This window comes from Pogoniulus pusillus, chromosome 10 (genome assembly GCF_015220805.1).
Source record: "Pogoniulus pusillus isolate bPogPus1 chromosome 10, bPogPus1.pri, whole genome shotgun sequence".
Lineage (NCBI taxonomy): Eukaryota > Metazoa > Chordata > Aves > Piciformes > Lybiidae > Pogoniulus > Pogoniulus pusillus.
Genome location: NC_087273.1, coordinates 9,985,316 through 10,129,494, shown reverse-complemented (window position 1 = coordinate 10,129,494; position 144,179 = coordinate 9,985,316). Strand labels below are relative to the sequence as shown.

Sequence of the window (144,179 nt, the reverse complement as noted above, 5' to 3'; positions counted from 1 at the left end):
GCACAAATATTTGCTTAAAACTAAGAAACAATAAATAGAAATCTATAGCCTGGTAATGGCATTACTTAGAAATCAATTCCAGCATTAATTACCTAATAAGTCCTGAGACCATTAGTTCATTTTTAAATGTAAAGCATCTTGGATTATTTGTTCATGAAAATTCTGACCCGCTCCCTGGGCATTTTTCACTGCTGCCTGAGATGAAGAGCAACTCTGATGCTGCTCTTGAGTCAGTTCACCTGCCTGCCAGCCTAAAGCTCAGTATGATGTGGAGAGGTTCAGAGGCTCTTTCCTGCCTGCTTCATGATTCTCCTCAGAGCAGAAAGCTTGACCACGTAGGTTACAAACCAGCCAGGCATTTTCTCAGACAACAGAAGGCAGGTGTAGAGATTGGCTGCTACTCTCAGTGTCTGTGAACCAGCTTCTTGAGAGGGTGTGTGGGGAAACACTTTGTTTCAAGCTGAACTTCAAGGGAATGACAATAAAAATAATTGAATCAAAGGTCAATAAATGCCAAAGAAACTTCTCTGAAAATGATACTACAGTGTGCAGTTAAGCAGCAAACAAATTCACTCCATAACACCTTCTGCCTTCTGTATGCCTTGAGTCTCGTTCCAGATGAACTCCTCACTCACCCTCTTAGGCTCCAGTAGCTCAAGCAAGGTGACTCTAGGTGAGAGCAGAACGCAGAACCGACTGAGAGATGACAGTTGGGTGTCTTTGGGGCTCAAGTGTGGTGAATGCTAGCAACAGCAGAGCAAGCTGTTTTCCTAGCCTGACAAGTGAGTGTTTGCAGATGCAGAGGAAAGAGGAGGATACAAAGCAGAGTCTGTTGATGATTTTTCTCCTTTCAGAAGTGTGAAGGTTGTTGAACAGTATAACAGGGAAATGTCTAGAGGAAATACTACTCTCTTTCTCCCCTGTTATTTTAGATGAGGGAAAACTAGCAAAGCTGGAAGAAGGAATGTAGCAATGAAATAAGATAGGAATCTCCTTGCAGGCTTATGTCACTCAAACTTCCTAAAATTGTCCTTTCTTCTAGAAAGGGCTAATGGGTTGTAAACACTGAGGGTTGAGTGTGCACAGAGACCCAGGAGCTAGTTTATACTCACAGCTGCTTCTTTGCTGAATATAGCTCCAAGGGACACTCTGCAAGCAACAACTATGCTTAACTGAATTATCTTATCTGGTTTTCCTGCATGGAAATCTAGCCACAGGCAAGGGTAACCCTTCCAACCAGTTGTGTACTAAACACTTCTAAAACTCAAAAAAAATCTCTTTTCCTATGGAGTAGAGAGGGAGGAGAATTTATCTTGACCTACTAATCACAGCCCTTCTGATACACCCAGGTTGCAATTGGCCTTCTTGGCCTCTTGGCCACAAGGACACATTGCTGGCTCATGGTCATCATTCTGTCCACTAGGAACCCCAGGTCCCTTTCCCCTACAATGCTCTCCAACAGGTCAGTAAAATCACAAACTCAGAATACTGTGGAAGTCTAATTTGGCTTCCAGTGTCTATCAAAACCATTTAACAAAGGGTAAGAAAAAATGTCTGGTATTGTGGAAAACAATCTCTGTCTGAATAAAACTTTCTCTCTTTGCACTGTATTTAATCATTTTCTGGGGAGGATTTGGTTTTGCCTTTTAGAATGGCACAGACATTTCAGAATGAGAGTCTATAATTGTGTTTCTGATGTGAAAATGAGCAGGTTTTTGGTTTTCTGTAGATTATGATGTGCTGTTAGTGCAAAGCATTATCTAGTCTGTCAACTAGCTGACTATGGACTGCTTTCTCTGATAAGTAGAATCCAGCTGGAATCTTTCCAAAGGCACTGATGAGTTAGAAGGTGAGGTCTGATGTAAGGCTGCAAGTCACAAAGAGACAAACTATTACAGATGTAGGGGGGGGTTGATCAGTATTTACAGCTTCTAGCATGGATTAACTCATTGGTTAAGTGACCATATTACAGCACTATGCAGCCATGTCTAGATGTATGTACCAGCCCACATAACACACAACTGGAGTTATAAAACTAGTTCAAGGCTAAATGGATATTAACCTGACAAATTAATATGTTTCCCCTAATAACAGATATAAGCCCATCTTTAATTATATTTTTTAATAAGATTCTGACATGGATGCTATTTACTGCTGAAGACTTTATTAAAATATATGACCACTCATGCATGCATATAAAATTTGAATTAATAGAAGGCATAGAGATGAGTCAGCATTGTAGATTTATGTCTGGCTTAATGCAGTGAGAAGGATTCTCTGAGGAGAGGAAAAAAAAAGTATGTTCCTGTCACTTAAGAAGTGAAGCCCCTTTCAGCAGCACCTGAATGTCTTTAAGGATATACAAGAGAAGCTTTCATAAATTCCCTGGTTCACTTAAAATAAAGGTTATTCAGTGTAATTATGTAAGACAGTCCAATACAGTAGGGTGGGAAATTACTTGAGTCCATTAATTTTGTGTCCTGTCAGAGAAAAATCAATTAGAGATAGACACCAGGGGACTGCATTTTCTTTAGAAAAGGCAAAGCATCTCTAAGAACCCCTTGTATATGTCTCTAAGTTCTTCCATGTCACTGTTTGATTAGGGGACCACATGAAGTGAGATAACTCCAACAACTATCCCAGGACTAGCCCCACAAGAACTGGTAGGGTTCAAAGGCTCCATTAAGGCTCTGTGCAAGTTGCTTACAGGCTTCAACCCCTTCCTATGTGTGAAAATCAGGAAGCAGGCAAATGTTAAGGACACCTTTATAAAGGAGTATCTGAAACACAGAGAAACTAATGTGCAGTGTGACTTGGATGGGCTTTTATGGTAGGATTCATGTGGTCCTCAGCAATCTAAACTGTTACATTCTGTACAAAGCATTGTTTTATTTTAATCAGAAAGGAGGATGCAAAGGTTCTTCATTTTATTTTTCCATAGGCTTCTCATGTAATCCTCACACAGTCTGGGGAATCCCAGGTTTGTTTCTTTCCCAGTGCAAGTTTCCAAAATTTTCCACTTCATCACAAGTAACATCATGTCAGGAGAGGGCTCTAGATGTATTACTACAGATTAGCTTGGACTGTGAAAAACCCTGCTTCATCCTCTGAATCTGTGACATTCAAGTAGATGATTAAAGATTTCCTGAATCAGATGAAAAGTAGCAGTACAACTGGTACTGTACACTAGTGGGGACTGAAGAGATACAGGTTCAGTTCTTTCCCCAAGGACAATTATGTTCTTTAGGTTAAGCATGCAGTGAATAGAAGATTTGGTGCAGTGCTGCAGAGAATGGGGACATTTCCTCTTCTCCCACACAACCAGCAATAGAGCAAGGGGACAGAGTCTCAAGTTGTGCCAGGGAAAGTATAGGCTGGATGTTAGGAGGAAGTTCTTGCCAGAGAGAGTGATTGGCATTGGAATGGGCTGCCCAGGGAGGTGGTGGAGGCACCGTCCCTGGAGGTGTTCAAGCAAAGCCTGGATGAGGCCCTTAGTGCCATGGTCTGGTTGATTGGACAGGGCTGGGTGCTAGGTTGGCCTGGATGATCTTGGAGGTCTCTTCCAACCTAGTTGCTTCTATGATTGGTTTGTAGTAAAGTCCTCACCGCATCTTCTGGATTTGCTTCTGAGGTTGGCTCTTTTGAAGCCATAGAGAGCCAACAGCAATCAGTGTCTCCATTTTCTACCACTTCTGTGAATCTTTAGCATTTGTTCACTGCCTTTTCTCCCTGAATCTCTGTGTTGGGAGAAGCTGCATGTAGACATGCTGGAATTTTGATAGCCTACTACTTTAGAAGTCATCAACACGTGCCCTAACTCAAGTCCTCCCTTTGCCTTGCCTGTTGGTGCTTCCACACATAGACATTTGTATTCATTCTTCCCTCATTTCAGCTTCGACATTTCTATTACAGCTGAATATTTGTGGACAGCCAAGGGGATCTAGTGCTTCTCTCTGCTTCATTGCTCACAGTTATGCAACACTCTAGTTTTACTCAGAGTGGTCTTGATTTTTCTTTTTTTCCCCTGACTTAAGTTGGGTTGAAATGCCAAACTCTTGGAAGTGCTTGTAGGCTAATAATTGAGAAAGCTTTTGGTATTGTGTGAACTGTGAGATTTCATTTTGATGCTGACCTTTCTGAAAATACTATTCCAAGAATACTGTTATTGATTTACATCTCTAAGTAAAAAGTAATCTCAAGCCAAAATTTGGAACCTGTCGTGTAGAAAATGTTGACATGGGATATTGTGACATCTGTGAAACTACTTTAACATTTAAATGGAAAAAAAAAAGCACCAAAACAAAACCCAACAACAAAAAAACCCACCACAAAACAAACCAAAACAATCCAACTACAGAATCAGAAAAAGAATAAAGAAAACCCCCATCAACCAAAAATAAAAACCCCAGATCCCCACATCAGAATCAGCCCTTTTTTTCTGAACAACTTTCTGCTTTCAACAAATCAGCACCAGTACAAGTTCAAACAGAAGGTGCCCAGGAAGCTGTGATAGTGATGCCTGCTGCCTTTTGTGGTACCTACTCCTGTCTGTGGCTTTCTGAAACAAAGTCCCTGTGTTTAGTAAAGAAGAACACAGAAGACTGGCATTCTTCCAGATTAATCACTGCTCTGAAGTGCAGTGGAGCTGGTTAAGGTCTGAAATGAGGTGAATATCCTGCTGTTGCTTAAACAATGAGTACTTACCAATCCTTTCCTGTAGGTCAAGCACATGGAAATTTTGAACGTTGAGGTTTTGGCCTCACTGAAGAGAGGTTCTTGCCACAAATATGTGGGATTTCCTTTGTGTTTCCTATGCCCTACATAGATTCACAGATTGCATTGGGTTGGGAGGGACTCTCAAAAGTCATCTCGTCCAACCCCCCGACAGTCAGCAGACATTTCCAACTAGATCAGGCTGTCCAGGGCCAAATCAAGGCTGATCTTGAATGTCTTCAGGAATGGGGCCTAAACCACATCCCTGGGGAGCCTTTTCCAGTATTTTAACACTCTCATTGTAAAGAACTTTCTCCTGATATCCAATATAAATTCACCCTGCTCTAGTTTAAAACTACTGCTGCTTATCCAGCCCAGGTTGTCCTACAGAAGCTACATGTGTTTTGGAAGAGCTATCTCTTTCTTGTGGTAGGTATGGTGTCATACCTGCCACACTATGTCATCAGGATCTCTCTATCATGTCTGAACTTCCTAACACAGGTAAATGGGTAAATCAAGAACTCTGCAATCTTCTTACAGAGATCACTCAGTCTGTAATAGTCTGTAATTTTCACAAGGGTCAATAGAACAGCTTAGCTGTGTCACTGAAGCAGCTTTTGACAGTCAGTTCTAAACAAATAATCAATTCTAGTTAAGTCTCTGTCTACCTAGAAGATTGAGAGCAGGATTGAGTTCCTTGGTTTGTCCTCTTGCAAGATAACCAAACATTTTCCCATCTGAATTAGTGCAATGCTCAGCCCAACCTACTGAGATAGAGGATATGATAGGTTTGGTTTGTCATTGTGACACTGTGGTTCTGCTTGCCTTGCAACTCTGTCTCCATATAGCTGATGTGTTAGACAACGTGCATGCTAACTGTGCTTGTGTTGTTTACCTGGGTGGCTTTGGCTTCTTGTCCCCCATGTAAATGAGATTGGCTTGGCTTCCAGATTTTTTTAAAGTAAATATATAAGCATCCCTTTTTTGGTTTGTTTTTCAATTTCCAAATAAATGGTAGTGGTGGGGTATCAAAATGTTGTATCTTGAAAGAAGGACATGAAAGGATGATGCTTTCCCCTTCTTTTAGCTTGTTTTTCTGCCTAGTATTCCTTATCTTTGAAATGAAAAAAAGGGAAACCATCTGTCATCAAAATAATACAGTAAACTAACCAATGAGAACTTGAAATGTATTACAAAACTAAGCCAAAACATCAGTGACTTCCTCTCAAAAAATGTGATTTCACTGCATAGCATAATCTGGGGGAAGCCAAACGAAATAGCAGATACAGATGTGGATAACAGACCCATGTCTCCAGAACTGAAGAGAGGCAGTTGGTTTTGAATTTTACAGCTGCTACATACAAGCAAGGTCTCTGCAATTGAAAGTTTTCACTGAGTTTGCTGAATAAAGGCCTTGAGGGTGATATCTGGACTTTGTAGCTGACCTTCTGACAAGTGAAGCCAATTTTTACCTTTCAAAATTGTCACTATTAAAACTGATTATATCATTGCCCCATTCCCTTTTCAAATAGGTGAGAAATCTTTTTTTTTTTTTATCCCTTCTCTTCCCATTCCCTTTTCAAATAAATGATGAATTCTGTACCTAAGTATCTTTAAAATGAAGCAAACCAGAAATTTAAGCATGTTTTTTTGACCATGACTCTAAGTGAACCTAAACTCTAACTGGAAGAGCCATCAGTGTTTTGTTCAGAACATATGGGATGGTTCTGAGGAAGCGTCTCTGCTTGGCCACAGGCAATGCTACCTAACAAAATCAATCATAGAATCATAGAATCAAGCAGGTTGGAAGAGACCTTCAAGATCATCCAGGCCAACCTAGCACCTAGCCCTAGCCAGTCAACCAGACCATGGCACCAAGTGCCTCATCCAGTATTTTCTTGAACACCTCCAGGGATGGTGACTCCACCACCTCCCTCATAAATAAACCTACCAGAGAATCAAATTCTTTGGTTTGTAATAATTAATGGTTAATTTTGTGTTGACTCAAATGACCAAAACTTAATGTAATTGTGAGCCAGAATAGCAGCTATTTCAGGTAATCATCTCTTGTTGAGACTGTCTTAGAGTTTGGGGTTTCACTGCTCTTTTGGGGACAGGAACAGAAAACCACATGTGTTCCAAATTCTTCTGCCTCTTCTTGTGCAATAACTCCCTGTCTTTGCAGAAGGTTAGCTTGTATCTTGTTTAAGCTTAATGAAGCCTGTAAAGTGCTTCTAGCAGCAGTTTTCTAATCAAGTATTATTCCTACAAGACTCTATATAGTTCTGCTGTGGTCCCAGCTACTGGCTAATGATTTAGATGAGCTCTTAGCAAAGTATTTAAATGAGTGATCAAATCAACAAGAGTTTTCACTCCTGTTTTTTTTTTTTTGTTCTCCATTTTAACCAATGACAGCTACCATACTAATAAATAGATGGTTGCACAGCAGACAGCTAATACCACTACACGTTAAAGCTGCATTTTCATTTTCCTTACAAGCCTGTCTTCAACTTTTGAAGCAGAATTTTTATCTTCATTGCAAAAAAAAAAAGTTAAAAAAAAAAGAAGTGTATTTTTAAAGGTTCATTTACATATTCTTGAGGAAAGCAGAATCAAAGCAAAAGTGTTTAGGAATTATTGAAACATCTGATTAATTGCAGGCCCTTTTTTTTTCACTCAGTTGCACATTAATCTTGAATTGCTACTTTATACTTGCTGGTGACTGAAAGCCCTCCATTATTCAGGGGACATTTGCAGCTGTCTGTGTTGGTAGCAGCAAATGACACTCATAGGTCTTTGCTAAGAAGCTGCCTAAATCTGAAAGCAAACAGCACAGCAGCAGCATGACAGAGGCAGAACATGCTTTGGGGCTGTCTAATCCATCACTTCCCTGTGAGAGGAATGCAATATTTTCTCGAATTTGTCTCCAGCAAAGTGAATTTGTTTGTGGTGCCCAGCGACAGTACACACTGTCACTGTGTTTATGAACTCCTGATTATAAATGCAGCTGATGGCTACTGAGATAAAGGGAAAAGATCAAGTCTTCCTGTGAAAATATGTCTCTTTATATTACTTAAAGCCAGACTTCTTTCAACAAGTCAAGTTCAACAAGTCAGGAAGGCTCTAGAGGGACTTTTTATAAGGATGTCCAGAGACAGGACAACAGGGAATGGTTTTAAGCTGATTGAGAGCAGACTCAGACTGGATCTTGGGAACAAGTTCTTCAGGGCAAGGATGGTGAGAGTCTGGAATAGGTTGCACAGAGAGGTTGTGGATGACTTCTACCTGGGAGTGCTTGAGGCCAGGTTGGATGAGGCCTTGAGGAGCCGAGTAGTTATGAAGCATCCCTGCCCATGGTGGGAAGCTGGAGTAGATGATCTCTAAGGTCCCTTCCAACCTAAACCAATCTGTGATTGTCTGTTTACCTAGCTAAAAGTAAACTTAAGAGCAGCCTATTTCTTTATGATTTATTTTTCCAAATGCACCACTAAATTATTAAAAGATGTAATGTAAAATATGATTTTTAGTCTTATTATGAAGTAAAATCTCATTTCTGATTTCTGAGACCAGGGTTGAAACATTCCCTATTGATGTGGGAAATGAAGGTAGCCAAACATTTGAATGTGATTGAACCTGTGTAATGAAACATAGTACCATCATTCATCTCAATAGGCATGATGAAAAACCTCACACTTTTCATGCAGCCTACAAGTAATACAAATGAATTTAAGTCATTTAATTGCAAAGCATTTCCAAAGCCATGCTGATGACTTTAAAATAACCACTACGCCAAATTTTAATAAGATAATGACAGCTTCATTAGCTTTAAAAATGTTCATAATTTACAGGAATGTTGTATTGGCATTGAGGGTACATTTCCTTTTTGTTCAGATTAAAACTGTGTAAATAGGCCATTTGAAATGCTCACGTTGTATATTAAAACTAACTATTCAGGAATTCATTCTTCAGCTTCTTATGAGAGTTTCCCTTATTCACACAAGAGGTCCCATTGACTAATGGCATTTTTCCGGCATAATCAGATGACAATGGGACAAGCATAAGAATTACTCATCTGAAAAACACCAACTCTATCACTCTTTGTTAAAATATTTGCTGATAATGGTTCTTTTCATGCAGCTGGCTACTTCAGAATTCAGTGCTGTACTGCAACAGAGGGCACTTCCTTCCTGAGCTCTGGGGGTGGCCAGTTGATGATTGCTTACATGACAGGTATTAAACAAAATGCTGTAGGGCCAATATTAAGGTGTGGTAGTGCATAAATCAGTGCAATTCTTTTAAAAGCATATATCAGGTATATTTGTGAAGCCAGACTAATAAAAGGCCTTCTCCTGCCTTAGAGCTACCCTGGGTTTTCTGAGGCTTATGCTCCTGGGAAAGTGGATAATTGAAAGGAAAACATCAGTGGCAAATGTAATGATTTGGAACATATTTTTTTTGCAGATCCCCAAAAACATCTAGTTAGCTTTTGGAGTACTGTGTAGCAAGTTTTAGTCTTGTGACAGATATTAGAGACTCATGGAATGGTAGAGGTTGGAAGGGACCTCTGGAGATCAACTAGTCCAACCCCCCTGCCAGTGTAGGTTGCACAGGGTGACATCCAGGTGCATTTGGAATGACTTCAAAGATGGAGACTCCAGCACCTCTCTGGGTAACCTGTTCCAACGGTCCATCACCTGCAGCAAGACCTAACCCAGTACTGTAGCAGGGGTGACTGCCTCTCTGATGGCAGATCCAGCTCAGCCATGCATTCTTCACTGCCTCCTGCAAATTCAAGGATTACATTTGCAAACTGGTACCTTGGGGTCAGCATCTACTGCCTCCTACAGAGCTGGGCTGAAACATCTCACACTGCCGCCCTGTAAATTCAGAGGACCTACTAAAGTAAATGGAGCTTGGACTGTGGTAGCATGCAATGATAACACATCAAAGTTTTCTGTATATCTTAGGGAACTGATCAGGTTGACCATTATTTAGTTCAGCTTCAATCTGTGAGGGTGAAATTGAGTAAAAGAGTGAAAAGTGCATAAGAGAAGCCTAAGGGCTGCATTAGAAACAGCATCCTTCCAGCACCCAGCTCTGTCCATAGGTAAGGAATAATCAGCTGCCATGGTGATGGGGCTTGGAATATGAAATAATACATCTCTGATAGGAAAAAGATAAGTCCATGTGATTGAATCCTGGGCAGAACATGTTTACTTTCTATCAGCAAAGTCTTTCATAGTCTTCCAGAATGGTTCCATGAACATCAGTGCCTATGGGCCACAGACTGAAAACTCCTGCTTCAGCTGAAGCACAGTACCAGTTGATTTCAGCACAAACTGCATTCCTAAATCACATGGCAACATTTTGATAAACTTATTGATGATCTAAATGTGGATACAGAGCTCTAGATTTTATTGCACATTTCTAATGTTTTCTAAGTTTTCTAAGCCATGCTTTCTTGCCCCTGTGTCTCTTGGAACCTCTCTTCATCATATGTTATATCCTGCTTGTGTCATCACTTTCTATGACTCATTACATTAGGGCAACAAGGCTGGGGAGAGGCCTTGAGCACAGCCCTACAAGGAGAGGCTGAGGGAGCTGGGATTGTTTAGCCTGGAGAAGAGGAGGCTCAGGGGTGACCTTATTGCTGTCTACAACTACCTGAGGGGTGGTTGTGGCCAGGAGGAGGTTGCTCTCTTCTCTCAGGTGACCAGCGCCAGAACAAGAGGACACAGCCTCAAGCTATGCGAGGGGAAATTTAGGCTGGAGGTGAGGAGAAAGTTCTTCACTGAGAGAGTCATTGGACACTGGAATGAGCTGCCCGGGGAGGTGGTGGAGTCGCTGTCCCTGGGGCTGTTCAAGGCAGGATTGGACGTGGCACTTGGTGCCATGGTCTAGCCTTGAGCTGTGTGGTAAAGGGTTGGACTTGATGATCCATGAGGTCTCTTTCAACCTTGGTGATACTGTGATACTGTGATACAAGAGAAGTTTATTTGAAATTAAGATTCTCTTGAGCATTTCAAAAACATCATTCAGTCATATGTGGAGAAGGATTCCTTGGGATTTACAAGAAGCACTTGTTAAAATCTGTCAGCTACTCATCTTGTAATTTATACCCAGAAAATCCTCATCAACAAGAGAGATGGAAACGTTTCCTAAGGCAATCTTGTTGCCTTTGTAATAGATCAGATTTGTGCAATATGGTACGTAAGTCAAAAGAATATTTGAAGAGTAAAGCCACAGATCCTCTTAAAGGACTGGTTTTTCTCTGTAAGTCTGGATTGAAGACTGCTATCTCCTATCCTACTCTACTGATAGTCTGAATACATTAACATTATTTTTTAAGAGCAGCTTGCTGACTAATCCTATTTGCTCAGTCTCTATAGTTGAACATGAAAAACAATTGGTTTGATTTTTATTATTTCCTTTATCTCAAAAAGACTTGTTTATTCTTACTCCCCAGTCTTTCCTTTTGTTTGCAACAAGCTTTAAACAAACAGACAAAAAAAATCTTGACAGCTGTTACAACCTCTTACTGCTCGACCCTGAAGCTTGTATCGAGAGATGTAAAAAGTAGCATTCAGAAACCAAAATGTTCTCGCATAATTGTGTGGCTTTATTTGTATATTTAATTGAAATAGCACAATCTGTCATTGCCATAAAAAAATGCAATTGCCATTGCATTTGGGTTGAGTCACTGCATTGAAGGGCAGTAGCAATGTTAATGAATTGGAAGTTTATTTCTACTCCCAGCCTTGATGTGAAGCATTTGAAAGAAGCCAGCATTTATTCTGCAGCTGAAGTCAGAAGGCTTTCAGAGAGTTCCTAAGGAGTTAATGGGTTCTTTCTTTTAAAACAAAGCTTTGACAATTATCCCTTTGAGCGGGAAAAGAGGAGTGGTTGTAATAAACCTTGACTACTGTGTTCAGTTCTGGGCCCCCCAGTTTAGGAGGGACATTGAGATGCTTGAGCATGTCCAGAGAAGGGCGACGAGGCTGGTGAGAGACCTCGAGCACAGCCCTACGAGGAGAGGCTGAGGGAGCTGGGATTGTTTAGCCTGGAGAAGAAGAGGCTCAGGGGGGAGCTCATTGCTGCCTACAACTACCTGAGGGGAGGTTGTAGCCAGGAGGAGGTTGCTCTCTTCTCTCAGGTGGCCAGCACCAGAACAAGAAAACACAGCCTCAAGCTGCGCTAGGGGAAATTTAGGCTTGAGGTGAGGAGAAAGTTCTTCACTGAGAGAGTCATTGGATACTGGAATGGGCTGCCCGGGGAGGTGGTGGAGTCGCTGTCCCTGGGGCTGTTCAAGGCAGGATTGGATGTGGCACTTGGTGCCATGGTCTAGCCTTGAGCTCTGTGGTAAAGGGTTGGACTTGATGATCTGTGAGGTCTCTTCCAACCTTGGTAATACTGTGATACTGTGAAAATAAAAATGGCATTGTGGGGCTGTGTGAAGAAATATCAAAGTCAACATGAAGCCTTGTAAGCAGACTGAAACTTTCCACTGACACAATCTTTTTTTTAAGACAAGGTGGAATATCTCTGATGAGAGATGGAATCACTTTTGTCACCTAAATTAATTTGCCTTTGCATCTTGTGAATCATCTCATGCCCCAAATAATTGATCAGAGACTGAAGCAGAAATGAACAGTTCAGGCTGTGAATTAAAGGGAATTAATTCTTAATTAAGTTGGCTTAGTTTGGATTTTCATCTTTAGGGAAAACAGGTTGCTAAGCATTCACAATACTGTCACTTAGCTTAGTATTAAGAAAAGCTTTCCTAAGAGATTAAGGCACTCTTCACGTAAAGGAGATCAGATTGAAGTACCTGAATTTCAGACTGAGAACCAGAACCCATATTGCTATATGGAAGGCTGTTGTCAGCTACTAAATGAGCTTCACATTATCCCAAGAAGTGTGGCAAAATGGCAGGTTCAGAACCCCATTTGCAAAGGAAGGAGGCAGCTAATCATCCAGAAGTCTTTGTGTGATGATCTTCCCTTCTTTGATACAGTTTCTATCAAGAATCTCCAGTAAAAATGATACAGCCTCTTCTTTGTCATCTAATTGCAGTGTTTCCTGGGTGTTTAAGAACACTGAATCTTACTGCTGAATGTTTCTAGACCTGTATATATAATTTCATGAGTTCACTTCCTTCTAGATTTTTCAACTTCTTCAGTTCACCCTGGAGGAAAAAAATGAAGTTCCTTAGCCCCATTTTCAGTCCTCCTCCTCAATACTTCATGGTCTTTTCCAAGACCTCCACCTCCTGCCCACTTCTTACAGTTCTTTGGCCTTTAGAAGTTGCTCCTCTGAAGCGTGTACCTTTCCTGCAGCTGAGTTCTTCCTTCCATCCTGGTTCTTCACTTCTGTGTTGTTATTTATGCTGTGTTATGTCTTTGCAAGTGAGCCTGTATTGTCAAATTGCTTTGACATAGAAACTACTTTAGCTTAGCCAAATATGAGAGGCAAATTAATTTGCATTTTTCATTTTTTTCTCATTTCTCTGGACTGAAACACTGGCCACAGGCAACCTGTATAAATGAGGCAGGTGCTGAGAAAATGCATTTGGGTAGCAAACCTGTGTTCAGAAAAGTTTGAATTGTGCAAGCCAAGATATTTTGTGTGAGTTCTGTAGTTATTTTAGTTATAATTATTGGGGATTTGGCACATTTTGGATCAGACTGTGCACTGAACATCCAACCACAGAGCAATTCCAAAGGGTTCTTTTTCCTCTGTATTTATTTTAGGCTTGGAGATAAAAACGTTTTCTTTGTGTATTCTCTTACAAGGTCTCTTTCAAAAACTAAGTTTTGGTTTCTACCACTGGAACATTATAATATCATTTGCCTTTGTGAGTTGATAAGATCATTGGGATCACAGAATCACAGACTGTCAGGGGCTGGAAGGGACCTCTAGAGATCATTCAGTTCAACCCTTCTGCCCAAGCCAGATCACCTAGGGCAGGCCACACAGGAACAAATCCAGTTGGATTCTGAGTCTCCAGAGGAGACACCACAACCTCTCTGAGCAGCTTGCTCCAGTGCACTGTCACCCTCACCATAAAAAGGTGTCTTCTCATGTTGAGATGGAAAGTTCCGTGCTCTAGCTTGTACCCATTGTTCCTTGTCCTATCACGGGCACCACTGAGAAGAGCCTGGCACCTTCATCTTAACACCCACCCCTCAGATATTTGCAGAGGTTCATAAGATCCCCACTCAGCCTTCTCTCCCCCAGAATAAACAGTTGCAGGTCTCTCAGTCTTTCATCATAGGAGAGATATTCCAGTCCTCTAATGATCCTTGTTGCTCTCCTTTGGGCTCTCCTCAGCAGAACTCTGTCTCTCTTGAACTGAAAAGCCCAAAACTACACACAGTATCCCAGATGTGGTCTCAACAGTGCAGAGTAAATGCTGTTCCTTATCCAGTATATTTCACTGTGAGTCACTATTTCTACCTGAAAACTTGATATATTTTAGCTTATTATTTGATTTATTGTTTAAAGTGTTTGCAGAAGTCAGGAAATGAAGCATTGTGGTCAGTGCTCATGATATTATTGAAATGATCTTGAAGCCATGTAACCAGGTGAATTTCTGCTGTTGTTTTTAGCCCTTGTAGCGGTGGGAAACAGAATTCAGAGGACTAACAAGAATAGAAGGCATCAGGAAGTCTCAAAATGCACAAACCCCTCATGATTTTAAGACTGTCTTATCGTTTCTTAGGCACTAACTTCTATTATGTGGCAGTCTGAGGGTAGGCAGCTTTGCTGAGGATGTAAAACAAAGCCTGAAAACAGAAGTGATCTGGTTCTTTATGTGCATTAGGGGTAGCTTTACAGAATGTATTTATCTAATACTGTATGAAATTATTTAATAAAAGTATCAGTTTATTTTTTTTTTTAAAGCAAGCTATTGTGGCTACTTTTTAAAGATTACTGGGTCATGAGACAGGGAAAATAAAAGTAGAAAGTGAAGAAAGGTGGGGGGAGGGGGTTGGGGAAGGAAAGTAGAGAAGCCCCTGTCTTTGAAAACAAGAAATGTTATCTTCATATGTAACTCTGTGTTTCCCGTGGAGTGTATTTGTTCATTACTGTCTCCAGACAGGGGTAGTTTAGCTTTTAATTAAAATATAATTTTCAGGTTTTTTAGTGTGTTAATGAGACAGCAAAAATGAATTCATTGAAAGAGCAACAGATATCTAGGCCTTACAGCAGTGAAAGTTAGAGCCTCATTAGTAGCTAATTAGGCAGAACCTAGTATATAAATAGAGCTGTTATGGCATTAAAAAAAAGCCTCAGTGCATTACCTAATGACATAAAATGTTTACAGTCTGTTCCTAGTATGGTCTAATGCCTTGCTGAAGTAATTAATGGCATATTTAACAGTGACACAACTGGAATCACAATTGCTTTGCAGGTACAAGTTGAGGGCAAGGGAATGTACGAAAGTCTTTGAGGAACAGATTATTTGTCCACTAATAAATGTGAGAGTTTCAGAAGCTACAGGAGGAACACATGGTTTATGCATTACGTGGGATAAGGTCTCCTTCTGACAAGGACAGAGTATGCTGGGCTCTTATTTGCAAGTGTTCCAAACATGAGCACTGATGTGCCAGAAATCCAAAGTGATGCTTTCAAAAACAGTTGAGATAGTCAAGGCCATCTTCTCATAGCTAAGGTGGTGGAAAGTATTGTGGAAATCTTGCTCATCATAGAATCAAGCAGGTTGGAAGAGACCTCCAAGACCAGCCAGTCCAACCTAGCACCCAGCTCTATCCAATCAACTAGACCATGGCACTAAGTGCCTCATCCAGGCTTTTCCTGTACACCCCCAGGCACGGTGACTCCACCACCTCCCTGGGCAGCCCATTCCAATGCCAATCACTCTCTCTGCCAACAACTTCCTCCTAACATCCAGTCTATATTTCCCCCAGCACAACTTGAGACTGTTTCCCCTTGTTCTCTTGCTGGTTGTCTGGGAGAAGAGACCAACCCCACCTGGCTACAGCCTCCCTTCAGGTAGTTGTAGACAGCAATGAGGTCCCCCCTGAGCCTCCTTTTCTCCAGGCTAAACAACCTCAGCTTCCTCAGCCTCTCCTCCTGGGCTTGTGTTCCAGGCCCCTCACCAGCTTCATCTCTCTTCTCTGGACACATCTCTCTTGAATTGATTAGCACAGAACTGGACACAGCACTCAAGGTGTAGCCTGACCAGTGTTAAGTACAGGGGAAGAATAACCTCCCTCATCCTACTGGCCACACTGTTCCTGATGCAGGCCAGGATGCCATTGGCTCTCTTGGCCACCTGAGCAAACTGCTGGCTCATGTTCAGCTACTATCTACCAGTACCCTCAGGTCCCTTTCTTCCTGGCTGCTCTCAGCCTCTCTGTCCCCAGCCTGTAGTACTGCTTGAGTGCCAAATTAGAAATCTGCACTTGACCTTGTTAAATCTCATCCCATTGGCCTCTGCCCACCCATCCAGCCTGTCAGGGTCCCTCTGCAGGGCTCTCCTACCCTCCAACAGTTCCACACCTGCTCCTAGCTTGGGGTTATCTGCAAACTTACTGATGCTAAACTTAATCCCCTCATCCAGATCATCAGTAAAGATGTTGAACAGGACTGGGCCCAGCACTGATCCTTGGGGAACACCACTAGTGACAGCTGCCAACTGGATGTGGCACCATTCACCACCACTCTCTGGGCCCAGCCCTCCAGCCAATTCTTGACCCATATCAGAGAGAATCTGCCCAAGCCATGAGCTGCCAGATTTGCTAGGAGCTTCTTGTGGCAGACACTGTCAAAGGCTTTGCTGAAGTCCAGGCAGACTACATCCACAGCCTGCCCCACATTCACCAGGCAGGTAACCTGATCCTAAAAGGAGATCAGGTTGGCCAGGCAGGACCTGCCCTTCCTAAACCCATGCTGGCTGGGCCTGATCCCTTGGCCATCCTATAAGTGCTTTGTATTGGAGCTCAAGATGACCTGTTCCATGACTTTGCCTGGCACTGAGGTCAGGCTGACAGGTCTGTAATTTCCCAGTTCCTCCTTCTGGGCCTTCTTGTAGATGGGCATCACATTGGCCAGCTTCCAGTCTGTGAGGACCTCTCCAGTGAGCCAGGACTGTTGATAAATGATGAAGAGTGGCTTGGCCAGCTCAGCTGCCAGCTCTCTCAGCACCCTAGGATGGATTCCATCTGGTCCCATGGACTTGTGAGGATCCAAGTGGCTCAGCAGGTCCCTTACTGCTTCCTCCTGGATTACAGGGGGTCTATACTGGTCCCTGGCACCATCTGCCAGTTCAGGAGTGCAATTGTCCTGGAGACAACCTGTCCCACTATTGAAGATTGAGGCAAAGAAGGTCATCTACTACTACTAATAATAATCCATAGGAGAATGCTTCATGATAAAGGTGTGAATGGCAATAGCTAATCAGAGCTGTGTAGATACAGTGTGGTGAAAATCAGTCTCTGTACCACAGTGGTGGTGGTGGTGGAGGAATTACTAAAGGTGAATGCTGCATCTGTGGAAAGATGCTGGTTACAGAGCCTGTCTATCACATCAGAGGTAATTTGGATAAAAGTAGAAAAAAAAAAGTATTGTGAAGTCTGTCAAGGGGGAGAAGGCAGATGAAGAAATGTTTATGCAAATAAGAAAGGCCTGTAAAATGATCTGTGCATTAGTCATGGTGATTCCAATTACTGTGGTATTGACTAGCAGCCACAGAGCCACACGATCAATTAGATGCTTAAAAATACAAAAAGCTATTTCCTTGCTCAATTTGTTCAGCAGTCAACAAGTTTAGAGTTTCTTCTGGGAAATTATTTTGGTATGATGACCAAGTTAGAGACTGATGATTGCATAGCTGGGGGTAGGTGAACAGAAATATTTTTTGCTATGAATTCAATGCTTTGTTTTTCAGCCATAATGTTTAGTGAACTAATGCAGAATGATGGAAAACATCATTCTTCCGTATTTTGCTCTAGCACCAATGCCTGTGTTAATGGCGTTATCAGCTTTAGTAGGAGGAAGAATTCATGACCTGCAAGTTGTATCATGGTAATTAGGAAAAGAAGGAATTTCCCATCTTCTTGGTCTGTTTCTGCAGCTAGCTGCATTCTTACCCATCCTCTGAGTACTGTGTTCAGTTTTGGGCTCCCTGGTTTAAGGGGGACAGGCATCTGCTGGAGAAGGTCCAGCAGAGAGCTATGAGGATGATTAGGGGACTGAAGCACTGCCTGACAAGGAAAGGGTGAGGGACTTGAGACTTTTAGTCTGGAGAAGATAAGATTGAGAGGGGACAGGCTTCTCTTATTTGCTCCTTGTGATAGGACAAGGAGCAATGGATGTAGGCTGCAGCACAGGAGGTTCCACCTCAACGCAAGGGGGACTTCTTTACTGTGAGGATCACAGAGCACTGGAACAGACTCCCCAGAGAGGTTGTGGAGTTCCCTTCTCTGGAGACTTTCAAGGCCTGTCTGGATGCATTCCTCTGTGACCTGAGCTAGATTATGGGCCTGCTCTGGCAGGGGGGTTGGAATCGATGATCCCTTTTGGTCCCTTCCAACCCCTGACATCCTGTAATCCTCTGCAGTTCACACCTGGCCAAAATGAATGAAGTACTTGTGTTTTGCAAGGCACTTTTGTTGTCTGCTTAAACTGAGAATAACTGAGATTTGCATAAATAACTTTTGCAAACCTAAGATGAAGGTGGGGAAGAGATTCAGAAAAAAAAAATCCCTACAATCACTACTGAAGAGCTTGAGAAGACTGCCTAGAAATCCTGATTTAAATAACTCTCTTTAAACTATGGCTAGAAGAAGCAAAGGATCATGTCCATGATGAGATCTTGCATGAACATTTTTCTGGCTTTTTCAAAAAGTTCATATTTCATATAAAGGAGAGCTAGCAGGTGATTCAGAAACCTTTCCTCATTTCTTAATATTACAGATGCCTTCTCAATTTTGAGAGCCCTGGGATCATATTTGTACTATATAAAAATGATTGGAAAGACATCACTTGCAAAGGAGCTATTAAATTAGGGGAATAGAAAATGTAGAGGAATCTAATAAATGGGGGAGGAGTTTGTGTGATTTTTAGGTTACTAACTGCACAATATATGGTAAAGAACAATTAAAATGTCCTGTCTGGTTTATGGAGAGATCAGATGAGAATCACAGAACGGTTGAGGTTGGAAGGGATCTCAAAGCTCAACCAGTTCCAACCCCCGGCCATAGACAGAAAGACCTCCCACTAGAGCAGGTTGCTGAAGGCCTCATCCAACGTAGCCTTGAACACCTTCAGGGAGGGAGCATCCACCATGTCCCTGGTCAACCTGTTCCTGTGCTTCACCACCCTCACTGTAAAGAACTTCTTCCTAACATCTAGTTTAAACCTCACCTCCATCATTTTAAACCCATTACCCCTCATCCTGTCATTACAAGATCTTGTAGATAGTCCCTCCTCAGTCTTTCTGTAGGCCCCCTTCAGATACTGGAAGGCCACTGTAAGGTCTCCTCGAAGTCTTTTCCTCTCCAGGCTGAAAAGCCTGATCAGTTAAATGTTGTTAAAATAGAATGTCAAGTAGAAGCATGCCCAGTGGAGAATCTTTCAAGAAAGAGTAGAGGATGCTGTATGGGTAGATACAAGTCAGGTGAAAATAAAGGAACAAAGAGTAGTGGACACAAGGGGCTCAGGGGTTCCCCTCTTACTAGGATATCTATAATCCAACTCAAAATCTATGCAAGAATTTAGATTTAAAAATACAGCTTCAGAGCTAACCAACGTAAACCTTCACATTAGATTTCAACACAGGGACTTGTGAAAACAGGTCTTCTTTGGCTAAATTAATCCTTAGAATGTTAATTAGTTCTTTCTCATTTTAGGTCTTTAAAAATACTGTGCTTTGATTTCCTTTATCTCTTTTCCCCTAATGAATCCACCACTTTCACCTTCCATTACTTTTTTCTTCCTTTCACCCCACAGTTAGCTTTAGATTTTAATAGACCCCAAGCACATGGCCCATGGAGCAGGGACATTCAGAATGAAAGAACATTGATGATAGTCTGAAGGGAGAAATAGTCATGGGAAAGAACTTGGGTTGGGACAAACTGACCCTGTAAGAGAAGATGTGCACGGGAGAAATACTCAGCAAGTGTGAAAAGATGTAGTGATATCCTCCACATGATGGCAGTCCAGGGTCTGCATGTTGGGCATCTCTAGGAGAGATCAGCTCCTCTCGAGGTGTTCAGAAACTGGTGCTTCTAGTATGTCAGGACCAGTCTTGCCAAAAAAGACTTCCCTCATTCCCTGATGCATTGCTGTCCTACTTTCTCAAGGAGAAGATGGTAATAAGACCGTGCTTCTGCTAGTTTGTACCAAAGATCCTCTCTCTTTTTCCTCTTTAGCTTACCAGGTGTATTGGTCTGATTTAAGCTTCGCAGAGACTCCAAGCTTAGCAGAACAATAACATAAATAGGATGCTTCCTCTCTTTGGAAAGAATCAGGTATAGAGAGTGAAAAGGGGTAAACCACCCCAAGAATAGTCTTGCTCTGATCTGGAAGTTAAAAGGAGAAACTTAAACATAAATAGAAGGTATTTAAGGTAAGGGGAGTTACAAAAAGGTATAGGGAAAGGAAGTAAGATAGAAAACATATACGAAACAAGATTGATGGCAATGGATGGAGGTAGATTCAGGAGGTGGTTGTTCCACCACGTGGTTGGCTGGCCACGTGGCAAAGCAGGAGCAGCAGGACCAGTGTGCTGCTATCAGGGGAGGCAGGGCAGAGAGAGAGAAAGAGGAAGTTCCTCTGGTTTTGTAGGACTCTAAACAGGAAGTGGAGTGGAGTAACCACTGCACCTGGGGTCAGGTTCAGGCCACCTCCAGGAGGGGTTAACCCTTTACACCAGGTGATTTTAAACCAAGTCAAGAGAAGATAACCATCTGATGCATCTCATGACAATCAGTGACTGAGAAGTGGAGGGAAAGCCAGAGTAAAACTCATGCTTAGAGGAACCCACACTGCAACTCAAAAGCCCAGCTCTTCTGTGGGGCTCTCACCAGTCCATGAGCCAGCGTTTCTCTGCTGCCTCTTAGTCCCTCAAAGCTGTAAAGCATGTGGAAGGCAACTGGAGGTAACTAGAGATGAAAGGAGCTAGGGAGGTTTCTCCTTTACCATGAGGAGATACAGGGAGCGTGTGGAGGAGAATTGGGGAAAACTGCAGCGGGAGTTCTGTTAACTTCTAATTGAAGTTCTCCTTATTGTGAGATTTTTGAACTGTGTTTACTTACCCAGGCACCCTCTGGCTTCCCCTGAGCCAAAACCTTTTGAACTTGACAGCCAGAGGTACACTAAAAGAGCTGAATTCCTTCTCATTGCTGTCCTACAATGCGTGCAGTTCGTATAGGACATATTAATCTTGGAAACTGAATTGTGATAGTTTTAATGTTTTAATTAGTAGCAATGAGACAACAACAATAACAATGTAATAATTAGCAATTAATGGCAATGAAATGCATAGAAATTGTGTCTAGTTCAGCTGATGTGCTGCAAGGATTTCCACAACCCCCATTCCACTTGAAATAGGATTTCACAGTATCACAGTATCATCAGGGTTGGAAGAGACCTCACAGATCATCAAGTCCAACCCTTTACCACAGAGCTCAAGGCTAGACCATGGCACCAAGTGCCATGTCCAACCTTGCCTTGAACTGCCCCAGGGACGGCGACTCTTGGTTTTGTTTGGTTTGGTTTTTTTTTACTCTCCCTACCAGTTAAGAGAAATATCCTCACATTTCCTTGTTCTATAGGAAGTGAAAACCATATTTTATGAACTTATTTCCTGATCCTGGCTTGGCTGACAGAGTTTGAGACCTCCTTTGAAGCCATTATATATGTATTACCAAATATATACCAACAAACTACTTTGCAGCTACTTAAATCTGATGCTTTAGAAACCCTTTGATATCAGTTTCTGCCAAGACTTTGATATTTTTTCTGCTTTCATTATAAAATAAATAATCTGTATAATATTGTGGTTATTAATGTAAATTACTTCATGTATCAGATCAATGATGGAACCAGTCAGTGGAAAAAAGCGCCGGTAGATTAATCTTGATTGTGAAATTTATGGATCAGAATGGAATGAGATATTGTAATGTAGTGGGGCAAACCTCATCTTTATAGCTGCTTTTTAATTTAAAATCCTACATAAATAGCAGTTCGAAGGCTTCTTTTTGATTCCTTTATTAATTCATATATTTATTCAGAAAAAATATGCTTCTGTTATATGACTGTGGAAAGTATCAAATGAATTCTAGATGAATCTTCAGTAAAGATGAAAAAATGAGGATCCTGGAGGGATGGCATGAGGTTTAGCTTGGTGTGTTGCTTTTAAATGGCTCTTAATGAAGGAATCAAATCAGGTATTCTTGCAAAAACAAATTCAGGCAATGACCTTTCTTCAGTACCATACTGAGACAGTGAGATCTGCTGGACACAGCAGAAATACAAGAGGGGCTGTATACATCCAGAATGGAGGATAATGCAGAAATTAAAATGGAAAGGCAAGAAGAGAATAAATAAGAGGTCATGTACTTTTAATAAAAAGAAACACTGAAAGCAAAGTCAACTACATAGAAAATTAGGTAAAAACCTTGAAGAAACTCTGAGAAGTTTATTAATTTGTAGATACCCATTACACTTTCCATCTTCAGCAGAGAAATCTCTGAAACACAAAGTACGTGATCCCCTGAGTGCTAAACTATAATGACAGCCTGGCTTGTACAAGCAAGAAATACAGTGAGAGCTGCAACCATTTTCCTTCCCTCTGAAGGGATTAATCATGGCACCTAAGCTATCAGAGATTAAAGCACCAGCTTGTATAAAGAACTTTTACAGTGCTCATCAAGTGCAAGAAGGTAAACCCAATGAACTGATCTATTACAGCCCTGTTATCAGTTCTGCAGTAACCCCTCACACGGTTTTGCCACGCTGCAGTCTGCCACTGTTTGCAGCTGGAAAATGCTTTTACTCCAAACCAGCAGCTTCCATCCTCTGTACCAGGGAGTTGTGACAAACATACGACAGGCTTCGTGACATACATAAGGGAGACTTCATCATTGCTTTACGAGCAATACAAAACTGTGATTAAATGTGCTGTCCACTAAATGGGAGCAGCATCAGGATTCCAGCCAGAGAGTAATAGGATTAATCTCAAGAAGATAAAACGTGGTATTTTAGGGAAATGTAAATCATCTCTCTCAAAAAATTGTAACAAGAGTGAAGATTTTGCTTGCGTCTATCATATCTACTTAGACTGCTCTCACAGACATTTGATTCATTCCTGTATTTCTAAAACAAATGAGTATATTTATTTCTGCTGCTTGGCTCACCTACAAATCAGTTGGTATGGCACACTTTTCAGTCAGCTCCTTTAGCAACCATATCACTGACTCCAACGTTTTGTCAGCATTCTTGACTTTCATAAGGAGAGAAAAACAACAACAGGAGAAAGCCCTGCAACTGCAGTACTCAAGGTAGAAAACTCTAGGATAAAAAATAATTTTCTATTAATTCTACCTGGATGTTGTAGTTATTAATTGCCATCTTTAGTTATTTAATTCTCAGGAACATGATAAATAAAAGCACAATTGATAAATGGGTTTCTAAAATAAATCAACTTGGAGAATTTAGAGAAATCCAAAGATTCAAAGACTTTGCATAAAGAGATACCTCATAGTCAGTATGACAAAGCTATGAAGAGCAATGCCTTGTTTAATGAAACAATCACCTTTTATGGGCTGTATCTTCCACGTGTAATAAATATATCTTTATAAAATAAAATATAAGCTAATGAGGCTATTTAGCTAATCATTACTGGAGTTAAATGTATCATGATACAGTTGATAGTGTATTTGCTGTAGTGATACATTATCTGAAGTGCTCTGGGTTTGTCTTTTTTTGCAAATTCTGTCCTCCTTTAGGGGAAAGTTGTTCTCCCAGTCCTCCTTTTTTACTTCTGCTAAAATTCTGAGCTTACATTAGCATTTTGAGGTATTGTCACTTGTTTCTGTTTTTCTTTCAAATAAGGCTTGAAATAATCCATTTTAATCTTTGCTACGAACCTCTATTTGTGTTTAGTTGTGTCCTGGTTGTTCCTAAGTGTCTTTGTTTCATTTAAACAAGGAATTACAAACATAGATATGTTCACTTCCACTCTTCAGCCAGCCAAGAAACAAATATATATGAGGTTAGGTAACAAAAACATTAAAAATAGTAATCCTATGTCAGCTTTTTCTTCTTCATTGAAAATCAGATTTATTATGTCTGTCTTCTTTTCAGAGTGATTTATATCAATATGGAATGCAGGCTACATTATACAGCCCTCCAGGATTTGTGTTTATATTGTAGGTATTTCTTCTTTCAAGCTTCTATTTATTGTTAGATTATATTTTATGTGTCCATAATACAAGAGAATGTGGACTATAATGTGACCCTTCTCCTTTTTATATTGCTTCACATCAAACACTTTGCCACTGTGTGTACAAAATGCACAAAACACAGTAGATTGGCATTTATTTCAGCTTGGTTTTGGGGAACTTGGGGATACTTTCTTTGGAAGAGTGTGGTTGAGATGCTGGTTTGAGTTAGGATGTCATAAAGCTTTATCACGAAAGGGATATGAATTTATCCCAGGTGGCATCCTGTAGATTTATTCTTAACGTACACAGGCAGATCCATTTTGGAAGCTGGAAGGTAGTTTCAGGAGGGAAAGCATAAAAGCACAATCAGGCCAAAGTGATGCTTCAAATCCAACCGTTTTTTGCAAGGAGCTAACTGAGGGGTCCTTCTGCATTGCTGGATACCCTGAGTGAAATATGCTGTGTACTTAAACTTTCACTTGGGACAGAAATTTTCTTGCAACCTGTAACTTCTTGAAACTATTGACTTATTAAAATGTTGTATATCTGAAGTAGAATTGCAGCCAAGCTCATGACTGCAAAATAGAGAAACCAAAGCTGAGAGCTTGTGTTCATAGGTAACTTTTTCTATTCTTGAGTATCTATATCTTCTCTTATCCATGTAGGGCAGGGGGGAAAGTAAATATTGATGTTCAGTTCAGAACAATGTTAAATCTTTTTAGTAGTTTCCAGCCATAAATCACATCTGCTGCAGCATTCCCTGCAATGTTGCAGAGAATGGGCTGGAGAAATACTCTGTCAGCTAAATGTAGCTGTTGAAATAGGTCGTGAAAGCATCTAACAATGTAGCCACTGGGATCAATGTTTATAATGTGCAGCAATATTCAATATGTCATTAACAAGATTAATGAAATCTAATAAAACATGCAAACTCCTATTCCATATTTCACTCAGCTCCCCATAGCTTAAAATTGCATTTTATGATTTCATCAGACATATTACTTATTTTTTTCTCAAAGTGGCCAATTTATTTCAGTTAAAACATATTAAACAGATTTTTTTTCCCCACAGAGAAATAGGATTTAAAAAAAAACCCAAACTTTAAATAGTAAAACACCTTTATAACAGAAATAGGTACCTGATCAATAGGCTCAGGTCTGCTCTATTGCAGTAGGCTCAGAGTGAGGTTTTGAGACTGGGGCAGTGCATAATTGCGCTACCTTTCAAAAGTGCCTGGGATACAAGGAGTGTTATATACCACTTGTGAATCACCTCATGAAGATTATGTCTTTTGCTGACTTACATGTTGGCAGAGCCCTGCTAAATCTCTCTTTAATTACCCTCAGCCTGTTCAAGAAGAAAGCACTGCCTTTGCAGGAGCCGCTTCATTCATTCTTTATGCAGACCTGTAGCCAGAGTGAGTTGAAGCTGATTGTGGCGAGAAGGGAGGGGATGTGAAAACTGCTGTGGCCGTTGAGCTGCCTGAGTGCAAAATATGAGACAGTAGAACAAGCGACAGCAGAATCTGGCTCAGGAGTCTTGTTTTTCTTGTTAATGTCTTAAATTGTAGCCCATGGGGAGATAAGTGCTGCAAAAGGATATTCATAGAAACACAGCTGAATGTGTTCCAGCGTGGAGACAACCAGCTTGATGAGACCTTCAGTACCACTTGACTAGGTGATGCTGCATGATATGTAGAGGCATCTCGGCTGCTCTTAGTAACAGTTGTGAGATTTCTAAACTAATGAATGGGAAGGGACTCAACCAAAATCAGTAACAGAAACTACTTATTCTTTGCCAGTGATTAAGAGTGAAAGAAACTTAATAACCATCTTCCTGCATCTGTATTAAGCCTGGCCTTATTACTTCTTGTCTAAACCAATTTTTTTTGGAGAGTATTTCATCTGGGCTAAATATTTAAAGCTTTGTGCAGCATCTGAGAAGCTGCTTGGCTTTTATGTCCTACTACTTAGTGCTCTTCCTCAGCAAAATTTCTTCTAGGGATTGATTGCAGCCCTGGTACTTTCACATACTGTTGTAGTAGTCTGGCTCTGAAGGCTGTTATTCTTCCAAAAGCCCCAGGACCCCAAGCTGAAACCAGACTCCAGTGAGAAAAGTTTAGTTGATGTAGTGGCAATTCTTTCTCAACGTGGTTTCCAGTTAGTCATTGTGCAGAATAGTTGTGACACCTCCTCTTGAGCCCCACAGGGATTCTTCTGAACAAATTCTCCATAGAAGAAGTGGTCTGTGTCAAAATGCAGTTGGTGCTGTGGAGGGGTATTCTGCCGCCTACGCCAGTTGTGGTGGAGGGGAGAAATTAATTGGTGCGAGAGGATATTTTATACAAAAATATCATTTATTAACTTCAATATTCTGAACTCTCCCCACCCCCAACCACTGTATTTTAATATTAATATGCATCTACACGGTTATGGAAGACATTATAGGACTATATCAAACAGTAACTTGTTAATAACTAGCAAATATTCAAACAATAAGCAGGAGAGAGAAGTTTCCCCGTGGCAAATACCACTTGGGGTCAATGTGCTGCTTGCCCAGCAGGATGGGCTGAAGCTCTTTCTGCTCTATGGCAGGAGGCAACAGAAATTACAGAGGCATTAGAGCATTTACTCACAAATTCTTATTAATTATCGATCACCCTCCAGGGCTACATCACAGCCTATACAAGTGTCCAGTTCTTCAGAAGACTCTGCCCAAGGACTTTGAGGCTGGAATCCTCCCGGCTTTAGGGGAAAGGAGAACCTTCCCAGCTTCTGGGGGAAGGGAAAGGACAGTCTCTGACCTTGTTCTCCTGGCAAAGGATGCAATCTCTGACCTTGTGTCCTGGCTTCTTCTGGACACTCTGTCCAGGGATTCTTAGGGAGGACCTCAGGTGCAGAAGGAGTATGATGTAACGCTGGCCATGCAGGCCGATCGCATGCAGACGAGTGGGGTCTACTCCTGGTAACTCAGTGGCAGCGGTGCACACCAGGCAATAATAAGGCAGCAGGCGTGCAATAGGGTGCACAGCTGCACGGGAGACTGAGCTCCCTAGATACAGGCAGGCTTAAGCATAATACTGAGAGCGAGTAAGTGAGTGAGCAAGCAAGTGAGCACATTGCTCACCTGTGTATCTCTATTTATCAAATGTGGGCTGAGATGAATGGCCTCTTGGCCACTAGAATGATCAATCAGGTTGGCAGTTAGCCAACCATACAGTAATAGGGGAAAGCCACAGGCCTGGACTTTCCAAATATGGGAATCACACGAGCCTTACACCAGGCAGGCATGAGCTGGGCGTGTGGGGGCTTACACAACCACCTTACACATTCAGAGGTCCTAGGCAGGCCAGGCTTTATGGCACCAGGTCTATTGTGCCCCCTTTATCCATTTAATGTGTTTACCTCTGGTTTGGGCAAAAAAACATGGCCAGACAAGGCATATGTAAGCCTATTTTGGGCCTATGGTCCCTCCGTGACAGTTGGTCACCATTTATTTCTTATTTTGCATGTTTTAATTAATAGCTACCTTGAATTTTCTTTTAGAAAGCTTTGCTCTGGAGACCAGATCCAAGATAAGTGTATTTTTGTGATTTAAAAGTTAATTTAAAGGATGTATAGGGTGTTACAGCATGCAGGAACAAAGCTTATTTTTGATTCACATGAGTCTCAGGTCCTGGATTGATTGGTTTAATAACATTTCTTAATAAAGTAAACTGAATGCCTTATTCCTGTGGGCTCATGGGATGGAGAGGAGGAATTTTCAATCTCTTTATAACTTGTTAGCTTTGACTTGGCAGAGGATATTAGAGTGTTATGATTTGCAATGATTGTTTTCTACACACAGCCCTTATTTGAAAAGACCTCTCCATTACACTTGAAAATGCATATGTTTACCACATATAACTGGGATTTCAAATGTGGCTCTCAAGTGCAATCTGGGTATTTATTTCAATACTCCATTTGCACCAGTTCTTTGGTGCTTCCAGTGCTTTGGGGTCCTAAGGCTGCCCTTCAGGAAAGCGATCTTACTGCAAGGAGATGATTAATACCACATTTCAGTGACTTCCTCTCTTATGAGTTAAGTTAAATGTTTGCTGCTTAGTAAAATCTCACAAACCCCATTTCTTTTCAACATGCAATTATGTGGCTCATCCCACAGTATCACAGTATCACCAAGGTTGGAAGAGACCTCATAGATCATCAAGTCCAACTCTTTACCACAGAGCTCAAGGCTAGACCATGGCACCAAGTGCCATGTCCAGTCGTGCCTTGAACAGCCCCAGGGACAGCGACTCCACCACCTCCCCGGGCAGCCCATTCCAGTGTCCAATGACTCTCTCAGTGAAGAACTTTCTCCTCACCTCGAGCCTAAATTTCCCCTGGTGCAGCCTGAGGCTGTGTCCTCTTGTTCTGGTGCTGGCCACCTGAGAGAAGAGAGCAACCTCCTCCTGGCCACAACCACCCCTCAGGTAGTCGTAGACAGCAATAAGGTCACCCCTGAGCTTCCTCTTCTCCAGGCTAACCAATCCCAGCTCCCTCAGCCTCTCTTCGTAGGGCTTGTGCTCAAGGCCTCTCCCCAGCCTCGTTGCCCTTCTATGGACACACTCAAGCATCTCAATGCCCCTCCTAAACTGGAGGGCCCAATTCCATTCTAATGTTTTTGTGGCAACAGGGAGATTTGCTGCAATGATTTAAATGTTATAAGCCATCTGGGAAGGTTCTGGCTTATACCAAGTGTTAACTTATTGTATTCTTCTCAGAAAGCATCTAGAAAAGTTGCTATTTTATGCATTCTGGAGGGGCCTGTAAGATGTGATAAATGTGGGCAGTGACCTTCAAACTAGAGCTGGTGTCAGATTGTAAACCTCATTTGTTTTCAGCAGAATTCATGCTTCCAAATGTAATGAGCTTCTAAAAATCTCGTGTCTGCTTGAAGTCTAGACATGAAAGAGATGTGCATTTGATCTTATTGAGAAACTCCAAAACAAGTTTCCTACTGAGAAACAACTGTCCCTTTGAACTTAACAAATCTAATGTGTTAGGTGAAGCTCAGTAACATTTCAGGTGTATGCGATGAGGTACAAAAAGATTCTTTTCCAAAAGTGTTATCTTGGATGTGAATGGATGTGAGTGCAGAGGACAGCTGCTCACAGCATTTTGCAGCATGAGCTGCTGGGCATGCTTACAAATGAGGGCATAGATAGCAAACCTGGGAAGTGAAATATGGAAGATACTTAAACTAGGAGAATGCTTCTGGAGGACAAAAAGAGCACACACAGGCCAGCTTCACTGATGCTCCTTTATGGTAAAGCCAGTGTTTCTTTCTCATCATTATGAAATTCTAGAGTTCACACTTGTATGCTTCCTGTGATTCAGAGGCTCATGGGAGAGAGAAGAAATTAACATGAAACATGGGTTTTGACATGCTTCTTTATAACCTGCTTATCAGGTCTCTTACATTCCCTAATTACAGGATTCAGAAAAAAAATATTTCATCTTTTCTCAAGGTTCAGAGAACCAATAAAGGTAAAATACACAACCAGCATGTTTTTAAACAGGCAGAGGTAACTTAAAATTTTGGTTTTGTGTTGGAAACTTTCAAGGTCAGGTTGGATGGGTCTCTGAGGAACCTGCTGAAGGTGAAGATGGGCTTGCTTACTGCAGGGTGGTTGAACTAGATGATCTTTAATGGTCCCTTCCAACCCAAGGTGCCCTATGATTCACATTTTTTTTTTTTTGGAAGAAAAGTTTCTATAGCTTAAGAGTGAAACTGTTTTCAAATGATGCTGTGATTTAGGAACAGAAATCATAACTGACAAAAATCTATTAAGAGTAAGAGAGTTTAAGTGTCACTTTCTTGGGATACTCTGGAAGACCTTTGGAGAATTCAGATACAAGCTAAAATATCAGAATTGAAAAAGCAGAAATAAGCAGGCAGAAAGGTACAAAGCAAAATGAAAACCCAAGTTGAAAATTAATAAAAACAAATAGATAATAGATGTATTTTTCCTGTTTGAGGTCTAACCCATTATGTCTATTTTTACAGAACTTTCCCAAAGAACAGTTTGTTTCTATTAAAAAATGTCTCCAAAAATATAGTTAGAATCAGTGAAGAATAAAAAAGTCTGGATGCAGAAATCATTTGGCATTTAGCTTCTCTTTAGTGACCTTACATAGGCCTTCTTCTAGCAAAGATTTAGCAGCCTTTTAGACTAAAAATAATGTTCCTTCCCCCACACATCTTTTCTGCTTTAAGCACATGATGTCTCCCCTTTGCCAGACTGAAAAAAATCTTCCCAGAGGAGCTGATCACTTTCCCTTGAGGAGGAGCATAATGATGCCTTCTCATTTGTGCTGTGCTGAAGCTGAATACACAGGGGCATATACCAGCAGCACAGTCATGCCACAAGCTTTGGAAGAATGGTTGTTCTGTGCGTAATTGATTCACCAAAAAGGTCAGCTCCAGACACAACATCTGTTTTCCACCCTGGTGCTGATTTCACCAAATGATTCTGCACACTGCTGAAGTTTTCAGGATCAGGACAAGATGAATTAGGTGTTTGGAGGGACTTTCAAAAATATTCTGCAGTGTTGTTAATAGCAAAATCATTCCAAGTGACATTCAGCTTGGTGTCTTAGCTGAAGAAGCTTGGGAAGAGAAAACAGCTAGCTGGAAGGAGAGCCATTATGTAATAGGATGGTTACAGTTATTAATTTGGAATATTAATCCTTCAGTAAGAGGATACAAAGTGAGTTTATAGCCTAAAAAATGTGTTAGTTAACATTTATACCATGCATCCATCTTTCTCCAGTACTTGGCTGTGTGCTCAGAATTGGTATGGGCTGGTATCCAACCAAAAGACAAAGATTATGTACAGCAAAGTGATTAATGTCCGTTTAAGACAATGGGAAGGTTGTTTCCATCATTTACAGTGCTGCTTTATGTACAGCATATATGCAGAGCACACGAGGTACACTCCTAACAACACAGATAGATGTTTTATTGATCTCCTTCTGTTCCACTTCACTAACTCTGCCTATTTCCAGTGAGCCTTAGCACCAGGCTAATCAAGTATGCATTTAAAGTCAAGAGTGTATGTAGCTGTCTGGAGAAGCCAGGTCTAATGAATTCAAAGATATAACAGACTCTAAAACTTATGGTGAAGAGAGGAAGAGCAGGGAAAAAAAAGTAATAATGTTCTGAGGCAGTGAGGTTAAAGTGATTTAAAGCACACCAGGGACCTAAAAATAGGAGTTGTCATTTAAAGTGGCAAATGCAAATTGCACTCTGAAATTAAAAGACATCTAGGCAGATTTTGCAAATGAGAGTTGTGTTCTAATCCATATATATGCTCTTGAAAACACTTACCTAAATTGGCAGGGTTTATGCAATGCAAAAATAAAGCAAGAAGAGAGAAATATTAAGTAGAATGGTGAGAAATACAGGGTTTGTATGTGCATACATTTTCAACATTTTCTCTACTGGGACTTTTTGTATAAAAATCTAGCTACTTGGTAAATATTGAAAACCAGAAATGCTTGAGCTGGCTGGAAACACAAAAATTGTGATTAGAATCTGATCATTTATTAAATAACAGCTTCAGTAATATCCTTTTTCCCAGTAGATATAGTTAAAGTTAGTATAACATACAAAGATAATTGAGAAAAGTGTGTCTTTATATACAAGATACTACATATTATATCCAAATGGATTCAGTGAAACCCAAATCAACAGTCAGTGCCTCAAAAATTAGGAAATAGCTGCTATTAACAGTTTGAGGGCATACTTAATTTATCTCCATTTGTATTTTGGTAATATTCATTGCATGGCCATACTATATTTTGTGTAGAAAATATCATGAGTGTACAGTAATTTTACAAGTCAAAGTGTGTAAAGAAGAATGAAACTAATTAGAATCATAGAATGAAACTAATTAGAATCATAGAATGAAACTAATAAAATGAGCAAAAGAGTAAAACCAAAAGATGGTGAAGGAGACTTTACCCATGGAGTGGGATTGTTCTGGTATATCAAGATCAGCTGCTAGTCTCCATGTTTTTCTTAACCCTGTGAAAAAGTAGAGGGAATATTAATTCAATTATAAACTAGATTCACAGCATTGTGAAGTTCTAAGGTAACAGTGTGAAGAGAAATAAATCCATTAAGCTGGACTCAATAATATTGAGGTTATTGAAATTAAATGTGTTATAAACCATGATATCCTTTATTATTATCACATCATGGAAGCCACTTATGTAAATCTGCCTGAAATATCCAACTAGCTGACAACAAAGCAGTTTCTGGGAGCCACTTTTACCCCTGTTTTATAGAAAGGGGTAACTAAGATATGGAAATACAAAATTGTTAACCTAAAGTCCCACTGGAGCAGAGATATGAATAGGGATTTTTGTGCTCCAGGTTAGCAGCTAGAACACAGAGGGATTTATCCTTGTAGTATGAGCCAGCAGTGTGCCCAGGAGAGCAGTGTGGCCAGGAGAGCAAATGGCATCCTGGCCTGGATCAGGAACAGTGTGGCCAGTAGGACGAGGGAGGTTATTCTGCCCCTGTACTCAACACTGGTCAGGCCACATCTTGAGTGCTGTGTCCAGTTCTGGGCTACTCAATTCAAGAGAGGTGTTGAGATACTGGAATGTGTCCAGAGAAGGGAGACAAAGCTGGTATGTGGCCTGGAACACAAGCCCAGGAGGAGAGGCTGAGGGAGCTGGGGTTGTTTAGCCTGGAGGAGACTCAGGGGTGACTTCATTGCTGTCTATAGTTACCTGAAGGGAGGTTGTAGCCAGGTGGGACTCAGTTCTCCCAGACTACCAGCAAGAAAAGAAGGGGACACAGTCTCAAGTTGTGCCAGGGGAGGTCTAGGCTGGCTGTTAGGAGGAAGTTCTTCGGAAAGAGAGTGATTGGCATTGAAATGGGCTGCCCAGGGAGGTGGAGAAGTCGCTTTCCCTGGATGTGTTGAAGAAAAGCCTGGATGAGGCACTTAGTGCCATAGTGTAGTTGATTGGCTAGGGCTGGGTGCTAGGTTAGACTGGGTGATCTTGGAGGTCTCTTCCAACCTGGTTGAATTTATGATTCTATAAATCTGAGGGGAAATGGAGACCTCCTTGATTGTAAAGGCATTTGTCATATTTTTAATTTTCATTGCACTGTGCCATAACTTGAAAAATCTTTAAGAAAGTTGATGGTCTGAGAATTCCATCTGAAGTATGCTGCATGCTAGGATTTCAAAGGATATAGTGGTGAAGTAGTCACATCTAATGGGGTTATGTTATCCCTAAAGTCTAGCATGATGAATTGGTCTGGCTAGGCCAGCTGAACTACATTTGTGTTAAAAATAAGCATAGGCTGGGATGTTCCAAAGCATTTATCAAACATGATTCTATTAATCATAGAAACCATATAAATAAAGTGATTCTATGAATATTATAAGCATTATGCCTCTTTGAATTACTTTTAATTGCCTTTTTTTTCAGTAATGCTTGTGTAGTTTTTTCAGAGATGAGAAAATAATTAGTGAACACTGTCATGCAAAATGTAACAGGAACAAATTTGTGCCTCATCTTAGTATAAGAGCAATTCTTAAGTCTTGCAAAGACATTTCCTCATTATTTTTTGGCTACCCATGTTTAGATTAGTAGGAGATTTCTTCATGTGTTATCATGATCTCTCTAAAACTACCTGAAAGAAGGCTGTAGGGAGACTGCCATTGATCGCTTCTCCCAAGTAACTTGCAATAGGATGAGAAAATAATCAGAATTACAGAACCCTAGAGGTTGGAAAGGTCCTCCAGGGATTGAGTCCAGCCCCCCTGCCAAGGCAGGATCACCCAGGGTAGTTTGCACAAGACTGTATCCAGGCGGGTTTTGAGTCTTCACAGAAGAGGACTCCACAACCTCTCTGAGTAGCCTGTTCCAGTGCTCCATTATTATGTATTATTATGTACTTTGTCAACACCTTAAGGAGCAGAAGTTCTTTGTGTCTACATGCATTGAATACATTGTGATTTTTACATGAAAAAGCAGTGCTTGATCACAGAGCTGTTATGAAAATTACTTGGAAGAATATACTCTGCAAAACTCAGAGTCTCTGGTTCTCACACAAGCTCATCAAGTTGGGCAAAATGAGCTAAAATATTGAAAATTATGTATATGTGAAAAGTAGTAGAACTAGGAATTAGATCTCCTCATGTGAGGAGAGAATTTTGGTATTGAATCAACATATCATAAGATAACATCTGAAAGAAGAATGTACTAAACTGGATTATGAAATTACAATTAATGCTGTGCAGTAATGAAGCTGTAAGTAAAACTGCTCTGGTAGCAGCTGTAATTATTCCATAAATTAAAGGAGAAAATGCTTGAGAGAGAATTCTTGTTAAGCACTTTACACAATCTGGCTACTTTAGCTGCATTTTTCTTATCAGCCACCCAGCCCACGGGTGGCAATGGTTTCTAGGCAAGCACAGGTTTTTTTGAAGTGTGTGTACTCTGTATTTTTTTATGTGTTGTGTAAATACTCAATTTACTAGTTAGTTAATAATGATGAAAAGGGTGATTAAATAAAGGTGCTGGTTTGGTATAATTAGCACAGATGTTTCTGGCTGCCTTTCAGATGCCAATGATGTTTATTTCATGACAAACATTTAAGACAAAATGGAGCTGTTGGGATTAGTTTAAGGATTCTGATCCCAGGAGCTGCCTCACCAGTGGTTTCTTGTCAGAAGTCAGCCAGAAGACATAAATAGCAAGAAGCATCCTTCCCTCAGGCTACCCATTAGCAAGGGGAGCTGCAAGAGCTAGATGCTGTGGTCAGAATTGTGCCAGCAGGCGGAAGACATCCCTTAAACAAACAACCCAAATCACTGCAGCAGTCAAGGTGCTTCTTAGTCTTTTTTAGGAATCAGAAGCCTTTCTGTATGTATTTGAGGGTGTGAAGTGACAAGTAAGGAGGATGAGTGGCTCCATAACAAGACGAAAGCATTGAGCATCATCGGGAGACAGGCTGGTCTCTGCTGGGCAGCTATTCCCTGAAGACTTGTGGATTTCTCCCCACTTTTCTTTTCTTTTATCTTCTTTTCCTTTTCCTTTTCCTTTTCCTTTTCCTTTTCCTTTTCCTTTTCCTTTTCCTTTTCCTTTTCCTTTTCCTTTATTTTCCTTCCTTTCCTTTCCTTTTCTTTTCTTTCCCTTTCTTTTCTTTTCTTTTCCTTTCTTCTCCTTTCTTTTCCTGTGAGATTACCTTGTGATTGGAAGCTCTAGCTTGAATTTGAAGTTTAGTGGATTAGACTCGTCTGGTGGCAGCATCGTGCAGATAAAAGGTATCATTCAGTCAGCCCAGCCTCCAACAGTTAGTACTTGAGCTTTGTAAATACCTGCTTTCATCAATGCTTCTGTGACTATACGTGGGTGAAGTCATTAGCTACCCTGGGTGTAGATTATAAACAAGGTGGAAATGTTAACTGAATGTGATGCAAATCAGGGCTCTGTAGAGCTCATCAGTGAGCAGAAATCAATACTAAGGAAATTATAACATTTCGAATATTTTTTGCTCTGATAAATAAATTGATTACTTCGGGCTCTTTGGAGAGGATGCAGTTCTGCTAGCACTGGAGTGGAGATCTGGATATCTGCTTTTCACCTTATTCTGCTATAAAATAGTGACAATATATTTACTTGAAGCTTTCTCTATAAACACAGTCCTAGTGGCTTTAGATTTTACAGTCTAACTTCAGTTAATGTTCATAATGTACATGCACAGATAAATATATGCTACAGATACATCCTACCTATAATAAATAAATAGAAATATTTATAGCTAATAACTTTGGGATTAGAATAACTCTTGCTTTGTTAATCTCTCTTTCACTTGTCCAGGTGCCTTCCAGTCAATGCAATAAGGCATTTCCTCTTTGAGAAAAGTGCCAATTATTTCTATTCTGAGCAAGCTCCTAAATGAGCACCCTCTGTGGCCCCTAAGGCCAAGATTATCACTTTTCTCACCGATCCATCATATCAGCCATGCTCCTGCTATCAGGTATAATGATGTAGCCTCTTGTTACTACCATTCATTGTAGTTTTTACCCTGTGTTAAACTATCAAAAGAGTGCAGTGTGACACCTACCATGCTATATCTGGAACAGGTGCCTTTGTTAATATCACCCACTGAACACATTTAGCATAGTTGTGGCACTGTTACAACACTCCAACAATCCAATGGGGTTTAAAAAGCAGATTTCCATCAGCACCAAAGTGCACTTGAGCCCCAAAACACACCTTCCCTGAAACTGGGGAAATACAGATCCTGTATTAGGGATGACTTGAGTCTAGGTGGTATAATGCTCACACAGGAAGCTGTGGTAATTCCCATTAAAATGTTGTGTCCATCTGTTATACTGCTTCTGATGCAGACTGACAGACTGGTATGAACAGTCAGGTCAACAAATGAGGCTTCTCCTTCTGTGCTTTCTGAAACCTGGTGATCTTCCTCTCCTTTCGGTGACTAGAAGCGGAAAGAAAGGTCTCAAATAAATGGAGGTGCTATCTTCCTGACATTAGGCAGCAAGAATGACCATACCTGATGATGGATGTGGCATAATTACCTACCCAGGCTGTTGAAAAGCAAAATGAGTCTGAATTTCTAATCTAGGCAGCCGCGTTAGAGCAAATACTCCTAATAATCAGTTTGAATATATGATAACACCAGCAATGACTAAAGAAACGGACATCAAAAGTAGTTTGCTGGTAAAACCTGCTTTTAGCAAGCTAATTCAATGCACACCACAACAGGCACCCTGCACCACCTATGGCAAGGCCTCCAGTATTTTTCATATCCAAGTGGCTGAAGTTATGGCAGCAATGTTAGGAATTACTGCCAAAAAGAAAATGCAAAGGCAAGGAAGAAGAGCATTGGGAAAAAGAAAAATCTCATTTGTGATCTTTGAGGCTTTGTTTAATTTAAGCAATATGAAAGAACTTGAATTTTGATGGGGTTTATTTTATTCCCCTTGTGTTCTACTTCATACTTTAATTTTTTAGTTTAAATTCAAGTTCTAATAATAATGGAGTTTTCTGAAAGGCTTTGGAGAAACATATGTGTAGAAGATATGAGGAGAGTTGTGAAAGTAGAAAGTAGAAGGGGCTTTTTGTCAGAATGTTACAAGAAACGTGTATGTGGGGGGGGGGGGGGGGGGGGGAATGACAGTAAGATAACAAATCAAACAAACAACAAACCACCAAAGAAATTGTTGTAAGGAAAATTTTGATTTCTGTAAGAAAATTCTTCAGACTTAGCAACTGCTCCTGAAAAGATGGAAAAATATTTTTTTTGTGTTTGAAGTAATTCTATCATAGGGCAAATGAATATGCATTCAAATTTCTCTAACATACCACTGATAAAACATGGAGACTTTTTCAGTTTCTGTGTTGAAATACCAAGTCTTTTTTTTTTTTTTCAGGACCTGACCAAATCCTAATTAAAATCAAAGGTAGATAGAACTAACTCCAAGTGCTGGGTGCTGCACTTTGGCCACAGCAACTCCATGCAGAGATACAGGCTGGGGTCGGAGTGGCTGGAGAGCAGCCAAACAGAGAGGAATCTGGGGGTACTGATTGATACCCGCCTGAACATGAGCCAGCAGTGTGCCCAGGTGGCCAAGAGAGCCAGTGGCATCCTGGCCTGCATCAGGAATGGTGTGGCCAGCAGGAGCAGGGAGGTCATTCTGCCCCTGTACTCTGCACTGGTTAGACCACACCTTGAGTACTGTGTTCAGTTCTGGGCCCCCCAGTTTAGGAGGGACATTGAGATGCTTGAGCGTGTCCAGAGAAGGGCGACGAGGCTGGTGAGAGACCTTGAGCACAGCCCTACGAGGAGAGGCTGAGGGAGCTGGGGTTGTTTAGTCTGGAGAAGAGGAGGCTCAGGGGAGACCTTATTGCTTTCTACAACTACCTGAGGGGTGGTTGTGGCCAGGAGGAGGTTGCTCTCTTCTCTCAGGTGGCCAGCACCAGAACAAGAGGACACAGCCTCAGGCTGCACCAGGGGAAATTTAGGCTCGAGGTGAGGAGAAAGTTCTTCACTGAGAGAGTCATTGGACACCGGAATGGGCTGCCCAGGGAGGTGGTGGAGTCGCCGTCCCTGGGGCTGTTCAAGGCAGGATTGGATGTGGCACTTGGTGCCATGGTCTAGCCTTGAGCTCTGTGGTAAAGGGTTGGACTTGATGATCTGTGAGGTCTCTTCCAACCCTGATGATACTGTGATACTGTGAAATATGTCAATGTATCAATTTCCATTACAGTGAGTATTGAGAAAAGAGTTCAGACAAAAGGATATTAACAAATCTCAGCTAAAGTTTGGAACTTTGTGGTTCACAAATGTCTGCACACCAGCTCTTCATTATTGCTGGCAATGTTTGCACAGCTTAGAGATGCAAACCCCTATTTAAATGCATATTCCTGTCAGATAGTCAACCCTCACCATGGCATTTAAATCTGTGCTCAGCCTTCAATATTGCTGAAATCTCAGTGGGACTTAACGCTTAAATTCTGCCCTTAAGATAAATTTTCCTGAGGAAGTAATTTTCTGAAGCATGGCCTACAAATGCTCTGCAAAACAGCAGAGTGTCCTTGTCTTCGTGTTTCATGAACCTCACATCAATTAAAAACCACCAGCTTTTAAAAGTGCCTCAGAAGAAGCTCTTTTTCTGTCACACGTATGACAGGCGTGTCAGTCACATTTCCAGCCCGCAGTTTGAAAACCAACCTGCAGAAGCAGCTACCTTTGTCATAAACCTAACCTGACAACTTCTCTGCAGGGCTTTCAATTAGGATCTTTTCTTTCAAAAAAAGCAAAAGAAGGAAGGCATCAGCCCAAATGTGATGACCAAATGCTGCTTTAGGGTACACCTGCACATCCTGCTTTATGTTTGGATTCTATGCCAATCAGGAACCTGCAATGCCAAGTGTTGGATTAAAAGCACTTGAAATAATTCATTACAGTGACAAAATTGTAGGATCATAGACTGCTTTGGGTTGGGAGAGGATTTTAAAGGTGTGCTAGTTAAAAGCAAGCTAGAATGTTTTGGTAAAAGAACTTGATAACAGGCAGTGGAATGAAAACATGGTGTCTCCTTCTCTCACAGTTACGCTGAGAACTCTGGGAAGAAGTAAAACTTTCTCCATTTTGTCTTTTTCTTCTGCCTTTGCCTTCAGACCTGGTCACATCTCACAGTATCACAGTATCACAGTATCACCAAGGTTGGAAGAGACCTCACAGATCATCAAGTCCAACCCTTTACCACAGTGCCCAAGGCTAGACCATGGCACCAAGTGCCACATCCAACCTTGCCTTGAACTGCCCCATTAACCTTGCTCCCACTAACCTTGCTCCCTAATCTCTTGGCTGCACCTCTCTTCTTCCTGAGAACTGGGGTAAGGTTGAGAGGGCAAGGGGAGGTGTTGGGGTGGTTTGAAAGCCCCTCCTGGGGACTCAGGTTTCTGGGAGGGGAGTTGTGCTTTTATATTGTTTATCCTTTGTATATTTCTGTATATAATTGTATATAACTGTATATATTGTAAATAGCTGCTTGTAAATTCTGCTAGCTGTAAATAAATTGCTTCATCTATATTCCCAGGGTCCGTCTGAGTTAGCTGGGGCAAATACAAAGTGTGGGGGGGCGGGTAAGAGCCCAAACCATCACAAAAGGCCATCTAGTCTAACTGCCCTGCAGTCAACAGGGACATCTTCAAACAGAGCAGGCTGCGCAGAGCCTTGTCCAGCCTGACCCAGAATGGTTCCAGGGGTAGGACTTCTACCACCTTTCTGGGCATCCTGGTCAAGCGTTTCATCACCCCCAGTGTAAAAGACGCCTTCCTTAAATCTAGTTGTGATGGTTTGGGTGTTACCTGCCTCCTCCCTCACACTTTGGAAGTCACCCAGACTAGACTCAGCAGGCTCTGGAAAATTGAGTGAAGTTTATTATTTACAGCTAGCACAATACCCAAGCAGATATTTACAGTATATACAGTTATAGACAGGAATATACAAGGTAAAAGGTAATACAGAAACACAACAGCCCTCCCAGAAACCTGAGTCCCCAGGAGGGACTCCCAGCCACCTTTCCACCTTCTCCCACTCCCCTATCTTACCCCAGACGTTGCCTTGTGCCCAAGGAAGAATAGAGGTCAGCCAGGGGGGTTAGGAAGCAAAATGGATTAATCAGAGAGATGGAGGGTGAGGTTAGAGAGAAAAATGCAGCCCAGAGCTCAGATAAAGAGTGACTCCCTTATCTATGTTTGGATTCTTGTTCTTATACATCTCAGCAAGCCTATGAGTGAAGTAGACACCACCATTGTTTCTCTTTCACAGCCTGTGATCTAATCCTTCTCACCAAAACATTCTAGCTAGCTTCAAACTAGCACACTAGTTTAAGTCTTTTTAATCAGTTTTTAACAGGCCTTACTAATTTGTCTGTCCTCACCTTTCCTATAGGCTTTCTTTAGGATGCAATAAGGACTTTCTGGTGCCTTCTCTTCTCCAGGCTGAACAATCCCAACTCTCTCAGCCTGTCCTCTCAGCAGGGGGGGTTCCATTCCCCTGGTAGTTTTTGTGGCCTTCTCTGGACCTGCTTCAACAGGTCCATATCCTTCTTGTGCTGGGGTCTTAGCAGAGCAGAGTGGCACAATCATCTCCCTCCACCTGCTGCTCACTCTGCTGGTGATGAGCCCAGGACATGATTGGCTTCTGGGCTGTGAGCACACATTCCCAACTCATGTCCAAGTTTTCATCCACCAGCCCCTCTGAGTCCTTGTTTACAGGGCTGCTGTCCAGCCCTGTGCCTGGTTTTGCCATTTGAGGGGATACCTACATTGGATGCCAGGCAGTATCTAAGGTCTAGTGGTCTTTCCTGAGGGATGAGGACACAAATGAAGCAGTGGAGTGCACCTGTGACACCACTCAAACACTCATATCTCTTTCACTTAAAACTTTGCATGCTGTGTGGAGAAAGTTGTTGGCTCTTAAAAAAAAAACAAACAAACTCCAGATTCAATGTTGGTTGCTGAAAGCTTGGATTATGGAGCAGTGGGAGCTCATATGCCTGGGAAGAGGTAAAAAACTCAGGACTGGTGAAAGCTTTCTATGCCTCTGGTGCAAACTGCAAAGCGATGTTGATACAATAATTTGATCACTTGTCATAGCTGCAGTCCCTGGCAGCTCTCCCAGCAAAACCTCAGCTGTTTTTTAAGTCACAGATGATCATGTCTGACCCTGTCAGAATTGCCACCGCCACCTCTATCAGCTGTGGTAAATGTTATCTTCCAAGCTCCAGATCAGAAAGTTTCCTTGTGAAGCATGGAAAGAAAATGTGTAGTTAAGATTCTGGATTGAAAAGTGGTAAAACTAACTTTAAAGCAATCATTAAATGGAAATTGATTTATAAGTTTACACCTGAATATTCATTGAGCCTTAAACTCTCAGCAGGAGTGAACAGGGCTGCAGGAGCCTCCGTATGTCTGGCTGAAGAGAAGGCTGTGTTCTGAAATCACATGCATTTTATAGTCACCACTGGAACATATGGCTTGAAAACTGATAAAAACACTTAGGTTAGGCATAAGGGGTAAATGTACAAGGGAGATTGAATAACATCCCCCACACTGCTATGAAGGGGAAATTAATTAATGCAAGATTATATTTTTTCCCAAGATTAATAGTTTATTAATTTTGATATTCAGAACTCTTGCCACCTCTGACCACTAATTTTAATAATAATAATAATAACAGGTTCTTCACATGGTCATGGAAACATTTTACAGATAACAACCAGATCCAGTAATAACCAGCAGAATATGCAAACATTAAGTGAACTGGAAGAGAGGATTCCTGCGGTCAAATAGTGTTTGTGGTCAAGACACCGCTTGCTCACTAGATGGACTCAAGGAGCTCTTTCTGCTTATGGCAGAAGACAATGGAGCATTACAAAAAGGGTTTTAAGTGTTTACTCACAAACTTATTATTAACCAACTCGCAGGGGCTAGCCACAGACCCAGGCAGTACCCAAATGCTTTCAGGGAACTCTGTCTTGTCAGCCACTGAGACTTGATTCTTCCCAGGCTTCTGAGGAAAGGAGGCAGACAATTTCTGACCTTGTCTCCTGGCTCCTCTGGATGATCTGTGTATCTCCAGGACATCTCATCTTGGCAGGAGACTTTCAGGTGCAGGCAGGATGTCTTGCCACATGCAATCTCATCATGATGTCATGCTGAGGCTATGCATGACTGCGTGAAGGCATTTAGAGCCTGTCCCTGGTAAACTCACGACAGTGGAGTTTCCAGGCAAACAATAAGGCAGTATGCAATGGCAGCAGGCAACAGCAGGCACAGATAGCATGGCAGAGCACACTGTACTTACCTGCCTATCTTTTTTATCAGTGTGGGCTGAGATTAATGGGTCTTTGGACACAGAATAGCCAATCAGAATGGCAGTTAGACAAATCCTACCATGCTAGGCAAAGCCATAGGTCTGCTTTACCCAAATTTGGGAAAAGCACAGGCCTTGCACAAGGCAGGCACAAGCTAAGCTAAGCATGTGCACCTTGTTTACCACAGGAACAAGACAAGTCTGGTCAGGCCAGAGTCCTTATACTTAGTGACTCCAGGTTCTTTCGTCTTCTTTCCTGCAGTTACTTCTCCCGTGGATCAGAGAAACATGCCTGAGCAAGCCAAGATATGTATAATCCTATTCTGGGCCTAACCATGACACACCCCAGCATTCTTCATCTGCTGCCTCTCTCTTTCTCTTCTGTTAAAGCCGTAACTGTGGCAGCTTAACCAGGTTTGTGCCAATTTTGTTAAAGGTACTGGTTTTGTTTTAAGGCTATTAATTATAGAGCAGCAGCAGCAGCTAAGAAATGATACAGTTATAGAAATAGATGAAGTTCAAAAGTCTGTTGGAATCTCTCCATGTTGTAATTATTCTGTTGCCTTTGTGTGATTTATGTGATTATTACTTTGCAGAATAAAAAGGATTTATATTAAAGTGTTTTGAGACAGCATTCAGCATGGGAGAGGTTGAGGAGGTCTGAAGCTGATGGTAACTTTCAGCCATCAGATCCTTATGGTGGCTGCTCAGAAACTCACAACACCCTTTCCTCTAAGTGCAGAGTTCTTTCTGATTCATGAATTCTGAATTCCAGGACACCCCTGGGGAGCAAAAAAATGTCTGAGACCACTAACTTGTTGTTTAGCCTGGAGAAGAGGAGACTCAGGAGGGACCTCATTGATGTCTACAACTACCTGAAGGGAGGCTGTAGCCAGGTGGGGGGTTTGGTCTCTTCTCTCAGGCAACCAGCAATAGAACAAGGGGACACAGTCTCAAGTTGTGCCAGGGGAAGCATAGGCTGGATGTTAGGAGGAAGTTCTTGCCAGAGAGAGTGATTTGCCATTGGAATGGGCTGCCCAGGGAGGTGGTGAAGTCACCTTCCCTGGAGGTGTTCAGGAAAAGCCTGGATGAGGCACTTAGTGCCATGGTCTAGACGACTGGATAGGGCTGGGTGCTAGGTTGGACTGGATGACCTTGGAGGTCTCTTCCAACCTGGTTGATTCTATGTTAACTGCCAAACTGTCTCCCAGCACTGAATTCCAGAATACCACCAGTGCAAACTAAACTTTAAAGAGAGGTAGAGTAGGAAACAACTTCCTCCCTTTGAAAATGCAAAGAATGCAATTTGGGGTTTGTTTGGGGTTTGTTTTGTTGGTTTTAGTATCCATGATATTCTTTAATTCTGGTTTCACATCCTCACTAGCATTTTGGTAGACCTTTTAAAGCAATTGAAAGAAAACAACCATCAAAACCCAAGAATATTACTTTATTTTGCTGTTAACTTTCACGACTTCGTACTATATATCTTTACAGAGAGATTTTTAGCTGAGCCACTTACTTAACGCTGTGATTCTTTGTAAAACTCTTCAAAAAGCCTCAAGCAGCAGAGCTGAGAGTTACAGAATTTCAAGATTTCACTTGTTGATACACAGAACTTTGTTGCATTGTCTGAAAATGAAAGAAAATGAGAAGTTAGAGAGGTAGTTCTGGATCTTGTTATCAAAATCATCAGATACAAGCAGATGTCTGTAGATAAAGGAACCACTTTCCGTAGCCCTCCAGTGCTCCATTCACCTGAGAAGTTCTGGCATTCTCAAAAACTGGTCTGGATATTTTGTTCCTGTGAATGAGTTAACTTCTAGAAAAGAACAAAAAAAACTCAAACCCAAACAAAAGACCCCAACCAATTAACCACACAAAAAAACCCCAAAAAACCCAAAAGGAGGCAGGGGACAGGAAATTAAAGGACAGAAGGATAAGTTACTAAGTGTCTTGTAAGGTGACTCACAGGTACCTGCAGGAGGTAGGAAGGTGGTTTCTAAATGCATGGAGGGAGGACATAGAGCCCTGGGTAGATGTACTGAGCTGGCACAGCAGAGGACGAAAAGAATTCTCCTGGTAGAGACAGTTATTATGGAAATACATTTGTAAGCTCCCCTATGCTATACATGTCTAAGGTCTAGTTCATTCATCCATCCCAGCTATGCTTTTCCATTCTGATTAACTTTAGGCCTTAAGCCAGTGAAGAGTGCCTTAAAAAGCTCCCTGGAGTTGCTCTCTGGAACAAAGCCGATTACAAACTCTCTGTTCAACAATTCTGACACACTCGTCCTGAGCCAGTGTGTGTCTGAAGGCAGCAGAAAGAAGCAGCTCCGTGCTCTTTTCACATGCAAGGGTGAATGGGGTTTCACAGGGGTTTGGGTTTAAATCCTTTTTTTTTTTTTTAATATATAAATGAATATTATTTTTCCAATATGTGCATAAAATAGAGAGATTTTTCTCTGCTTCAACAACCTCTCACACATATCCACAGTTTTTAATATATTTTTTATATACTCCATGAATTTTCAGGCTTTTGGGGAATATGAGACTCAGGTTTTTTTGTGGGGAGCCCTCTTTGACCTCCCCATTCCCTGCTCATCTGCTCCTCCACTGTGTCATCACCCCTGTAGTGACATTAGGATGCCTCAAATGGCATCATCACCATTGCTGACTCTGCCTGTTTATTAACTCCTGAAAAAAGGCACAAAGATGAGGGAAGCTGCCTCAACCAGCAGATCATTAATTTAGCAATGGTACTTCAACTTGAGCTGTCCTATGATTTCCTTCTATTATATGCTAATATTTGTAATATTTCATGTTTTAACAGGTGTGCCCTTCCCTCTGAGATTAACAAGGTTAAAAGCCATAAGATTTTGTTGATAGCACTGGAATTGTTTTCTTTCTTCTGATGTTCTGAGATCTACAAAAGAAAGAGGAGAAGGAACCAGCTGATGAAGTCTGATTTTTGCTAAGCAGCACTTAGTTAAGCTTGACATGAATATTTACTATGCATCTATCTGAAAAGGTAAAGGTGAGAGAGCACAGTAACACCACTTTCAGATTGTCATCTTGGATTCAGTTAACCTATGTTAAAGTTTTCCACACCCCATCTTCAGCTGCTCATCAGCCCTTCCCTCTAAATTACCAGCCTCTCCAATCTGTCGAGGTAGCCTCTCCAAAAGCCAGTTTTGCCAAACTGAGCAATGTTAGGCAACCCCTGTTACTGAAAGTGTTTTAGCTGTTGGATTCATTTAGACAGAACTGGGTTAGAAGCAATTACACATGCCATTAACTGACAGCTTGGAGAAGTCTGTAACCTCCAGTAACAATGAAATGGGCTTTGGGATCAGCAGAAAAAAAAAAAAAAGAGTGATAACATTTTAATCTGACATGGTTGCTGCCCAAATAACCTTACTCAGCATCAAGGACCCCAGGTGAGCAAGTTGCATTCATTAATACTTAGAAAGTCACATAGTTATTATAGCTGAAAGACTGACAGTGTTCCTGTTCTACCTGCCTACTTCTTAGAGGTGGCAGAATCAGACTTGCAGTGATGCTTGTAATTGTCTGCTACATTAGGAAAAGAGTCTTCTACTACCAACAAGGGGTGTTGTGTAACTGGAACAGTCAATAGGTAAAAGCAAGTCACCTTCTTACTCATTAGGTAAAGACTTGTGTCCAGAGAAGGGCGATGAGGCTGGTGAGAGGTCTTGAGCACAAGTCCTATGAGGAGAGGCTGAGGGAGCTGGGATTGTTTAGCCTGGAGAAGAGGAGGCTCAGGGGTGACCTTATTGCTGTCTACAACTACCTGAGGGGTGGTTGTGGCCAGGAGGAGGTTGCTCTCTTCTCTCAGGTGGCCAGCGCCAGAATGAGAGGACACAGCCTCAGGCTGCGCCAGGGGAGATTTAGGCTTGAGGTGAGGAGAAAGTTCTTCCCTGAGAGAGTCATTGGACACTGGAATGGGCTGCCCGGGGAGGTGGTGGAGTCGCCGTCCCTGGGGCACTTCAAGGCAAGGTTGGACGTGGCACTTGGTGCCATGGTCTAGCCTTGAGCTCTGTGGTAAAGGGTTGGACTTGATGATCTGTGAGGACTCTTCCAACCCTGATGATACTGTGATAATGTGATACTTATCATAAATGTTTTACTAAACATCAAAAGTAAGGCAGTCAAAGTGCTAATATGAGTTACAGAAGGTCACAGCACCTCGTTTGTGTGATGGATCCACTGAGTATATGAGAGGTTATGAGACTGGCAGAGGTGTCACAAGCCCTTAATTTTGCTCTGTTCCCAATACCCTGTTAGCATGTGAACTGAAAAGGGACCCTGGTTTTATGTATGCCATTATTGTCAAATTTGAGCATGAGAAGGGGTTTTGGTGTGAGCTGCTAGAAGAAGACTAAGTGCACAAAAGAGTTTTAAGACCAAAAAATGTATTCACGAATGAGGAAGTAATCTTAAAAAGATTACAGAGATTTTAAACCTCAGTATTAAGGGTACTGCAGTGTTCATGCAGCCAGTGAACAGCATTATAGATGCAGTAACTATCTAGCATAGTGTAGCAAAGTCTAGAAAAAGGCCAAATTTCTTTTAAAAGTAACCTGATTTTCAGGGGGAAATTGCATTTGCAATTTTACCTTGATGAATTCTGCGCAAACAAGCATATGAAGGTGAATATTATTCCTAATTACACTAGTTGATTCCTTAATATATTCAAACCCCATTTATCAGCCTCACCTCCGGGATGTCTGGAACACAAACCCTATGAGGAGAGGCTGAGGGAACTGGGGTTGTTTAGCCTAGAGAAGAGGAGGCTCAGGGGGGACCTCATTGATGTCTACAACTACCTGAAGGGAGGCTGTAGCCAGGTGGGGGTTGGTCTCTTCTCTCAGGCAACCAGCAATAGAACAAGGGGACACAGTCTCAAGTTGTGCTGGGGGAAGTATAGGCTGGATGCTAGGAGGAAGTTCTTCCCAGAGAGAGTGATTGGCATTGGAATGGGCTGCCCAGGGAGGTGGTGGAGGCATTGTCCCTGGAGGTGTTCAAGAAAAGCCTGACTGAGGCACTTAGTGCCATGGTCTAGTTGACTGGCTAGGGCTGGGTGCTAGGTTGGACTGGATGATCTTTGAGGTCTCTTCCAACCTGGTTGATTCTATAATTCTATGATTCTATGTCTAAGGTGTATTACTGTCCAGACTGGGCAACAATCTCCTGTTTCAGCTGAGACTGGAGCTCTGGAAGGTGAGAGGCAATTGAACATGGGCAGTAAATTAAGTGCCACATGGGAGACTTTTGTACAACTCTAAAGATAAATATAAACTAAAAACTAATTCATTAGGTGCAGACACTTGGAAACATATTAGCATTTTCATGTTTGCTTAGATTCATGTCTAATTAGTTTAGTTGCTGTAAACTTCTCTCAAGGGAATAAATTACTGAGAAAAATCCCAAGTGCTGTATTTTGTGAGGTAAACCAGGAGATCTGAAGAGACCTACACCAATCCAGAAGAAAGGGCACCTTCTCATATAAAGGATTATCTCTTATTTTTTTATCCCACTGGGGAAATAGTTTCATAATAGGAAAAAAAAGAAATAGATGTCCAAGAATAGTCTGCATTTCAGCATGGGTGCTGAAGTGTACATGCTTTGGAGGGTACAAGAACTGTCTCTTGGGCTGACAGCAGTGGCAGGAGAAAGGGAGGGAAAAGGTGCTTGTGGGAGACCTGAGTTTGTACTTCTCTGCATTGCACATTGTGGCTGTGACCCAGTTCTGTGAACAGATGTGGTTTTATCCACCTAAACAGCCCAGAGGGCACGTAAGCACCTGGGATGGCGAGCAGTCTGGTGGTTATCTGTCTGAGTCTTCAGTTGCTTTTTCTCTGTAATTAGTGGTCTAATTGCTAGTCCAGACTCGTAGCTAATGTATTTACCTGTGTAATTAATTATACTTTAAAAGCTAAATCAAACAACCATTTTCAGTTGTTTGTCCTTTACTCCTAATTTGTGGAATGTCAAACTAGCAGACTACTGAACTCTTATCATTTTTATTTATGGACAACATTATGACTCCATTCTGGGTCTGTCTGTAGGACATACGATACCTAATTATGGCTCAAGCCAAATAAGGATATAATGAATACCAATTGCAACTAAGCATTGTGGCCAGTGGGAGCAGGGCAGGAATGCCTCAGGAGTATGTCTGAGGCTGAGGATATCTGGGACATGTTTGCTAGCCATGATTTTTATTTGGTTTTACTTAATTAAGAGATGGACCCCACTGGCTTCTAACAGTATGTTCAGCTTTCTGAAAGCTGATTGGAGAGGGAGTTTAGACTTGTTTCTCTGTGAGACACGTGGAAAACTTCTGATAGTGAGTAAAATGTTAATATTCACCTGTGAGATAGGCCTGATAGGAGGTGCCCAAAGAACAGCTGTGCAAATACGCCTTTCTCCACTTTGTGTGCTGCAGATGATGGCATTCACAGCAGCATGGGACAGGACAGATGCAGGTTGCCTGATCCCCAGATGCACACCCTTTGTGAAGCAATGGCTGTTTGAGGCTCTCTCTGAGTTGCTGTTTTTTGTCTTCTTCAGTCTTCCCTCATTCATGTTTAAAGCTCTGTTAGTGCTTTCGTTACTGCTTTACTCCAGGACCCCTGTGAGCATGCCCTTACCCCTTCCTTCCCATGCCAGAATGTGGCTAGCTCCCACAGCCAATTCCTCTCATGTTTCCTCCCATTTCCTCTTTCATCAGGGATCTGTGAAGCCACCTTAAATCCCACTTTTCATTCCCTTTGTCTAGGATATGTCATCCTGTGGTCAGCACTTTTATCTCCACTGTGACAGAGAAGAGAAACTGGACAAGCGACTGCTCTGTTATTCAATCTGCATGGTTAAATCAAAGGCACTTACAAGAAAAAAAGCATCACTAATGAGTTTTGCAAGTCTGTCCAATTTTAATGTGACTTGAAAAGAACTGAAATTTTGTTTTGAAGGCCACTTCAAATGCTGGTCAGTGTTTCTAGAATTAACTGAACTCTGGAGAAAACTCACAGGCTCTACAGACTTTTAGCTTGTCTGTGAAAGGATAAACCAGGTTCAGTCTGGTTCACAGTCACTGGAAAGCCTGAGTGGAAAACAATGACTGAGGAAGGAACTTCACATTAATTAAGAAATATTCACAACCATTGAAAGATTTCCAGGACAAATGGCAGGGAACTGGAGTGTCCATAACACCATGAGGTCAAGTGCATCCTCCCAAATCCATCTGGTAGTAAGTAGTATTTAGAACATTTGTTATTTTGATCAATGTAAAAGATTGAAAACTCACTGTTTTCTAGAAACAGGAGGACTCAGGTTGCAAGATGAAGGTCTGGGACAAGAGAAGGTATTGGATTAGATAATATTTTCTAATTTAACACATAAATGCTTCATTTTGGTCAAACCCAGATCTGGAGTTCAGAATCAGTATCAAATCAAACTCAGACAGAGCAAACAAAAGCAAAAAGAAACCTCACCCAAAAATCATACTGAATAGATGGAGTTTCATAAGGCACCTCTGCATGGACCAAGGCAATACTATGCCAAGTACAGCACTGCACCTGAGCAAGTGCAAGATGTCCCTGCTCACTGCAGGAGAGGTTGGAGTAGATGACCTTTAAAGGTCCCTTCCAACTCAGCCCATTCTGTGATTGACATTGAAAGCTATTTTATTGCCAGTTGATTGTCCACAAAGTCCATAACTTTACTGACACGTGTAAGGGTGAACAGTGGTATGTTGCAGAGCTTAGATGATTTATTAAAGGACCAAGCATTCAGATTGTGAACTTGGTAATTGAAGTCTAATTAATTTTTCATAGCCTTAAAATATGCTATCTATATATCAAATATATCAAATGTAAACCTACCTTTATTCTTAACTGTTAGTTAATTAATATAGCCCCACTTTGAGAAGGATTTGAACAAACGACAAGGGAAATGACTCCTTTCACTTATTCTCCTCTGGCTTAAACCTTCTGCTTATATCTAATGTTAGAAATAATGAACTATAGAAGTCTGCTCTTCAGAAAACTATCAAAGAAACTGGGGGGAGAAAAAGTGAAGTTAGGAGACAAAGAAAACTGGCAGGCTGTAAATACAGCAAAAGCAGATATATCTGAGGAAGAAGATGGGCTCAGTCACTGGGCCAGGCTGGTGATGTATAGAACTAGATGATGTGGGAAGAGTGGCAGAAATTCTGCAGCAGGCAATTACAGATTCACCTTTCAAGTGGATGAATTTCTTTCAGACCCTTGTTAGTCAGAGCCTCCAGATCTGTAGTATGAGATTTTATATTCTTTTTAAAGCTGTTTAATGATAGTTAAGAGTTAACTCTGAGGGCTTTTATTATCTGTAGATGGATCCTATTCATCCTTGAAGCCTGCTAACCCATTAGCGTCAGTATTATGTTGCAGTAGTTAGATGAAAACTGCTTTGAGAATAGAAGCAAAAAAGAGAACCTTCAGGAATTTAAAGAACTTGAGATTGATTTTGGTATGTCCTTAACTCACAATGATACTGGCGAATAACATTTCATTAGAGAAAATATAACTAGGTCTCAGGACCCCCTCAAAAAAAAAGAACAAACCCTCAACCATTCTTGCAGTGACTTCTATGGACTTTAGATCAGGAATAAAAAGAGGAAGCAATAGAATAATATGGCTAAAAAAAGATATTGGCTTTCCAAACTCTGAAATAGCTTTTAACTAACTGATGAGAGGATAAAGATGCTACACGGTAGCTTCAGCGGTATAGAAATGACAGAGAAATGGATTAATTTGCCAAAGCCAGGCACCCAGCATCAGGGGAAAGGCTCTGCAGTACACTCATGGGCTGCTGCCAGGGGATGATAGGTCCGTTTCATGAGTACCAGCTGCAGGTACACTCAGAGGCTGTGTCTCCATGGAACTTGTGGCCACTTTCTGTCACTGATGGAGGGGGAAGCCAAGAGATGAAACCAGATCCTTTCCCCTGATTATATCAGACTAACGATCACTATCAGGTGACATTAAAGAATCAGTTTCACTGCCATAACCAGCTGTGACTCTCACAGATGAAACACTGAATATACTACAGAAGTTTCTACACGTGATCATTTCAAGCTGTTTACACAGCTAGATGCAAAATCATACACAAGAAGTTGATTGTGTACTGAACTATTTACCTGGAAGCCATTTGCAGATGATAGCTAATACTCATTACTCAAAGTAAAGCTCATTGCATTGCTTCATTTCTGCCATTATTATGAAGAACTGCTTTGCTTCACATCTGAAATATGGCATAAGCTTATCTTCTGCCTGACAGATTGTCTTCTGGATGTAACTGCTTCTTTATGCCATTCACTACTGAACTATATGAGTGATTTCCCCCTCTTTCTCTCCTTTTTTTTTTTCCCTATCTCTTTTACTTTTTGTTCTTCCTACTTTAATTAACACAATCACCTGGCTGATCAGAAATGACCTGTGCAATGACCGTGAGTCACGATGCGTTTTGTGTAGCAGCTTAAGGCATTGTGCAACAGCACACAGTGTTAAAAGCAGCGCTGGCAATTTTCAGGGCATTAGTCTGCTGGCACAATAAAATAACTCAGAAAATACACGATAAAACTTTGTTCTTTCATCCTATTTCCAGCTGTAGGATTTCAAAATGCTTTTGGTTATGGCAGCTTTCAGTGATGGCTCTCCAGGCGTCCTTATTCCAGCCCCTTAGGTAGAGAAGCCAAAGAAGAAGAGAGAGGAATTGTCTGAAGCCATTGAAAAAATGCCTGGCAAAACTTAGCAGAGAATTTTATGATGTTACCATTGAGAATTCTTGCCTCACTTCAAGGCAACTGTCTGGGGATGGGCAAGGCAGTCAGAGAGGCAGGATGTAGGTGCTGGTTTTAGGTATGCTGGTGTTTAATTGGCAAAAAGCCTCAGTTCTGCAGCCAGAGTCCTCTGAAGATAATTTTGTGTATCTAAAGCTGGTAATGTTTTCCAAAACCTTATTTAATTAAAAAATAATCTACAGCTTTAGCAAATAAGAGTTTTTAAATACAGCTTCCAGGGGTTTAAGTGGAGAATATGGGGAGGTTTGGGAGGGACTAGAGATGTCAGCCATGACCTTAAGTACTTTTTGCTTTGAAGGTGCAGTGCACAGTCTATGTCTGCTTTATGCAATTCTCAGTGGGAAGATGGACATTTTGTCTGCACTGTAACAGCTATAAAAAAGCAGAGACACCTTGAGCTGTCTTGCATTATTTTCCTTTTACAATTCATTAACTGGTGCCCTTTATGAAACAAAAATCAGGCACAGCAGCTGGGTTGTTTGCCTTTGAGAATCTGTTACTCTGCATGCAGCATGCCTTTCTTCTTGTCTCTAACAACACCACAAAGATGTAAAGGGGGGGGAATACTACACTGACATCATACCATGACCAGGACAAATGGAAGTGCTGTAAACATTTGAAAACCCTATGAACAGGAACAGCTTCATTGACAAATGCTTCCATTGGGCCATCATGAGGGATGATATGAGTGTGTGGTTAGTGTGCACAGGTAGAGGCTCAGGAAACATTGCTACAGAACTATCAAACTGTTTCTCTTTGCAAGTCACCTTTTAATTTCCAAATTTCTCCTACTTCTGTTCTTCAAAGAATACCTGAAAAAGAGGTGGAACTCTAATGCATGTACTTCTGCACCATGACCTAAGACCCTAGCAACACCTATCCCAGTCAGGTCAGTGCTCACTTTGGCCCAGTAAATGTGTATGAAACCATCATGTGATGAGACACAAGCTAAATTCTCTCTCAATTAACTGTGCTGGGACTGTGAGGCACTGATTTGAAAAATGCACCATATAACAACATAGGAGCTCCCACTAGAGCCAGACCACAGTTCATGAGGTTCAGTAAACTGTCCTCAAAGGTGGCTGGGGAATGTGCAGGGATATATTCAAATATATAGGTTGCATATGTGCATATATGCATTTATTTAAATGCAAGAGAAGCAAGAGAAAAGGGAAGTGAGCATGAAAGTAAAGCCTATACATGAATGGCTAGTTAAGATTTCACAGCAGCATGACAAACAGCAATAGTATCACCCAGTAATTCTTGGGGATTCAGGTTGATGGTGCTTGTGACAGCAGCAGAGCACTGAGGTATCAGCAAAAATTTAGGTGTGTGGCAGTCCAATGTTGGCAGCCTCCTGGGGGTTGATGGGAGCCAAGTCAGGGAAGTTTTAAGGTATCTTGAGCAAAATAAAAGTTTGAAGCTAGATCAATGGATTTGGGAGCCTGCATAAAGGCATATTGAAGGCTGAGGACAAAGTCCTATAAGAGGCTTTAGGAATTGGTCCTTCCTGAGGAGCTTTTTCTGTTTTTCTCAAATCCATGAAGTATGGGCAACTACCACCGTCCCAGCTGCCTTATTCCCTCAAGTAAGACAACCACCCTCAGTGCCTGGCAGAGATGATCTCCCTCTCCTAGAAGCTTCTCTTACTTTCTAGCTATGGCAGAGCTACCCCCACTCCCAGGGAACACAAAGAAGGGGTTAAGGAAACACAGGGTGGGATTTTTGAATCCTTGCTTCATCGTGTGTTGGCAAGACACCTGTGTTCTCCTTGCTCATCTGATCTTTAATATGTTGTAACTTGCTTATTTGCATGTCTTCTTTAGACACATGAGTATGTGACAAAGCAGCAGAAAAAACACTCAATTTGGTAGTAATAGTTCATTTGCATACAAACAAAAGCTCCTTGAAGTGTGTAATCTTTAATTTTCAAATAGCCTAATCTTGAATTCTCAGAACACTTTTTATGCTGTTAAATATCACTGAGGTGTGATTGATGATCTCTAGATTCAAATCTGGGTTTTCAAACTGTCCAACTGCATCTACAAGCCTGTTGTGAGAGCACCCTGTCATCAAATGTCACATTTTATCAAGGCAGCTCACATATTTCTAAGTCTCCTCTTAGTAATTAAACGACTTTATCACTATTATAACAAATGTCATTCATCTCATTAATGAAAGCATTAGGCTGCTGGTTCAACCAAGAGCTTAGCAGGAGATGTTAGCATATTTTGGTTTCTCTGTTGTAAAATTGATGCCTTTTATTTATTTATTTATTTATTTTAAATTGGAGGCCTAATTTGAATATAGACTGTGCAGGGTTTTAAAAGTTGCTTAGCATTTGAATGTTTCTGTTTTTTTTTCTTTCCTCTTCTCTGCAGCGGCCTTTTCAGATTCACTCTGAACACATCTAGTACAAAAGTCAGTTATCAAAAGTAATGCATGAAAAAAAGATGGATGAAGAGATGTAGAACATTAATATATGGTGGTAGTGGTAAACTTGACAGCTGTCAAGCCTGCATGCATTTATCCTGTACTCTGCATTATTTATTCATCTGAAATGCATTTGAAAATGAAGCATGTGAAAGGTAATGTAAGCTAAATTAAGCCTGTTTAGGGCAACCAGAGATCAGAATGGGATGAAATACTTGCAGGAGCAAAGCACCTGGGTATTGGTGACTGTTTCCATACATGGAGTGTTTCAGTTAAAAACATGACTGGAATTATTCAAAGGCAGCTAGCATCTCTGGCCCCAAAGCATCTTTAGTTTATTCTTCTGAATGTGCACATAATAAATATTTTATATTTTAAATTCAGAGTCTCCAAGTGACTGAAAGAGGCAAAAGGAGGAAAAAAGTTAAGAGAATAAAGAAAACAAAACAACAGCAAACTAAAGAGGAAGTTTGAGTGCACCGAAGATACAATGCAGGATTCACCTTTGAATGAAACATCACGACCATGGTAAGAGAATGGGAAATGCAGCTGAGGATATTTAGGTTAACCAAGTCTTACAAGCATAACTGAGGGCAGGTGATGTAAGCATTCTTGCCTATCTTCTTGTACAGAACTAGAACACAAAGTAAAATGAGTAGTTTAAATTTTTTTCCTTGTGTTTGAATTCTATTTTACTTCATGTAGCTCAGCCCAAGGCAATGGAATGCATTTGGGTTATCCATATTTTCCAGGTGCTGTAGGGTGTTGAGCTGGTGTAGTGCCAATGTTGCTAGATGTTGCATGAAGGGTGGTAGGTTGACCTCTGTCTGCATAGCTGTATGCTTTAACATGTTCTCTTACCATGATTTGCATTTTCTTTGATCAATTCTATCCCTGCTATATGGTAGTAAATGCTCTAGAAAACATGGATGGAGTTGTAGTAATCACAGCAATCAGTAGCTCTAGCTTAAAATGTCAGCATTAGGTGCTTCAAAGTGGATTTCTTTTTGCATGGCTAGTTAACTCATCTGGTTAAGGGCTCCTATGCTTATTATTTTGCTGGTTTACTTACCTGGTGTTGTGAAGGGGTTAGTCTGGGTTTTGGGGGAATGAAATATGAGGCCGAATTTAAAAGGGTTTAAATAATATAATATTATATACACAAGGAATTCCCCCTTCCCCAAACTTATTTACAGCTCCCCCACACAAGTTCTTTGTATGCGGTTCCGAGATTGTATTACAGGAGGTCTATATACAGCAAATTGTGAACTTAGCAGAGGTTGGAAAGGATTTAGGAAGAGAGTCTGTGGCATGAAAGTACCACTGGAAAAATTACTGAGAGTTTATGCTGTCTTAGATCGAGTTTGCTCAGTTACTCACTGGCTGGAGTCAGTTCCGATGGTCCCAAATATCGTGGGTTTGAATAGATTAGCTCAGGGGTTATTGGGGCGCGCTGTCCGGAGCTTCCACGGGCATGGGCAAGCTGGGAGCGGCGGCTGGAGCAGCGGCTGGCCGGGAGCGCCTTGGTCAGTCCCCTGGGCTGGTGCCGTGGGCTGGAGTCATGCAGCGGCGGTGGTCCCCGAAAGCGGCTGGAAGCGGCTAGCAGCAGCAGGTGGGTGGTAGAGGGTGGCAGGAGAGGTAGCGAGGAGCGAGGTAGCAGGGACACTGAATTGTCCCTTTTTATGAGTTTTGATTCCGAGATTGATGGTCCTTGGGCCACAATTCCACCCAATGAGGGCTTGGCAGCAGGCCAAAACATACCAAATAAGGCGAAGTCTGGGGGTCTGGTACCCCCAGATATGGAGAGGGCTCATGCGGATCCCCACCCTAGGCGTGTGAGCTTACATAACCTGTTTGCTTCAACCTCCAAGCAGGCAACCCAGACTCGAAGGCACCAGTTCTATCATCCCCCTTTGTCCCTCTTAACTTGTTTTGCCCAAGCTTAGGCAGGGCAACACCTTTCGAGGGGACAACATGTCTGGGCATGAATAGATCTGTAAACACGGTCATTTGGAGCCCGTGCAACCCCCCACCACACCTGGGCAGTAGGATTTTCAGGCACTGTGCTGCATGTAAGTGATATGAGTTGGATTTGTTCTCAGCTTTTCTGTCCCCTTCTACTATGTTAGCCCACAGCTGTTCTTCATAGACCTGTGTTGTCTAAGAAATACACCTGCAAGCTAACGGCTAATCAGTAAACTCATACACTCTCCATGGTGATTTAATTCTAGATCAGGTTAAATCAATTGACTTGATTGAGTCAAAATGTAAGCCACCTGTTTTACTTGAGCGCTTGGGTCTTTCTTTACAAAGAAAACGTCAAGGAAGCCTCTGCTGAGATGACTACAGGTAAAAAATGGCATTTTTAAAAGAACTCTAAAGTTTGTGGTTAGATTTCTCTCTGGGATATGTGTGTGCCAGTTTGTCTTTCCTTTAGATTTGTGCATTTAAAGCCTTTGGGAACCCTGTCAGCAATAAGTAGGTTAGTTTTAAAAGGGCTGTTTCTCACCGTGATGAGTCCATCTTAAGTTATGTAAACTGTGTGAGCATTTGTCAGAACTCCAGAACGAATGATTCTGTAGTCAGAATGATCTGCTGGGATAAGGGCAAGGTCTGCATCCCTGTTACTACTTCAATTAGCGATTAACCATGTAATACAGTAGAAAGAATTGGCACATTTCTTTCAGCATAGCTATTAGAAACTATGTTATTATGGACTATGACTACTGTGCTGTGTCTCCCTCTCGTCATTGAGTGTATTACCAGAGCTGTCCTGCTTTTATTGTCAGTGATTGCTTACAGCAAGCAGACTTGGCTGGCTTTATACACTTGGTTTACACATCCAAAGAGGCACTTGAGTAGCTTGTGTCTCTTTGGAAAACGGAGTTTCTTGAAACTTCCTGAGTGAGGCAGCTTTGGAAAATCTGAGTAGGAAAATTATGTGCTGAAATTAATTTCACTCACAGCCACAAACCCTGTACTGACTCTGTCCTCCTTGGAGTTCAGAAGCAGAACTTATTTGACTTAATGAACTTTGATGATGATGCTTTTCTTTCTGCTAGTGCAGTTGCTGGGTTGCAGCCTGTGTCTCCTTGCTGGGGTCATGAGGAGTATTTGCTTGGGGTCACTGGGAGGGATAAACAAGTGTTTATCTTCACGAGTGTTTGTGAGGTGCCAAGCAGCACAGCCTGATGTCTAGCTGAATTATTTTTGACTAGATTAAAGATGCCTTTAGTCTATAAATGCCTCATTTCTAGTAAGTGTGCACAGTTGAGATGACAGCAAGAAAAAAGACTTGCCAAGTGTGGGGTTTCAGTTTTGGGGGCTTTCTGCTTTCAACACAGTCACTTCTTTAAAAAAAAAAAAAAAGATTCTGCTTTGGTTTGATGTAGACTAAAATGACTCTATTACAGAGATTTATTTACCAGTAGGAAGGTGAAATTAATTAAGTGTTGCTAAGAATGGAGTGACTTCCAACAGTAGAAATGGAAGCAGTACCTTACAAACCAAGCAACCATGATGCAAAGAGGGAAAGGTACATATTTTTCTTCCCACTTGATCAGCTTCAAACTAATTTAAATGTACCTCTGGTTTCTTTTTATTATTATTATTATTTCTTTGTGGCTTTAGGAGTTATTTGAGTTTGAGATGAGAATGATCTGCAGCTCTATGCAGGATTATCTTGAAAAGTAGATCAGTGCATACTGGGAAAAGATCAGACTCCTATAGTGCACTTGAAAACAATGCTATCCATCTCCTTACCTTTCAGAGAGTGTCACTCACCCATCATCAGCAATTTTAGGATGCAAGATAGATGTTGTCATTTCAGTAATTTCATTGGCTTGTTTATTCTTCTGTATGTTAACCAAACTCATCATTTACTTAGAGTAGGCTAGGGACTAGACATCATGAGGTGTGTTCCTACAGAAAACCCAGAGATGCCATAATTTCTCGTGTTCATTAACTCTCTTTACTGCATCATTCTTGACACAACTTTAATTCTTGAAGGTATGCCTTCACAGAGATGCATAAGAATAAGTATTTCTGGACAACTATGAAAACTCTTCAAAATACTAGCTGTGCTGCAAAAGGTAGTTCCAGTTGCCAAGTGACAACAAGGGATTAATTTTCAAGTCCCAGGCTCTGCAATATGTTGAAGCAAATAGTAAAAGACATTACATATTCCTAGGCTGACTCCATGTTTCTGTGACTTAGCTGAAAAACACTTCCATTTCTACTCTCCTGAAAATATCACCTTTGACAGTCAGTCCCATCTTTTTCACGCTGTGGGGTGGTTTCCCATGTTTCTGGGTCTACCCTGCCTCTTGCCCACGAGAGGAGCTGCCGCCCAAATAAACAAGTTTGCTTCTGGTGTGACTTCAAAGCAGACTCCCAGAGGTCTTTTGAAACAGAGCCCTGTCAGGTACATTAAGGCAGTGAACTAATGTGAATTTAAATAGAAAAATGGCCCTCAGGACAGTCTTGAGAGCCTTCATTGTGAGAACTGAGGTGCATCAGGGCAGAGGTATGGATTGTTTGGAAGGGCTTGTAGGAATGGTTTAAAACTGGAGTAGGATAGATCTACTTTGGACATCGGGAGAAAGTTCATTCCTTGGCGTCCGTTCTCATTGTGCAGTAGTTGAGTCCCCATTCCTGGAGATATTCAGTGCTAGTCTTTGTGGCCCTGGGCAGCCTGATCTAGTTGGAGGAGTCCTTGCTGACTGCTGAGGGTTTAGACAGGATGACCTTTGACAGTCCCTTCCAACCAAATGCAATCTGTGAGTCTGTAACAAAGACTTCTCCATCTAACCTGCCAGTAAGACCAAAGTGTGAATTGAGCTTAACTTTCTTAAGTCTGCTTCATGTTTGAGTTTGTCCATCTTTAAGATGGGGCAAACCCATTCACAAAGGTTTGAGATCACGTGGTAGATGTTATGTATAGGGCAGGTAAAGGGTAGATGTCCCAAATATTTGATAGATAGATTGTGTGCAAAGTTCAATACCCTTTGGATGCTTCAGAAACCAGGTCTCTGTACTTCAAGAAGTCGTGGCTCTGTTTCATTTTTCCCTCCTTGGTCAAAAGTGACAAGAAGCTGAAGTATTATTCCAATACTCTTGTTGTTTATTGTTGTTTATAAAAGGGCTTCTGGCTAAACGTTCATTACAGTTTTCTTATGTCCCAACAAATATATATCATGGCTTTATGGATGTGCTAAATAAAATGGCCCATTTAAAACTTTTGAAGACTATGTGGCAAGGCATAATATGCTGGGAAATTGTATATACACTGCATGCACCTAAAGCAAATATTTTTTCTTTTCATCTCAAGGAGAATGGCAAAATAATAAATTGTGACTGGTGACATTTCCCTATGCTAGCATCTATTTGTAACACACTTACTTAAAGGCTATGTTGGCCATACCCATTCATCTTTTCTCCTGGGTCAATTACGCTGTTTGCATTCAAATCAATCCCTTAATCAAGCCCGTTGATAATTGCAGGCAGTGTGAGGGAGATATTTATCATGGAAATGTAATGAAGGCACTTTGTTCCACTGCAGCCAAGTCTAATATTGCTCTGCCACAGTGGACCATTTAAGCATGCATGTGAAGTTTATTTTCCTAATCAACAGTTTCAGACACAGGCATGCTTAGATCTCACTGGTGTGGTAAAACGGGCAACAGACTAGCCTTAATATCACTGTCTTCAGGGTTTTAACATCCTGTCTCTTGACATTACATAGGTTATTGAAATTCAGTGTGGTTAGCAAAGTGTATTGAAACGTTGTCCTTCCAAAGAGAAGCAGTGAGAATTAGACTGCGTAGCATGGAAGTGAGGAAGGGCTGTTAGTTGCAGTTCTTGGCCAGAGAATTCACTGCAGCACTGTGGAGGCTTTCTGAAATGTCAATGATGTCCTTGCTGGTGGAAGTCTGGTATGCTAAGACAGGCAAAATTGTCTTCTGCTCTGTCTCTGTGAAAAATGCTGAGACTGTCGCCTATTACCCAGCCAGGGATTTAAATCACTGGTACATTTCCAGTCTGAAGCAGCAATAGCAAACTTTCACCTGAGGACAGCACTTAAATATTTTGATTTCTTTACAGGAGAGATAAAATGAACTCAGTTTTTTTTTCCTTTCTGGTGAAACCATTGTAAAAATCTTGATTTTTAGTTTTAAAAAGCATTTGTAATAGCTACCTGTTGTTCAACCTGTTGTGAAATTCTATCTAAATGGTGCTTGTAACTGTCCTTGACTAGCAAAAGAATGTATTGCTTTAACAGTTTATAATCTGTACCTCTAATTTGAGCTGAAGTAGGTGCAGCCAAAAAGCCAGCCTGACTTGTCAGTTTCTGACTCCTCACTTCACTGTGTTTTGCAAAGTGTGTTCTGTAGGGCCAGCTGGTGCAGAGGGCTGGGTTCAGGGACTTCAAAACAGAGCCCATACATCTTTTGTGACAGCTCATGCCCAATTTACTGATGTCAGGATGCAATGAAAAGGAAGGTGCCTTCCTGCCAATCTCATGACAGCAGTAACTCTCACCTCCAGATTGTGGATGCAGATGATGCTAAAATACTTTCTAAATATCCATCTTCTCCCTTCTACTTCCAGAGGACTAGTTAAATACAGCTTGTTTTTTTGCCTCCTCTACCAGCTACCAAAGTTTAAGTAATAGTAGATAGTAAATTTTGGTTCCTTGTAATGGAATTCAGCAATGCTCTTCAGTATCTGAGCTAATGGCATTGTGTGTCTAGATTCCTTAGTGTCCTTTCAAAATTCCCCCCTGCAGCTTTAATACTGAACACTGAACATTGCTGTACATAAAGCAGTGTCCCTAATTAAAAGCCATCATTGTAGATAATTACTCTTCTGGGGAAACAACCCACATTTTCACTGTAGAAAAAACCCAAGCAGTTCAATCCTACCCACAGAATAGAGTTCCAAATATGTTGTCATGTGTAACATCAGAACACAGGCTTAAATGAATGTGCTGAAACTGAGTTTACAGATATTAAGTCAAAAGAAATGAACATTGAAAACAATTTATTTCTGATGATTCAGTTTATTAGCACATAGTTCTTTGTGCAGCCAAGCCTAAAATAAAACTGTAATGAAGTTTTCGTACATCACTTACTGAGAGTTCTTTGAGCTGCCATTCAGCTCAGCAACGTTCCCTAACTGCCTCAATTCCATCTTCACTTTATATTTCCATTCACCAGGCTTTGCCCACCCCCCCCCCTTTGCCCTGCCATGCATTCCCTGGGGATGCTAAACAATCTACAAAAAATCCATTTTATTGCCCTGGTAATCATGTTATTTGAGGCTTCAGATTGGGTAGGAGCATCCCAAGGAAAACACTTAACAAATGCTGAAATTTCAAAATAGTAGTTAGGTGGAAAAAAAAACAAACCAGGGCCTCTGATTGTTCTGTTTCAGGCTAAACCTGTAATTCTGCTAAATTTTTACTTCCCTGATGCTTACCTGGATTTAGTTTGATGCAAGCAGTCTGATTTTAAGCACAATTCTAGGTTACATGTACGTGCAAAATCTCTGGTGGGCCAGCTCAGAGAGTGCAGATAATTCCACATGTTGAATCATAGATTCAACCAGGCTGGAAGAGATCTCCACGATCATCCAGTCCAACCTAGCACCCAGCCCTAGCCAGTCAGCTAGACCATGGCACCAAGTGCCCTATCCAGTCTTTTCTTGAACACCTCCAGGGATGGTGTCTCCACCACCTTCCTGGGCAGCCCATTCCATGTTGCTCACATGTTCGTTATGGTATACCCCAAATCTCACTAATTCCTCAAACAACCTTTTGTGACAGTTACAGCATAAAGCAGAAAACCTGGGCATCGATTTGTCAATTTGGCTTTGCTTTACTTATCACCTGGGACAACTCAGCATTGCTTTAATGATAGATTTACTTTTTTCCTCCCCTATATTTCACATTATAAACCAAGTCATCATGAGCAACGGCTATGCTAACACAGACCACAAGCAAGAGCTATTGGGTTGGGCTTCACTGTCTCAGCTGCAGTCTGCTGACCCAACCACACTGCTGACAATGTGGGTTTCATAGAATTGTGTGGGTTGGAAAAGATCTCTAAGATCATTGAGTCCAACTGTCAACCTAATACCAACGTTGCCATTATGCCATGTCCTGAAGTGCTGTGTCTTTATGTTGCCTGACCACTTCAAGGGATGGTGACTCCACCACCTCCCTGGGCAGTGGAATACAAACCACCTTTAATATCAGCCTGGGACTGTGAGCTGCCTTAAATATAGATCTAAAGATATATTTTGCAAAACTAACAAGAAAAAGAAGGATTAATTATTCTCTGTAATAACTCTCCCCAGTAGTAATGTGGCTTGCAAGTGAACAGAAGCACAGCTCTCCCCTAACTCAGAGCTGCAGTTTCCTGCTTCCTCCTCCTCTGCCTTGTGCCTGTTCCAGGCACTGCCCCGGTCCTAAAGATCCACATGGTATATCTGGGGCTCCCTATAGAGATGTGAAATGATCCATGAATTAATAAGACACGACTCTTATCACAGCTCATTAATTTGGGGTTGAGTGTTATGCAAAGTTGGTGACATGTCTCCTGGGTCGCTTAAACCTCACTTGCTGAAAAAGCTTCTGTTAGGTGGATCCTCTGTTACTGAAATTAACCCCAAATTAGCTGAAAAATAATATCCAGGTGTCACTTGTGCATCCTTCTGAACACCATGAGCTAAGTTAATCTCAATATAACTTCCAGCCTGTTTGGCCAGGAGCTCAGTTATCCACCAGGCATTACAAGTGTTGTGCATTTGACAGTAGCCTTGACTTCATGTGACACTATGACTTTAAGGAGGAAAAAAAAATCCACTTTCATCTGGATAGTCTCAGGCATCTTTCAAGAATCAGTGAATTGAAATCACAGTGATTTTTTTTTTTCTTCAGAGCATCCATTTTGGAGATTGCTGGGCAGAGATAACAACTGGAAAGAAATCATTAGGTCCTACTGAGTGCCAGGATTTTGTATTGTAAATTTACCCTACATGTGTCCACGTATCAGGATCTGGGAATAATAGTGTTGCTTTAACTCATTATTGACCTCCTTTTGTAGGGATGCTCCTAGAATAATTTGAGTTACTTTTCCTTCTGAACTATGGTTGCTTGCTGGTTGAGCAAAATAAACACCATACCACCAAGTATTGCTTGAGTTCAGAAAGCAAATTAAGACAGAAGATGATAGCACATGGTTTGATTCATAGCAAAACAGAAGGCATACCACAGAGCAGCAGGGGCTTGCTTTATTGCACTCTAATAATGGGCTTCTTGCTGCCTGAAGTGAACAACAAGAAAATTCCACATAAAAATGATACCAGTGTGTTACAGTGTTTTAAAACATAAATATGCTCTGACTTGAAGTTTTGAGGCTCATGGCATTGAGCTGTGTAAGGAGAACCTTCAAATTCTAGAGTTGCTGTTTTGTCCCACCCCACTTCTCTACACCTAACCATCTCCCAGGCATCCTTTGTGGTTTGGTACATTCGTTTTAGGGGTAGCAATGCCTCAAGGAGCCTAAAATGGTACTTTAACCACACATCAATAGCTACCGGTGAAACTGTGGAGCTTGGTCCTTCTCTATGGAGTGTTTGTGATATCTCAGTCCTCTATCATCTCAAATCAATACATGTGGAAAAACCAGGCTGATAGCCCACAGTGACTCTGTCTCCAGCAAGCTGTAACATACCTGTGCTTGAAATGATATTGCATAGAGGTTGGTGATAAGCTCTTTTCATAGGTAACAAGCCATAGAACAAGGGAGAATGGCCTCAAATTGCAACAGAGTAGTTTTAGACTGAACATAAAGAATTCACAGCAAGAGTGTTCAGGAATTGGAACAAGTTGCCTAGGGAGGTGGTTGAGTCACCATCTCTGGATGTGTTTAAAGATCATTCAGATGTGGTGCTTGGGGATATGCTCTAGGGGTGGACTTTGCAGAGTAGGGATAGCAGCTGGACTCGATGATCTCAGGGGTCTTTTCCAACATATATGATAGGCTTAATACCTCTGAAGGAGAGTGCAGAGGCAAGAATTCCCTCTTTAAAACTGTGTGTAACAGCACCATGTGACACATTGCACTGCAGGGGCTTGGTGCACCACTAAACTGTCCCTGAGCACCACATCTACACAGCTTTTAAATCCCTCCAGGGATGGGGACTACAGGATCTTAATATTCTCCTATTATATTAATCTCAGCTTGTGTTTCCTTGGGCCATAAATCAAGTGTTTTCGCTGCACTTTTCAGACAGCAAGGGACAAAGCTGGACAAAACCACACTGACTACATGAATTTGAGGGCAGGCTGTATGATGCCACTAATAGACTACCCATGTCACAGTAATGTATTGTTTATAAAACAGGAGTCTTTGCTTTTTTTCCTGCCCTGTGTCACGAGAATTAACAGCTCTGGCTTATGCTATCTATCACCAAGAGAATAAACTCATTTTCACAATGCCATTGTGAAAGTAAGTTAAGTATGTAAGTAGGTTGAAATAGCTTAAGTTCAGGGAACTTATTTTTCAGGTATTTAATACTGGTAAATACTGGCAGGATGATGAAGTGTGTTTTTCAGTTTGGGAAAGTGCAGTAAACCAAATGCTAAGAATTTTTTTCCCTTAAAGATACATCTCAGTCTGCTGTTCCCAGTTCACTGCACTTAATCCAGGATAAATTGTTACTTTATGTCTTTATTCTTCCTCACTCATCAATTATCCATTTCATATCTGAGATTTAACTCTGCCAGCACTATAAGTAATATGTGCACTCATGCAAAGACATTAGAGGTCATCAGTAACAACTGAAAAATCACATTGAAATAAACCTCTTTAAAATTGGTATCAGCCATCCCTTGGCTAGCTCAGCTGAATGGATTGTTTATAAACAGCAGTCTGTTGCTCCTTTTATCCTGTACCATTGAAAGGATTCAATCTGGCCTACCCTGTCTGCCACCAGAAGGATAAAGAAAAAAGTGACAGTCTCACTGATCATTTTAAGGATTTACTTCTTTCTTCCATCTTCTCTCCCCATCTCTGACTCTGAGTACCTTGGGATCAGGAACGCAGCGTTGCCAGTGCTTGTGCTTTTCCCTCTTGCTGAAGCTTAAGCAGAATTTGTTTATCTGAGGTATGAGTTCCCTTCCCTATGACTTAGGAGAATTATTATGATACTTTCAGTAAAATATTAACTATAAGAAAGAAATAATATCAGGCATGGTGGAGAGCACCTGCGGGAAATTGAACTCTCAAGTACTATGATGAAGTGCCCATCTCTGAAGGTATTTAAAAGGCATGTAGATCTGCTACTGAGGGACATGGTTTAGTGGTGGACTTGGCAGTGCTAGGTTAACAGTTGGACTTAATCTTAAAGGTCTCTTCTAACTAACAATTCTATGATGAGTTTATGAAATTCCCTGTCTGTATAAACTCTATTTTCCATCTCTGAACAGTGTTTCTGTCTCTAGCACTAGAAGAGATTGAATCTATTAACAGTTCAGGGAACTTGAGCCAAATATTGGGCCAGCACTAATCCATCTGTTCAGGCAAAACATTCTCCTCCCAACAGAACTCCTCCATTAGCTCCCTGCCATCTCTGTTCATGCACTAACATGCTGCCCACACCTGCAGCTGGCAGTTATTTTCTGCTCCTTTTCCTTGCCCACCTGTAGCATGGCAGACGTGCTCAAGGTGCTGACCCAACACTTGCAACCCCAGGCCACCTCTGCAGGCACAGAGGACGATTGATGTCAGCCATAACCTTCTGTAAGAAAACAGAATTGCCATCTTGCCAGAGCTGGCTTGATATGTGACTGGGGTGCTCAGCAGTGATCTGCAGAGCAACTTCATCATCACATCCACACTGAGTAAGTGAGGTCCTGACAGTCTGTGCTGTACAGCTCCCTGCACGACACAGCAGTGATTCACTGGTGGTGTGTGAGTAAGCTGCAGGGGCTCCTCAGCCCAGAAGAGATCATGTAATTTATTTATTGTAAGTCTCATGTGCCCTGTAAAGGCACATATTTCTGACCACAGGCCCTGATGCAGTGCTGGAGAGTTGGGTTTTTTAGTACATTCAGATGAAAATACAGCTAAAGTTAAGTGGGCATACTGAGAACTGCTCTGCCATACACAGCATTGTCCATTTATTCTGAGCTTTTGGCTTGAACTTGGGACTTACAGCAAGGCCACATGTGCCAAACCCCACATTTTATGCAGGTTGTGATTCTGTCTGTATTAGTTCTATGAAGGTCTTGCTCAGAGTAATCCCAGCTGGATAGCAATGAGTAGTTATTGCTATGAGCCTGGAGAAGACTGAGAGGAGATCTCATGAATGCTTATTGGTGAGAGGATGGGGGCAGCCTTAGTGATGCCCAGTGACAGGATGAGGTATTTAGCACAAACTTGAATATAGGAAGCTCCATCTGAAAATAAAAAGGAACTTATTTACGCTGAGGATGGCAGGGCACTGGAACAGGTGCTGGCATTTCCATCTCTGGAGTCACTCAAAACCCACCTGGACATGATTATGTGCAATCTGCTTTGTCAGTGGGGTTGGACTAGGCGATCTCCAGAGGTCCTTCACAACCTCTGTCATTCACATCAAACCTAGGTCTGATCCTTTCATTAGTGACATCCTTTTGTATGAAAGCCCTCTAATGGATAAATACTTTGGCCATCTTCTCCATCCAAATACAGCAGAGATGCAGCCCGTGTGACAGGGTGTTTGGTGTAAGAAAACAGCTTTCTGCTCATGGTGTTTCTAGGTCATGGAAATCTCTCTCAGTGCAGCAGCAAAGGATCACTTCCACAGGAAAATATTTTGTGACTGGTCTAGAGTGGTGTTTGAAACCCCAAAACCTTGGGATTTCTATATCCAGAAACGAAGAATGAGTGCTAGAAGTCAGTACACATGCTGGATTAACAAGAAAATGAAGTGCTTGAGAAAGTGGATGTGTTCATCAACTTTATGGAAATTCAGTACTCCTGAGGATCAGAGCCAGCTCATTGCTCCTTTCATCCCATATGTTCAGCAGTGCTGGAGATAGCTGGAACATCCACCTGCAGCAGCAGTCCTGAGGAGTTTCAGCCAGATCATCCTATCGAACACACAGCTGAGTCACTCACCTTCTCTCTCTTATGGAAACCACATTTAGAGCTTGAGGAAAATAAACTGGCACAGTTCATCCTTAGGTGTCTGTTTAGGGAAGCCTGACGCTACCATCCTGAGAGGATGTGCTTTTGTTTACTTTGAATCTTTGCTCCTACACGTAGAAGTATTTCCATACAGGTCCTGCTGACCTGAACGGAGTCAAGACTTTGTGCCCCCCAGTGGAGGTTCAGATGGGACCCCAGGAAACCTCATATTCCCATGGTCACATCATAGGACCTTCTGGGCCCCTAACAAACAACACTTGCCCAACGCCTCCAATGCCTGACATCCTTGTAGATGTGGGAATGTTTCCAGTGTCCTTTCCGTGTAGCTACCGCTCCCTGACTTCACAGCATGTGAAGCTGGAGATCAGGTTAGCACAACGGTGGAACTACAGAGTGGTGGTACTACTCAGAGCTTTTCCGAGCAACCCCACTGCAGACAACCCACCCACTCCCAGGCTCAATTTATGTCCAGAAAAACCCTCCGAGTGCTAAATTTCTCTGGAGCAACAGTGCCATCTCGTGGGGCCGTTTTAGGTGTGCTCTGGATGGAAATGTGCATTCTTCTCTCCTCCGCTTCTATGGAAAGCGGCAGTCTGAATGCAGGCAGCATCCACGGCCATCTGCTCAGCACATCCCTAGACCTGACAGCAGAATAACTGATGGATGGCAGAGCTGCTCCTAAAGCGCTGTGCCAAGGGCTTGCTTGGAAATTCAGTTAGCAGAATCCTATTATTTGGAAATGGTATTTTAATTGGAATCTGATTGGTAAGTGGATATTACACAAAGTTCATCAAGAAGACACGTAGAAGGCTGAGTTCTACATGGGCTTCAGGAGAGCGGATGGATGGCCTTGAAGATGGCAGTGCCCTAGTTTTAAATGGTGGGAATGTGATTAGACTGCTGTAATTTCAGGTCTCCCTTCTCCTCCTGCTAACACATTTTTATTTTGGTTTTCATTGCTGAGCCTAACTTTTGTGACTGTCTTTGCCAACCTGCTTGCAAGGCTTTACTTGATTCAGATCTCTCTTATGTGGTAGGGTTTTGTTGTTGTTTTTGTTGGTTTGGGGTGGTTTTTTTTGTTTGTTTTGGTTTTTTTAAATCCTGGCATATTGAATTTGTTGCTTCAGAGGGTTTTTCATTCCAGCTGGGCTTCAGTTACTCTTTGATTCCCCCAGGGCTCCATTTTGAGTCCTACTGTGATTTGCATTTGTAGCCTTTTGATGGGTAAACATTTTAGCTTCTCAAACTCTGTGCTGTCACAGCCTTTCCGACGGCACTCAGCTCCTGCTGATCCTGTAAAAGGAAAGGAAAAAGAGAAGGAGGGTTTTGCTTTGCATAATATTCTGTGTGACATTCAATTATGGAGATCTTCACATTTAAAGAAACTCTAATCGAGAGGAGAGCGATCTGCTATTAATTAGCTGTCCGAAGCCCAGGACTCATGTTGATAGTAATGGTTCCCCTTGGTTATGGTTTTATTACTCCATAGGAAAACATGCCATTATAGATATTAAATATTCATTTCAGGAGAACACTGCCAGCTTGAAAAATGGAGTTCAGACTTTCAATTTATAAATCTTTTAATGGAACTATTTTAAATAACACGCCCTGGATTTAAAATATTTATTCCCAGCAAAGCTGAGCACAAGACCTCTGCATGTGTGTTAGCACACACTTGTGCACATAAGCACTGCAGTGACTGCTTGGGAAAGCTTTGAGATCCCCCATATTGAACACACACAAACCTTAGAGGTGGATGAGGTTGCTAAAGGTGGTTGAGGTCCTTTCCAGCTATGTCTTCTCTGTCTGCCCTTAACTCAGGCCTGCAGACACAAAACTACACATTTCTTCCTAGACGTGCAAGCCTCCCTCAAGTGTTTCTGAAAATGAATGTTAACAACATATATCTCCTCATCACCTCTCCTTCATCATCTCCTTGCATCATCCTCATGTTGAACTTAAGTTCCTGCCTTTCCATAGACAAATTGCTCTGGCCTGAATGAAGAACTGCTCTGGTGCACGTACCCAAGCAGAGTGATATCTTCACAAGGTTTCTCTGGAGGCTAACCAATGTATGACATTTTTTGCCCATGCTGACAATGAGGGGACCATGATTTTCAGTATTACCTTTCATGTAAAAGCAGCAACATCTACAAGCATTTTCTTCTTGGAATCGTGGCTTTAAAATCATAGAATCAACCAGTGTGGAAGAGACCTCCAAGATCATCCAGTCCAACCTAGCATCCAGCCCTATCCAATCAACTAGACCATGGCACTAAGTGCCTCATCCAGGCTTTTCTTGAACACCTCCCTGGGCAGCCCATTCCAATGCCAATCACTCTCTCTGGCAAGAACTTCCTCCTAACATCCAGCCTGTACCTCCCCTGGCACAACTTGAGACTGTGTCCCCTTGTTCTCTTGCTGGCTGCCTGGGAGAAGAGACCAACCCCCACCTGGCTCCAACCTCCCTTCAGGTAGTTGTAGAGAGCAATGAGGTTTGCCCTGAGCCTCCTCTTCTCCAGGCTGCACATCCCCAGCTCCCTCAGCCTCTCCTCATAGGGTTTGTGCTCCAGGCCCCTCACCTGGAAGAAACAAACTAGGAAAGAGAACCCACAGCCCAATAACCTACTAATCTTCTGAAGTGAAAATTCATCACAGTGCCACCTATTTAGAAATGTTATAAATCAAATGCCTTGCCTGTACCTATATAATGATGTCTGTAGCAGAGTAGCACTGTTTAATTTAAAAGAAATGAAGAGAGATAGCAACCTATCCATTTCAGAGCTGCATCTTGTTGGGCATTAAACATCAATTAATAAAATAAAATAGGTGCAGTTTGTCATCACTATAATACATTTTTTAATTTTTGTTTTAGTGCAATCACTCTTTTCTCTTGTAAAAAAAAAATCTCATGATTGTGAGTTCTCTTCTAATAACATGTGCATGTTAATGGGGCAAGGAGCTGCATATCAGAGCAAAATACACTGCTACAATATCACTTAGGAAAATGATTTTTTGCTGTGATCCGTTTTGCACTACAACGTATCTACTGAGTGCTTTTCTTCCCAGGTTCTTCTGGCCTCGTTAATATATAGTCACCATAGAATCAGCTAGGGTTGGAAGGGACCACAAGGATCATCTAGTTCCAACCCCCCTGCCATGCCCAGGGACACACTACCCTAGAGCAGGTTGGCCAGAGCCCATCCAGCCTGGCCTTAAACACCTCCAGGGATCAACCAGCAATAGAACAAGGGGACACAGTCTCAAGTTGTGCTGGGGAAAGTATAGGCTGGATGTTAGGAGGAAGTTCTTCACAGAGAGAGTGATTGGCATTGGAATGGGCTGCCCAGGGAGGTGGTGGAGGCACCGTCCCTGGAGGTGTTCAAGCAAAGACTGGATGAGGCACTTAGTGTCATGGTCTGGTTGATTGGATAGGGCTGGATGCTAGGTTGGATTGGATGATCTTGAAGGTCTCTTCCAATCTGGTTGATTCTATGATTCTGTGATGGGGCCTCAACCACCTCCCTGGGCAGCCCATTCCAGTCTCTCACCACTCTCATGCTGAACAACTTCTTCCTCACATCCAGGCTGAACCTCCCCACCTCTGGCTTTGCTCCATTCCCCCTACTCCTGTCACTCCCTTATATCCTAAAAAGTCCCTCCCCAGCTTTTTTAGAGGCCTCCTTCAGATACTGAAAGGCCACAAGAAGGTCACCTGGGAGCCTCCTCTTCTCCAGACTGCACAGCCCCAAGTCTTTCAGTCTGTCCTCACAGGAGAGGTGCTCCAGTTTTCTTACCTGCGCATTTGCGTGCCGACTAAATCACGAGCGTAATTGTATTGCTGGTGTTTATTAGCTGTAGAAATGCCCTTAATATGCTGAGTTTTCTTCATGGGAAGGCAGTTAAAGCCTTACATGCTTGAAATCCTGGAGTTATTGATTTGCAGAAAAAAAAATGCAAACACATTTATGTTTATTGAGACTTCTATTGTACGAGGTGCAAAGACAAAAGCAGTTCCTAAAAACTATTCTCTTAGTGCTTTTAGCTCTTGTATTTTCTCTCCTTTAGTGATTTAAAGATGCTGTTTAAGACAACTTTCTTTCAAGGGAGACAAAAGGCAGTTCCTCCAGGAACGCTGTCAGCACAGCAGTTGTCTTGTGCTCAGATCTGTCCATACAAGCAGGGCTACAACCAGTCCTTCCTGTGATGTGACGCTCTCTGCCTTCTTGGCTTTTCCTTCAAGCTGTGATCTAAGGAATGTCTTTAATTAAAGCTCAACAAAATTATGAGGAAAGACACTGTGCTCACAATTTATCTCAGAGGCCAGTCCAGCTGCTAAACTTTCCCTATCTTTTGGCATGACACTCGAAAATCTGCTTTTTAATTGTAGTGATTTTTACTTCTAGTGACTGCAATTTCTCCTAAATTTGGGAGTTTCCAGCCATACTGCTGGGTTTCAAGCACTTTTCAAGTGCATAGATGTTCCTCAGCAAGTCTCACATCCTCACTTACCATCCTTTGTTCTAAATATTTGTGATATATGGTGGTGAGACACTTCTACCATATTTTACCCCGGAATTAGATAAAATTGGGATTTTTCCAAGTGTATCTGAAAACATAACAAACAGCTACACTGAAAATTAATTAAAGCAACTCCTGATATTAAAATAAAATAGAGAGACTGGCAGTCATGTCCTGGAGACCTTGTTGAGGCTCCTTAGTAATGTTCTTGTTGTCAAATACTGCAAGTTTTTTTTAACAGGTAGTGAGGAATGGCATTTAACAGAATAGTCACGAGAAGAGACGGAGATCCTGAGAGTCTCTAAAAGCAAAATAATGACTGCTTCTAGCTGTGTGTTTGGTGAAAATGGAGTTCATCTTATGATGTCATTTTCTAAAATGTGACATTGATTTAAAATTTTAGATGCCAAACTTAAGTGACAGAATATTCATAGAATCAACCAGGTTGGAAGAGACCTCCAAGATCATCCAGGCCAACCTAGCACCCAGCCCTAGCCAGGCAACTAGACCATGGCACTAAGTGCCTTATCCAGTCTTTTCTTGAACACCTCCAGGGATGGTGACTCCACCACCTCTGTGGGCAGCAAACTTTAAGATACTTTATTGCCTGTTGATTAAAAGCAATCCTAAACTGTTTTTGTTTCACAATACCAGCTCTACCAAGAGGGCAGCAGCAGCCCTCAGCTGCTCAGTGACTTGACTAAAAAGATCTTGTGCACCATACACAAAGATGGACTCAAAAGAGAGAGAGAGAGAGAGTAGCCCTTCCTTCCCCAGTAAATTACTGTAGAAACAGAGTCTGAACAATTAGAAAATATGGCCATGACCTTCTCAACGGAAAATGCACAACACAGGAGGGACATGGACCTACTGGAGAGGGTCTGGAGGAGGGCCACCAAGATGATCAGAGGGCTGAACTTCCTCTCCTGTGAAGACAGGCTGGGAGAATTTGGGTTGTGCAGCCTGGAGAAGAGAAGGCTTCAGGAAGATCTAATAGAGGCTGTCCAATACCTGAAGGGGACCTACAGGAAGACTGGTGAGGGACAGCATAGAAGAACTTGTAGTGATAACACAAGAGGCAGTGGTTTGAAACTGGAGCAGGGTATATTTAGGCTGCACATTAGGAAGAAGTTCTTTACAGTGAGAGTGCTGAAATACTGGAACAGGTTGTGTAGAGATGCGTTTGAGGCCCCATTCCTGAAGACATTCAAGATCAGACTCAGTGTGGCCCTAGGCAGCCTGCTCTAGTTGGGGGTGTCCCTGCTGACTGTAGTGGGGTTGGACATAGAATCAACCACGTTGGAAGAGACCTCCAAGATCATCCAGTCCAACCTAGCACCCAGCTCTACCCAGCCAACCAGACCATGGCACTAAGTGCCTCATCCAGGCTTTTCTTGAACACCCCCAGGGACAGTGACTCCACCACCTCCCTGGGCAGCCCATTCCAATGGCACATCACTCTCTCTGTGAGGATCCCTTCCAACCCAGTGCAATCCATGACTGGTTTTGCTGTGTTTAAATGGGAAAGAGTACAGGGATTGTTTTGATTTTCTTTTAAATAAAGCTTTACCATTTAAATAATGTAAAGCATGAGGCATGGCTGTGTACTTTCCCATGTATGCCAGCTGGTATCTGTTTCAGGGAGGGGAGTGGGAAAGCTGTTTCTTTAGTCTAGCATAGCATGCAGTGTTATAAACTGGGAGAAATAGAGGCTCATTATAGCAGTGAATGAAAGCAGACATTTACTGTACCTGTGAATGGGTGGTGGGAGTTCTCTCACCAACAGAAGCAAGTGGCAATGTTTCCACAGTTACCTCATCATCTTTTTTGATTTATTTATTTTGGAAGTGCTTTCTTGGGAAATTAAAAGTGAAAAGCAGTCCAGATTGATGCATCTTTGACATTTACAATAGGAAAGACACTGGGTGGGACAAGTCCTACACATCATTATTGGTGAATTATTCCTCTGCAGCTTGGCCATGCATGGACGTGTTCTGTACTATGAGCATCCACCTCATGTACCATTTTCTTCTCCTAACATGTCAGCAGGTGTGTGCTCATCATTCAAAGGCTGGCTTCTGTTACAAGAAGTCTGCTTCCCTTGCCATTTATTTGTTTTTCAGGTAAAATGGAGAAAAGAGACAGTAATTCCTTCCTTGCAGACTAGAGGTCTTTCACTTTGTCATGGTTTGGGTGTTACCTGCCCCCCCACACTTAAGAAAATCACTCATACTAGACTCAACCAATTTGAAAATTGAAGAATGGAGCTATAGTTACAGCCTAGCACAATATGCAGGCAGATATTGACAATATATGCAGCTATATACAGAAACATACAAGGTAAAAAGTAATACAGAAACACAACACCCCTACCAGAAAACCAGAGTCCTCAGGAGGGCTCCCAACCACCCTTCCACCTTCCAACACTAATTATTTCCTCCTTTTTGTTCCCATCAGATAAAAAGTACTAAGAAGCATCCAAGTAGTTTACTGACAAATTTTCCCATGTAGCAATTTTCTAACTGCTTGCCCCAGGGATTGAGTTTTGCTCATGGCAAAGGCACTTAAAAAAATAAAAGAGGAAAACTGAGGTATCTTGAGGATCACCAGCAAGTCTTTTCCACTTGAGTGTTGGGACATAGCAGTTAAGTGTGGTGCTGGTTGGTGAGAAAGAATGAAGGTCACTGTTTCAAGGTCTACAAGCAGTTCTGCAGGGTTTGGTGGCACTGCCAGACATATATCAAGAAGAGGCTTTGGAAGGATGTGATAGTGCTAGAAGAAAGAGTTGTTAGTGGTTTATTCAGTTTCTGGAAGTGAATTTCAATTCAGGCTATATAAGCTGGAAAAAGAGGAGGACAACTGTGGATAAAAGTGAGAAATGGAGGGGTTTCTGAAAGGATGGAGATAGTGAAGTATTTTAGTTTTTCATTTGTGTATTTTGCTAAAGAGGAGGAAGTGGTTGGCTTCCGGAGAGAAAACATGAAACACTTACCCTGGGGATGCTTTGTGGCCTGGCTGCTGAAGCACACAACAAGAATAATAATAATAAAAACAGGCTTGCATGACATTTTTGACACCGTGCTCCTGATTTAAAGACACAAAGGAAGCTAAAAGAGGTAGAGTTCTAAGAGTGCTGATTGTAGTTCTCGTGCAGCCTGATGCCCTGCAGTCAACGACCTACAGATGAAAGACACTGCTGTGATGTATGCAGAACCTTCAGATGGAAATAATGAGGATCAGGCAACATTTCTGATGTTTGCAAGTAACTTGTAAGAGTTATCTGCAGACACTTTTCCTTTTTTCTCTGCGTGTAATGATTCCAGTGGATTTAGTGCATCTTGTGCTGTGTGGTTTAGTGATTTAATTCCCTCACCAATTCCACACGGACACTTCCAGAGCAGGAAGACTCATTTCACCAGATGATTTAACTTTTGCAGACTGAGTTTTCTGTAATATCCAATTTTCTCTCTTTTTCCAGTGGTCACTTTTTATCATTTTCATCACAACACTCAAGAAGTATTATAAAGATAATAGTGTGCCAGTGGCACAGAAAGATTCAAAAGAAATCGAGGGGAACTCTATGTACTTACAGCTGTGGCTGCATGATACTCAGTCTGTGATTATTTTATTATTGGGAATTTCTTATTCCAGAGTTAGCTGTGTTGGCTTCCAACCACCACAGTGAGTTGGATGTCCAGGGAGGTGGTGGAGTCACTGTACCTGGAGGTGTTCAAGAAATGCGTGGGCTTTGGAACGTGGTTTAATGGCTGTGGTGGTGTTAGGTTGATGGTTGGACTTGATCTTAGAGGTCTTCTCCAACAGAAACTATGATTCTGTGATGAGAGAACTTGCAAAGGGTACTGGTAATGCAAGAGTCACTCCTCAAGTAAACCCTGTGTTAGGAAGACTTCCCGTTTGCTATCTGTTGGTGCAGCAAGTTTTTCCTTGGCACACGGTCAAAGATTGTCATTTAATACAGCTTCCTTTATTCATTTCACATAATTATGACTGTGGATTACAGTGACTTCGGGGTTCAAAGCTGCTTATACTCTCTGTGGTTTGTCTGCAAGGTTACTGAGGGGTATATTTTCAAAGACTGAGCTTTTCTAACAGAGGTCAAGCTGTATTTAGCAAAAGAGTGAAGTAATTATTCTTTACAAATACTGTGTGATTGCAGCCTTCCTCAGTGGAAAAAAGGAAAAACTGGAAAAGCTGGAAGAACAAGACCAGTTAAAATCCCTAGCCAGCAATGCCCTCCAAAGCCTGACAAGGCACTGGGCTGGCAGTGGAGGGGCATTGAGACACAACTTTATGATGAGAGTTTCAGAGAGCAATCCTGGACACTGCACTGCAGACCCCTTCTAAGTACCATGCACAGTGAATGATCCATGACTGAGCCCCTAATAGCACACTGCAAGAACTGTGGGAAATGGATTATGTATATGTCATTAAAAACATGGGTTTGATTTACTCTTTAGGGAAAAGAACAAGAAATAGCTCTCTGTCTTCTCTGCATCCAGGGGCAAAATATTCATTGGTCCCATTGTGAGCAGCGTTGAGCTTTTTTATTTCAGCTAGTGAATCACACCACAAGAGGATAGAGAAACTCTAGGGCTGATATATTTTGTGAAGAAAGATGTTCCAGTTTCTGGGGTAAGCACCTAAACCCTCCTCTGCAGGATGCTGAGTGATGCTCGTTGTCAGGAGCACACCCCAGCTAAGCTCTCCCAGTGCTTGTAAGAGCCCTGAGTCCCTTTTGATGTCAGTAAGTCATGTAATGCATTGCCTCATGCTGCTACTTTGCCTAAGTGATGCATTACGTATATCTTGAGGTATGGTGGTTAGTGTAATATTGATGCATACAGGTATTTGTGAGAGTCACCTTGAGTATGGTGCAGCCTGCAACGAGCAGATAAAGAGCATCAGTTTCTGCAGTGAGTGCAGCACATTTGCAGGGACTTTACTGCAATCCAGCCTCTAGAGTTGGAGGAAAAAAGATATAAATGGTGTAAGTTCACTCATGGGCTGGTTTCCTAATGACTCTTCTAGTAAGGAGAAAGAAGTGTAATACAGGATCTCATCTAAAATACATACTTTTAGACTTTAGCAGCAATAAGTATTTGAGAGACGTGAATGCAATCGTTTAAACCACTTGAACTCTGCTCACCTGCTTGAAGAGTGAGAGAATAGCAGACAAAACTGGTGCTGATAAATTGTCCTTACATATAATGAGCACTGCTTACAGCTCTACTCTTTCAGTTTTACCATTTTGAAGAAGTATAGATGGGTGTGGCAGAGGCAGCCAAAAAGAGCAGCTAACTTAAGTGTAAACCAAGACTAGATAGTCCAGGACCTTTTAACTCTGCAGAAAGAGATGAATGGAAGGTGTATGTAGAGACAGTGAGGGGAGAAGAGGGGCCGTAGTAGACTTCTGTGATTTTCCAACTGCCATGGGACTTTAGCAAGGCTACTTTTTCCTCTGCTTTTCATCACACAAACCTAGAAAGCTTTAAATGATTAAGTGGATCTTTCAAAACATGCAATACCTATACTTAAGTGGTAAATTCCTTGTGCAGAACCTCGTGGATGCCAGAATTCTATATGGTTAAAAGCTGTTTAAGTAAACTTATAAAAAGAAAAGGTTGCAACACCTTCATTAAAAAAAAAGCAAACAAACCCCGAACAACATCAAGTCCACCTGAGGCTGTGGATGTCTTTGATTTGCAGATAGCTGAAGGATGGAGAAGGATTGGGAAAGTTTTGTATGGCAGCCTTGGTGGCCTCCTCCATGAACAAATATTACTGGCCACAGCTGGGACAGGACACGGGGATCTCCTGGCCTGTGCTGTCACTCATGTGGTCCTATCTTACATGTTGCCCTAGAAACAGAGGGTGAGTGACACCGGATTGGCTTGTGGTAGAGATTGAACTCTTATCAGTAGCTGGGTAGAACAGGGACATGGCCACAGATGGGGATGTCACTGTTGCCATTGCTTTGAGCAGTGACAGTCTGGTCTTGATGAGAGCCAGAGCTCTCATGCCTGTATGTGCCAATGTATGGGCATGTCATGCCCACGAATGCCAGACTATGGGCAAGGACAGGCAGAGTCTTGCACAGCTTGGTCACTGCCCTCACTGGGCTGTTTAATTCCAGGAACCTTTAAAATAGCAGGCTGAGAATTGGGAGGATGTTCTTGCAGTGAGTGTTCAAACTCTATCAGTATCACCTCTGGCAACAAGGTGCACCCAGGCACTGAGCAGCATGCCAAGGTATTGATCTCAAGCTGCCTCTATCACTCCTTCAGCTCCTGAGGCTTTTTGTGAAGTCCACCACCCAGATAATGAAGAGGTCTAACCCTCCTGAGCTTATAAAACCTGATGATTTCACAGTACGAATCCAATCTACCTTAAGGCTCAGCCTTGCTCTTCCAACTTCATTACTGCTTTATATTTTGGTGTGTGTAAACCATCTAATTTTCAGCTACATTATTCTGAGGGTAGAATCGATACTGGCTTGATCTTGTTTAAAAGAACAGGGGTTAGGACTTCTGATGAGGATGAAGCAAGCAGAGGCTCACACTTTTATTTTGAAGAATGAAAACAAGGCAAGTTTGCCTTTAGAAATGTGGAATTTCTTGTGCCAATAGCAAGTCCCTGCCCTTAGGTTATTGCTTGTTTCTCTCTCTAATGTATATTTATTTGTTTTTTTAACATAAAGCAGTATTGCTTCCTGGTCTGCAACACAGAAACCAAAGGAGACACAGAAACCACTGAGTACAATCTGGGTGCTTAACTGCTGCATTCAACCTTGTTCCACAGCATGTCTGTGCAAAAACCCTATCCTTTGTAAGCTCCTAATGGGAGGAATCCTTTTGTCTCCTCTGTGGTTTATAAACTCCTTACTTCCACTGACCACTCAGGCTTCACAAAAATCATCCCACACAATGAATAAGCCAAGATAGAAAGAGGCAAATTCATCTATCAGCCTCAAACAATTATTGCTACCTAACCACTTTTTAAATACCTACTTTTTCAATTTAATTTAGTTCTCTTACTGTTAGCATTAGCCTAGCAACCATCATGCTGCAGCATCTTCCCTTATTCTTGCTGTATGGATTACAGTCCCTTCGCAGTGGGATAGAGCTGCATAAGGCTCTGCCATTTAGATGACATCATTTTTACTAATAAGGACAAGAGGTAGTTCAGAAGCTGTTGTCACTGTATGAGATGTGCATCTTTCATCATCTTTTCTGTTCTTTTTTAAGCTACAGCAGTGCTGTTATTAGTGCTGACAAATACAGAGGCAGAGGTATAATTGTTGCTGATGGTGGGCAAGAGAAGGCTGCTTTTCTTGTTTGTAAGAGAGCATTTTCTAGCCAGAAATAGGAATTCTTGCCTGTTCCTTAGGGGCTGATGGAGGCTGGACACACAAATACAATGGCCATACTTTGTACCTCAGGCCAGCAGGAATGAACATAGCTCTTGGCATGATTAATGTTCAACAGGGTATGTTTCTTATGTGCCTTTTAAGTGCTGAAAGGATGCAGTAAGTTCTCCCAGAACCTTCTCTTCTCCAGGCTGAACAACCCCAACTCTCTCAGCCTGTCTTCACTAGCAGTTCCAGCCTTCAGATCATTTTTATGTCCCTCATGTCAACCCACTCCAACAGGTCCATCTGTGTCTTTTTTGTGCTGGACACAGCACTGCAGGTGGGGTCTCACCAAAGCGGAAGAGAGGGTCAGAATTGCTTCTACTGTCAAACACTGTGGTGCATGCAGCATGAATATTGCATCCTCCTCTGGACTCTTGCTCTCTGCCATCCAAACATCTCTCCCACTTCCCAGTGCATTTGGTGCACCAGAGAGGGGGAGTGCAGTGGGGTTATCAGCATCCCCAGAGACCCCAAATGAGCCGGTGTGAAATGGGCTGCTCCTGCTAGCGTGGGGACTGACATCCTCAGCATAGTCCCAGTGCACCAGCAGTGTAGTTTGCCTGGAAAATCTGTCAGGCAAAATTTGTTAGGTTTTTTGCAGCTCTGATTTCTCTATCCCCGAGAGTGCCTTTGCTAAGAGAAAGCATTGATTTTTGCCATCCAGCACACACACGTATGAATATGATTCATTCCACCCCAGTCCTCAGAATAACTTTTGAGAGTTGTTATCCCTGCTAAAATGAGCCTTTTCACAGTTCAGTATTTCCACCTAGCACACACACAATAAAATTACCAGAAGTGAAATAAACTTTCCTTGGCTTGAGAAGAAATTTTATGTTGTTGCTGGGGACTCTTGGTGAAGAAATAATCCTTAGCTTTATGTTAGGTTAATTTATATGTAAACAAACCCTCATATTTATTTGGTGTATATATGGGGTCAGCAGAATCATAGTATATCTTAGGTTGGAAGAGACATTAGAGATTATCTAATTCAATCTCCCTCACAACTAGACTGAAGCATCGTCCAGCCTGGCCTTGACCACCCCTAGGAAGGAGACATCCACAACTTCTCTGGGCAACCTATTCCACAGTCTCACCACTTTCACACAGAAGAACTTCTTAGAATCATAGAATCAACCAGGTTGGAAGACACCTCCAAGATCATCCAGTCCAACCTATCCCCCAGCCCTATCCAGTCAACTAGATCCAGTTTAAACCTCTTCTCCCTTAGCTTAAAACCATTCATTCCTGTCCTGTCTCTAGACACCCTTAATGAAAAGTCCTTCTCCATCTTGCCATCTACAACTACCTGAAGGGAGGTTGTAGCCAGGTGGGGGTTGGTCTCTTCTCCCAGGCAACCAGCAACAGAACAAGGGGACACAGTCTCAACTTGTGCCAGGGGAAGTATAGGCTGGATGTTAGGAGGAAGTTCTTCCCAGAGAGAGTGACTGGCATTGGAATGGGCTGCCCAGGGAGGTGGTAGAGTCAGTGTCCCTGGAGGTGTTCAGGAAAAGCCTGAATGAGGCACTTAGTGCCATGGTCTAGTTGAATGGCTAGGGCTGGGTGATTTGTTGGTCTGGATGATCTTGGAGGTCTCTTCCAACCTGGTTGTTTCTATGATTCTGTGATCTTCCCTGTAGGATCCCTTCAGGCATTGAAAAGCAGCTCTAAGTCTTCCCCAGGCTGAACAATCCCATATTCCTCAGCCTATCCTCACAGCAGAAATGCTTCAGCCCTTAGATCATCTTTGCAGCCCTCCTCTGGACTTGTTCCAATAGCTCTGTGTGTTTCTTACGATGGGGAACTATAGGTCAGTCCATGAGATCACAGTCAAGTAAGAAGTATCAAAGGCCACATTCCACCACACTAAATAAAAAATTCAAATCTGGCTACAAAATTAAGGACTTCTCCAATGGTATAACCAAAATGTTTCTTTGTATTAGGATTTTCTGAAGTGCCTATTCAGGTAGCATATTAAAACAAGTGCAACAGGTGGCAAACGTGATCTCGATTCTTTAAATCATCCACTGTTTGGATTTGTGAATTGCCATTAAAGGGCTGAAGAAGGTAACAGTTGAGAATGGGTGTAGCAGGAGCACAGGAAACCCTGTGGGCATGTGTGATGGTTTGGGTGTTACCCACCCCCCCACACACACACTTTGGAAATCACCCACACTAGATTCAGCTGTCTCTGGAAATGGAATGAAGCTTATTATTTACAGCTGAGCACAATATAAAAGCAGATATTTACAATACATATACAGTTATAGACAGGAATATATAAGGTAAAAGGTAATACAGCAACACAACAGCCCTTTCAGAAACCTGAGTCCCCAGGAGTGGCTCCCAACTGCCCTTCCACCTTCTTCCACCCCTCTGCCTTACCCCAGACGTTGCCTTGTGCCCAAGGACGAATGGAGGGTCGACCAGGGGCATAGGAAGCAGGTGGATTAATCAGGTTAGGTTAGAGAGAGAAATGCAGCTCAAAGACCTAACAGAGAGTGACTACCTTATCTATGTTTGGATTCTTGCTCTTCTACCTCTCAGCAAGTAGACATCACCATTGTTTCCCTTTCAGTGCCTGCAGTCTAGGTCTTCTCACCAAAACATTCCAGCTAGCTTCAAACTAGCACAGCATGCTACTAAAACAAGCAAACAAAAAAAAACCCTCAAATAATCCCAAACTTGTATTTCATAATGGTGAAATAAGTAAAATCTTCTGTGTGGTATGACAAGATTTTGTGAACAATTAACCTATAGTAAAGATGTTCTGACATATGAAAACTTCAGAGAAAGAACCACTAATGACATGGGCTGTTGAAGAAATCCTATAAAATTGATTGTATATCACATGGAGACCTGAATCATCATTTTCTCTTATCACAGTGTTTCTTACTCTGTCAGTTCAGTTAAACCTGCAAACAATTCAACCTCTAGAGCTTTGATATTTTTAAAGAGACATTAATGTAGGGAAGATGTCTTAAGGTGTTTGTTCCATCAGGCTGGGCTTGATATCCTTATTATAAAGTATATATGGCTCATTTGATGAGAAAATGTTCTCCAGAGAGGGGGATTTTTCTTCTTAAAATCTGAGGTATAAAGTTGAGTATAAAAAAGGTGAAAAGGCAAGAAACAAAGGAAGGGGCAGAAAAGAAAATTTACTGTGAACATGTTCCACTGGAACTTTTTATCAGGAAAAACAAAGTTAAATACTTTGTTAGTAAGCTGATAAAAATTACTTTTTTTTTCTACTGAGGGGGCCTTCCAGTACCTGAAGGGATTATACAGGAGTGCAACAGAGGGAATTTGCATAGTAAGTAGAATCATAGAATCAACCAGGTTGGAAGAGACCGCCAACATTATCCAGTCCAACCTAGCAGCCAGCCCTATCTAGTCAATTAGACCACGGCACTAAGTGCCTCATCCAGGCTTTTCTGGAACACAGTAAGGATGTTTAGTGGCAGAACAAGTGGGAGTAGTATTAGGCTGAGGAAGAGTAGGTTTAGACTGCATCTTAGGAAGAAGCTCCTTATTATGAGGGTGGTGGTGCTCTGGAACGGGTTGCCCAGGGATGCTGTGGATGTTTCCTTCCTGAGAGTGCTCAAGGCCAGGTTGGATGAGGCCTCAGGCAGCCAGATATAGTTGAGAGATGTCCCTGCCCATGACAGGAGAGTTGGAGTAGATGATCTTTGAGGTCCCTTCAAGTGTAAGCCTCTCTATGATTCTATGAAATAAATTCATAAGAGTCATAATTTGAGTTGAAAGGGACCTTTAAAAATCATCTAGTTGAAGGAAACTTACTTTGGAAGCTGCAGTCATAGACACAAATTTTTTTTGATGAAGTAATGAAGAAGTAAAGAGAAGAGTGACTACCTTTTAGTCTTGTCAGGATTGCATTTTATCAGAAAGAAGGATGTGCTTTAGCATATGCAGAAGAAAATCAAATCATAGCACTCTTGAGTTCTAACTTGCAAAGAGCTACAGTCAGGTTCTGGCTGGTTTTGTTACAGGCATGGCTGGGCAGTCACTGGTGGAAAAATACCAGCAGACTGGTGGGTGAGTACAGTGTGGATGAAGTCCTGATCACTGAACAGGAACAAAGGAATGGTACTTTTTGTACTCTGCCAACTGAAAGCTCCAGAAATTGTGGCACATGGGAACAGCTGGGAGCACAGGTTGGGAGCTGAGGATTTCAGCAGCACACTTGTAATCCTGTGAGATGTATATATGTGTATGTATACAGTAAAAAAGTGCAAAAGTCCTTGCATTACACCCTGAAATGCTGGAGTATCCACCTGACATGCTGTGATCTTCCGTTTCTATGCATCATTTCTACCTTGTGCTGACATGTGCAGGGAAGAGTGACATCAGGTGCTGGCCCTGGGCCCACCTGGTAGCAGGAGACATTTGTGGAGAGAGCCAGAGGACGAGCCAGAGAGCTCACCCCAGGACAGGCATTGGGCAGATGGCCTGGCAGCCATCCTGCACTGCCAGCAGGCAGCCCAGCATCTGGGGCTGCCTGTATTCCAGTGACAGCACATATTTCATTTGACTCCTGCATGGGCAGGGAGGTGCTTGTGGAGAATGGCTGCAGCATTCACAAGGAATGGCAGAAACGAAGGCAAAGTTATAAAGCATCAAGCATGAAGCTGTTTGCCTTTATGAAACCTTGATGCTCTTCTTTTTTTTGTTCATAAGGTCATAGAATGGTAGAGGATGGAATGGACCTCTGGAGATTGTTAAACCCAACCACCCATTGATTTTAATCATATTTTTCTCTTAAATTCAGTGCTGGCTGGGTCAAAATTTTTGTTTGGTGCTATTATTTCATACAAAAGAAATGCCTCCCAGATAGAAGCTTGGAAAGAAAAAGAATGCTGTATTCTAAACTAGTTTTTGAAAGGCACAGTTATCACAGAATCAAGAGTTCTGTGAGGAGAGGCTGAGGGAGCTGGGGTTGTTTAGCCTGGAGAGGAGAAGGCTCAGGGTGGACCTCATTGCTGTCTACAACTACCTGAAGGGAGGCTGTAGCCAGGTGGGGGTTGATCTCTTCTCCCAGACAACCAGCAACACAACAAGGGGACACAGTCTCAAGTTGTGCCAGGGGAGGTATAGGCTGGATGTTAGGAGGAAGTTCTTCACAGAGAGAGTGATTGGCATTGGAATGGGCTGCCTAGGGAGGTGGTGGAGTCACTGTCCCTGGAGGTGTTCAAGAAAAGCCTGCATGAGGCATTTAGTGCCATGTTCTAGCTGACTGAATAAGGCTGGGTGCTAGGTTGGACTGGATGATCTTGGAGGTCTCTTCCAACCTGGTTGATTCTATGATTCTATAAATTAGGAGACAGCTGAAAATCAATCTCTGTCCTTTGTAGTCAGTTACAGGATTAAAGAACTAAACCTGACCTGAGGGTTGAGCTTCTCCAGGATTGGAGCTTAGATTTTATTCCTGGGTACAGGACTGGTTTTGGAGCACTTTAGTTAGGTGCTGGTGGTGCTGTTAAGGCGTAAGATTTGTGCTTGCAAGAGAGCCACTCTGTTTCAGATTTGTCATTGGACTGCAGAATGATTTTTGAACCAGCTCAATAGGAGCTCCATCAGTAAAATGCTTGATCATCCAAAATAGGAAGCAGTAAATGATCGGTCAGGATATTCAGAAGATGGATGCAGTTACTCAGATAGACAACCTTATCTTTGGTCATGATGGGTGATGGTATGAAATAAAAGCCCATCACTGGTAGTTCCATCTCTTATAGATTTTTTTTTTTTCCCCTAGAAATATTTCATAAGACAATTTTAAAATACATGCACTTATCAAGTACCACATGATGAGGTAATACTGAGTGCTCTAAGCTGCATGAGAAAAGAGAAACTCTACCAAGCCAAAGAAATTCAAGGAGAAATGGGTTATTGCCACAGAAATTTGAGGGCGTATTTAACTCTGCAATATCCCTAGCAAGCAGAGGAGTAAGAGCAAAATGTGGCTCCCACTGATTTTTCAGTGGAATTAAGTTTATTGTTATGATGTAAGAGAGATGTTGAGGTGCTGGAACATGTCCAGAGAAGGGCAACGAAGCTGGTGAAAGGCCTGGAACACAAACCCTATGAGGAGAGGCTGCGGGAGCTGGGGGTGTTTAGCCTGGAGAAGTGAAGGCTCAGGGGAGGACCTCATTGCTGTCTACAACTACCTGAAGGGAGGTTGTTGCCGGGTGAAGGTTGGTCTCTTCTCTCGGGCAACCAGCAATAGAATAAGGGGACAGAGCCTCAAATTGTGTTGGGAGAAGTATAGGCTGGATGTTAGGAGGAAGTTCTTCCCAGAGAGAGTGATTGGCATTGGAATGGGCTGCCCAGGGAGGTGGTGGAGTCACCATCCCTGAAGGTGTTGAAGAAAAGACTGGAAGAGGCACCTGGTGCCATGGTCTAGATGACTGGCTAGGGCTGGGTGCTAGGTTGGACTGGATGATCTTGGAGGTCTCTTCCAACCTGATTGATTCTATGTTTAAACTACTAATTTTTGATGTTTCCCTGTGTGGTATCTAAAAGACAAGGGATATGAGGTCTCAGAGTTTTCTTTGAGGTAGCAAACACAAGGCAATGTTGGAAATGGAAAAGCAGTGCCTGGTTTTACTGTGTTGCAGAATGTGTTTACTGCCAAAGCTGCTTAAAACAATAAATGAACAACATGAAGTTGGGTTTTCAACTGTGCCGACTTTTGCCTGAGGGGAATGTCAGGGATGAAAATGTGGCTCTATGTCATCTTCTGCTGCAGATCTCTGTACTTTTCTGAGTCTAATTCTAACTAAATCTCTGCTATTGCGTATTAATCTCCATTCTTTCTTACTACAGAGTGGATTGGCTGTCTTAGTGGTGATGCTAACCTCATTTCTAGCTCCAGAATAACATTTTAAGAGTTAAAATACTAAATATCAAGGTACTGAAATTGAGAATAAACACTTCATTAATACTATGCAGCCAACTTGCCTTGGTTATTAAACTAAGGTTTAATTTGTTGCAGAGAAGGAATGGAATAAACTGTAAGAGAGCTTCTTTATGAAACTCTGGGGTGCAAAACAATTAAAATTACAACCTGAGAACCACTCAGTTGTTGTAATATTGTGTGTGCTGATCTCTTTTACAGCCTATTAGCATCATTTTATCTCTCCCTTTAGCCTCAAGTGACCCAAAATGTTCTGCCTTCCTTGTTTACCACAACATAGCATAAATTCAGAAACAGATGATCTTGCAAATGTCAGATAGAAACTGAAACACTGGAGGGTCTGTTTGAACATACCAAACCCCATTGTTTCTGTGAGGGTGACCAAGCACTGGAAGAAGTTTCCAGAAAGGTGGTAGTTTCTGCCCTTGGAGATGTTCAAACCCTATCTGCACATGGCCCTGGGCAGCCTGCTGTGGATGATGCCTCTTGAGCAGGGGGTTGGACAAGGCAATCTTCAGAGGTGACTTTCAACCTCTGCCATTTTGTGAATGCCTTATCTGCAATCTACTGAAAGCTGAAACTGGCTCCAGATCTTTAGAGATAGAAGATGAAAGAAATTAAGCAAATGAGTTTGTTAGCACTCATAGCATGGGAGAAAATGACAAAAAATCTGGCTTTTGCAATGGACACAGAACAATTCTCAGCCCCAAAACTGAAGTCTTCCAAGGTTAAAGTGACAAAACCACAGAAGTCAGGCCACTGACAGTAGAGAGACTGCTTTGTCTACACCAGTCCTTGTTCTATTATCAGTATTTGTCTTGCAAGAGTGCTAAAATTCACCAACTATATTTAAATAAAGCAGGCTGATGTTTGCTTCAGGTGTTTGTAAGGGACAAGGGTTTTTTTGAGGAGCCATGAGGAGCAGTGAGCTCTCACTGTGCAGTCTTGGTAATGCTGTGTCACATATATTTTATTCAAATTCCTGATCCATTTTGACAGCATCTTACATATTCCTGTCTTAAAGGTCAAACCTGCTTCTTGCCAGCCACAGCTGACAAATGGAAACATTGGTGTCTTAGAAAAATGGCATCCATAATAGGTTAATCTCATCTTTATCAACCCAACTTGATAGGATGCTCTTGAAAAGTGATTGGGGATATTCACCATAAGCATTTCTGAGCCTGTGAAAAGCTCAGCTTAAGCTTCCATTATAACAGAGAGTAAAAAGGATCGATGTGAAATCTGAAAGCTATTGGTGGATCAAGGCAGGTGCCAAGTTTCCACCATCACTTAGGATTACCCTATCGATGAACTGGGCTGCAGCAAAGGTGACATCCAGAGCAGAACAGGGTTTTAAGGATTTTTACTGTTAAAAGAGTTTGAACAACAAAACAAGTGCATTGCATTTTTCCACTGTGTGTTTCTGGGTCTGAATAATGGACAAATGAATTCTAAAATATGATTTAATAGATTGTCTTGATCTAACTCAATATATTTCATGTGTGTCTATAGTGGCATTGCAGGCTTGGCTAGTGTGTTCTTCTGGAGAAGATTCCAGGAGGACCTTAGAGCTGCCTTTCAATACTTGAAAGGATCTTACAGGGAGGCTGGAGAAGGACTTAGAATCATAGAATCAACAAGGTTGAAAGAGACCTCCAAGATCATCCAGTCCAACCTATCCCCCCAGCCCTGTCCAGTCAACTAGACCATGGCACTAAGTGCCTCATTCAGTCTTTCCCTGAAGACCTCCAGGGACAGTGCCTCCACCACCTCCCTGGGCAGCCCATTCCAATGGCAAATCACTCTCTCTGGCAAGAACTTCCTCCTAACATCCAGCCTGTACTTTCACTGGCATGACTTTTCATAAGGCTGTCTAGAAATAGGAATGTTTTGAAACTGAAGGAGAATAGGTTTAAACTGGATGTTAGGAAGGAATTTTTCAGTATGAGGGTGGTAGACTATGGAATAAGTTGTCCAGGGAAGCTGTGGATGTCTCCTCCCCAGGAATGTTCAATGTCAGGTTGGATGAGGCCTTGAGGAGCCAGACCTAGTTGAGAGGTGTCCCTGCCCATGGCAGGGAGGTTGGTGTAGATGATCTCTCAAGTCTCTTCCAGTCTGAGCCATTCTGTGATGCAGTAAAATTAAATCAGATGCAAAGATTTATAACAAGGATGACAGGGGTAAGCAGCAGCAAGCTAAATAGTCCACAACCCTTATCAAGCAACATTTCTAGGAACAATGGTTCATTATTTCCCACAGTTCAAGGAGAGTGAGGGCCCACCAGATGAAATTATCACGTGACAGGTTGAAAAATGAGAGGTACTTAACCCAGTGAACATATCAGCACAGGCTGCTGCTGATGCAGGAAGCTCACATCAATTCAAGGAGCAATCAATCAGTCATTCATGAGAAGAAAAAAAAAAAACCCAAAGAAAATCAATACCAACTAATCAGAAATTTCTGCTATGACCCAGTAAATTTCCAGTAAAAAGAGGACTGTAGTTTGGGAGAGACCAGACTACTGCTCCCAACAAGATGGTTGAAGCTTTAAACTCTCCAGGAATCTCTATGGGCCGCTGCCAGAGACTTGTTACTGTGCTAGGCAGACCCAGTCTTATGCTACTTGCTTTCTCCTCCTTCTTGTGGCTGCATTTAACTTCTTTGATTGAGGATGGTAGATGACATGAGGGAAATTACAGCTTTTGTCTAGGAAATCACATTCCTTTTATGCTGAGTAGGAAATAGTCCATCTGTTGGGAAAAATAATTGTAATTTCCACAAACATTCTTAGAAGTTGTCTCCTCTCCAGTATGTCTGCATGTCTGGATTCCTCAAGAGCCAAATGAGTTTGGGAAACATAGAATCATTTAGGTTGGAAAAGGATGCTTACAATCATTGAATCCAACCTTTAAATATCCTTACCTTTTGCCATGACCAGAAGGGAATTTGAACCTAATTTTATTTGAGCTTTTGGAATAAGCTGGTAGAGCATCTCCATCCCTCATCAGATCCCAACTTGCCATTTGACTTCCAATTTATGTCAGGATCTGAGCATCTCAGCAGGATTTGTTCTTGTAAGTGGGAACAGAGTGGGAAGAATCTAATCCAAAGCAAAATGGATTTCTCTCAAAATTTAAAATGCTTTTAAAGATTCTGGAGATAATGGCTAAGCTTGTGCCCAATTTGTAATGTGCCCATTGCTTTTCCAGCCAAGACAAAAACATAGAAGCTCAGCAAGACATAATGCCTGTAAATGCAATGATACATTTCACCCACGCTTACATTGGGTTTTTATGTCTGCATTGTTCATCCTAAAAACAGCCTCAAACCAGCAACTGAACAAGGGGACAGAGTCTCAAGTTGTGACAGGGGAAGTATAGGCTGGGTGTTAGGAGGAAGTTCTTGACAAAGAGATTGATTGGCATTGGAATGGGCTGCCCAGGGAGGTGGTGAAGTCACCGTCCCTGGAGGTGTTCAAGAAAAGCCTGGATGAGGCACTTAGTGCCATGGTCTAGTTGACTGGCAAGGGTTGGGTGCTAGGTTGGACTGGATGATCTTGGAGGTCTCTTCCAACCTGCTTGATTCTATGACTCTATGATATTTATGTATTGAAGTAGCTTTGAGCTGCTCACAAAGATCATGTGGTACTAGGTATTTCAGGATGGTGAGAGTTTAGGCCAGCTCAGGAATGATGTACACATCATCATGACTAGGAGAGATCTACTTAGAAAGCTGAGGAAGAAAATGAAGAATTAAAAGCAGTTTGAATCTGTAAAGGATCAATCTAAAAATTACATACAGAAAAAAAACCTCGAGCAACTCTTCAACTTCATACACAGTAAAGAAGGCAAGCAGTGAATCATAGAATCAAACAGATTGGAAGAGACCTCCAAACTTATCCAGTCCAACCTAGCACCCAGTCCTAGCCAGTCAACTAGACCATGGCACTAAGTGCCTCATCCAGGCTTTTCTTGAACACCTCCAGGGATGGTGACTCCACCACTTCCCTGGGCAGCCCATTCCAATGGCAAATCACTCTCTCTGGGAAGAACTTCCTCCTGAATTGAAATTACTCTTTAGCAATGCAGTTCAGAAGAGGTCACTGTCAGAACTGTACCCTTCTGCTACCAAAGCAGTCATTGTAGATGCTGTAAAAACGCTGAATGCAATTTATAGGTTCACTTTTATTATGTGAAGATGGCACTACCATGTTGCCACTATTATTAATTATAACAGTACAGAGGCCATCTGTGACTTGGCTTCTCTTTAGCAATAGAAGTGCTGAAGGCTTCAGTGTAATGTGGGGATCCCTTTGTTCCCCAGCCTACTACTCCAGTTTCCAGCTTGTAACATAGCATCTCAGCAGCACAGATATGAGGTACTACAGTGGGGAGTCAGCCCTCTGCTCTGCATTATTCCAGAAGAACAAGCAGGTGACAGATGTGGCATAACTTTATGTTGTCAAGGAGAGATGGGGAAATGTAAAACAAGAAACAGCATCTTCTAAGCAATTCCACAAAGTTTAATTTAAAAGCAGTGATCTTACAGCTGTACAGCAGATGCCCAATAAGTGTTGGGAAGGCAAATGGTAGTTGTCCAAATCACCCTCTGGTAATTGGGCAGTATTGACAGTTGCAAGTGAATTCCTGTCCTTGTCCGAGTCAATTCCAAATTGGATGTGGGTGTTTATTTGGATGGGGGGAATGAGTTCATCCTCCAAGTACTCTTCTGTGCAGTCTATCACAATTACTCATAGTCTACATTTCACATTGCTTAGAGAGGTGCCAAAGCTAAAACCTTGAGGAGGAGACCTTAATCTGACTATTTAAGTAAACTTAATACTCTCCTCCTCTAACCTTTTGGAGGAAATCCTAATTGACTTAGGTTTTATATAACCAGAGTTAATCCAAAAGATGTCTCTTCAGGCTACTTGCAGTCCTTGCATAGATCATAAACCACTGGTTTTAATTTATTTATTTTTTACATATTTCTCCCTTCTGGTGGAAAAAAAAAAAAAGGAAAGGATTGAGACATACTGTGAGTAGTGCTCAGTGAAGGCCAGTTGCAAGGTTCTCCACTCTCACCTTGGCAATAATGAGAGAGAATCTTGCCTAACAGACAGAAGATTGAAGATGCTTTGTGAGGAATGTCTAAGGAATTGTTATATACAGAGACCAAATGAGTACTGAGGATGTCACTTGAAGATTCACTAGAGATGTTTTCCCCAAACACAGGGAGAAGCATTTTCTGATATCATTAGATATTATGAGTGTTGCCTTATTATTGCTCTTATCATTGTAACTTTCACCCCGAGGCTCAGGTCAGCAACAACAATTTTTACAAGGTTATCAGGATTGCTGAATGTTTCCTTTTCTGCTCAGTGATGCTCAACAGCCTTATTTCTGCTCAAAAATTATTTCAGTGAGAACTGGGAAGCATAAAAATAATGAGACCAATTTTCATAAAGACATCTTTCCCTTGTGACTGCAACGTGCAATTGCAACAGAGCAGTGGCAGCAGCAGCTCGCTGGGTGTGCTTCCAAAGCAAAGGGTTCATGGTGCTGCTTGAGTCTGTGTCCAGTTTGGGTCATCCTTGCTCAGGAAAGAGCAATTAAAAGAAAAATATTTGCAGAGAAAGAGTTTAGGTAGGAAAAAAAGTCTGTCATTTGAAAGACACTCAGGAAGTTAAGCTGGTAAGGTAGTCTAGAAATAATATATATATACATATAGTAGGAAAATGAATGCAAGATAAAACTGTCATGATGATCTGGGGAGAAACTCTGAAAAAAAACCATTTTCCTAATGTCTCTGGATTGGTCTGTTACTTTCTGTGGTGATAGGAAGTATTTTAAACTGGATCTCGAGATGTTCATGGTGGACCCAGCAGACTGGTGGTCCTGCAGACTGGCTTGGGACACCCAGAGGCTGCTATTCATTTCTGTGTATTCTAAATGGCAATTTTTGGTAAAGGTTGTGTAGCTGCATGGGTATGTGCTCTGCTATGTGCATGGGTATGTGCTCTGCTATGTGCATGGGTATGTGCTCTGCTATGTGCATGTGCTCTGCTATGTGCATGGGTATGTGCTCTGCTATGTGCATGTGCATGTGCTCTGCTATGTGCATGTGCTCTGCTATGTGCATGGGTATGTGCTCTGCTATGTGCATGTGCTCTGCTATGTGCATGGGTATGTGCTCTGCTATGTGCATGTGTATGTGCTCTGGCATGTGCATGTGCACTGGTATGTGCCCAAGGTTGGTAAGATTTGCTTTTTTTGTTTCACTAAGTCCTTACTATTCTGTTTGCCTGTTATTAGCACTGTGGGGAATAAAACTTTTTAAAATGAGTCAATAAAGATTGTGTAAATAGCTGGGACAGTGATAATTGCACTGTAAAGATCTCAGGGGTGACCTCATTGCTGTCTACAACTACCTGAAAGGACACTGTAGCCAGGTGGGGGTTGGTCTCTTCTCTCAGGCAACCAGCAACAAAACAAGGGGACACAGTCTCAAGTTGTGCCAGGGGAAGTATAGGCTGGATGCTAGGAGGAAGTTCTTGACAGAGAGAGTGATTGGCATTGGAATGGGCTGCCCAGGGAGGTGGTGGAGTCACTTTCCTTGGACTTCTTGAAGAGAAGCCTGGCTGAGGCACTTAGTGCCATGGTCTAGTTGATTGGATAGGGCTTGGGGATAGGTTGGACTGGATGATCTTGGAGGTCTCTTCCAACCTGGTTGATTCTATTTCTATGATCTTTTGGGCTTGTTCCAAAGGGATCCTGGGATGTGGTCCTGCTCAAATTCTTTCATTTTTTTGGTTGGTTGTTTCTTTTGTCCACAGGACAACTCTGAAAGATTCTTCTTTTCTTTCTCTCAGTGAACCTCAGTTTCTAGCAGGAAAGGCATTACAACAAACTGTTCATTCTCTCCTTCCTGGATTCCCAGCTGTAGAAGGAATCAAGCAATGAGGTGAAATAATTGTTTAAAATTACTGAAAATGAACTTTGATCACAGCCTCAAAACTGAGACTCACGATCATTATATTTGCATCCTCATGAATGTACATGAAGTTATTGTTGTGTACCAGGGTATATATTTGTGTATTAACTTTGTCAAATTTAAGTGTTTGTGCTATGTCACTGAGCATGAAATGTAGTTACTTGGTTGCACCTGTTCATAATAATTGGATTCAATATTCATGAATGATTTTCCAGTAACCATGTGCACGAGCAGTGATCATTAGGACAGGCTTCCAGCTCCCCAAATGTTATACTGCAAGTGATCTGTGAGCTCTGACGAAGCAAAGGTTTATAAGGTGTCAGCTGATGTTTGGTAGTGTGTGCACAGGTTTCCCCTTAGCCAAGGAAGCTAATCCCTGCTTGTTTACTAAGGGAAATTCATCATCATGGAGCATTTAGGAATGGTGATAAATGGAGAAGGATCATAGAAACGAATCATAGAATCATTTCAGTTGGACAGGACCTTTCAGATCATTGAGTTCAATCATCATCTAACTACCAAGTCTGGTGCTAAAGCAGGTCCCTCATCACCACATCTCTGCATCTTTTCAATGCTTCCAGAAAAAGCATTTAAACCTCCCTAGGGATGACATCTACAGCAAAAAAAAATCAAATTGTGCAAAAACTAACAACTGTTAAGTGAGCTGAACCAGAAGCAGTCTGGAAAAGACAGAGGATGAAAATATTGAAAACTAAATGTACCAAGACTGGTAAAAGTCAAAAATGAAAAATCTAAGCAAGCAGAAGAAAACATAAACCATTAAGCTAAAAAAGATTATTTCGTTTGCTTTGCAGTAATGAAATAAATACTTTGTCTTCCAGGAGACCTTTGTTTATCCCTTAGCTTATCTGTCGTCATCCTGGAGTTTTTGAAAGGTCATGGGCCAAACCAGAGCACTGTTGTGAGCTTATAGGAGAAGCAGCTCAGGTTAGATGAGATAATGTAGTGAGAAGAACAGCCACAGACCTCTCTCTGGAGGGGCCACAGGGTGTGGAGGTGACCAGGGACCTGTGGTTCACACAACTTGTTATTGTCAGATTAAAAATCTTAAATCTCAGCTGCTCATTCTTGTTAGATCAGGTTATTACAATCCTTCTGCTTGGTGAAACAGCATCCAAACTACATTTCTATTCTCAAATTGTCTAGTTTATCTTTACCTGATAGCTGTAGTGGTTCACATGTAATTCCCTGAAGATGGAGATACGCTGTTTAGTAAGCCCAGCATCCAGGCTGGAAGATTGCTTACTGTAAAGCATGCCTTGCTCCAAAACATATTCCAGTAATCACTGCTATGGATGCAAAGCAAATATTACAGGTCACATCAAAGGTTTGGTAGCCACACAAGTACTGCACAGAGACATGTTCCTCTGTGCAGCACGAGTCAGCTGTAGTTTCATAGTCATGCAGGAGTGGACTCCAGCACAGCCTTCCTCTGCTCTGAAATCAGTGCATATTCCAGAATGAGGGGAAATAGCCTCAGGTTATGCCAAAGGAGGTTTTAGGTTGGATATTACTTGCCAGAGCATTGGAACAGGCTCCCTGGGGTGGTGGAGGAGTTGCTGTCCCAGGAAGTGTTCAAGAAATTTGTGGACATGGCACTCTGGGGCATGGTTTAATGGCCATAGTGTGTTAGGTTGAGGGTTGGACTTCATGATCTTGAGATCTTTTCAATCTGAAACAATTCAATGATTCAACAATTGTATGACTGTCTGGACTTGTCTAAATTGTTCCACCAACCTTTCAACATCCTCTGAGTATAGTCTGATCTAGTGATACAGGAAATAAGCAATTCCTGAGGATTATATGAACAGACAGGATTTAGCTCACCTCTGTCTTACTCTAACTTCACTTTGCTGTGGTTCTGCTGGGAAAATGCAGACATAAATCAGAAAGATCTAAAATGAAACATAAGTTGATCCAAGACCAGTAAAATCGGGAGCAAGACACTTTAACCCTGATGGACTTCTATTGCCTGCAATGCTAAGAAAGGACAAAGAAAGCTGAAGTGGTGATACCTCTAATTTTGGTGACGTTTTACACCAACAGGTATTTGCTTCAGGTGATGACTTGAAAAAGGCCAGCTCCGTTTTTAGATCTGATAAAGACCAAAGCAATTAACAGCTTATTCCCTGGACAAGCAATGGGTCAGGAAAAGCCAGTACGAGGGGCAAATTTAGGGGCTTTCACAGCTTCTGAGGCTGGTTAAGAGCAACCCTGCAGGGATTGGGCAAGTCTACCTACAAGGCTTATTCTGTATGGATGGAGGAAGCTCTAGAAATGAAAATAATATTTAAGCAGCAGTTGATATTTACATTGGCAAGGAGATAGTATTTTTTTTTCTCACCCCCCTGCTTTAATGGGCTTTCCTGTTAACAAGAGTAGTCAGACTCCATAAAAATGAACATCACAGAAAGAAGATTGCATTTGTGCTATGTAGGTAACTGTAAATTGCTTTTACTTTTTGATTTGCATAAACTGATAAAGACATTTTTCCTCTTTATTTTTTTTTAAGAGGAGTATCCAAGTTTGGCTTTTTACATAAGTGCTTATCATAGAATCAGAGAACCAACCAGGTTGGAAGAGACCTCCAGGATCATCCAGTCCAATCTAGCACCCAGCCCTATCCAGTCAACTAGACCATGGCACTAAGTGCCTCATCCAGGCTTTGCTTCAACACCTCCAGGGATGGTGCCTCCACCACCTCTCTGGGCAGCTCATTCCAATGCCAATCACTCTCTCTGGGAAGAACTTCCTCCTAACGTCCAGCCTGTACCTCCCCTGGCACAACTTGAGACTGTGTCCCCTTGTTCTATTGCTGGCTGCCTGTGACAAGAGACCAACCCCCACCTGGCTACAGCCTCCCTTCAGGTAGTTGTAGACAGCAATGTGGTCACCTCTGAGCCTCCTCTTCTCCAGGCTAAACACCCCCAGCTCCCTCAGCCTCTTCTCATAGGGTTTGTGTTCCAGGCCCCTCACCAGCTTTCTTGCCCTTCTCTGGACACCTTCCAGCACCTCAACATCTCTCTTGAATTGAGGGGCCCAGAACTGGACACAGGACTCAAGGTGTGGCCTGACCAGTGCTGAGTACAGGGGAAGAATAACCTCCCTTGTCCTACTGGCCACACTGTTCCTGATGCAGGCCAGGATGCCATTGGCTCTCTTGGCCACCTGGGCACACTGCTGCCTCATCTTCAGCCTCGTATCTACCAGTACCCCCAGGTCCTTTTCTTCCTGGCTGCTTTCCAGCCACTCTGTCCCCAGCCTGTAGTGCTTCTTGGGGTTGTTGTGGCCAAAGTGCAGAACCCTGCACTTATATCATGCCTCATGCCAAACATGCAGTCTATCTTTTTTTTGTCTTGGTCCCTCATTAGCTATATTTTTGGCTCACAAAATATAGAAATACTGACAAAATAGATCTTCCCGAAGAACACAGCTATTTATTGATCCTGAATTCCGAAAACTTGTGAGCTTTGGAGTCACAACTAACCTCCAATTCATTATTCATCATTCTGAAAGCTGCTTAGGAGTTCTATCATCTTGTTTCACAGCTTCAGCTCCCCAAATGATGAATTTTCACTCATACCATGTAATGCAGGAAGAACAGAATGCAATTTGTTTTGCTGTTATCTATTTGATAAAAATATGTCCCACGCTAATGCCAGGAGACGGCAGCAGGCTTCAGCAGAACAGGTTAGATTTAGGTTATGGTAATGAGATTAGAGGCAGACAAAATAGAAGATAATATGAGCAGAAGACCTCGTGGAGAAATACAGGGATTTTTGTAATGGAAAGTTTAATATGCATCACTTTTAATTTATCACTTTCATCTCTTGCTGCTTTTGAAATCTAGTTAGTAGCATAATATTGGCCTAGAGTTTTAAGGAAGCAAATGTCAGCAGGCATTATTAATCTCATTTATATATAATTGTATTGGGGGAGGGGAGGGAAGGGGGGGAAACAACAGTGTTTATCTTTGCTTTGAAGCCTGCAGATATTGTGGTTGTTTTGCATAATGCACATGGGTCTCAGTTGCTGGGTTTTTTAAACTACAAGTGAATATTAAACACTTATGGTCAGTGTCTGAACACTGCTCAAAATGTACTGAGTGCATTCTCCACTTCGCTGGCTGCAGTGCCAGCCACTGCTTGAGCACTTAGATCATCCTCCTCCTCTTTGTAAAGCCTGCTGTGCTTCAGAAGAAAGGAAGGTGCCACCCAAAGAATTTCACGGAATGGTTTGGTTTGGAAAGGACCTTTTTAAAGGTTGTCTAGTCCAATCCCTCAGTAGTCAGCAGGGTCACCTGCAACCAGATCAGGTTGCACAAAACCATGTCCAAAGTGACCTGAAGTGTTTCCAGGGGTGGAGCATTTACCACCTCTCTGAGCAACCTGGGCCAGTGTTTCACCACCCACATCACAGAATGGTTTAGGTTGGAAGTGACTTCAAAGATCATCTAGTTCCAACCTCCCACCATAGGCAGGGACACCTCCCAGATTGTAAAATATTTCTTTTCCCCATCTAGTCTGAATCTTCCCTTGAAAATCATCTTAATGTTGCAGCTGCATGGAGCTTTGACCATTTGCTGGATCCTTCCTCTGATGTTGGTTAAGGGACAAGAAACATATTCTGCAGTGTGTAGCTGAGCACAGAGGTGTAAAGCCTCTCTGGAGCTTAAATGCATCCCCTGATGCCCCATGGCTGTGTCTCTGACTGAGAAATTAAGTTATGCCTACAAACTTTTGCCCATAAATCAGTAAGTCAGGAGCTGTTACTGCCGCTATCACCACCCTCACTGTTGGTGTTCAGACAGCATTTGAAACCTTCAATTAGCCTATTGCTTATAGCTGAAACACCATAACATGAACTTATTGTAAGGGAAAGCTCCTCCAAGTTCCTCTTCCCCTTGAGTATTTCTGTGTTTGCATTGCCTGGAATCCAGCACTTTGTCAAGGAAATATTAGGGAAACTACAGTCTGTGATCTTTGTGATTCCATTGAATACTACTGCCAGAACTGCAGGAGAGACCATAAGAAGTGGCCAGCTGCCTGCTGACCAATTCCCACTGAATGGAAGCCCATGCTGCTTTTTTCTCAGTTGTGCTTTAGCAGTGGCCAGCTAACTCATGGGCTTCTCTTTTAAAAAGGGCTCTAACATTGTCTGTCAAAAATGGACCTATTTCACTCTGTTGTGAGGGAAAGAAAATCTTGGGGTATTTTGTAGCTATCTAAAACTTGTTTATGTGAAACACAGCTCCATGTGGGGTTTTGGGAAGGGGCTTTTTGGTTATTTTTTCAGAGTCTATGCTCCAACCAGGAGCGAAAACTGCTCTCTAGAACTGTCAAATAGCAAATCACTTTTCCTCATAGTTTGTTTTTCAAGGATTCAATGATCTGAAAGTTTCTTTTTCCAACTTAAATTTCTAATTTCTGGAGATCTTGCAAAAAAACCAAACAAACCCACACTAATGAATTTATTTTTCCTGACTGCTAGAGGATGCATTTTTAGGTAGCAGGATCTGTAAGTTATATTCCTTTTGAGGCTCAGTCAAGTTTGGTTTTTTTAAACTACTTTTGACTTTTCTTATCTGTGGCTGTGATGGTTTGGGTGTTCCCTGCCCCCCAACACTATAGAAATCACCCAGACGAGGCTCAGCTGGCTCTGTAAATATGAATGAAGCTTATATTTACAGCTAGCACAATATACAAGCAGATATTTAGAGTATATACAGATATGTACAGAAATATACAAGGTAAAAGGTAATCCAGGAACACAACTCCCCTCCCAGAAACCTGAGTCCCCAGGAGGGGCTCTCAACCACCCCTGCACCTTCCCCCTACCCCTTGCAACCTTACCCCAGACCCAAGGAAGATTGGAGGTTCGTCCAGGGGGTTAGGAAGCAAAGAGGGGTGAGGTTAGACATGCAGTTGTGCCTTATCTATGTTTTAAGTCTTGTTTTTGTACATCTCAGCAAGCCTATGAGGGAAGTAGACATCACCATTGTTTTCCTTTCACAGCCTGTAAAGTAGTTCTTCTCAAACTAGCACAGTGGCCACTGAGATAAATTAAACTCAACCCATCCTGCCATCTCATCCAGAAATCCAAATGCTCATTACAAGCAGCCAACCAGTTCTGGGCTCCTCAATTCCAGAGAGATGTTGAGGTGCTGGAACATGACCAGAGAAAGGCAACAAGGCTGGTGAGGGGCCTGGAACACAAACCTTATGAGGAGAGGCTGAGAGAGCTGGAGGTGTTTAGCCTGGAGAAGAGGAGGCTCAGGGGTGACCTTATTGCTGTCTACAACTACCTGTAGAGAGGTTGTAGCCAGGTGAGGGTTGGTCTCTTCTGCCAGGCAACCAGCAAGAGAAGAAGGCGACACAGTCTCAAGTTGTGCCGGGGGAGGTCTAGGCTGGATGTTAGGAGGAAGTTCTTCACAGAGAGAGTGATTGGCATTGGAATGGGCTGCCCAGGGAGGTGGTGGAGTCATTGTCCCTGGAGGTGTTGAAGCAAAGCCTGGCTGAGGCACTTAGTGCCATGGTCTAGTTGACTGGCTAGGGCTGGGTGCTAGGTTGGACTGGATGAGCTTGGAGGTCTCTTCCAACCTGCTTGATTCTACGATCCTTTTTTTTTTTTTTAAGGTGTTGCAAATCACAGCCCCTCTTAAAACTGTTCCATCTGAGTTATTCTGAACTTTTTTTTTCCTCTGGCACCTCATCTCACACTGGCTGGCACAAGTCTCGCGCTCCTCCATGTATTGGAAACAATAAATTCAATGTGACTTGCTGCAAAGAATTGATAGACTGATTATAACGTGCCAGCTCCAAATGCAGGAATTAAACAACCAGCTTTCATCACACCACCACTTGCTTAAGGGAGGAATTCACACATGGGGAAACTTCAGATCCCATAACGTACACCATGGAACTTCAGATGTTCTTTCTCGTGCTTTCTTAGCAGTATCTGCTAACACAGGAAGGTTTGCATTAGAGATGGGCTTGAGCTACACAGTACAGATTTAGGTTTTGCTTCCATCTACACATTTGCAAAATTGGAAGAAAATGAGCTTAAATGATGGTCCTAAACAGAGTATGTCATGGGATGGGGGGCAGAATTCAGTTGAGGGAAAAAAGCATATTATTCTGTTTTGGACTGCATGTAAGGAAGCAATTTCTGATAGTGAGGGTGGTGAGACACTGGCCCAGGTTGCCAAGAGAGGTGGTAAATACTCCCATTGCTGGGACCACTCCAGGTCAGATTGGATGGGGCTCTGAGAAGCATGCTCTAATGGAAGAGCTGACTGCAGAAGGTCGTGAGGAGGAATTGTTCATCATGAGAGTGGTGGGAGCCTGGAATGGGTTGCCCAAGGAGGTGGTTGAGGCCCCGTCCCTGGAGGTGTTTAAGGCCAGGCTGCATGGGGCTGTGGCCAGCCTGATCTAGGGTAGGGTGTCCCTGGCCGTGGCAGGGGGGTTGGAACTAGATGATCCTTGTGGTCCCTTCCAACCCTGACTGATACTGCGATAGAAGGGTTAGGCTAGGTGATCTTGACAGGTTCTTCTTTACCCAGAGCATTCTGTGATGCTGTAGCCTTTGGTGGGTGCAGTTCTGTGCTAACAGGCATAGGCAGTGAAACTCTGAATTGTAATTTATCTCTTTCACATAGGTTTTCACAGCACTATTGTTTGGTTCCACCCACACAAAGACTCTGAATTCCTCTATAGCTTTCTAGGCATGCTGAGTGTTTTGAGGATTTTAAAATGAAATTAAAAGTAGCTTGCTAGCACTTGGTAGGCTCTTAATCTGGGCAAAACATGGAAAGAAGAGCCTGGCTAACTCAAGCAGGCACTGGATGAGGCACTTAGTGCCATGGTCTAGTTGACTGGATAGGGCTGAGTGATAGGTTGGACTGGATGATCTTGGAAGTCTCTTCCAACCTGGTTGATTCTGTGATTCTATGATTGCCCTAATGGGAGCACATCTGATTCTTCAAGGTTTTAAAAGCATCTCTTTCAGTGGATTCCTCCAAGACACTCACTGCAGGTGCCACAGGACAATTCAGAGAAACAAAGTGATCTGAAAACTCACTACATGTGAGGGAAAGATGGGGGGGTGGGGGGGGAATAAAATAGAGAATCATGAGTTACACAGGTTAGGTTAATGCCACGATTCCCTTCAAAAGTATCCAGAAAGGTAAAATATGCATTTCAGGTTCAATTTAAGAAAATCATAGTTTTGGGGAATGAGAACTGGTAGAAGAGACTGCCTGAAAATCAAAGACAGTCAAGGAAAACAGGGAAGGCTGAGTGAATTTCACAGAATGTCAGGGGCTAGAAAGGACTTCAAAGCTCATCCAGTCCAACCCCCCTGCCAGAGCAGGATACCAGACCACATAGCAATGCATCCAGGTGGGTTATGAATATCTCCAGAGAGGGTGACTCCACAACCCCCTGGGCAACCTCTTCCAGCGTTCTGTCACCCTCACAGGGAAAAAAAAATTCCTCCTCAGATTTCTTTAGCTACAGTAATATTTGCTGTGGTGCCAAAGGAAAACTACATCTCCTTCTGGCAGCTGGGGACTACCAGCAGCACCAGTAAGCACCATCCCTGAAAGCATGCTAGTGTGCTGAGTTCATTGGGAGGAAACGTTTTCAAGCACTGCAGAAAAAGAGAGAAAAAAAAGACTGCATCAATAATCCTAACCCCTTTGAGACTGGAAATGTACACATGTACTCTGTGGAAACCTCACTGGGAACCTGTGGATCTTTTCTACTGCTGAAGGAGATGAAACAGGCAGCAGCCTCTGCTGTTTACTCTGCCAATATTTAATATAGGTAATAGCTCCGACTCTTCTTCTCTTATTAAATGCCCTCCTTGATCCCAATCTGAATTATTTGCATACAATCCAAAGCAGGATGGATGCAGGACTCCTGGGAGTGATGGATGACTTTGGTGCTTCAGCCCTGGGTTGTCTAGCATGGCAGTGGTGCAGAAGGATCTGACTTTCCATTTGTTGAGCACTTCCACTTGGGAAATATTTTCCAGACATCTATGCCTTAGTCTCTTCAAATATATGCCAAATAACTACTGCTTCTGGTGTTTTTTGAAGCATAATGTTAAACAGGGTTAACAACATACCTACACCACCCCCTCACCCCCCATACCCTCTTTCTCCCCCTCTTTCCAGTTATATTATGCATGTGATCTTTCCATGCTCAGTGGCATAAGGATCTGCTGTGTGTGTTTGCTTTGTACTGTTATATTTAATGTGGTTTGAATGACCTTCTACCTCCATTAAATTACACATGATCTAGTTTCTCAGCAGGGCCATTTATGATCATTTGTCTTAGATTTTATGTATTGCTTTTCATTGCCCATCGCAGAAATTGTCTTACTTGCACTGAATAAAAAGTGACAAGAACTGATGGAGTATCTTAGAGACACTTTGGAGCTTTTAGATTGCAGAAATGTTAGCTTCTGAGCTGCAGGCCCTCCCAGGGTGGATAACTGCTTTACAATAGGATCAATCCCACCTTGAGAGACACTTAGAGGGAGGAGAGGATAGCCCTGCATGCTTGGTAGTCCTTGGCAGGGAAACTTCTTGCTACCTGGCTAAGCTGGTTTGAAAGCAGCTCTGTGATGTCTCCTTCAAAGAGGAGCTCATCTATGACCTTGGCTCTGTGGATACTCAGTAGGTTATCTACAGGCAGGGCACTAGTCTCATAATGTGGGGTTTTAACTTGTGCTAGCCCTTTCAGGACTTAAAGGGGGACTATCACAAAGCTGGGGACAGACTTTTGCTCAGGACCTGTTGAGACAGGACAAGGGATGATGCTCTTAAGCTAAAAGAGGAAGATTTAAACTAGATGGAAAGAAGAGATTTCTTTATGCTTAAGGTGGTGAAACACTGGCCCAGATTGCTCAGAGAGGTGGCAGAAGCCCTGTCCCTGAAACTGTTCTAGGTCAGCTTGTCTGGGGCTCTCACTAAACTGATCTGGTTAAAGTCTGCCAACTGCAGGGGCATTGAACTAGATGTCCTTTAAAGGTCACTTCCAACCTAAACTATCTGTGATTCTATGTTTTTAAAAAGGAAATATCTCCTAACCAGCTTTACCTGTGTTTCTTTCCAAGAAAGACAATGCTTCCAGAATTGGGAAGAGAGACAGGAAGATGCTTCAAAAGTGAGAATTTGAAAAGGTGCAATGAAAACAAGCAAGGGAGAGGTCTTCAGTGGAGGCTACTGGAACCTGACGGAGCTTTGTGACGAGTCTCTGTGTCTGCACTCCATGCACACTGGGGAAACATTTGCAAACTGTCACAGGTGAGTGGAACCAGAGAACAGGGAACTCTGAGTGACTCTTGCTGTCCCCTCCTCCAAATGGAGGAGACTCTGCTTTGCATGATGACATTTAAGAGAAGAGCCAGAGTATTAATCTTAATACTGTGACATATAGTAATGCTACTGTGATGTTTAGAACCTTGAACTTGGATCTTTCACAGAGAGGACAGATGTAATCTGAAAAAGGGTAAGTGGTGGTTTTCCCCTTTGCTGGGTCAGCTCGAGGTCTTATTCTCAGCTCTTAGTGAGCCCAAGTGCAGAGCCTCTGCATAGACAGATGGCAGACAGAGACCTCACTCTCTGCAACTCCTTGAAAGGAGGTAGGGTTTAATCTCCTATTACTTGTTGCTTGGGAAATGAGAAGAGGAAATGGCCTCAAATTGTGCCAGGGGAGGTTTAGGTTGGGTATTAGGAAAAAATTATTCCCTGCAAAGATTGTCAAGTCCTGGAACAGTTTGGTGGTGGACTTCCCATCCCTGGAGACATTTAAAAGCCATGTGGATGCGGTGCTGAGGGACATGGTTTAATGGCGACCTGGCAGTGCTGCGATTCTGGTACAACTTGACGACCTTAAGGGTCTTTCCCAACTAATTCTATGTTTGTTTTTCTCTGATTGTTTTATAGATTAACATGGACAGTATGGACAGAAATTAAGAGTTGCTTGTAAATATAGAAACCTGAAGCCACATCCATAATAGACTCCATACACAAATTACTTATCAATATTGCTACTTGCATTCGGTGTGATAAGTGGCAAATCTCTAACTGCAGAATTTAAAACAAATAAGTAAATGGACCAGACAGTCAAATACTGCAGAGATGCAGTCAAACCTCAGAGATACAGGAGATAAGAAGGGTGGGGGGAAGCCAAATCTCTTCAATCTTTGCAGATGCTGTCATGCTTCTCTGAGGTTGTACTAAAAAAAGTCTTGTTTCTGCTCTCCATTGCCCTTGAATAGCACCATGTGAAACAAAAGCAAACCTCCTCCAAAGGGTAAAACTAATCCTTAAAGGAGCAGAGTTGCTTTTTCTGCTTCAGTACAGAGGTTGCAATGAATTGTATCAATGAGGGGTTTCTTGGTTTGGGAACAGTTTGCTGTAGGGTCTGTGAGTGCTCCCATCTCTGTGTTAGTTTAGTTGTCTTCAGAGATTAAGATGACTGAAGAAATAACTATTTTAAGACTAATGTTCCTCTCCCATTTCTGGCAAAGGTCACAAAGGATTTTTTGGTTCTTTAGGTTGTTTTGGTTTTTGGTTTGTTTGATGGTGGATTTTTTTCTCCCTGCCCAGGGAGAATGTAGATGCCTCCTCCCTGGGGCTGTTCAAGGCCAGATTGGATGAGGCCTTGAGCATCTGAGTCTAACTGAAAAGAGCCTTTGCCTATGATGAGGAGGTTGGATTAGGTGATCTCTGAGGTGTCTTCCCTAAGCCACTTCATGATTCTATGATTTCATGTTGTTATTCTTTGCCTGTACCACAAACAGGAGGCAGAAGAGAGAATTTGTTTCTTGAGGGTTCTTTGGGAACACCCCAAGACATTAACAAAACCAGCACAATCCAAAAGTAAATCTGAGGCTCATCTGATTTTCAAGGATCAATGAAAAATGTGTGTGTGTGTCATTTCTCAGAGACACTCAGATTTGTTTCCTGCTGTTCTGCCCTAAGCTTTTTCTTCATTATTTTTATCTCCTGTGAATGCAAAATTGAATATGTCCAGAAAATAAATGCAGCACAGCAGAAGACAAACTCCAAAGGTTGTGAAGTGAAACAAAAATCTGCAACACCAATGGTCCAATTATGCAGAATTAACATAAACAGTTTACCTAACTATTTTTTATGGCACATTAGCTTTTCTGGAGGGAGGGAAAAAACATTCTCTGGTGCTTGAAATGCAAACATCTCAAATGCACATCTCTGCATACCCCCTCTGAAGGTCAGTAGTTTTATTTGTGTCAGGTATGGCTGTGCAGTCGATATTTGTTTTATTTCTGAAACAGCTCATGGCAGTTATTAAGAAGTGTCTCTTCCTCTCCCCATGCAAAGGCAAAATGTTCTCACTCTGCCATTAAAAATGTTGATCCAGCACAGAAACACAGTTAAATTAAAGCATGAGTGGTGACTGTGTAGGAAATCTGTGCACGTGCTTTCTAACTGCAGAAGGAAAAGGAGAGAGTATTTGCATCTCAAATATTGCAGACCCTCAGGTGGCTTTTTTCTTGTTGTCATCCCAGCAGACAAAAATGATCTGAGCAGGTTTAATGTGAATGCTACCTCTGAACACCCCACTCTATGTACATGTGAAAATATTTTCCCCTTAGAGCTGTCTGGCCCTTTACCAACCTCCCAATGGCCATGAAAATAAACTGCAGTGTAAATTATGCTTAAAAAATAAAATCAAAGGGTGAGAGGAAAATCCATATCTGCAGAATTCTTAATTTGAGCTTCCAGCCATCTGGCATTGTGCTCCCGTGGGACCATGACCTCGCTCTATTTGCTCTCTGTTGGTACCTCTTTGGTTGCCACACTGCATGTGAATGTTGCCTTCAGTTGGTAACTTTTCTCTCCTCCCTCTCCTTCCTCACTGCAGCTCTACTAATAGAAGTAAAACACAGTGTCACTCACAAAACACTTGGTGTAGGCAAGGATCCTCAGCTGCAAGGAGCAGTGCAATAGGAAGTAGGGAACCGTGTGCTGGGGTAGGTCTAGGCTGGATGTTAGGAGGAAGTTCTTGACAGAGTGATTGGCATTGGAATGGGCTGCCCAGGGAGGTGGTGGAGTCGCCGTCCCTGGAGGTGTTCAAGAAAAGCCTGGATGAGGCACTTGGTGCCATGGTCTAGTTGACTGGCTAGGGCTGGGTGCTAGGTTGGACTGGATGATCATAGAATCATAGAGAATCATAGAATCAACCAGGTTGGAAGAGACCTCCAAGATCATCCAGTCCAACCTAGCACCCAGCCCTATCCAATCAACTAGACCATGGCACTAAGTGCCTCATCCAGGCTTTTCTTCAGCACCTCTAGGGACGGTGACTGCTCTCTTCCAACCTGGTTGATTCTATGATTCAGGGGTATCTTCAATCTGACCTGTTGCCATGCAGTTGTTTTACTTGTGCTATGCTTGCAGGTGGCTTCAGTGTGAGAAAGTATGTGGCCAGAAGAATCACTTGGTTCCATCTGAAATGTTTCTGCATGTTTGGCCAGTCTGCTTTCCAAGTGCTTCCTAAACCTCGACTAAGGTAACAACAGGATGTTCAGATCTGTCCATACATTTTCATGTAAGTACATAAAATAAACATGTGACTCTATGTCCTGCTTTTGCTGGAACAGAGTTCCAGGCCCTGCAGGCCATTGGTAATTGGGAGTCATCAAGGGCAACTGACAGGAGCTGGCTACAGGTGTGTCCCAGACTGTGAACCTTATGCTCTGCATAAAGGGGAAGTTTCATATTGGTGGGAGGCTTCTTGCTTGGGCTTTTCCTTCTCCTGCTCTTGAGGACTTTATTCCCATTTTTGTGACCACTGTAGCATTGCTGGGCTGAGTAGAACTTCTTATATTTTATACTGGTATTAGTTTTGTTGTTTCACTAACTGTATTTCATTTCCTCCACTTTTCCCAATTCTCCTGCTCTGATGGAGAGGGATCATCAGGTGATAAAGCAACTGCTACACTTTGGCCTCATGTATGGACTAGAAGTAGGCTGTGCATAGCAAATGTCACTGATTTGCATTTTGCTGTGGTTAGAAGAGCAAATGAGGAGCGTATGGAAATGCAAATATGATTGTTCATGCTCAGGGATATCAATGCAGCATTTCAGTTTATGGGTCCCTTCCAACCTCTGACATCCTCTGACCCTGTGATCTCCAGAGGTCCCTTCCAACCTGTACCATTTAGTGGTACTGGGTTGATTCTATGATTCTATGTCCATGAAACCACACCCTGAAGTGCAGTGCTCACTTGGAGGCTGGGGGAAAAACTGTTCTGCCATGGTTGTTGTGGAGGGGATTTCTCTATTCCTCCCTTGTTAGGGGGAGGTGAGAAATTAATTTGAGGCAGTTTTGACTTTTTATAAAATTATTTATTAAAATTAATATTTACAAATTTACACCACCCCTAACCACTATGAAATTCAAGTTCGTTTGCAAAGTTATGAAAATAGCTTTGGGATATATTTACAGGGATTGATTATTAAATGGAATTATCAAATTATTAACAATTATTGACAGAAAGATTCTTAGGCTTAATGCCTCTTAACAGCTCTAGTGTTTGCCCAGCAAGGGCTGAAACTGTGTGTGCTCTTCAGGTAGAGGTTACTTACATTACAAAAGAATTGAAGCTTACTTAGGTGTGCTGTACTTAAGTATTAATCATTAAATCACCCTCCTGGGAATCTGTCTCAGCATGTGCCCAGTATTGGGGTCTTGGTGAGCTGGAGTCTGTCCCGGCTTGCAAGGGATGATAAAGTTTTCCCAGTCTCTGGGGTAAATTGAGTTTTCTCTAACCTTTTCTCCTGGGGTGATCTCTGCCTTGGAGCTGCTGCTTCTGGAAGCCGTGTGTCCAGGGATGGTCAGCTGGCAGGATTCCAGGTGCAGGAGAAGGATTTGGTCCGCGTAGCTTCTGACACGGTTTGGCAGCTAGTAAGCTGCGTTTGCAGGTTTGCAGACTGTCTGAGGGCCTGCTGAGCTCTGGGTCTTTCCAGAGTTACAGGGTAGCTGGCAAGTAGTATTTATGCTGTGCTGCAGGGAGCTTTAACTCCGCAGATGAATCAGGATAGCTCTAGGCTTTAGGCAGGGGGTCTCTCGGCTCCCCATATATGTATGGTGCAGGCATGAATGTGCTCTGCTTCTCAGAGGGCTTGCAGATAGCTTGGCTGCGCCTTGAGATCAATGCATGAGGTCTGAGCCTCTGTAATGCTTGCAAGTGAGCAAGGCCTGATCCTGTGTCTAGGCCAATGCAAGTGGGTCAGGGCAGCAGGATGCTGCTGTGGATCAGAGCTGAGTCTAAAATGCTCCAAGCATCTGAACTGGTAAACAGTCTGGATCGTCTGATCGGACTGAGCATCTGACCATGTGGTGCTGCTGTGCACCCCTCTTTGTAGGCTCTGTGGCTGAGATTCGTGGCTCATTGGACATCTAAAATGACCAATCAGGTTGGCCATAAGCCAAACCTTGCCCCAATAGGCAGTAGAGACATGCCTGGACCTCCCAATAGGGGATTACGTGCCTGGACCCCAGGGTACTCGGGCTGGGTGTGTGTGTGTGTGTGTGTGTGTTACACAATTTGTTTGCTGCCTCGTGGGTCCTGGCAGAAGAACATGTCCGGGCATGTAGAGGCATAGAAAAGCCTCAGTTTTGGGGCTACTGCCCCTCCACCACAATGGTCTAGTTGACTGGATAGGGCTGGGTGCTGGGTTGGTCTGGATGATCTTGGAGGTCTCTTCCAACCTGGTTGATTCTAAGACAGTTACATGGACCTATCATGACACATAGTCCTGTGGCTCATGGACTTAGCTACTTGTCCTTTCATAACTATGCTACTAAACTCAAGTTACTTGCTTTCTAGACTAACAAATTCCTGGAGACCCACGCATCCTTAAATATGAGTCATAGCAAGCAGAGAGACAGCTGAGCCTCAGTGAAAAGGAAACAGGCTGTCCTATAACCTGCTATAATTTGGGACAATTATAATTAATTAGAATTATAATTGTAATTCTAATTATGCCTTGATATTGCAAAGTTGGGAGAGTGTTTAGACATTCCACTGAGGTTGGTGAAGTTAGTTAGGGCTTTTGTATCAATCTGAGGTAGATGAGCATGGTCAAGAATGAAAAGGAGACTCCTATAAAATATTTTCATAAGTATGGCTCAAAAACTGTGATAAAAAGATTTTAATAATAGGCCAGAAGAGTAAAGATTTTTCTGTTGGATTCAGAGATGTTCAGCTTGCAGAGGTGAACAATGTCCATTTGATGTGATATATACCATAGAAAGAGAGAATACCAGAGATAAAAGCTCTAGCTCATATTGTTCCCTGAGGAAGTTCTAAGGAGCCAAGTTCATGGGCACAAAACAATTAAATGAGTAAGATACTGGAGTGGAGTTTTACATTTAATCAAAGTGCTAATTGAAATTACTTTGATAGTGGCTTTGCCACCCTCAGCAGAGGATACTCCATGTTACAAAGCTGCTACATTTAATCTGACACCAGTGACAGAAACCTGCAAACCCAGGGTCTGGCACATAGCTAATGCAGAAAGACAGAATTACCTCTGACCACATGGGACAGGAGCTGCCTTATCAGTCAAGCTGTATGTGTAGTTTTGCCTCTGTGGATAAGTTAATAGCCTCACATTAGGGATTAGTGCACATTTTTCATTCCTGGTTAATGACACATCAGTGTACTGGTATAAATGGTGTAATGTGTTAAGCAATGCATTCAAATCCCTGGATTAAAATAATTGGCACAAGTATTATGTATTAAAGTAGGCTGGTAGGCTAACTGCACTGTGGAGTCATGCAAATAGGTAAAACTGAAAGCAAAAGCATTTATGAAAGCAGTGGAAAAGCTGCATCACTGTCAATACATGCTATGGGACATGAGAATACAGGCATAGACATCTGCCCTATCAATACTAAAGGTCAGGGCTTAGAAGCGCTCCCAAGATGGCAATTTAGAGAAGCATGACAAAGCAAAGCATGAGCCAAAATGCATTGCATGCAAAAGGAAAGCAGCTGGGCTCATTGTTCAAGTGCAACCCCATCTAGCATTTGAGTTAGAGCTTACATGCTGCTAAAGCACCATTTCTGGAGTAGTCTTTTTTTCTGGCATGTGTTTTGTGGCTGGTTGGAAACCATTCCTTCTAGGGTTTGATTCTAAAAGGCTGTGCAGTGTGCAAGACAGTAGAGAACCCATCCCAAAGCCTCTGAGTTATTTCTGTTCTACTGGAAGCTGACATTACACTGACAATTATCTCATACTTGCTTTACACTTGCAGGTTTTCCCACTTGCTCATCTTAGGGACACAGCCCAGAGAAATGCAATTTTTTTCCTAGTCAATGGACTTTGTTGATTTGTGAAAGCATCTCTTAGGAGATTTGATATCTTTTAGCATGGTAATGTAGGCATAGTTTTTTCTGCTAGTGTCAGTTCCTCCAAAGACTGAAAAATTGACTTTTCTTTGCCCTCCCTTAATGTAGTTTGTCCTGCTACTTACTTTGTGTTTCTGCCTTGCTGGATAGAGAGGAATGTGTCCAGAGAAGGATGATGAAGCTGACGAGAGGCCTGGAACACAAGCCCTGTAAGGAGAGGCTGAGGGAGCTGAGGTTGTTTAGCCTGGAGGAGGCTCAGGGGGGACCTCATTGCTGTCTACAACTACCTGAAGGGAGGCTGTAGCCAGGTGGGGGTTGGTCTCTTCTCCCAGACAACCAGCAACAGAACAAGGGGACACAGTCTCAAGTTGCACCAGGGGAGGTCTAGGCTGGATGTTAGGAGGAAGTTCTTCACAGAGAGTGTGATTTGCCATTGGAATGGGCTGCCCAGGGAGGTGGTGGAGTCACCATCTCTGGAGCTGTTCAAGAGAAGATTGGATGAGGCACTTAGTGCCATGGTCTAGTTGACTGGCTAGGGCTGGGTGTTAGGTTGGAATGGATGATCTTGGAGGTCTCTTCCAACCTGGTTGATTCTATGATTCCATGTGACATAAAAAACAGAACAATTCAGCTGCACTTTCCTTTACCCTTTAGCCAGTAAAGAACTGAATGCTTCAAATTCCAGCATCATCTCTCTTTTCCTTATTTTATGGTCAACAAAATCTGCTGTAACCTACAACTGTTTAGAAGAGGTTATTGCATTAAATAAATGACAAAAGCACCCAGGCAGAGTGAGGAAAAGGCAGATCAACACATTTAATCTACAACTTGTCACCTTTTACAAATTGTCTTGAAAAGATGCTAATCAGACTGGCTTGTAACTCGCTTGTCTCTCAGTTTCTGCCCCATTAAACAGCATTATGGCCCTTAAAGTCTATTCCAGTTTCTTCTGCTTTGCACTTTCCCCCCTCCTCCCACCTTTGCCAATTTTAGTCCCACTGCTCTTGCTTCATCATTCCCATGCTAGGCTTCTTTCCCTTTAGCAGGACTCTGTTTTTTATTGTGGTTCCCGTGATCTGCTTTGGTGCTCAAAGTGTCAGCTTGTTTCTGAAATGATGTATCTGCTTGGAAGTGAGGATCCCTGCTCATCGAATTCCTGATGTAAGTGACTTAAACTCCATTTTTGTAGGGGCTGAGAGCCAGATCTTTTCTCTTCCTTTTTTCCTTTAATCTGCATGAAGAAACACAGGTGCCTCTCTCCCAGAGATGTGTCTTACTAAGCCAGAGGAAGCAGTACCTGAGACTCAGTGCTCAATTTGTGGGCTGCCACCTTTTGGAAGCTACCCAAGCAGGGCACAAGCTGATGGGCGCCGTCTTTGCCACCTTTCAAGTGAAGGTGGAGGGGCTTTCCCAGCAAGCTAGGGAGCAGATGGAGGAAAAAGGAACCAGACTTAATGGATGGTGCTGCCACCTTGGGAATACAGCTGTCAGCTAGAGGAATTAAGGGCACACATCCACTTCCATAGCAAGTGCAGAAGTCGGAATAGTACAGAATGACAAGTTGGAAGGGACCTCAAGGATCAAATGATGTAAAGTGAGATTATCTTGGGGACAGGGACTTGTGACAACCAATCCAATCTGCCTCTGTAAGGAAATGCATTTTGGTTCCTTTCCTCTCCTTGCAGACTTAGTTTTGCTTTGAAGTAGAGAGACAAATTCATTAGGGGCAAAAGAAAAATAAGGTGTTAGGAAGAGACTATTCTTATTAAACTATGGATTGGATCCTGTAGAACCTGCCTAGTGTCAAAAGCGCTGTGTTCTCTGCTAAGACTGAAAATATACCACACAAAAAGTGGCTCTTATTTACCTCTAAATGTGGCAAAACATTTTAAATAAAGGGCAAAATCCCGTCTGCTCTTTTTATTGCATTAGAAAAAACCCCACAGTGTGAACAGATAAAATGTTCAGGCACCAGATGAGAGCAGACAGAATCAATAAAATCAGAAGTAAAGCTGGTGTTTTATTGTGCTCTGGTGGATGGGTGAATTATACCTCTGAAACATATTTCACCAGCTTACTGTGTACAGGTTTGATGGCATGTAACACTTTCTGAAATTGCTGCCTGGCATTTGCTCAGCAGTGCAGGAGGCCACACCAGCAACAATAACCTGTGCAAAACTCTTTCAATGACCATTTAAAGAGCGAACCTGAGGTCTCTAATAGTGCTGTAATGACTGTATAAAGAATTACAGTACATTAACAATGACCCCAGGACACCCAGCAGGCCATCAATAAAATAAGCCACATGCCAGCTTTTTCTGAGTGCAGATAGATGAGTGACAAAGGGAGGGGCCAGAGTGTTAGGCAGAGGAAGAGGTTTTCTGGTCATAAGATCGTTAGATCATCTAGACTCAACACCTGGATAACACACAGTAAATAACCTCACCATGTGGCACTGGAATAGATCTTTGTGTGACCTCTATCTACCAAGTCCCCTATAGAAAGAAAAATCTGACACTTCCTTTGCTATGGTGTTTTGGGGATAAAATATGTGCACTGCTGCCTCCTGAATGAATTCAGCAGGTTTTGAAGATGTCTGCATCTGTCTTTAGGTGGTTAAATACTTTGGGGAATATGCCAGAATGACTTGACACGTTTACACCTTATTAAAAAGGATGAGCTGTGGGAACCAGGAATGCTAACTGTTAAAAAGAAGCTCTAGGAATTGATTTGTTCTTTGTGAGATCAGTCTTCAAGTGGTGACATATCATCCCTGGGAAAGATGTCCTGCCAAAAAAAAAAAAAGAAATGAAAAGAATAGAAGGGATTTTTTGGTAAGGCTGCTTCAAGTGATATAAATATTTTAACATGAGCATGAACATCTATTCCTAAAGGGAGTATTAACAGGAGAGCAGGGAATGTTGTGGCTGAAAGATAAAATGAAAAGATCCTGCATCACAGACCAGAGACTAACAGAGTGGACTTAGTGACTAAATTCAGCTGCATCTTCCAGCAGTTTAATAGTGAAGCTACTGTGCAGGAAAAAAGAACCAAATGCTTGTGCATCAAACAGCTGTATTGCAAACAGCTGTACTTCAGCTATGGACCAAGCATGGGTTCTCTAACTAGGATGTTGTCTGTTGGCAGTGGTTGAGAATCTGGGATGTGCTGAATCAAAGACCATGCACAGCCTCTTGACTTGCAGGCAGTCAAGACCTGTATGGTTTCTACCTCAAGCACAGTAACTTGAGGGTTGATGATTTCCACAGTAGAGAAATAAATGTTATTGCAAGCACTGCTGCATGGTTGGTTAACTAACTGCTGCAAGCAAATGTGGGCATCACAAATGGGGAACAAAGCTGACTTTGCAGATGTTAGAAGCACACATCTTCTAACAGTAGGAACTGTTAGAAGGTGGCAACAGTATTCTTAAAGTCTAAGTAGCTGTTGACAAATCCTCTACTTCACTAATTTTAATGACAAAACTAAATGTCACTTCATGAGCTTTGCTTTGTTTTTCACCCTGGATTTTCTAGGTTTGTGCATTCAGACCTCCTAGAGCAGGGGCTGGTGACCTCCAGAGAAGCAAGAAGTTGTTTTGCCTCTGGATGAGGCCAGAGATCCCACTTCCCATGAAACTGCTAATTGAAGAATGGGCTGGGATCCAGTCTCCTTCAGCATCATCAGGTAAAGATGTTTCCCTCCAGCACACAGAATTCTCCATTCCAAAACCTAAGGCAAAGTCTTTGTAATGGGGAAAAGATTGTAAAATGCTCGTGGTAAGTCTGTAACTAATTATACATCAGAGTAAATGCATATTTACTTATGGAAACACACAAACCTGGAAATACTATTGTAAGCATTCAAAGGCTAAAAATTAGGAAATAGCTTAAGAATTTAGGAGGAAAGATCCACTCACACGATGCTCAAATCTCTATCTATGGAAAAAAAAATTCATAGCATTTTCCCCAGTTCTTTGATCCATCAGGGGCCAAATGATTCCTTCTCATGGAGCACAAAGCAGATTGTCCTGGTAGGGCATAAATCCTGCTGGGCAGGTTTAACCCTGGCTGTCCTCATCCTGTCCTGTGGGGATCCAGGAGTGAGTAGATGAGCAAATAATGAGGGTTTCACCCCAGAAAAGCCTTGAGGGCTAGGGGGCTTAGCACCTCGTGTCTGGTGTCTTATGCTGCCCTCAAGGTGCCTGCATAGTCAGAGGAGGCAGGAACCTTCGAATTCATTGGCCAGAACAATGGTGCTAGTGCCTATTGGCCAGTTTGATTTCAAAGTCAAGTCTATAAAGGGGGATGATTTAGAAACCAGGCCTTTCTGCACCAGCCTTTCTGCATTAGCCTTTCTGTGTTCCGCTTTTCTGCACCAGCCTTTCTGCACCGTGCCTTTGTCTGCACAGAGCATCTCCTTGCTTGCAGCCACATTTATGCAGCCCACACTAGTGGCTTAGCAGCATCTCCTTCCTCCTCTGCCTGAAATATCTGTATTCTACCCTGGGATCATCGTGAGTTCGAAAGCATCTTTCATACAGGAGACTTAGTCAGGGACCAAAGGCGTCGTGAGTATATGCTGGAGTGAATGCCAAGACTCCATAGGCATCAGTTAGAACTTTTCCTGCTCTCGTGTTATCATTTTCCAAGCTCTGATTGTTTAAACTGTTTAATTCCATGCAATTGCTTCTTGTTGACTGAAAATCTAAAGAACCTCAGGGAATTTTTCCAATTTTTGAATATTAATCATAAAAACAATGCAGAAATTAATAGTAATAATCCATAACCAATTATTAATTTCTGATACACAGATACAGTGGATGAGAATGAGCTCTGCATTGCTGTGCAGCACAAATTTCTTCCCAGCACAAATTCACACATGATGAAATGAACCATGTAGACTAATTGGACTTTTTCTCTTCTGGACTTAGGGAGATTTGCAGACAGAAGATGGGAATTAAATAGCCTGGCTGCCAGAAACTTCCTCATGATGCAAAATACGCCTGGATCTCAACACTGCACAGGGTATCATCGCTTCCTTACTTGCAGCTAGTGAGTCCTCGCCTTGCAGGAAGATCTCCTAGAGACATGGAGTACAAAAGGAGGAAGGTAGGAAGCTCTGTCAGTATTTCATAGAATCAGCAAGGTTGGAAGAGACCTCCAAGATCATCCAGTCCAACCTAGCACCCAGCCCTAGCCAGTCAACTAGACCATGGCACCAATTGCTTCGTCCAGTCTTTTCTTGAACACCTCCAGGGACAGTGACTCCACCACCTCCCTGGGCAGCCCATTGGACAGGTTTTCAGGTGTCTTTTGTTCCCCCCACCCCCTTTTTTTTTGTTGGTTGTTGTTTTGTTAGGGTTTTTTCCTACTACAGAGTAGCATATGGCCACTTGTTAAATCTCAACAAAATTTCCAGCAGCAATGATGCTATTTGAGTCATTTAATAATCCTAATGGATAAGATGGGGGTAGGTGAGGTAGTTACAGTTTGTCTGCTTAATTTTCAGAGAATTAATTAAGAATCTCTGGGAAACAGTTTTCTAGCTAGAATAAAACCCACCTCATAACTGAAAAAAAAAGTTAATAATTAGATGGACTTCTGTGATAGATACATCCAGAAAATAAAAAACCTAAAACCCTCTCATGAACACAAAGACTGGGAAACTACAGCATGCTCCTGATCATAGATCATGCACAGTCAGCCTCATTTTTATGCCATAAACAACAGACTTCAAATTTTCCCTTCTTCATTTAACATGTATTTTTCCTGACAGAAAATAATGGCAGGAAAGAGGAATTGTACAGGTGCTCGCTCTCCTCTCGCTGCTGAGCTAGATCTTGGCACAGAAACAAAGTCTAAGGGAAAAGAAATCACCATATACACTTAAGCTTTGTGGTTTCCATAGAATCAGCCAGGCTGGAAGAGACCTCCAAGATCATCCAGTCCAACCTAGCACCCAGTCATGTCCAATCAGTTAGACCATGGCACTAAGTGCCTCATCCAGGCTTTTCTTCCAGGGACGGTGACTCCACCACCACCCTGGGCAGCCCATTCCAATGGCAAACCACTCTCTCTGAAGAACTTCCTCCTGACATCCAGCCTAGACCTCCCCTGGCACAACTTGAGCCTGTGTCCCCTTGTTCTCTTACTGGTTGCCTGGGAGAAGCCACCAACCCCCACCTGGCTACAGAAACATCCTGCATGGCCACACCACTGAAATCTGCAGGAATACTCTTGTCTTGGCCTTTCATCAAGCTGAGGAGCCATCAGGACATATGTTTTTTCCACTAAAAGCAAATATTAGGGAGCCTGTGGCAGGCTTTATATTTTAAGGAAGAAAAAAGAACCTAAAAATCCAAACACATATATTTTGCAAATTAAGTACCCTTTTGACATAGTTTATGTTTTGTTAAGGGCAAAAACCAAACAGACACATTCAGTTAATGACGTAACCTTCTCCACACAGCTGGAAAAAAAAGCCCCAAACATAAATATTTGGTAGACCATTTCACTTTTTGATACAGTTTATATTTTGCTCTAAGCAATACAACCTTCACATACACACTCTAGATCAACAAGGAAAAAGACAAATTTGCAAATGCAGAACACCAAAAGAGACTCATTTGTAAAAATAGCTGTGCCACACAATGGAATTGTAGAGCCCTGTCTGCAAAATGTCCTGATGCAGCTGTATGATAGATTTTCTGTGTGAATAGAAACAGAACTGAGCACACTAAAGAGCTCTGCACTCTGCTCCTCACTCCAGCCCTTTGTATCCCTGGCAGACACCTCCAGTGTGTCTGTGCAACACACTTATGCAGGACAGTGAGGGAGGTGAAGGGTGTCTGGGGAGGAAAGGCTCCAGAGGCGACACTGGAGAGCCTGTGTTAAACACCCAAGGGCAGGCTGCTGGCCCTGCAGCAGGGGTGTCTTGTGTGCAGCTCTTGGTGTAGCTAAAGCCTTGTCCTGCCTGCTACAGTGACCTGCAGCATGCTTCCCGCTGCTGAGATCATCTGATCATAGAATCAGTCAGGGTTGGAAGGGACCACAAGGATCAGCCAGTTCCAACCCCCCTGCCATGCCCAGGGACACCCTACCCTAGAGCAGGCTGCCCACAGCCTCATCCAGCCTGGCCTGAAACACCTCCAGCCATGGGGCCTCAACCACCTCCCTGAGCAACCCATTCCAGCCTCTCACCACTCTCATGCTCAACAACTTCCTCCTCACTTCCAGGCTGACCCTGCCCACCTCCAGCTTTGCTCCATGAAATACTCAGCTGCAGGAAGGGAAATACCTGTGCTGTCTTCTGCTTCTCCTGCAAAACTTCCTTCTTACTGCATCTCTCTTAACCACTGTTACACAGCCAAGGTGAGTACTGGCAACCACAGGAGGAAAAAAATGAGCAGGACATCCCAAAGTGATGTGTCTAGAGATCATACCACGATCACAGCAGGATGTCCTCTCTGCAGTAATGCATCCATTCCTCACTTCAGCCGCTTCTGGCTTGTGGAGATGAATTTTCACTTTAAGGAAGCACTTGCTTCCTGATAGCTTTATTAAAAAGATTAATGTTGAGTCCTTTCCCCCCCCCCCCCTTCATATTTATATTATCATGCAATAATTTATTATTATAGAAATTCCTTAATGATATCAAAAGACATATAAAAGATTTATGAGGAATTAAAATGGTCCAGCATAATCCAGTAATTGAGTTTCCAAGTTCTACTTGAAATTCATGGCTGTTGAAATTTAATCTATATGATCTGATCTAGCATGAAATTTTGGCTTCTCTACAGCAGAAAACCAGCTTAGAGAGAGCTGTTTTACGGCATGTGGGGAGTAGTTAATTTTTTGATGGACAGTTAAGAGACCATTGATAACATCTATACAACATCATCTCTACCTCCAAAACACCCAACAAAGTAAACAGTTATGGCATTGACAAAGGTGAGAAATTGGAATGCCTTCTAAAACTCTGGGCTGATAGGTACCCACATCAGAAACTAAAGGTCTAAGCATTTTGCTGGTTCCACAACACCAAAGCATGCATTAGAGGCTATAATAATGTGAAGGACTATCGTGTTTGCTCCTGCATGTACGAGAGAAGCTCAGATGAATAAGGCTCTGCTGTGCAGATGGATAACTTGATTTGCTTGGGCAGTTCTTCTGCAGTAGCACTCTATTAAAGGGCTTTACTTTGCCAAAGCACCATGATGTACTTTCCTAACCTAGCAAAAAAACTTTACACACCAAAACACTCTCCAGGAGGGCTACCTTAATACTGGGTAATAACATTAAGTAATTGCTTTACAGCTATAGAAATGTGTTTATCTCCAACATAAATTTGAACCTTTATTCATCACTTGAGATCCTGCCATGAATTAGTCACGTTCTAAGAGCCGAGTCAACAGCCGGAGCATCAGTAACCCTTCAGAGACCTACCGGGTGGGGAAGGATGCAGTCTACCTTGACAGAAGCTGACCTGTTTGACATTGGCCAGGACTATAAAAACTATGTAAAGTGCATTAAATAGAGAGCTGTGAGAGTTTAATATCTATGGTAAGAGCCTCCTCTTTACTCAGGGACTGTATTTTACTGCTGGGAAAAATAATAAAAAGAAGTGCAATTAATGATTTATCTCCCATGAACAATTTGTAGGAAGAGACATCTAGGTGACTTTGATTGGGAGAGTGAAAAAACCAATGACATCTAAGTGTGGAGCAAGCCTCATGATGAATACAGGTCAGCTGCCAGATTTAGAAGAGAAAATTAGAAATGTTGAGTTTTAAAGTTATTTGTTCATTTTTTAACTCTGGTAATGTTCAATAGTTATTTGAAGTCATCTTTTTTTTGTTGTTGATTCTTCTCAAATATCCCAAGTTTGAAGTGTTGGCTGACCACAGAAGCACAGAAATATTCAGGTTGGAAAAAGATCACCTCAGGATCACCAAATCCAGATGATTATAAGGTTCTCCCAAAACCATATCCCTAAGCACCACATCCAAATGATTTTTAAACACATCCAGGGTTGGTGACTCAACCACCTCCCTGGGCAGCCCATTCCAATGCTGACTGCTCTTCCTGGGAAAAAATGCTTCCTAACATCCAGTCTAAACCTACCCAGTCACACCTTGAGGCCATTCCCTCTTGTTCTATCACTATTTAACTTTGAAAAGACAGCAACACCAGCCTCTTCAGGCTACTTTCAGATAGTTGTAGACAGCAATGAGGTTTCCCCTCAGCCTCCTCTTCCTCCAGCTAAACAGCCTCAGCTGCCTCAGTCGCTCCTCTTAAGATTTATCATAGAATGAAGCTCATTGGAAGAGACCTCCAAGATCATCCAGTCCAACCTAGCACCCAGCCCTGTCCAATCAACTTGACCATGGCACTAAGTGCCTCTTCCAGTCTTTTCTTCAACACCTCCAGGGAAGGCAACTCCAACACTTCCATGGGCAGCCCATTCCAATGCCAATCACTCTCTCTGCCAACAACTTCCTCCTAACATCCAGCCTAGACCTCCCCTGGCACAACTTGAGCCTGTGGCCCCTTGTTCTGTTGCTGTTTGCCTGGGAGAAGAGACCAACCCCACCTGGCTACAACCTCCCTTCAGGTAGTTGTAGACAGCAATAAGGTCCCTCCTGAGCTTCCTCTTCTCCGGACTAAACAACCTCATATCATAGTAATCAGAATATTCCTAAATCTGAGGCAAGGAATAAATATCCATACACACCATTGGAAAATAAAAGAAAAAAGGTTTGGATCCTTTTGTAATGTCTGAACACTGAGAAATTCTTGCTAAATCTCCAATTTTTGTTAAATATAATTGACATGAGGAAAGCACAAACTTATTTTTGTTCTCAGATGGAAGGATCCTTTGCAGGACCTTGAAATAAAGCAGTAATCAGGTCTGGAGGAAAACAATTCGATTACTAAACTATATTTGACATTAAAGGAAACATTAAACTTGTGATTGTTAAAATATCAGGCAAACTAAAAAGGTAACCGAGGTGCCTGAGATCTCTGAAACAGTAAGTTTGGACCATTTTGAGACTTCTTGTAAATCAGGACACATTCTGAAATTACAACTTAGAAGTTCTGAAAGTAATATTCAGAAACTTTGTCATCTGAGAATATGTGGGGGAAGAAATAATGAAAGATTCCTTTGTAATAAGTGAAAGATTTGGCTATTTTCTTGAGGTTGGAGTAGATGATCCCTGAAGTCCCCTCCAGCCTGAGCCATTCTATAAAACAAACACAGGTGAGCAAGAGAAGAAAAGAAACTAAAATGTTCTTTGAAATATTCCTGGCACAGATGGGTATCACCTTCAGCCACTTGATTATTTTCTTGCTGTGGCACATGTTATAAGTTTGAAATTTATCTAGACAGTGACTTTGGGTCCTTTTGTCCTGAGTTACAGATCATTCACTGAGCTCCAAACTGGGAAGACTATTCAAGTGACCTGTGCTGGTAAGATTGTGGTTTAACTTCAACACCCACAAACCAATATGAACCATTTACAAAACTGAACATTTTCACTGGCAGAAAAAAAAATGTTCTGTGCTATTAAAAAAAAAAATCACTTGCCAAATTTACTCCTGTTGAATAGGTGCCAGGGAAATGGAATAGAGAGAACATGAACTGGACATGCCTCACTGTGGCTGTGATTTAGTTGGGTGGGTTCCGGAAACAAATAATAGTCCACATCAGGGTGAATATATACATCAGCCTGCTGCATTTATATACATTGTGCATTAAAGAATTAAAACACCAAGCCCCTGTAAATTATGTAGTGGGTGTTTAATAGTGTAGGAATAAAAAGAGTTTGTGCAACTGTGTAATTTCACATACTGTTATAATCTTTGTTTTTCTAGCAGTTAAATTCTAGTGATGGTAAGTAAAATATAAAGAATAAGGAAAATGTGGGGAGGGTTATTCTTGTTAGTCTTATTAGTCTTTCAGAAGTCATCCTTCTAAGTATAGAGTAGTAACGGGACTACTACTACTTGGCAGTAAACTATAATTACTATGGCAAACCTTTGGTGTCATGAGTGTCCTCAGCACATTGCTCAGAGGGATTTGGGTGGAAATATGGAAAATGTTCATGTGTGTGGCATGCTGGTACCATATCTGGTGCTGTTATCAAAAGAGAACTCACAAGGCAGAGAGTCTGCTGCCCTGCTCCAGTTCAGGCTCAGAGGGCTCCGAAGTAGGCTGAGTGATGTTCCAACAGTAGCACTTTGAAACGGTTGCAGCTCCTTGGGACTGGATGATGCACTACTGTCTGTACAGCAAGGACACTTTGTCAGTGTCAACACTGACCTGGCCAGTGTCAAAATGAATCTTTCATGTGTATTTTTAGTGCCTGTCCCTTGGAGATGTTAAACCTTGGTGGCTTGTGATCAGATATATAAAGTCTCCCTTCCCATCTCTTTTACATCAGCGTAACTATACGATATTATTTCTGAGCTCTAGCGGGAGAAGTGTGAAAAGAAGCATTCCCCACGAGTGAAATTCCAATTTAAGTGTAGCCTTGTGTGCAGCCACTTATTCATATGAATTAGATGGATAGGCTGGGTGTAAATCCAGGTGGAACCATGCCACTAATCCATGAATGTGTCGCACTCCCGAGAGAAGAAAGACTAAGCCTAGAGAGCTGACAACCTTATCAAAGCGTTCCCATTCTGGCATAATCTTTTAGAAAAAAAATAAATCACCCCCCATCTTTTTGTAAATTGACCTGTAAGTTACTGGCAGCAAATCAATGGGAGCCAAATGAAAAATAATCATGCACTAACAACGCTGGGTATTATCTTGGACCCCTGCTGAAAACTTGGAACAACGATCAATATGATAAAGATGTGGTGCTGTTACTTTTCTACACAGAAATGACACCATGACTTACTGACTTCCAAAGGTGGCTCTAAAGAAAACCAAACCCACCTGCCAAGAAATGAAAAGATAAATCCAAACAGTAAACATTTCCTTGTTTGTTTGCCTCTTGCTTTTCCCCCAGACTTAGGTTAATTTGAGATGGAATTATGGAGAGTAGTTTGTTGTCGCTTGGAGGAAAAGCAAGATAAAGAGTCAGCCCAGGAAACTCAATGGATGAAAACTCTCTTGCCAACAAGAGGAAGCTCCATCTAAACTTGAGGAGGAACTTCTTTACCTTGAGGATTCTAGAACACAGGAACAGGCTGCCGAGAGAAGTGCTGGAGTCTCCATTTTTGGAGGCATTCAAAACTTGTGTGGATACCATCCTGTGCAGCTTGTTCTGGGTGACGCTGCTGTGGCAGAGGGGCTGGACTAGATGACCTCCAGAGGCCTCTCCCAACCCCTATCATCTGTGATTCTGTAAGAAGAACATGAAATCCAGTTGTTCCCATGAAGTGCATAGGTGCACTTATTTTGTTTAGCATTTAATTTCAGGTTTTACCTCTCCATTTTTCCTTTTGGATCTGCTGACCTTCTCTATGACAGGACATTTGTTAATTAAAACAAGCAAGCTCTTTGTTAATTAGAATGAAGATGGTGCTTTGAAAGAGGCTTGCCCTCCCTCTTTAAAAACTTGTCTCATTTATAGAGTGGGCATTGAAAATCAGTCAGTTGGTTTTCTGTAGGTGTTTTGCAGAATTGTGGTACAGAAGAGAAAGTGAAGAGCAGGAAAAGGAAGAAGAACATCCAAAGGAGAGACAGGAGAGGAGAAAAAGCACTAATGGACAACAGGCACACAGAGACAGTCATGTTTAGGAGGATTACCTGAAGCTCTGATTGAATCCATTCAACCAATCAGGATATTCAGAGGAGTAAAGAATGTTCTGTTTGAAACCTTCCAGAAGAGAACAGTTACAGTGCACACTGAATGGCTGCATCCACTCTTCCCCACAACACCACAGCAGAGACTAAGAAGAAATAATTTTTAATGCCACACTCATGGCACCAGCCAATGAAGTCAATACTAAAATGCCAAGAACTACCAGGTAAGTAATTAAGTATTAATCACTACTGTTGCTTTTTTTACCTCTGCGAGGGTTTTAAGCTGCTATTCAGACAAAACTTTATGTTGATGATTCTAAAATGAGTCATAAAATTCAGCAGCAATGAGAGAGGGAAGAAAGAACTGAAGGAGAAGTGTTCCACCTACACAAGGGCTCTATTTGCATGAAACAGTTTTGCCATTGCAATTTTTTCTCTTGCCAGTACAAGGCAAATAGTTGTCTCACCTATTACACTACCCACAGCCACCTCGTTGCAAGGGTTTTGTAAATAAAAGCCTGGGAAGCTTGTGGCAACTCATGCATGCCCAGAGCTATGCAAAGTAACTTCCACAATCAATGCAACACGGTAACCCTTCCATCTCACTTCTGTTTTCCTTTTGGATTGCTAAGTGCAGAGTGGAAATAAAAATGCCTTGAAAGGCAGCCAAAAGCCTACAGCTTTCAGATTTCACTTCATGTTCAGAGCTCTATCACGATTTCATATGGATAACTTCTTAGCTTAGAAATTCTCCCCCACTGCTTACAGGTACAAAGTCATTCATCTCCATGTGCGTGCATTGCTGGAAGAATTGCTGGTGGACCTGGGAGAGATGATGGAAAACAAGTTCACCTTGAGCCAGCAGTGTGCTCTCACAGCCAAGAAAGCCAAAGATGTTCTGCAGTAAACATGCCCAGCAGGTCGAGAGAAGCTCTCTCCCTGTACTCTGCCCTGATGAGGGCCACACCTGGAGCTCTATCACAACTTCATATGGGTAAGTTCTTAGCTTAGAAATTTCCCCCTGCTTACAGGTACATTTAAAGTCATTTATCTCCATGTGGGTGCATTGCTGGAAGAATTGCTGTGGACTTGGGAGTGATGGTGGAAAACAAGTTCACCTTGAGCCAACAGTGTGCTCTCATGGCCAAGAAGGCCACAGATGTTCTGCGGTACATGTGCCCAGCAGGTCGAGAGAAGCTCTCTCCCTGTACTCTGCCCTGATGAGGGCCACACCTGGAGTATTGTGTCCAGCTCTGGGCTCCCCAGTTCAAGAGGTACAGGGAACTACTGGAGAGAGCCCACTGAAGGGCCAGTAGGATGAATAGGAGACTGGATCATCTCTCTTAAGAGGAGAGGGTAGGAGACCTGGAGTTCTTTATCCTGGAAAAGTGCAGACTGAAAGAGGATCTTATCAATGCTTATCAACATCTAAAGGGTGAAGGTCATGAGGACTGGGCTGAGCTCTTCTCAATGGTGACTAGTGCTAGGACAAAAGCCAATGGGCACAAACTAGAGCATGGGAGGGTTTTGCTTGAACTTAAGAAGCATCTTTCATGTGAGGGTGCTGGAGCCCTGGAGCAGGCTGCCCAGAGAGGTTGTGGAGTCTAAACCTGCCTGGACATTGTGATCCTGGGCAACCTGCTCTGGGTGACCCTTCTTTAGCAGGGGTTTTGGACAAGATGATCCCCAGAGGTCCCTTTCAACTCCTACCATGCTGGGACTTCATGCTTCTATGAATTTTCAGTTATTTCAATATTAATCCTCAGGCCATGGTGGATCAGAGTTCCTCACACAGCTATAGCCAGAGGACAGGCCACCACCTATGGGATGACAGTCTCCTGTTTCTCCCGTTCAGAGCTGTAAAGACTTTGAATTCCTGCATCATAACAGGTAGTGAAGATGTTGGAAGTTGCTGCTAGAAGAACCTCTTTGGGTTACAGTAGGGTTCTTCCACCTTAATGCTCTTTTGTTAGAAAACAGTCTTTGCATGGATGATTTGTTGTTGTTCTTCTTCTTCTTTTTTTACAGCATCTGCCTCTCTGCTTTAAATGGAGTTTGTTGCAAATCAGAAACCCCCCAAAACTCAAAAAAAAAAAAAAAAATTAACTCTCACTTGGGGGATGTTTTAAAAAAAAGTAAATCCAGATTCTTAGTGGGAAATAAAATGAAGTTTTTCAGACAGCTGCAGTGAGCACCTGTTTGCAATGTTTTAGAACAGAAGCATCCCAGTGTTTCTTCCAGATGTGTCAAACTGATTGTTGCATTGTTTCGAGCCTTCTGTTCTCTCTTTAAGTGCTGTCACTGTGAAATCTGATGGGTTAAGGATGAGGAGATACTTCACTCTGAGGTTATCTTTGCCTGCCTCTCTGTGCAGACAGGAGACAAAGCCACGCTCTTATCGAGGATACGCTTTGCCATCAAAGCAGGGTGCTTCCATATCCTGCTGGACATCAGGGAATTTAATAGAAGTAACCAGATGTCTATTTTGTCAGTGATAATGGCATAAATGCACCCTTGAGTCCTCTGGCTGGAGGATTTGTTGGGAAGGGGAGAGGCTGAACATGCTTAAATCTGTTTTAGGTGAAAGTCCGTCACTGGACATGCTTTAAATTGTTATAGGCAAAAGTCCATCACTGAAGCTTTGCCAGATGAAGGAAGGGAACTAATGTCTTACCCAGACAGAAGCTTCAGGTACATGCACCAGTGACAGTTGCAGTTGTGGAACAGGACTAGAAACCAGTGCCTATTTCCTCTTCCCTACTTGTGTTAACCTCTCCCAGCACAGGCAGTTCAGTTTTTTTCCTGCTGGACTTGAAACAGTGAAAGAAAAGGGATAGGTTGGAGTATGGATAAGTAAAAAACATGCACTAGAACTGACAGTTTCCATTGAAAGAAAAACAGGAAAATGTATCCTAGAAGTACTTGTTTCTACAGTCAGGGCTAGGAATTACTTTGCTATGCTAAATCAGAGCTAGATATATGTGCAAAGACAATGAAACCAACTCCCTTCATCTGCCATAAAAGTAACCAGTGTTTTAGTTTTCAGTTCCTAGTAGGTTGCTAAATCACACAAACTATTTCTTGTTGCTTTCATTTTTTTTCACTGTATTTCTTAGCTGCTGTATTTTTTTTATATGAATTATGCTCTGTCAGGGCAGCCTAAGCTCAATGTACCAGGCAGAGTTCAACACTTGCCTGCCCCAAAGTGAGAAGAAACAAATTCCTTTTGAAATCTTTCATAGGATACAAAATTGACAGCACATAATTCCTACAGCTGGGGTATCCCTGGCTCTTTCAGCACTCTGGCATAATGCTTTAAGTCAAGTGGAACAGCTCCTTAATTAGGATTTTTTGTGCTCAGGTGTTAATATTAAAAGCCTACTTAGTTGTAATGTGAAGCAAAACAATGATAAATCAAGCAACACAGAGAAACCCAAGGAAAGCCAGGGAAGGGAGGGAAAAAACCCAAACCAGGATATCAAAGCCAATTTAGAGTGAAAGATTTGGAAGCAGTTCTGAGCTGTCTTGATTTTTGGAGAAATGTCAAGAATATATGGGTAAAAATATCACAGTTATAAACAAAACCATGCTGCCTGCTCTAATTAAGCAGTACAAGAGGAAAACTTCCCTTGCTTCACAGTGTACATTCCTTGTCTCTTTGGTTAGCTATTAATAAGGCCTGGAGAACTGGAAAGGTGCAATGGTCTAGAACTTAGACTACTCTGCAGCCATGGGAAGCAGGGGACTCAAGAGACAACTCAGTATGAGCTAGCTGCAAATAGTACACTTTCTTGAGGCAATACAGCAGCTTATGTGCTACTTGGAAGGGGTGTGCATAACTAAGTTTGAGATTGGTACTTGTGGAAAGTACAGATTGGCTGAAGGTTATGTGTGTGGTACAGATAGGTTAACTTTACAATAACAAGCTGTAGAGTCAGCCCCCTGCGACTGGCTGGCTCTGCCTCCTGCAGATACATGTAGAGGGGTGCCACCCACTGCCTGGTTTCCCGCCTCCAAGATGGATTCAAGGACACTTTGCAGTGCAGGTTGATCATTCTTATCAGTTTGTGTCCTGTTAGCAAGAAATCCTTCCACACTTCTCTCGATCTTAAAAATCATTGCAGGGATTTGTATTTTGTGTTGGAAAAATGGGAATATTTGAACTGGATTTTGAGACCTCTAGGTTTAGGAAAAGGCATTTATGTTTTGCACATAAAACATGAACTCAATTTATCTACAGAAAACATTAGAGATGTAGAAGAGCTTGCAGTGGCCACAGGTTATTTGGCACTGAAATCCAGTGATGACAGTATGAAGGTGTAGGTCAGAGATATTTTCATGGCAATGTAGCGCTTTGAAAGTGTTTTCCAAGGAGAAGATTCTTCATTGCAAGCCTCATGCATCGAGTGTCACATCTATTGGTAACACACAGGTCATTCTGAATTAGATGCCTCCCCACAGAATAGGTGGAGAGCTGAGGACTTCTTTTAAATTGAGCTGCAAAGCAGTCAAGCTCACTTGCAACAGAGTTTGTCAGCCTCAGAGAAAAATGTTCACCTTTATATCAAGATACTGGGAGGGGAAGAGCAAGGGAAGATGTTTTCTGAAAACATTTGTCCCCAAACTTACTTAAGCACCACTGCTGCAGCCCAGTGTTGGGTAGGTGAGAAGCACTGTATAAAAATCAGAATCTGAAATGAGGACCCAGGGAAAAACTCCTTTCATTGAGTTTATTTGCAGTCACTCAGAATGAAGATTCTTAATCCCTAACGTAAACCTGGAGGGAACATAATTTGTCTTTAAGAAGACTTGAAAGCTAATGCAATGCAAGCTGAGTATTTTGTGTTTTCATTGTGTGAGGTGAAAAGAGGAGCTGGATTAAATTGCTTTCAGTGGGTAGTTTAGAGAGGTGATGTAGCTGCAATTCTTTTGAGTGAGTCAAGTGCCACAGTGGTTCTCTTTTAATAAAAGACAGCTTATGGGGTACAGTGACAAATGACAGAAATATGGCCACATATTAGTGGGTCTATGATACTTTGATTGTGTTTGTTTGATGCACCTGAAGTAGGGATTTCATTATGGTAGACGTATATAAAGCAATAGCTAAAGGAATCGGGACTTAGAATCATAGAATCAGTCAGGGTTGGAAGGGACCACAAGGATAATCTGGTTCCACCCCCCCTGCCATGCTCAGGGACTCCCTAACCTAGATCAGCCTGAAGCACTTGCTCCTCCAGCTTCTTCTAGGACTGGACATTTGTTTTCCTTTTGCTATTCCTAAAATGCAGTCTTTCCCAAATGTAGAGTGGAATTGTTTGGTTTTAGCTTCCACCCTCCACTTGCAGTTCTTACTGTGCCCAGGTCTTGCTACAAACTACCTTTCCCTCAGTTTGTGATGAAGAAGGACCGGAGGAAAATGATCCTTTCTGACAGGATCATTTTCTATGCTGTTCACCTCATTATTTTTCCCTTTGCTGGGTCTATCTTCTCTACTGCATCAAACAAAAGTTATTTATTATCACTTTTGAGGTCTAGCAGAATTTAATCCAAACTCATTACCATCCAAAGTTGGACTTTCTTTTCTGGTCAGTGGCAGGCCTAGTTTCCAGCACCCATGTTTTGCTGTTACATTACAGCTGACCATTTATTTCCTGTGCTTGAGTTCTCTACCTCTTTGGTAGAGGGTAGTGGACAGATGGTAATGAGAACCAGTGCTGGGGCATTAAACACCTTGGAGTGGACACAGCCTCTTGTTACCAGTCTGAGAAGTGGTTTGCACAAAGTACTCCTAGTCCTCCCAAGCTGAAGCATTACAGATAAAGAACAGGGAAATAGGAGAGTACAGTGGATGTGCAATATGTAAATATTTTCTTAATAGCATTGTTCCACATGAAATGGTACCCCAGTGACATTATGTACTGATTCACGAGAAAAATCAGGACAGCAAGGCTAAAAGTGGAAGGGGCAGGAGTTGCCAAATGTGTTTCCAACCAAAATGAGGACTGCAGTGTGCCAGGATCTGATGTTCACACTCTATTAAGATATTTGTCTCTTTAAGGCACTCATATCTGATTTCTTCAGCCATCAGAAGTCCTTTCATTAACTTCAGAGTGGTTTGGAAGAGGCCCTGAGGACTTATGCATCCTCTTTGAGAAGTTTTGAAAATTATTCATTGCAAGGTAAGCCAAACCAAGGTGTTTTCTGCAAACGTTTGGCAGCCATCAGTTTACAGGAGGATGAGCGTAGAGCTTAAATTAACCCTCTTGATAGAGGGTCTCAAGCCGAGGCTTCCCCAGCGACTAATACAAAAGATGAATTCTCAAACAGCAGATGCAGGTGACAAGATAAGAAGCCCAGCACATCAGGTAAAAGATATAAATGGATCCATCTGTCAGCAGTTACTTTATGAGTGAATTGCTCTCAATTATGTTAGAAACAGCATTTAATGAAATATGATTTTAAAGCACTACATGGAGGAAGAAAATGTGCAAAGTAAATTCCTGACATAATGAAAAGTGGAAAGAGTGATAGATTCTGCTATGATAATTGGCAAACAGAAGGCAGGAGTTTGATAGAGGTGACAGTAGAACAGCTTTTGGGGTATCATTTAGCTGGGGCAGCAATCTTCTAATCATATGTCCAGCCTGTCTTCAGAGGTAATTTTCAAGGTAAGAGTCCAGATGAGAAATAGAAGTGTTAGGTGACAATTTCACTGATGGCTGCAAAGAAATGTCCATTACTTTGCCTTCTTGCCACACGAGAAGGGACCAGCCATGTATCAAACGGTGGCTCAGGCATCAGAGAAAAAATGGAGTTAGGGTGTCTGAATTTAAATCCTTCACACGGTTCACGTGCAGTCCTTTCTCTTATGGCAGGAAGTCAGTGAGCCCGAATTAAGTGGCTGGCAAACATTTTTTGTCTTCTCAATTTCTTCTGGGTTTTGAGGTTTCGGTTATTTGTAGTTTTCTCCTTTGGTAGTTATTATCTCAGACATCAAGACAGAACAACTGAGATAACAAGTCCCGGTTCAGAAGGGAAGCTGTAGATATGTCTGGCTGTGAAGGCTGTACTGACCTCAAGTGAGCAAGGACTATAATAGATCTGTTTAGTAGGCATGGTGTGTTGGGTTGACAGTTGAACCTAATGATCTTGATGAATAAGAGAGGTCTTGTCCAACCTTAACAAATCTGAGAGTTAAGAAACGCTCTAAGATTGGAAATACTTTAATCACAGGACTATCTGTACTCTACAATCTTGAGGCTGGTTGGGATGAAGGCTGCTTAGATGCCTCATCTGCGGCATTCTACATAACAACAGATGTGTTTGCAGGTATGTCTTAACATAGAATTTAGGAGCTTCTCAGGTTTATACCTGGAGAATAATTTGAATGTCTATATAATATATTCTACCCTGAATTAATGATATGGTCCAGGCTATTTTCATCCTCTTGTTGCTTTTGTTTTGGTGTAAGAGGGACATGGACTGCACAGGTAACCCCACATCTGCTGAATACAGGTCTGATGTGGTTTTGGAGGCTCTTAAAGCTCTTCTCATGGCTGACATAGGAAAAGGGACAGAGAACACAGAGTGTAGAAACCTAGTTAAATCATTAACTATGTGAGCACTGATATGAAGCATCATCAATCAGATAAACATAAAGGAGGTGGGTTAAGCTTGAGAGGGTCTTGAAACACTCTTACGGTGAAGAAGAATTCTGTATTCAAAGATGAAAACATCAGAGACTCCAGCCAAGAATGTGACCCACAACTAATGCCAGGTGGATGAAAGGTAGAGAGGTCAGAATGAGTAAGACGTTGACCTTCCTCGCAAAGGTGCCAAAAAGCAACCACCAAGTGGCAATGAGCATGCGTAAAGAGGTGGACATTATGGTAGTGAGTTCCAGGAACTGATTGTAATAACTCCACCTATTCACAGAACTAACTGTAATAACCCTACCCCTCTACTGAATATGTATGATTTCGTGGCACAAATATTTTACCTGAACAAGGTTGAAGTTGTGCAAAGGCTTTGGACTTCCCATTGTCACTCAATGCTGATTAAACACGCTCTGCGTGTTGTGAGGTCTCATTTTCCGTCAGTCACAGCCTGGCTGGTGGAGGATACCACCTTCTTAAGGAAAAGCAGGCACCAGCCTTGAAAGTAGGATTTCATAATGCTGAATTTAAAGTTGTTATTAGAACACTGGAATGGGCTGCCCAGGGAGGTGGTGGAGTCGCCGTCCCTGGAGCTGTTCAAGGCAAGACTGGACGTGGCACTTGGTGCCATGGTCTAGCCTTGAGCTCTGTGGTAAAGGGTTGGACTTGATGATCTGTGAGGTCTCTTCCAACCCTGATAATACTGTGATACTGTGAACTACCATTACTTTCATGAATACACAAATACTGACTTAATTACTACAGCTCTTTGAGATCAGCTAAATTCTGAGCAGTATTTCATTGACTGATTTGTGTCAGAAATCCGCATGTACAAACTACATTCACCAATAAAGGAGGTTCGGGTATGACATAGGAGTTATTGCTGTTGTTAGTGCAATGTTTTCTGCTTTCCTTTTTTTGTTGTTGAGGATGTTGTACACCAAACCATATATCTCCCATGGCTTTCCTGAAACATCTGCTGCCAGAAAGTTTGCCTGAAAGTTGTGATGATGGATGATTTTTTGACAGGTAATTGCAATTCAGATCAGATGCAGACAGATTTAGTACCTGGAAGCTCCCAGTTTATTAAAATCACCATTGATTTATTTAAGTACCCCCCCTCTCTTTTCACCACCACTCAGAAATTAATCACTGGGGTATGGTGTTCAGGACTCACCCAGCTGCTCATAATATGAAATACATCAGTTTCCTCTAACTTTATCTAGTTCTTAGCACTTCTTAAGAACCTATCACCACAGTGTCTAGTCACCACCAAACAGCCAGCATAAATCTTTCACCTAAAGCAGAAGGAAATGCTACAACCCCTGCTAGTTACCTGGATAAAACTCTTCAGGCTTATTAATGCATATTAAGTGTCACCACTGTCTATCACACCTATGAAAATTATGTTTATCTTTTTCTTAGATGGGTAACTGACACTGCAGTAGGTGCAGAGTTGCAAAACCTGGCCAAAACCTCTTTTCACATCCTAATGAAGTTCACTCCTGTGGTTGCTTCTACTTCAGCCACTGCTAGAGAAAAAGGTGGGTAGAAAATGCACTGCTGAGCTCTGTTTTGTGTCCATACATTCAGTTTGACTACTTGAACTCCATGGGTTGTGATTTCTTATGTTTGGCCCACCTGTCTGTGCCATTATGGGAGGGAGAAATACAGCTGTGTATGCTGTGATCCACCTCAAGTTACTGGAAGGAAAGTAAGGAGTAATATTTTTACCAATATTGATTCACCACTTAATGACACAGGCTGCTGCGAAAGAATTACTCTGGCAGGGTTTTCCAGTTATGAATGCTCATCAATTTTGCAATGATTTAAAATATAATATACAGAATATCACTCTTTTGCTTATAAAGAGTGGTTTAAATTTTTAGTAAGCTTTAAAAAGAAGCCTCACAGTGTTTCTGACAGAGCTGGTTCTAGGACATCAGTATGAGGATACACCTCTATTGGAAAAAAGAAAGCTTTATAGGGAGTGAAGATTTATAGAGGTGTTCTGCTGATTCATGAAGACTGGATATGGAAATTAATTTCTGGAAGCCACTCAGTGATGAAATATGGAACATAATGCATTTGTCTGTGAGACAAATATGTATGTTGGCTGATTAAAGAAGATATATGGATTTCTGGGAGAAAAAAAAAGCAAAAGAAAGGAATCAGTCCCAGGAGGAAAGCAGCTAATTATAAACTCAGCTGGAAATTAAATGTGTCTGTTGGATAACTCTATAATTGTTTCTACACAATATTCATCTCTAATGTACTGCACGTGTTGTGACACAGACAAAATCAAGTCAGGACTTTGTATAGAGGAACCTGGCAATGTTTCAGGACGAAACTCATGAACTTTCTGCCTTGCAACAATAATTGATACTGCACTGCACTCCACATCCAACGTGCATGGGTATGGCATGAAGAAGAGCATCACATTCTTCCACATTGTCAACCAAAGACTTCCAGAATCTGGTGTTTGTTTTGTTGCCTTACCTTCTTCTCAAGGCTGCTGAGATCCTACATCAGTTGGGGATGAGGTATGTCCATGTCACCAACGAGGAAGGTTTAAGACAAACTCAAGATGAATTGTATAACAAAGAAGAAGAGTTAACCAAGGACTCCAAATACCATTTTAAACCCTTCAGTCTATTTTAGATATCACTTCTCCTACAATCCTCATTCAACTGCAAGTGCTTCTTTCTGGGTAGAAATAAATAACGCAATGAGTATCCTTGCTGAGAAGATGGTTTGATGTCTGTTGAGAAGTCTGGGCTCTGATATTGCAGATCTAATTTACAGGAAATGGGTTATCTAATAAAAGCTCATTCCAGAAGTGTCAGGATTGGAAGGGAGGAGGATGGGTCGTTTCTCATAAGGAAGTGAGGCATTACTGATTCTAACAGTGTTAAAAAATAAACCATTACTTTTCTTCTGCCTCCTTCCTAGGCTGATAGATTAATATCACTGCCTTTGTTCTACCTGTTCTTCCACTTCACCACTATCTCTGAAAGACAAACTGATTCCCTTTTATTCTGTTCCTGTCTTTGTGCCACCACTCAGCAGAGATCAATACAAGGACAACAACACTGCCTACCTACTTCTGTGACTCCATGATCTGTACCTTGTTGTTTGGATTCAGTGAGGAGACTGGCTGGGTACACACCTGGGCAGTCACAAAGTCAGATCAATGAATATGTGATCCAGTCCTGGATAATTTGCTGCGTGGACAGAGTTCTTTGGTTGCTCAGACACCTAGAACAAGACAAGCCAGCAGGAGCTGGGCCAGCTCTACTTCAGCAGAGGTAAGGTGGGAGTGTCACAGAGAGTCAGCATTCCAACTCGTGGTTTAAAATGTGAAATGGAATACAGATTGACACATTAGTGACTACTAATCCAGAGTAAGGTGAAAAAACTCTACTCTTTAACTCTGTGTTACCTCAATTACAGAAACATCCAGGTAGGAAAAGACCCTCAGGACCACCAAGTCCAACCTATAACCCTACTCTACAAGATTCGCCTTAAACCGTATCCCTAAGCACCACATCCAAACGACCCTTAAACGCATCCAGGGTGACTCCACCTCCCTGGGCAGCTCATTCCAGTGCCTGACCACTCTCCCTGTGAAAAACTTTTTCCTAATGTCCAACTCATTGAGTCTCATTTTACATTCAGCAGTAACCCCCCTGAGAGGTTGTGAAGTCTCCTTCTCTGAAGACTTTCAAAACCACGTGGATGTGTTCCTGTGTCACCTGCTCTAGCAAGGGGTTGGACTCAATGATTTCCAGAGCCTCCTTCCGACCCCTCCAATTCTGTGATTCTATGATACACCTGTCCAGTTGTCAGTAACCTACCCAGTCTATGAACCAGATACAGCCAAGCATTCCCCACTGCTGTAGCCAAAAGCTCTTCACAACCTTAAATTAGAAAGCATCAGCCATTGTGGAAAAATTAAATCACTCTACCACAAAACATAGAATGCACCAGCTCTCTTCTCTCAGGTGGCCAGCACCAGAACGAGAGGACACAGCCTCAGGCTGCACCAGGGGAAATTTAGGCTGGAGGTGAGGAGAAAGTTCTTCCCTGAGAGAGTCATTGGACACTGGAATGGGCTGCCTGGGGAGGTGGTGGAGTCGCCGTCCCTGGGGCTGTTCAAGGCAAGGTTGGACATGGCACTTGGTGCCATGGTCTAGCCTTGAGCTCTGTGGTAAAGGGTTGGACTTGATGATGTGAGGTCTCTTCCAACCCTGATGATACTGTGACTTCTAAAAGTTATCTAGTCCAACTAGATCAGGTTGCTCAGAGCCACATTAAGTCTGACCTTGAATGTCTCCAGAAATGGGGACTCCATCAGCTCCCTGGGCAACATCTTGCTGTGTTCTACCACCCTCAGAGTAAATAACCTCTTCCTAATGTCCTTTCAAGATGAAAAGGGATTGTGCAATTTAAAATCACAAGGGCAGGGGAAAGACCTTTGCTCTCATCTTCTAGACTTCACGTCAAGAGTTTCAGACCACCAATATCTATTTGACAAAGAAGTAGAATAAAGGTCTGAATTTCCCCACCATTTAAATTCACCTATGGGGATAGAAGTGTTTTAGAAATTCCCCCCAGAGCGGGGGGGGAAATTTGTGAGGGTATTGCCTGCATTCCACAAGCCAGCAGCTCTGGGGTTAGCAAAGCAGGCAGCTGTGAGGTGGTATTTGGAGTAAGACAAACAGAACTAAAAATGGTAATGTGGTTTGCTGTGAGATTTAATAAAAGAATCCAAACAAACAACAAACCCCAGGTGAATTTGCTGGAATTGGAAAGGTTAGAAATATTAGAAAAATGGCAGAAAAGGCTAATAGAGCACATGATGTCATTTTATGGCCTACCCCAGCTCCTTCTCTGTCCTTTAAAAGATAGAAGCATCTTAGATTTGGAGGGGCAGGAGAACACAACAAGGAGATGACACTTTTGTGCCATTACCTGCTGCTTCTCCCCTCTCGTTGCTTTCTGATTTGCAGTGTCTACATGAGAGGTTCAAAAATTGAAATCTGGATTAAGGTATTAAAGAATTTCTGGGGAACCTCAGCAGAACTTCCTTAGCATTCCTTCACAGTGACATTAAAATAAAGAATTTTTTGATTCATGGAAAATTAGAAGGAAGATGGTGACTGGAAAAATGGGCACTTTAACTTTTTTTGGCTTTCTTCTTCCACACCAAACCCAAACAAAACAGAGAAAAACCAAGCCAAACCCCAAATCAACCAACAAAAAACCCCAAACAAACCAACCCCAACCCAAACCAGCCTAACCCATGTGACTGAAATAGAAAACTATTGATGAGATTTCTCTGAGAGAAACAGAAACTCTACCTGCAGACCAGATCTGGATCTGACAGAGGACCATGTGTTTCCTGTACCTACTTAAAGAAGAATGGAATAAAGCAGAGAACTTTGGTTGATGAAACTGGAGTGCAAGGAAATGGTCAAGGGCAAATGGTTGAATGGAACTGGGAAAAAGATCTTCCCTTGAAGGGTTGTCAAGCCCTGGACCAGGCTGCCCACCAGGGAAGTGGAAGAATCCCCATCCATGGAGGTATTTAAAAGTCATGTAGATGTGGTGCTGAGGGACACAGTTTAGTGGTGGACCTGGCACTGCTGGGTTAACAGTTGGGCTTGATGGTCTTAAAAAGTCTTTTCCAACCGAAACCATTCAATGATTTTATACTTCTATGAAGTAGGGGAACTATTAATAAAAGTCCTATAACTCTAGAGATTACTTTGTCCTTCTCACTCCAATTTTGTTCACTGGGCAAGTATTCTTCCTCTAATAAAAATGAATACATGCTAAGTCTCCAGTGGGTGCAATTCAACATCATCTAGTACAATTAATGCACCATCCCCCTCGCAATAATGTCACTGAAGCCAAACTTCCATGCTTTATATTAATGCCATTTAAATAGGCAATCCACAACATATGGTGATGCTAAATGGAGGAGATGAGTCACGGTCTCAGTGATGGTTTTTCACACAGAGGAACAATTAAGCACATCACTACTGACAGAATCATGAGAATAACTTAAGCATCAAGTTTAAGCAATGTCCACGCACATTTGAGATGATCAGCTGAACAAGGCCAGTGGGTGAGTCAGTGGACTGTGCCTAGGGAAATACTCCAGAGAAGAGATGCTGACCAAAAAAACAACATAAGGAGACTGGATAATCCATCTATAAACAGATCTGAGTATAAGGTGGTGCACAGCCATACTGTCTCCAGAAGGTTACAACTAGAGAGATGGCTTTCGCCACAGCCCCAAATGTTTCCCGTTCTAATTCATATGACAAATCATTAACAAAGTCTCCTGCCTGAGCAGCAACTTACCTAAGACCAAGATGGGACTTTTCCCCCTATGTTTCTTTGCATTTTCAGGAAGTTGTTGCAGCTATCAAAATGATGGAGAAGAAAGGATCCTCATGGTCAAAATGCCTGGAGCTTGTGAGTTAGAGAATTACATTTAATTTCCCAGCTGTTAGAGAGTAGGAATCTGAAACTCCCTGCTGCTAGTACCCCATCAAAGCAGCAAAGATGATAGCACTGGGTGGAGAAGAATACTAAATTTTGATAGAATTTTCTACTAAAACTTAGATATAAAACCCCTGTCCTGGGATACCCCAAATTCCTCTCGTCCAACTCTCACTCCATGGGTTTGAATGGGACAAGAAAGGTGTGAAAGCCTGCTTCCCCCTCCCTGCAGACTTGAAGGGGGGCAGCAAAGGGTGCATTTCTGCACGTGGGCTGACTCATGTGGAAGCCCCTGCTGGAATCAGGCAGGTGATTGGCTGGGTTTTCACACCCAGTATAAATGGGAAATGGACACTTTGTCTAGAAAAAGGAAAAATAGAGCAAGGGTTCCTGCCTTGAGAGTCCCCTGCCACTGCAAAGGACAAGTTCCTGCCATGACTGGACTGTCCCTGCTTTTAGACAGCTCCTACCTTTTGTACGGCTCTTGGTTTTATCCTGTCCCTGCTTTGGGATGGTTGTCCCTGCTTTTGCACCCTTTTGTGCAAACCTGCAGGCTTGGCAAGCCTTGAGGTCCTTTGAGAGATGGCAACATCGGGACCGCCCTCCCTCAGACCCTATCAGTAGCCAGCTTCCTGGCTGCCTCCTGGACTGGAGGACCCTAGCAGTTTTGGCTCTCCCCTGCCACTGTGAAGGCAGCATTGTTCCACGACCATCCTACTCAGGAAGAAGTGCTTGAGCCATTTCTGAGTTTGGCATCTCTGTGACTTGTCTTGGACTTCTGTGGCATGGACCTCTACTATTGAATATTGCCTGCAATGTCAGAGGGCTGCTCCTGCCAAAGAATCCAGTAAGGGATCACTGCCAAATGCTTCCTTCACCTCTGTGAGTAAGATTTTCCCTTAGTCTTCTACTCAGGCTGATTCATAGTGGGGTAAAGCTGTGTTTATAGCTTAGCCTTTTCCATCTCCTGACTTCCTAAATAGGTAAATTTATCTATAATATCCTTTTTTTTTTTTTTTTGGAAGGTATTCCCAATCAAACTGAATTTGTTAATAAACTAAACCAATTTTTTGTATATAGCTTTGGGGGCAGGGTTCCAGGAAAATAAAATAACATCAAAAACAACCCAAACAACAAACCAAACCACTCAAATCCAGCACATGGCAGGAAGTAGTACTTTACCTGATTCCCAGGTTTTGGTGTCTCAGGAGCAAGTCTCTCTTTTGGTCTTCTCCTGTTTCTGCACCTGCATTTGTGCACCAGTGACTCTCAGTTTTGGTCCATTTGCTTGCTTCTTCTCACTCTCTGAGCTGTCAGCACCTGGCTGCCCCCAGCTGGCCATTAGGTCAGTATAATGCTTGGACATCTGTCCCTTGTATCCTTGAGTTTTTCTATCAAGTAGAAATAGAAAATATTTCAACACAAATATTACACAACAAATAGAAGCTAATGAGTACCAGGATACCCTTGATGAAAGCAGTTGACAGCTCAGTGGGCATTTATATGGCAGGTGTGTCAGAGCAAGGCTTTCCCATAGAGAAAAACTGGAAAGAGGGAAAAAAACCCACCTATTTATTATCATTAATGCATATTTTTACAACAGTTTAAGGAGGAAGAGAATGCAAAAAGCCCCAACAGCAAGCTGCTATTGAAGGACAAGGACCATCAGCTACAGATTTTACAGTCTTTATTTCTTGAGAAATCATTGTATCATTTAGGTTATGAAAAATAGCCACATACTGCTTCCACAGGTTTGCTTTTATCCTGGTTGCTCTTCACTAGAGACAATTCAAACTCCTCCAGGCTGGCCAATGAAATGTTCTCCCTGACCATTTCATGTAGATGCTGTTAAGGACTGACACTGTAAACCTGGTAGGTGATTTATGAGTCTCCAGTACCTTGCTCTTCATCTCTTCCCTCTCCCCCTAGATTTTTAAATCAACTGCTCCTATAACAGAAAAACACTCAACAAATGAAGAGGATGTAACCAAGTTCTACTAAGAGCTAAATTGAAACCTCATGGCCATAAGAAATCAATGGCTGCTCCTCAGTACTGAGCTGAGGGCCCAGAGTGTGGGCAAACCACACACACATCTTTGGGCTTCACAGCTACCTCTGTCAACTTAAGGAGAGAAAGCAGAAAAACATTGCCCACGCTGCTCCTGCAGGCACAGTAAGCAGACTACAGCATTAGATAATTTCCATCAATATTCTTCTCCAGAAGTAGATACTAGTGGTTGGAAGGTCTTGAAATCTAGATGAAAGCAAAAGTCTTTCCCCTGTTCTTGTGATTTTTAAGCTGCACAGTTCCTTTTCATCTAGATTGGACATCAGGAGGAAGTTCTTTACTCTGAAGGTGATAGGAACACTGCAACAGGTTGCCCAGTGAGGTGGTGGAGGACCCCAGCCATGGAGACATTCAAGGTCAGGCTTGATGGGGCTCTGAGCAACCTAATCTAGTTGGGGATGTCTGTGAAGGGATGTAGGACTGGATGACCTCTAGAGGTTCCTTCCAACCCAGTGCATTCTATGATTCTATGATCTTGTCTGATAACAGGTGACCATCCTGGGTAGACTAAACCAGTCACTTCAAGCTGCCTACACATCAAAGTAGTGTGATCTGCTTCCCCACTGCACCACCTCCAAAACATTCACATGGCCAAGAGCTCCAAAGATGTAATAAAAAAGCCAACTCCTCATCTGGTTATAATCAGGATAATAATCCCACAGAAATATCCCTGAAGCTCCTATAACAATTCTTGAGCTCTGGGTGGAAAGACATAAACAAAACCCACGGTCTTCAGATGCTTAGATGTACACTATTTGATAATAAGGATTTACTCCCAATTAACAGGTTCAGAAGAGGGATGATTAAAGAAGAGAAAGCTCAGAAAATAATCAGCACTAATTATACTAATGCTGCCACTGCAATTAATCAGTTTTGCAAGCTGCAAAACAGAGATAAAGAGCCGTAAGATCTAGAGATGAAAACCCACAATGTATAAGCTGTGGCTCATCATTATCCAAAACACCACATTAACACCAATTGCTCCTGGGGATGGATTGGCTTTTGACCCCTTTCTCCTGGCAGATTAAGGTAAGAGGCTGCTCTGTTCTCTGTGGTTGGTGTTGCCCTGACACTTTCTCTCTCCCATCTACCAGAGATGTGGCCCTCTCCTTGTCTTGTGGCCAGCAGGTTGAATGAGGTGATTCCATGTCTCTGCTCTGGTGAGACCTCATGTGGACTACTGTAGCCAGCTCTGGAGTCCTTAAGAAGGATGTGAACCTGTTGCAGTGGGTACAGAGAAGGACATGAAAATGATGCAAGGGCTGGAACCCCTCTGCAGTGAGAACAAAGAGTTGAGGTTCTTCAGCCCGGACAAGAGAAGGTTCCAAGGAGACCTTGTTGTGACATTTCAGAAAGATGGGGACAATCTTTTAGCAAGGCCTGATGTGAGAGGACAAGGAGTGATAGTTTTGAAGAGAGACTAGATAGAAGGATAGAGAGACTAGATAGAAGGAAGTAATGTTTTTTTTTCAACAAGGGTAGTAAGACATTGGCCAAGGTTGCCAAGAAAGGTGGTGGATGCCTCATTCCAGGTCAGGTTGGTTGGGGCCCTGAGCAACTTGCTTTAGCTGAAGATGTTCCTGATTGTTGCAAGAGGGTTGGATTAGAGAGCTTTAAAGGTCCCTTCAACCCAAACTAGTCTGTGATTCTGTGATTAGTCTCGAAGCCTCCATGTGGGCTCTTGGCCTCTTTTATTTCTCCCCCCTCTGATAAATGGGACCACCTAGCATCCCCTTGCTCTCTCTCAGGGGATATCATACCCCAGGAAAATTCAGATGATCCCCAGGAGATATTTCCATTCACTAGCAAAAAAAGTGGGAAGGTTGAGAAAGCAGAAAGTCCCCCATTAGTCCATAATACATCACAGGGATATTGAAGTATCCCAGACACTTATACTGACTGCAGTAACCTCAAAGGACAAATACCATTAACCTAATGCAGGCTTTCATACCCCTATCTGTGCTCTCAAAGAGCTCAAGTGACAGACTGCTGGTATATATGAAGCTATTTTTCAGGAGCTTATAAAGTTCTCTCACACTATGCAGTGGTAAAATACAGTACAAAAACAATTTCACACTGACATGAAAACTATAAATCATAAGGACAGAAATTCAGGGCTGTATCTTTGTCTAAGACAATGTCCTTGAGTCCTCCTGCGATGCTTCTGCAGCAAATGCTCTGCAATAATCTGTGATTTTACATATTAGCTGTAAAGGGATGTTTGACAGAATGGGTGAGTCAACCACTGCTCATCTCCCTTTCAGCATCAGCTCTGCATCATCCCGGCCCTGCAAGTTTAAGGAGTATCCTTAGCACTAGTTGGAAGTAGCCTTCGTAACTTCATTTGTTATTTATGTCTTTACTCAGCTGCAAGAGATTTTCCCCCATAAATACAGAGCAGGGCTCTGAATCTTACATTACAGCTGTAAATCCTCGTGGCAGGCTACATTTTTAGTGATGCAAAAGCTGGCGCTCGTGGGCTCCCTCCCGATAAATACATCAATGTCTGCCTGAACCCCGCCATGGAAATATGGCTTCAATTTTTTTCTTAAAAACAGGGATCAATCATTGTTGCCCTTGCCTAGTCTTTTCTGTCAAATGTTTCAGATGCACTGGAGGACCTGTGCAAAGTTTGAGAGGCGCTTTGGCTGCGTGTCTCACAATGCTGTTGTAGGGCATTGAATTGAGCATCCTTTGAGATACAGGAGGAGGTGATCTGCACTTAAAAGATAAATGTGATTAATGAGAATCCAACCAAGTCAGAAGGCTTTATAAAGCAGTATAAAGGCCTGCCTCGCCTGCAGAATACCCTGTGATCAGGATCTAACAGCACCCTATGCCACTGGGTTCTGGGTGTATACACACACTCACACACAAATATATATATATATATCCCTGGAAGAAAGCACTGAGTCGCAGAAACATTCTGGTTGAAAAAGCCCCTCAGGATCACCAAGTCCAACCATTATCTCTACTCTACAAAGTTCACCCTTAAACCTTTTCCTCAAGTATCACATCCCAACTTCCAAACACATCCAGGGTTGGCGACTCAACCACTTCCCTGGACAGCCTATTCCAATGCCTGACCAGGTATGAACGTCTGTGATGGTTTGGGTGTTCCCTCCCCCCCCACACTTTAGAAATCACCCAGACTAGACCCAGCCAGCTCTGGAAATCAAATGAAGCCTATTATTTACAGCTTAGCAGAATATACAAGCAGATATTTACAATATATAGAGTTATATACAGAAATAGACAAGGTAAAAGGTAATACACAAACACAACAGCCCTCCCAGAAACCTGAGTCCCCAGGAGGGGCTCCCAATTGCCCCTTCACCTTCCCCCTACTCCTCTCAACCCTAGCCCAGTCCCAAGGAAGAATGGAGGTTCAGACAGGGGGTTAGGAAGCAAAGTGGATTAGTCAAAGAGACAGAGGGCGCAGTTAGGAGAGAGAGATGCATCTTGAAGCTCACCAGCAGCAGAAGTGCCTTACCTATGTGTTGCTTTTTGTTTTTATACATCTCAGCAAGCCTATGAGGAAAGTAAACATCACCATTGTTTTCCTTTCACTTGCTGTAATCTAATTCTTCTCAAGGAAACATTCTAGCTAGCTTCAAACTAGCACAATGTCCTACCAGTAGATGCAGGGAGGGGAGGAGTTGCAGGTTTACACAGGCAATTACCTTATTTTTGCATTTAAAGGGATGGCATGCTTGGGATCTCAGCACATTCTGGAAGAATATTCTGCAAAGAATTTCAGAAAGTGTTTTACTGCCCCAGCTGGAAACAGTTCTTGGTGCTTTTTAAGTTTAACCAGTCTT

The 144,179-nt window shown here is 42.3% G+C and overlaps 4 long non-coding RNA genes across 7 annotated transcripts; 1 reads left to right on the top strand and 3 right to left on the bottom strand.

Moving 5' to 3' along the window:
- Window positions 1-43,979: 43,979 nt before the first annotated feature.
- Window positions 43,980-56,970, bottom strand: LOC135178709 (uncharacterized). 2 transcript variants are annotated; one of them, XR_010303701.1, is made up of 3 exons: window positions 56,230-56,970; window positions 44,527-45,474; window positions 43,980-44,180 (listed from the first exon to the last, which is right to left on the bottom strand). It is a non-coding gene; the product is annotated as an uncharacterized LOC135178709 (long non-coding RNA). The 2 variants fall into 2 exon arrangements; XR_010303702.1 differs by lacking the exon at window positions 44,527-45,474.
- A 157-nt stretch (window positions 56,971-57,127) lies between these two features.
- On the top strand, window positions 57,128-107,508 carry LOC135178984 (uncharacterized). 3 transcript variants are annotated; one of them, XR_010303811.1, is made up of 3 exons: window positions 57,128-57,198; window positions 104,072-104,261; window positions 107,403-107,508. It is a non-coding gene; the product is annotated as an uncharacterized LOC135178984 (long non-coding RNA). The 3 variants fall into 3 exon arrangements; XR_010303812.1 differs by lacking the exon at window positions 107,403-107,508 and adding an exon at window positions 104,904-105,235; XR_010303813.1 differs by lacking the exon at window positions 57,128-57,198 and adding an exon at window positions 93,832-93,898.
- Window positions 107,509-112,168: 4,660 nt separating this feature from the next.
- LOC135178981 (uncharacterized) lies at window positions 112,169-134,342 on the bottom strand. Its single transcript, XR_010303809.1, has 3 exons — window positions 134,277-134,342; window positions 116,409-116,445; window positions 112,169-114,150 (listed from the first exon to the last, which is right to left on the bottom strand). It is a non-coding gene; the product is annotated as an uncharacterized LOC135178981 (long non-coding RNA).
- Window positions 134,343-134,800: 458 nt separating this feature from the next.
- On the bottom strand, window positions 134,801-140,146 carry LOC135178982 (uncharacterized). The gene is made up of 3 exons (XR_010303810.1): window positions 140,031-140,146; window positions 139,473-139,681; window positions 134,801-135,035 (listed from the first exon to the last, which is right to left on the bottom strand). It is a non-coding gene; the product is annotated as an uncharacterized LOC135178982 (long non-coding RNA).
- Window positions 140,147-144,179: the final 4,033 nt, after the last annotated feature.